Here is a 143,417-nt window from a genome sequence, read left to right on the forward strand (position 1 = left end):
GTTTTTTTATTTTACAAATAAGGATTTTTTTAGTTAACAATTTGAATTTATCTGAGTTTAATATTGTTTATTTAGTGTTTTTTATATTAATATCTCAAGTTTAATAAATATGATGTAAAAAAAAATAGGTTATAGTAAAGAAAAATGGTATAAATTAATATAATTAATTAGTTTTTTTTTTAAAGCTTTTTATGAAATTGTGGCGGTTTTGAACCGTCTCAATTTTTTTAAAAAAACACTCATAATTTTGTGGCGGTTTTGTAACCGCTGCAATTTTTTTTTTAAATCCAATCACTGAAATCGCGGCGGTTTTAAACCGCTGCTAAATCAAACGACGCTAATTCTTGGTTTTGCTGCGGTTGTGCCAGCGGTTTTGTGAAACCGCCGCGAAATCAAATCTCCACCCCCTAACAGACCACGCTTCTAGAGCCGCTGAAATTTTGTTTCGCGGCGGTTAAAAACCGCCGCAAATTCCCAAAAAAACCGCCGCAATTTCCCGTGCCTCTTGTAGTGATATAACCTAAATAATTATGGGATATAGCTATTAGCTAGTAATAAAACTCTTGATGCTTCGGATTATATTGGAAATTTAATTTTTACTTGTAAATTCCTTTCTTTAAAAACAAAAGTATTTATTTTCTTAATCAAGTCTCCGATTAATTCTCAAAACATTTATTATTTTATATATTTATTTAATTTTCAAATCTTATTCAATACAATACAATTATTTTAGAATTAAGACATAAATTTTGTAAAATAACACATAATTTTTTTAAAATAAATGAATTTTTTTAAAAATAATACAAAAATTATAACGAAATAAATAATGTAAAAATTTTCTATAAATAATACAAAATATGAATAAGAGAATAAGAAGGAAGAAGATTAAGAAGAAAAAGAAAGAAAAGGAAAACGAACAAGAGAAAAAATTATGTAAAATGAAAATTTAATTGAAAAAACTATTAAATACTAAAATGTACTTATTAATAAAAGACTCAGCAAAATGAATATATAGGGAAGTATTTAGTGATCTAAGTAAGCTACATTCATAAGACTACAATGTACGTGGAATACAGGCTTGATCAATTCTTGTGAAAAAGGATGATCCAAATTTCTAATAAATTTCCATTCAAAAGATTTTACAAATTAATTGTGACACTTTTTCTTAGAGCTTATTATTGTACTTCGATAGTTTATTTTCCCTCTTTCTTTTTTTTTTTCTTTTCCTTTTCCTTTTCCTTCTCTCAAAAAAGAATAATCATAGCATGCACACGTGTCTATTTTTAATTATTTTCCTTCAACCTTTATCGCCATCAGGTGGAAATCTAACGTGTTCCCCCTTCTAATTTGAGAAGTATTGTGCTCCTTTTTTCCCGGACAAAATGTTGATGACTCTACAAATGAGTCTAAAAATGACTAGGATCATACCCATTCAAATTAAAAATATGTATAAAATAAAACATTCAAAACGTAAAGTGTATTTTTCATTTTTAACGTTTACGATTATTTTCTAAAAATATTTTTAATATTTAATTTTATTTCTAATAGTTTACATAGAATTAACTTCAGAAGTAATTTTGATATAAATTAAAAACATTAAAAATAAAATTAAATAAAATTAAACGTTAAAATATTTTTTAAAAAAAATACAAACGTTAAATACAAAACAATACTTTATCAACATTAAAATTTTCTAAATTCAATGAATGCTGAATTTATTTTCTTCTATTTGTCACTTTCATTTAGTAAGCTGTGTCATTATTCTATCTGATTAAAGACATTTGTTAAAGATATTATAAATGAAAATATTTTTATAAAAAATATAAATTGATATTATTTTAAAAGTTTTGTATGCATTCAATAGCTGAATTATCGTATTATCTTGTCGCCGCTTCCGAGTTGTGACTGCTTCTGGATAATAAATCGACATGGAACGCATAGTGACTTGCAATGATTCGATGAATAAAGACTAATTCTTTGTATCAAATCAGGGAATGGAATCATTTGAAATGGTATCAGGATATAAGAGGAATATTCTCGGGTTAAATAGTTGAACAATAGCAGATAAATATGAACAAATAGTTATTAATTACCAAGGAAGAATTATACATTCGAAATGAAAGTAATAAACAAAAGATATTAAACTACTCTTCCACCTTAACTTATGATAATAATAAAGAAGTCTCGTGTCTACATATTTAACTAACAGAATACATAAATTCAATTACAATTTTAGTCTTTATTATCTTATCTTTAATTGTTTTTATCTTATCTTTATTTGTTTTTATCTTTTATAGAACAATGCTCTATATATATAATTTTACTCTCGTAGTTTACAATTCAATTCAATCAATCAACAATCAATAAAAGTTCGCATTCTTTTTTTTTCTTTATTCTTTCGCAATTTTATGAAAAGAGAATAATGAAATGAAGGTGACAAATAGCACATGAGCCTAGACCTAAAATTGAAATAAATTATAATAAAAAGAGAACAATTTCTCAAGTGATCATTTTTACTCTAAAGGGTGAATTTTTTTAAATAAATAAAATAAATATTTTATTTATTAAAATAGATTATTTATATATTTTTTACCGATTTTTATCTTTTTACTTATTGTATTTATTATGTAAACGATTTGGGTTTGAGTATATCTCGTGTATAAAAGGTATGCCACGTTACGCATTACACGTATTACGTTTGCGCACGTGATACGTGGGATAGAGTGAGATTCATGTATCTCATTTACAGTATAAATGATATATACTCAAACTCAAATCATTTATACTGTAAACGAGTTATATGCTCACTTAAAATGTTTTCAACATAGACGAGATATAGTACGACAAAAATCAATTAGCTACATATAAAAAGATCTACAAACCATTGGTATTCTCCACAAATATCTCAATCACTCTTCTCATCTGTTTCTTCGATAAGTTTAATACAAAAAATCTAGTGTTAGTGGTTATTGTGTTGTGACGGTGTATCCCAATTGTCACATGAGAAACAGTGACAATGGGGTTGTATTTGAGTGTGAAAATTCTATTCTGTTGCGTACTTGTAGAGCAAAATCTTTTTTCTGAGTTAAAAAGTCTAATATCAACGCACATCGGTGGTAAGTTGTCTAAGGCTCCTAGTTGTGATTGGTACAATATGAACTTCATTAAGAAGTGTTGGGGAGATATTGGGTCAGAATTTGCTATAACTGTCATAGATTTCTTTCAGTCTGCTGAACTACCAAGGAATTCTAATGTTGTTACATAGGTGGTTTTGACTCCAAAGTTTGTTGGAGCTAAGGAGATTAAGGATCTTCGGCCAATTAGCTTGGTAGAATGTGTGTATAAGGTCATATCGAAGGTGTTTGTTCGGAGAATGAAGAGGGTAATGACATGATTGGTTGGGGAGACTCAGAGTGCTTTTGTGAAGAGAAAGAAGATCCATGACAGGGCTCTGATTGCGTGTAAAATTGTGTAGTGGCTGAAGACAAAAAAGAAGATCTCGGCGATAACTAAGTTGGACTTCCAAAAAGGCTATGATAGAATAAAATGGAGGTTTGTGGATATTGTACTTCAAAAGATGGGATTTAGACAAAAAAAGGAGAAAGTGGATCAAAGAATGTGTGTGCATGGCATCTATGGTTCACCGTCTATATCTTTTAAGATGGAACAAGGTTGCTTACGACAGGGCAATCCTAGTTCGCCATTCTTATTTGTTCTTGTTGTTGATGTCCTCCATAGGATGGTAGGAGAGGTTGTTAAATATGGCAGGATTGCTCTTCTAATGATTGGGTGGGACAATGTTAAGTTGTCTTACTTGCAATTCGCAGACGATACCATACTCTTCTATGGTCACGAAGGATGTGTAGATTGTTGGGGTGTAAAGAAGTTTTGTTGCTAGTTAAATATCTTGGTATTTCTTTGGAAGCAAACCCGAGGTTAGTCAAAATATAAAAATCAATAATAGACAAAGTGAAAGAGAAGCTCAACTTGTGAAAAACAAAAACGCTTAGTAAAGCTGGTAAACTGGTCCTCATCAAATCTGTGCTTAATAGTCTGCTAGTTTATTACCTCAGCATATATAAGATGCCTAAAGCAATGACAGAAAAGTTAATTTTTTTTGCAGAGGAGGTTCCTATAGAATAAGGAGGATGACAAGCATGGGATACCATCGGTGAGGTGAAAAATTGTGCAAGCTCCAAAAAATTTAGGAGGTCTGAAAATTGGTGATGCAGTTATTCGGAATACAGCTCTCTTGTTCAAGTGGTGGTGATGATTTTTGAAGGAAGATTGTCCATTATAGAAGAAAATTATGTGTTCCTGTAATGATTTGGATTCAAATATAGTACTCTCTTGTTAGCCACCTAAGAGATGAGGTCCATAGAAGGATATATGGCAGTTACAGATAAAGAAGCAACAAGTGAGAGACAATATGATCAGAGGTCTATCTTTGGAGGTAGAGAATGGTAGAAGAATTCGATTCTAGGAGGATAATTGGCTACCAAGTAGTATGTTGAAGATCGTCTTTCGAAGATTTTTCTCGGTCTCAAACCAACATGGATCAGTGATAGAAAATTGTGGGTTATGGGATGAGTTAGAGTGGATATGGAATTTTCAATGGAAAAGACAATTATTCCAATGGGAGTTGGATTTAGTTAACCAACTCCATGGGGTCTTTCAGTCAGTCAAATTAACACATGAGAAAGAGGACCAACTAGTGTGAAAATTTGATAAATTCGGCATTTATTCTACTAACTCTTTTGTGCAGATTTTACAGGCTGAACTAATATCGAAGGATATTACAAGTTACTATTTTACTAGTTCTATTTATAGGGGCTTGGTACCACCACAAATTGAATTATTCACCTGATTTGTGTTAGTGGGCATGGTTAATAATAAGGAGAAATTAAGTAGATTTAGCGTTATTGATCAAAATGATAGTATTTGTGCTCTATGTAAACAAGATACTGAGAATGATTACCACTTGTTTATTGGTTATGAGTTTACTTGGCAGGTGTAGTATACTTGGTTGTCTGCCTATGATAAGTCATATTCTATTCCAAGAATAATTAAGCAACTTTTTGAGAATTGGACAGGTGCACTTGTAAGAAAAGAAGAATGTAACAGGCGGTTGATTGATTTTTTTGCTATTATTTGGAGTACTTGGTTGGAAAGAAATGACATAATCTTCAGGAATCAAACAACAGGTATTGCGGAAGTAATCAACTGGTCAATTAGGAGTTACAAAGAGTGGAGTGATATTTGATCCTTCTGGTTGTTGATGGCATTGATGGAGATGACTAGGGATTAGTTTTATTTTACCTGTCTAGTATTCTTTGTATTATTGCTCCATCTTATTGTGTTGAACTTTTTGTTTCAGAAAAAAAAGAGAAAATAGGTTTGAAGAGTTGGTTATCGGATGCTAACACCAATGGAAAATGAAGTATTTCAGTTTCGTTTGTTTTGACTCGATGGCAATGAGCATGTGCGCCTCATGTTTGATGTCCATGTGAAAATCATGGCAGAATAAGTGATGGAACTTTTTGCGGAGGTCAGTGATGTTGGCGGTGGTAGTTCTAGCAGCTTGAATTTTGTCCAGGATGACCCACTTTTTGCACCACTCCTTACACTGTGCTAATGTGGAGGTTCCCACGAACGTGGACGGTGAGGAGTCCGACAAAGAGTATGTTGCCGATAGCAACGAGGGTGATTCCTCTGATGATGATGAGGATGAGGACTTCGTACCAGAGACTCCGGTATGTAAATCAGTTTGGTGTCTTCTGCCTGTCCTGTAACAGATTCCAGAGTTATCAGTTATACCCAACCACTATCACACATTGGATCTGGATGCGATGAACAAGGTAACTCCAGTTTCCAATATGAGTGGGACGATTATAACACAGACGGTAAAGTAGAGTTTCGGGTTAGTCACAGATTCAGAAGCAGAGAGACAATCATGCAAGGTGTGAAAAATTACAACATTTAAAGAAGTGTTGAGTACCGAGTTGTGGAGTCAGATCAGTTAAAGTACAATGTGCATGGTAGGCAATTTACTGATGGATGTCCTTAGAGTCTCTGTGTCACCCTCTGACAGAATCTCAGATATTGATAAGCCTTGCTTTATATTGTAACTCATTATCTTATTTATCGTGTTTATTTTGGTTAGAATGTCAATCGATTATATTTTAATTCGTTAGGTAGGTGCGTAAATTCGGCAGATCGCACACCTATTTAGCTCTACCATGTTTCCGGATTATCTCCAACCTTTATTCTACGCATGCATAATAACACGAAATCTATAAAAGTAGCATAACTATAACATTATATGATTGTTTTTTTAAAACAGAAAAATGACAACACTAACTTCGAAGTCGATCGCTCTCGCGATGTCCCAGGTCGCATTCAGGCGATTGATGTCATCGTCTCGTGCATCTGCGTGTGCCATAATGTCCGAGTATCTCAAGAATATCATGAAAAACTGTCAAGAGAAGGAGAAATGAAGCGACACTTGAGGTACTATAAACAACATCCTTATATAGACGTCAGTCATACTTATCTCATTTAGAGTGTAAACGATTTGAGTTTGAGAACAAAATCAGCCAGGTACTACTTGATTATTGATTGGTACACTTTATATAAAATAAAATGATAAAATTTGTTTTTTCATAATATTTATAATAAGTTTAGATTTTATTTGTTTTTAAAACTACCATCAGCATAATACAATTAATTTTACCCCTTTCATCTTTTTTCTTTCCCTCTCACCATTACTATTATTATTACTGCTTTTACCACCACTATTACTATTACCACTACCAAACACCATCATTGTAAGAATGGAAAAGTTTATTAGTTAATTCTTTCAAATTAATTTGAATTTAAGAATTAAACCGCCCAATAAACAACTTTTTTTCTTTTTTATAATAGAGGGTAACAATAAAGTTAGATATGAAGGGTCCATAGAGTGAAATAGTGAATCTTTTATGTATTCCATGGAACTTCCCACGACAGCTCCAATGATAAAGCTGCCACAAATAATTAAGAATTTGCCCCAATCACAAGTTTTATTATTTCTATTTTTGCCACCATTTCAACTTAGATTTACAAATTTCCCACAAATTGATCTCCAAATTAATCATTAGATCCAGTTTAATTTTCCCCGTAATAATTTTTTTTGGTGCTATTCTTTGACAGTGATTATTCCAGGGGAGTAAAAGCTTATCAGCATTTTCAAATGTTTAGAGCAATATAAGTGAATGAAACAGATCAGAAACACCTGTATTGTTCCAAGTAGAGGAATTCATAGCTTTTGTAATTGAGTGTGCTTCCTCCAACACCCTTGCAGGATCTATTGAAACTTATATTGCATTTCTTCAGGTATTCAATCGAAAACAATAGAGCAGGTGGGTTTTTTCAGGAGATCTTGAACCATTTCGGTATACTCCACCTTCATGTAAAGAGGTACATTTGCTTAACCATTAAAAGGCGGCAGATCAACTTGGTCTGGTTGAGTAGTCAACTCATTCGTCCGCTTAACTAAGTATCGGAAGTTTGGATTTCGCGTTGTGCATATAGCAATCTATTGGTCAATAACAAACCCTTATATAGAGTTCAGATCTCTAACGGAACAATTCTTGGCATGTCCAGGTGGGGAATACCATGGAGAAAAAAAAGAAAAAACGAAAAGCTGTTAAAGGCTTTCAGATTAAACTATGCAACTTGCTGCTTCTTTTTGAAGTTCCTTGCCGATAACACCAGCTAGAAATTCGAAATACTTGGTTAATAATTAATAATTAAGATTATTGATTGCGATGAAATCCATACTTACTGACGTGCCAGACAAGCGATTTGTTTCATTGAACAGCCATTTAAAATTGAAATATCTTCATCCAGAATAATCATTTTCTAACAGTTTGGAATTATTATTTTGGGGGAAATTAAACTGGATCTTATGATTAATGTGTAAAAAAATTGTAAATCTTAGTAGTTAAAATGGTGGCAAAATCAGAAATAACAAAACTTGTGCTGTGCAGTTTTTTAATTATTTGTGACAGCTCCAACACTCCTTGGAATAGTTTGCCAACTCACAAACTCCACAAGAATTATAAATCCATGGGAGTAGAGAGGAGTGGGCAAAGACTATAAAGTATAAACACAACAATGAAATTTCTTTTACATTGTAATTTATATTAAATATTAATATAGTATGATTAGTATCCAATGAAGTGACATTGTACGTGTACCACAGAGTAACTATTCCCTGGTTATGCTACCTGCAACTTTCACGGCATTGTTCCGGACTCCATCTGGCGATCGTACGCTCTTCGACGGTGTAGTTAGCCAAGCATGATGGTGAGTCATCCCTGCTACCATTTTTACTGATGTATAGGACTAACAAGGTCTTTGCAACACTTCCAACTAATCGCGTTGCGCAATGAACATCAGACCATACTCTCAATCTTCCATTTACATCTTTCACGGTCTCCCCATCTGATAAAACAAGTACACCGTACTCTGAATGAACACGAGATGGATGATGACGATACACGACGAAGTCAACACCATACTGAAAGCCCGACCTCACAACCCAATTTTTCATTCTAAGATGAGAATAAGCCTTGAAGAAATTTGGGAATGTTTCTTTCTTGGACTTCATGTAATGCCATAGTTCATTGGTTCGGGGAATCGGATTGCCACCATTAATCTTCAAGCAATTCATAGAGTAACATAGGAAAAATGCTTCTTCCAAGCTTAATTGAAACCACACTTTGTCCTTTTCAACCGTTCCCACTGGTCTACCAAAGCATGCTTTATCAAGCAACACAATTTGTTCTGCTCCCGCTGCATAGTGAACACTTTTGTTGGACAATATTCCATATGCATCTGATTGAACTAGAGAGGACTGAAGTTCAGATATTATATTTGACATTGGTTCTTTAAGTGCTTCAGCTTCTGCATCCTTTTTAGCTTTTGCATCTTTTCCTTTCCATCTTGGCACCATTTGACCTTAAAAAACATTAAACACATTTTTCAATTGCCAATCCATGATCATTTAGCAATTAGCACAAGCTCAATTAAACAGTCGAACAGAACAAATATAAGTTTTTTGGAATAAAAGGCAATTTTCAACTTCCCACCAAAAGTAAAAAGGGAGATCACTATTCAATTATTCAACAATCATCATATGTTTACAACAGCTAAGGCAGTTATTTACAGACTAATCAAGTAACTAATGCCTAATTATTCAGTAATCATGTTAACGATTACTATAGTTAAGGCCCTTATTTATGGACTAATCAGGTAACAAACTTCTAATAATGCCTAAGAGTGTATCAAATATGAATGTTCTTCTGCATTCTTCTAATATCTTTTTTTTTTTTGTAAAATAAGTTCCTTCACAATTCAACTCTGAATTTTTAACGCAGAGAAGAAAAAAGAGGGAATGACGAAATGTTGGTGTTCAAAGCACACCTCAATATCTTAAGTTCAAGCAATCCTAGCCCTCCTCCAACACCTTCAATAATAAAAAGGTCCAATTATAGAGCTGCAGATTCACCTAATTCAAATCCCGAAGGAAACAAATACATGAGTCAGGATCATTATCAATCATTCAAAATTATTCAAAAAACACAAACAATAATTCAAGATTAAATACTGTATTTCATATTTGCTCTGCGTTTAGCTACACTGTTTTGTTAGTTAACCAGAACAACGATACCAAATTTAAATGAAAAAAAATCAGTTCACATTCAGATTCAAGTGACTCCAAAGGGTAAAAAGAATTAAAGAGGGAGAAGCAGACCCGAAGAGACGGAGAGGGCGACAAGAAGATGGCGAGGCTTATACGAATGGCGGAGTGGAGGCTGAGGGAGTCACCAGAGAGGAAGCAGGGAGTAACCACTAACCAGCGAGGAGTCAAGGGTTTAGGGGTTTTTTTTGTCATGGGCTTCCAGGCGCAAACGGATACCCGGACACACCCACCATACCCGAACCCGAAGCAAACAGAATTGTTCCCGTATCCAGTGAACCTTAAGCCCAGGTCGAGCCCACAGCCTTTTTTAAGCTTTGCTTTGCTTTTCTGACCAAAAAAAACACTTAGCTTTCCTTCCTATTTTAATCCGGTTTATTTTTTTTTTTTAAATGAACCCTACGTGTGATCATATATAAGCTAAGGTAACAATAAAATATATTTTTATAAATTTTTTAATAATGGCTAATTAGCCCTTATTTAATCTTAATTACAACTTAATCTTTTATATATTATTTAATTATTATATTTACTATCTATCTTATAAATTATTATTTTTTATTCATCTATTATATTTATTAACTATTAGAAATAAAAATAACAACGAAATAGATCTTTCATTAATTGTGAACTTTCATAAATATTTTGTTAATGGGAATCAACTATTTTTTTATCCTTGATTCCTTAATCGTTATATCTCGTGTTTCTTGGTAAAATACAATCGATTAAATATCGCACGACAATATGAGTTTTCTCAAAATTCAATCAATTGGAATTATTACACAATCGATTGAATTTCGCAAAGTAATAAGAGTATTTTCTTATTCAATTGATTGGTTGCATAATAAAATTAATTGAGTTTTGTACGTGATTATGAGTATTTTCGTATTCAATCGATTGGTATGATTAACGGTTTAACGGTTTAAAAAAATTCACATTTTTACAAATATTGTCTTGTAAATTATATTTTATTTTATATAATTAATTTGTTTATAAAAAAATAATTTTTTTATTTTTTTATTTGTTTGCATTCTATTTATATGTTTGCATATATTAAAGTTATTTCCATTCCTTAGATGTTTGTGACATAAATTAATATTTTTTAATCCTTATTATTAAACCACTCTTCCATCTTAACCCATGACATAGGAGATGGAGAGGTGATGGTAGAATACTGTCTAGTGCGGAAGGAGAGATGGGTGTGTGTTGAAAGTGATCCGGGTCATGGGTTCAACTTGATTAGAAAATAACAGTGAAAAAAAAAAAGGTTTTAGAGAAAATAAAAAACTAGATAGAATTTGGTCAATAGATATAGATGAGAGTTCAACTGAAAAATTAAACATATTATGTGATGGAAATTCATATATAAGAGTTCATATGTTTTTTTCTAATATGTTATCAGTTATGTTTTTAAGAGAGACATAATTTTTACACGTAGTTTAATCCAAACTGCACTTGAAATTGATGCATATAGTGAAGCCAGAGTTGGAAAAAAAATTTTCTCTCTCCCACTCTGCAAAATTTTCTCTTCCTCTCTCATTTTCTTCTCAAGAAAAGGAAATTCAACGCCATGGACTATAACGTCTTTAGCCTCGAGCTCCATAACCATTCCGCTGGAAAGTTCTCCTATACTGCAACGAAGATGTCCAACAACTAAGTCAGGTTAAAATTGGAAGTATATCAATCTTTGTAAAAAAGGACGAAAAAAAGTTACAACGGCTTAATATATATTGCAGTTCTCAATTCAATACAAAAATATCTTTAATCACGTACAAAATTCAATCGATTGTGTTTAAAATTCTGATAAGAAGTTAAAAACTCAATCGATTGTTTTCTTGGGTTTACAGATGTAACAAACCAAGGACAAAAAAAACTCGTCGCATTGCCAAAATATATACGAAGGTCACGATTAATGATAGATTTATTTCATTGTTATTTTTGTTTCTATTTATTAATAAACATAATAAATAAATAATAAAATAATAATTTATAAAATAAATTGTAAATTTAATAATTAAATAATATATAAAAGATTAAGTTTAATTAAAATTAAATAAAGACTATTTATTAATTATTAAAAAATTTAAAAAACATGTTTTGTTATTAAACCATTTAATGGTCCAAACGTGAGACCATCGAATTTTATGTCTGGTTAGTAAGTAATTATCGAGAATTTGAATCTTACATTGTGTAGGTAACAATCCATTAGCCCACAACAAATCCTTAATGGAGCTCAGATCCATAGTTCTTGGCCTATTGAATTAGAAGATACCAGAAAAAGAAAAAATTATAAGCTAAGGTGACCACATCCTTCTTGATTAGAATGGAAAAACAATCTCATTAATATAATAAGCAATATCGGATATCATATTCTGGTGCTCAAATTGATTTAATTAGTTAGTCATTACCTATGTATGTTAATCACAGGCAACATTTGCAATATTAGATCTATAATATACATGTGACTGAATACTAAAAAAGCTTTAGGACCAAAGGCCAATTAACACAACACATCTAAATGAACAGGCTCATCATATCTAAAGGATAGTAATAATAACACATTCATGTTTCAAATAGGCTACAACTCTACAAGTTGGCTAAAACTGGCCAGAAATGTAGCATTACCGGAGTCCATCCACATACTACGGAAATGGCACTTGTGCATTACAATTAAAACCAATAAACCCAACAAGTTCTGAAACTAACTAAATTAGTTCAACTAAACTAAGCTTTTACCAATTCAACTATACAAAAACGTTTAGTTCCATGATCAATTCAATAAAACATTCACGTGACCAATCCATACTATGTGATTTCTAACCATTAACTTTCTCTTGTCAGGATCCTAGATATGAAAAGAAAGTAAATTATAGTACAATGTCTCTTTTTCCAACACAGAAGAAATTGCAATCTGCTATTATTCATCTGTAAGTTCAACACCGTCAAAACCATTACTATTATCCTGATCAACCAAAGATTTGCCTCTAGGTTTAGAGGATTTGCTAGGTTTTGATGGTTTCTTTATTTTTTCTGCCTGTAACTCTAACACCTTCTCAGAAGGTTTCCGTTTTCTTTTAACACGTGCACCACCAGCATCATCTGCAAAAGAAAATTTAAGTGTCAAATTCCTAAAATGCAGAAGTCTATGTAGTTTACACGAGTGGGGTTCAAAATTTCAAAAGTTCAAGACGTATAGCTAAATGAAACGAGACGAAATAAATTTAACTGCAGGTGTCAAAATTTTTCTTGTCGAAATAGCAATTTTAAGCAATCTAAAATACACATCTACAAGCATAAGGGACGATTTTACCTTCAACTGGACTTGAGGCTTGATTCGGCATATGTCCATTTGGCCCAGCTTCTTCTGAAAGTGGGGATCCAGTGTTGGTACTGTCCACTAGCTTTGAAGAACTTTCTAGACACTTATCTTGTTCAGGAACATCACGACTGGGAGTTGCAGGCAAGAAACATAACTCTTCTTGAGACATATCAGAGTCGCTGAAAGCAGCATCTTCCTCCACAGTTACAATGTCAACTTCTTCATCTTCATTAACATCAGAACCTTTTACCTACGTGCATATGAACTAAGGACTAAACAAAAGGAGAAGAAAAACGAAAGAGAAGGACAGCATGACCAATAATCTAGCAACCTCTTACCTTCTCGGTTTCAGGAATCAAATCAAATTCATCTTCTCGCTCTACATACTCCTCATTTTCCTCAAGCTCTTTGAAATCGGGAGCAAATGCACTCCAATTCTCAGTGTAATCTTTAGCCCAAATGTAAACTATTCCATTCAAAGAAACAGATACAACAATAGGACGTACAGGATGCCATGCTAAATCAATAAGAGCTTCCTTAGGCCCTTCAAGGATTTTCACAAGATGCCCAGCCCTATCCCAAATGTAAATCTTGTGTTCTCCTTTGCTAGCAGAACCCCCGACAACCCACTCACCATCACCACTGAAACAGGGCGCTTTCCAGTGCACCTTTGTAATTGAATCTTGAAATTCCCGAAATAAAGTTAAGCATTTTGTTCCTACAGCCTTCAACTTCTCAACTCCATCAAGATCGTTGAAATTCTTATTAAGGTCATCAAGTGCCCTTACTTCCTCTTTCAAGGGAAGAAGATTTTCATAGATCCTGATTACTCGATCATTTGAGTTTGTAAGTAGATACTGTCCATTCCTGCTGAACACAATGTTCTTTACTACAGAACCACCAGAGATAGGAACCATGGCACGCACTTCACCATCTTGATGATCAATTACAAGAATTTCCCCTTTTGAGTTCCCCACATAAACCAGACTGCCATACTTACTAAAGCAAGCAGCAGTTGGTGTGAAGGAGGTAATTCCATCAGAACACTTGTTACGCGATGGAAGGTTTGGTCCATTGGATATCTCTGAGACAGAAACTTTAAGTGAAGTTGTGTTGCCTGTATTCAAATCAACAATCATTGGAGCACACGAGAGAGGGCATGCTAAGCATAGAGACGGCATAGAGGAACCTGGATGAAGACGGGCTTGTAGAGAGGTTTGTTGCAAGACTATTCTTGTCATTCTTTTACCGCTCAAAACATCCCATAATGATAACGACTTGTCGGCAGCAGATACAAGAATTCGATTACCACACTTTGACCAACAGACACTGGTTATGGGAGAGGAACATTCATTATCCCGAAGCTCTTTAGCAACTCCCCGGGTTTCAAAATCCCAGACAACACAACTTCCATCATTGCACCCAGCTGATTCAATTAAAAAAATAAATAATAAAGAGCACGTAAGTTGACTGCACATAGTATCTCCAACTAGTAATAATTGTGCCCCCACTTTCATGTATAAATTTGCACGTGAAACTCATTTTGGTAAAGTTTAACCCCAACCAAACATGCCATAAAAGTTCAGCAGTAGCGGTAATATTTACCAAAACCAAAATCACTAAATAGACACGCCATCAGTACACAATAATAGATTAAACCAGAACAAACATTACAGCCTGCAAATAATTATAGCCGATGCACCTCTGCCCTTACTGAATGGTATGAAAAATTAGGAACTGTAGAGTGTAAAATACAAAATCTAATCGTTATACAGCTTGCTTTTTATTTTAATAGTGGAGGTAGATCAAATAAATTTGATATTTTAATCACACTATTAATGGTATCCCAACAAGCAGTTAATATAACAAAATCCAATCATCAATAGTAGAAGTTTAAACTTTAAACAAGACATTACCATCAGAAAATCCTGAAGTCATGATAGTCTACAAGTGTTCAACACACCATAAGTTTACAGAAACTAACATTCTAAAAATTATATCAGGAAGGCTCTTAAGAAAAACACACTAATTGTGTTTGCATTTAGAATGGAGTAAAAAAAAGGGTTTCAATTTTATTAATACATTATGTTTGGTTAACCAGTGACAAGAAAGGTAACTTTGGTCAGGGAAAATTTTTCCTAATCTTGAGGGTATATCTAATACCATTGAAGAACCACACCCCCAAAAATTAGCTATCACAAATTCACAATTAGAGAACCCAATGCCTTATAAACCCTCCTGTAGAATCCCATACATGCATTTTTATACTAAAGTTCCATATATTTCAATTGGATCCTAATTCCTAACAACCCACCAGGATCCCTAGACATAGCACCCACGCTAATGGTACTGAACTACCTCCTTCAACTCCTGGATCCTAGCATCTCATCATGAGTTCTAGAGAGCAAAGAAACTGCTGAAATTGTAGCATATCAGGAAAAGTTGCTGCTTAGCAGTGGGCAAAGCACTTGAGCATATTAGGATTATCAGGTAGAAACCTAATCTATTTTTCTTTCTTTCTTTACTTTCTATGTGTAAATTAGACCACACAGGCATATCAAAGTTACCAGTTGCAAAGCAAAATGCACTCCTAAAGTCCTGCCAATTATTTCAAGCCAATAACTTGAATTACAAACAAGCCAAACTACTAAAATTAAGCATAGACTCTCCATCCTTAAATCCAATGACTACTATATCTCACCCCAACAAAAGTTGAAATACGTTATTCTATTCTTCTGAACAACTAGAGGAAAGTTACTTGATCACAAAAGTTCCATTCAAAAGTGACAAACAGTTCATTTGTGAAGGCAATTCAAGTATAAAATAAGAGTATTAGGCTTTTTTAAACAGTTCCTTAGTGTGTTTACCAGCAAGAAGGGTACCGCGGCGATTGAAGGCAATACATTTCATACAGCCATGCTCCAAATACTCCTCAATCACTTCGGGGAAGTCTCCCTGCAACGGATCTTCAATACATTCACACAATAATGGTTTCAGACAACTAAGAAAACAAAAACAAAAATTAAAATATAAAAAAAAAGCATAGACACAACAGAATCACCAATGTCTTTTTTAGCCGTACCAACACTTAATTTGTTAATTTCTAGTCATAGTTTACAAAGTTCAAACATCAACTTCGAAAATAGAAGAAAAATATGTTTATGACAAATCATCAAAGTAAGGTAGCCAGGGAAAAAAAGGGAAAATATAGCTGAAACAAATGAAAAAGTCCTCAGAACTCAATGAAGTGAAGGACGAGAGGAATAAAAGGAAGAAAGCTAACCAATAATGGGCGTGTTCATCGTTCCACAAAATTCAAAGGTACATTGAGGAGGCCGAGGAGCCAACAGCAACTTTGAGGAGTCTTGCTCCAACAACGGCACAAGCTCTTGTGCCGGCAACAACAAACAAAGGCAAAATGGGTTAAGGCTGCAACGATTCTCACGATGATCAGAAGGTGCTGCCTTATTATACTGACAAAGGAAGTGAAATAACATGAGAAATCAATCTTCCTAAAACAGTGGAATTGAAATCAGACCCAAATAGGTGTGTTTTAGGCTTTTGGCATTCGATAGTGTCCTCACCTAAAGTTGTAATACCCGTTGGATTAAAAGTAAAACACCTTGCGCATGCTATTTCAACAAACAACCAGTAATTAGAATAATCTACCATTTTTCAACCATGAACTATTTAAGTGCGGGTAAAGTGTGTATTTTCTCGTGACAAGTACCCTAATGCCATGGAATACTTTGCCCAACATCAAAGTTTATCATCAATAACAACACAGCAACAGTAACATCTAAACAGAAGCAACAGCAACAAAAACTCAACATCACAGCAACAACAGCAAAAAGAACACAGCAAATTACAAAAACAGATGAGGCAATAACAACTGAACAACACAGCAAGAAGACCAGAGCATGTGATCAAAGGACAGAGAACCTACCAGAACTGAGGCAGCGGTGGAAGAACAACACAGCCGAAGCAATGGACAACACGGCGCAACGCGAGGCCGCAACGGGAGGCGCCGGCTCAAAGAGAGAGAGGAGAAAGACGCTGATGCGAGAGAGGAGGGAGGAGAGGAGTGTGGAGAATGGGTTGGGTGGGGTTAGGGTTCGAGATCGGCTTTTTTTCGGGACTCGTTTTGGTCCGAGCCAATTTTTTTGAACCAGAACAACGGTTTTAGGACGGTTTTCCAATTCGAAACCGTTCTTGAAAGGAACCATTATATTCTAAGGACCGAATTATGAGAGCAGTAGAACATGAAAATAGATTCTCTCCATTTTTTTATTTGAGAGAATAAAAAATAATTTTTTATAATTAATTTTATAAATAAAATAAAAAATATAAAAAAAATTAAAAATTACATTAAAAAAATGTAAAAGGATTTATTTCCATAACACACTCCTTCCTAATTTCATTTGGCTTTTAGAACAATGATTTTGAACAAGATTCTAAAAACCGGACTGGTCATCAAACTGTTTTAGTTACTGGTTCATTGGTTTACTAATTCAATCGGTCTAACCGTAATTCAACCGGAAAAACCGCTCCATAATAAAACAATAAATAAATTATAAAAAAAAATCCAAAATACCTTTCAAATTTAAAACCCTACTTAAAATATCACCAACTAAATGTAATTAATCATCAAAATAAGCAATAACTTGCTACAAATTTGTTGACAATTAACATAATTATATTTCCATTAAAAATAGCTGGATTGAATTACAATGCACAAGTTAAAGATAGAAAATATTGTCTTAGTGTAGCTAAGTCAAAAAGTAAAACAAAAAATGATAGTGTTGCACAATAAACACACAACAGAGCCCGAAACAAACACACAACACAACAGAGGCTGAAACAAAAACACAAGAAAGCCTGAAACAAAAAGAATCCAACACAGAGGAGGGGTAGCAAGTCGGCAGAGATCAAGAACAGGGACAGTGCAACCAAACAATGAAAACAGAATTTTGTTTATATAACAAAACAATCAAAACATGAATCATACAATCACTAATTGCAAATTTTTTCTTCATAAGAACAGAACAATGAAAACATGAAGCATATAATAAATCAAAAGATCACCAATTGCAAATCTTTTAATAAGAACAGAAGTTAGAACAGTGAAAAATGAAGAAAGATTAGTAGTTTTCAACCCAATTTTAACAAAGCTCATCACAATGATTAACAACATAAAAAAGCAATGAAGGAACAGTGAATAAATAACATAGGCAGTGCAAATTCAAGAAACTTTAATAAAATTTAACTACAAAAACAGACAGTAAAGCAGTAATAGAGTTATCAATTTAAAATTTATCATCAAATACATTCAGTGAGCAAAACCAATCAACCAAGTACTAACTGGGCATTCGGAAAAAAAAAATCAAAAGAACATTTAAATCACAGCAAAAACACAACAACAATAGGAACATTTAAAACAAAGCAACCCAAAAAAAATATAAAAATTACCATTGCTGAAAACAATGATTTGATCCGTGTATGCTCAAAGAATTAAAAGCTAAGCTTACAGGAAAGTGAAGAATACCAAAACCAAAGAACCTTCTATCACAGCTTAAATCAAGAACAGAAAATCACAACAAAAACAAAAAAAATTAAAAGTAACAGAAGAACAACAGAACAACAACACAAGAAGAACACTAATGTAAGTGGAATCATCATGCTAATATGTTTTCTGCAAAGATGCTATTTGTGCAGCTAAAATTTCCTAATTACTAAGATCCAATTATTCTAATTTCACATGCAATCAACTTACTAAGTTTCTAAAAGCTAGAAATTATAAAACCAACCAGAAATATGGTTAAAGCATTTGATCAAACATGTTGAGTGCGGTAAAATTAAAACAAAATAAGAGAATTCAAAGCTTAATATCAATGTGATAGAGAAGAGAACATAATTATTGTAACTTCAATTCAGTCTATGAAATAATCCAAACCACTACCAAATCAAATAGTTACTTATTGTAATAGAAATCAGAAGCTGCAGAGTTTGAAGCAGAGTATGGTGTTGTGTGAGTGTATTGTCTGGTGGCGGGTTTAGGGAACTCACGGCGAAAGAGACCAGTTCGACGGCTAGGTGGAGCGCGCGGGTTGGTCGCAGTGTTTGAAGCAGAGCAACGTGGCTTCCAGACGAACACAAATGCGAACTCGAACGGTGAACGGCGAGTGAACGCGAACAGTGAACGCCGAGCGAACGTGAACGGCAAGCAAACGGCGACGGAAGCGCGGCTGAGCAGACAAAGACGACGGACGCCGAGCTCGAGGAAGCAGCCGCGATCGGTGACAGCGAACAGGGGTTGAAGACTTGGATCACGAGGGAAGCTAGATAGACGGACGGATGGCGAATTTTGAGTGCGACGGACGCGGCAGTATGCCACTCCTTGCGGCGGTGGTGTAGGCTTACAGTGCTAGGGTATTTTGGCTGGGGTTGTGGGATTTGATTTATTTCTGAATGAAAGAAAGAAAGAAAGGGGGAAAGGGAGAAAGAAACGAAGGAGCTTCCGTTTTAGTGTAAACCGGGCGGGTTCCGATTCGGTCCAATCGTCCGATTCTTGTCTGATTCACCGGTTTTTTAAACCACGGTTTTACATGTCCGATTGGACTGCTAATGTTGCCGATTTGCGGTTGAATCGGTCCGATCGACCGGTTCGGTTCGATTTTTAGAACATTGATTTTGACACGATCCCATCACCAACACCACCATTGGAAGGACAACCGTAAAAATCAATCAATGTGCATTATCTGTCTTATTGCTTACAATTACAAGTTACATCACAAAGATCAATTAATTTTGTGTAAAACCTAATAGGTTCATAACTCGGAGGGTGGCTCATATTGTAAATATATCTCAAATCTTGATTTATTATTTTTTCATGACTTTTTTTCAGTTTGTTTATGAGTTCAACAAACTCGCAGATTTATTTAAAAATTTGATTCATAAATTATAATTCAAAACAATAAATAAATTAAAAAATTTTAAATTAACATTAGATATATTCTAAAATTTATAAATCATAACTTATGTATATAAATCAATATTTAATTATTTATATATTATAATCATACTTACAACTAAATTACAATCCATATAAACACAAATTCTTTTTTCATAAACAAAAAAAAAATGAAACTAGAATCTTAACTTAAGTCTTGACTGCTCTTTTTTTTTTGTGTGTGTTTTGTATTGAGTTTATTAATTATGAATAAATAATTATAAACTTAACCTAAAAATAATTTATTTTTGTAAAAATAATATTTTAACAAATCAGTCTAACAAATTTTATAGGTTTTGTTTAAAGTATTTTCAATCTTATTCTAGCCGAAACAAATAAATAATATTCACCAGCGAAAACATCTGTGCATGACGAGGTTATTATTGGGGAATAAAATCTTTTAATTTGGATAGGTCGTATTATAAAACAACCACAAATGACCAATCAACTTTTCTACAGAATTATATATAAAAATAAATTACATTTATAATTAAAATTTATAAATAATATAATTAAAGATAATTCTAATTCATAATCAAACTTCAAAAAATAAACTAAACTTACATTTTTTTTAAAGATATGAATAAAAATATAAAAAAAACACAGTGATAACTGTAATAAGTAATGTTTTGTGTTCATAAAAAATTTAATATTGTTATGTAAATTAAAAGTTTGATATTTTATAATTAAATGTTTAATTATTTTAATAACTGATTCTTTTATAAAAATGTATATCAAATAATACATATAAATAATTAAATATACATAAATATATTAGTGATTAATTTTAATTATAATAGATGTTTTTGGTAACGATAGATTTGTACATACATACGTATATCTTAATATTTATCTTTCCTTCTTTCTACACTTTCTCTTTTTTGAGTATTTAATATAATTATCAGGAATTATTAGAATAGAGTGCTGCTCATCACAGCTAGAAATGAAACCTTTAGATTACGACGTTTCTTCCCTCTATTCAACTGAAGGTTGATATACTAACTTTTTTGTTAGCCAAAATATAATATAATATGAATGCGATTCAATTAGCTGGCAGAATATTTCTACTGCATTATGCAAACCAAATCCTTGCAAATAATGGACCTAATTAATTAAAGGCAAAAAAGTTTACATTAAAATTTAGGAGAATGTTGTTATGCACTTAATTAGTTTAACTTCATGATTAGTGTGCAAAGCAATTCAACATTTTGAAATTAATACTATAACTTACAAAATAAATTAATTATTCATAATATAACGTTCAACAGTATTAGAACATATAGATTTTTAAAGGATTTTGTGATAGATTTATAGGTCTTTAAGGAGCAAAAGTATTAAGTTTTGGAGAAAATTTTGTAATAAATATATAGATTTGAGAGGGAAAATAGATAAACACTCTAGATTCTCGTGTTATATAGGAGATAATTTACCTTTTTCTAATAGGATAATATGAGATTTGTTTATATTTAATTCCATAAATAACTATAATAATTTAACTTATATAAATTAGAGTTAAAATTTCTGAACTAAAATAAACGGTTTTTTTATTATCGTATTCTACGTAAAAATCTTAAATCCAACAAATTTTGTTTTTACGAAAAAAAATAAAAATAAAATAAGTTTAATAAAATCTAACCAATGTTGGGAAGTAAAAGAATTTTTTTAATAAATAAAATAAATGTAATTTTTATCAGAATAAATAATTTAAAAAAATTTACCGATTTAAATTTTTCTGTCTTATCTCGTTTACGGTATAAACGAGAATACGAGATAATATTTCATGTATCTCGTTTACACTGTAAACGAGATAAGACCCATTAGCATGACACATGTATATCTCGTTTACAATGTAAACGAGATAAGACATGTACGCGCCTATAAGTAGACTGATACGGTGATGGCGCGCCAAGCGAGAAACAACGGAGACATCAATAGGCTGAATGAGACGTCGCATTACGCCGAGGCGACCAACTTCGAGATTAGTTGCGTTCTGTTTGTTTAATCTAAGTATGTGGCCATTGTTAGGGTAGTACTTAAGTGACAAGAACGTAGTTAAATGGTTTAGGGATAGGTCTCTAGGAGGAATTTAGAACTGTATTTGCTTGTGCAAGGTTGTTATGACATAATTATTGGTTTGAAACTCTGTTTTTCTTGTGCTAGGTTGTTAGTATTTATAACGTTCTAATTAGGATTTTCTTAATATGGAATATGTAATTTAGGGACATGTGTAGGCTATAAACATGGAAGTAAGGACTTAAGTAGAAGTAGTTGTAAGTTAAATAGAAATATTTGCTTAACGTCTAATTTGCTGTGTATCATGTTAAGCTGGTCTAATTTGTAACACTCCCCCATACCTGCCATACAGATGTGTGACATCTACAGATACAAACGACTTGCAATGCTTGAAGGCCTCGACACATGACGGAAAAGCCCAAAAAACTTTGTCGAACATGCTGCAGTGCGTACCAGAAGGTGATCATCGTATAATAGTTTGACGCGTAGGTCACAAATGGTTCAAAGAAAACAGTTCTGCAGTGCCTGAAGCAGCTTGGGCACCTTAGTGTACGACTCTTTCAAATCCCCATATATTTGTGTAATTGCCTTCTGCTTTTCCATCCACACTTTTCTGTAGGATGGTTTGAAGTGATAGCTTGCTTGGACCGCACCTTGCAAAACCGGAATACTCACAGAGGAGTTGGACTGAATCAACGGCAATATGACCCTGTAGATCATACTGCTGTCTAAATGACGATGGTCTTGAGACATGATGGGTGCTACACAACTGTGCGCTCCACCAACCCTCAGAACCTCCCTGAACACGACAAAACAGTATTGTTTCAGTCATATCTCAAACTTACTTAATATATCATACAGAAATACCGAAAAGTACAATTAAAGTTGAACTTACCAGTATCTGAGATTCTGCCGAAACGCCACACGAAGGCTCCATTGACATCCATTGTCAGCTTGACAGCACTGCACATGGTACTTTAACTGGTCCGATTCGATCATCCGGTACTCCGCACTCCTGCAAATATTGTAGTTCTTCACACCCTGAAGCACTGCCTATCGGCTTCTGAACCTGTAGCCGACCCGAAACTCTACCCCGTCGTCTAGGTTATAATCCTCTTCTCCCGTGTCAGAAAACGGAGTCCTCTCATGCATGGCGTCCAGATCCAGACTATGATAGTGACTTGGCACTGCCGATAGCGACGGAATTGAGTGAGGTAGAGGCAAGACATGGCGCGTCACAGTCTGGACAGGTGTCTCCGGAACAAACTCATCCTCATCTCCACCATCAAACGAATCACTGTCCGCACTGTCCGCCACGTAATCATCGTCTGACTACTCCTCACCCTCCTATGCCTCATCCACTGGAATGGCGACATGAATGGGTAGTGGTGCGAGATGTCGGTCGTCCTGTACATAGGTCGAGTGTACGGAACCACCGCGACCTCTATGTCCCACCTCGGCGGAGAGCTCCATTACCTGCTCCACCATGATCCTCCCATGAATGTCAAACATCAGTTGTACATGCTCGTCCCCCTGAAATCGGAATAGTCGAAATCGGAAGACTCCGTTACCCATGGGTGCCAGCAACCTATACGTCACCCTTCCGATCTCCCTCACTTCTGTACCACCGAACTTGCTCAATATCAAACTCTTCAAATCCGACAACGTATTCACACGCTGAGTGCGAAACAATATCGAATCCCCACACTCAAATGTCACCCTGTTGTCTCAATTTCTCATACGACAATTGAGATAAACAAGCACAACTATGTGTGGACTGTTACTGGCCATTGATGCCTTATTTTTGTGAGAAAAACGAGACAGGAAAAGGATAGAAAATGTTTGTGGAAAATACCAAAGGTTACACATCATTTCGTAGCTGCTGCCAATTTGTCTTCTTCTATCTCGTTTACACTGTAAACGATATGATATTTCATATATCTCATTTACAGTAGTGTAAACGATATATATGTATCTCGTTTACACTATAAACGAGATATACACGTGTCATGCTGATGGGTCTTATAGTGTAAACAAGATAAGAAGTAAAAATTTAAATCGGTAAATATTTTTTAAATTATTTATTTTGGTAAAAATTATATTTATTTTATTTATTAAAAAAAATCCGAAGTAAAAAGCTAAGATAGTAGTATTATTTACTTGAGATGAAAATATTTCAATTATAGGAGAGGCAAGTGATGCAACATAACCTAGATCAATTTTGTCTTTTTTCACTCTCATCTAAGAGTCTGTGTTTTTCACTATGATACAGGAGAGATAAATGATACAACATGTTCTTCTTCATGTTTTCTATAGTTGTTCATTAAATTTAAGTGTGTCTTTCTCCTTTTATGTTTATACTTTAATTTTTGATCTTCTGCTCTCTTCTCTTCTGTTTCAGCCTTTCTTCTATTTGTGTCATTCTTCTCCTCATTCATTTCGTTTCTCTCTTTTTTTTTTAGTTTTAGTTGAATTAGAATTTTAAACTTAAGTTAGAAAATTGAGTTAAACTTATCATAAATTTTTAAAACAGACTTACAATATAAAATGTGATGATTGATAAAAGACCCTTATTTAATTTTAGTTAATATTTTAATTTAAATAAGTTAAACTATGATTATTTATTAGACTAAATATAAATCAATCACATATTGCCATGTCAAAAAAGATAAATTCTCCTTATAATAAAGGATTTCGGAGTGTTTGCCAGAAAAAAATTATCAAATCTCTAAAGAATTATAATGATGGACTTATTTATAGGTCCTTAAACGAGATGAAGATTGATGAGGATCGGATGTATTATATATGGCATTATAATTTTTGAGAAACTTAAAAGTCCTTTTTCCAAGTACTTGATTGCTGGATATCTTTTTTCTACTCGAAAAGTTTTAAAATTTTCAATGGAAACTATTATTACATTTTTTTCGTTGTTGAGAAGGTTATAAATATATTACAAAACTAGTATTTTTATCCGTGATAATATTATGAAAATATATTTTTTTAAATTATGTCTGTTTTGTTTTGATATTATAGATTATAGTATAAAAAATTTATAAAATTAAACTACTTTTACAAAAACGTCGTAAGAGATAAAAGTTTTATTGGCTAAGAAAACTAGGATTTTCGTAGATAAAAAAATCAAATAAAAAATTTTTAGTTATTATTTTTATGTGAAAAGGTTTAATTTTTTACTAATAATTAATTTTAGCATTCGTTATCCAAAATTTGAAAGAATTTAACGTATATACTTTTACATTTGATTAGGTGTTAAGTCTGTTGCACAAATAAAAATAATTAATTTTTATGCTTACTATTTAAAATAATATTTTTTCTCTATGTATATAAAAATATAATTAGATATTAGCATAAAAAAATATATTGATAGGTATAAAATGAACTCAAAATTATTGTTTTTTAAAAATAATTGAATCTTGATTCTAACTTTTAATCACAACATTAGTATTCTCTCTAAATTATACGTAATAAATATTTTAAGAAAGAAGAGAAGTGAAAATATAGATTATAAAGATAAGCAGTAAAATTAAAATTAAATAAAAAAATATACATATAATAATAATATCTTTTATTTGAATTATATTATGTTCTTAATTTTATTGTTTGTAAAATAAAAAGGTAAAAAAAATAAAAAATAAGAGAAAAGAGAGAGAAAGCTAAAGAAAAAGAATGAGAGCGGAGGTTTGTTAATTTTGGAAGAAATAATTTTATTTTAGTTGTTATAAAAAATATTTAGTGACACATTTTGATTTGTCAAATTACTAATATAATTATAAATTATATATAGAGTGAGAAGGATTGAGAGAAATAGAAAAAGAAGAGATATAGATAAAAGAATGTAGGAAGGGAGTTTATTAACTTTAGAAGAAAATATTTTTTCTTAATTTTAATAAAAAAGTGTCATGTGACACATTTTAGTTATTCAATTAGTTAATAATATATAATATATAATGTAGTTATATTTTAATTATTTGAAAATTGTAATTAGTTATTAATAATAATGATATATAAGAGCAATAAAATGGAAAAGGAATGAAAGAAATAGAAAAATAAAAAAGAAGGAGAAAGAAAAAACTCCTTAATTTTAAAAAAAATTAATTTCAATTATAATAAAGAGGTGACATGTGATATATTTTAATTATAAAATTAATAATATATAATAAAATTTTCAAAGACATACTTATTTTATTATTCAAATTTAATTTATGAAAGTAAATATTGCTATTTTCTAATTGATAATATCGTTTTTATTATATGTTATTTTACCTTTAACTTCTTATTAACCATCTTTCATCACTAAGAAAACAATAACAAGAACATAAGATAATAACTAAAAAAAAAGTCACATAAAAGAGTGAGTAATAGTAAATATCAAATTAGAGAATGACAATATATTACCTCCTTTTGTATACAAAGCACCGTTTAATACTTTTAAGTAATATTTTAAATTAATCTTCAAAAAACTTTTAGTTGATCAATTTAATATTCAACAAATAAACTTTAACCATTAACTAAGTCCATAACACTTATTTAATTAAACAAATTAATTATCACGTCAAATTTTGATAAAAGTTTACAAATTAATTCTTATCGTTATTTACTAAATCATTTCATATATATAAACGTGAGAATTAATTCGTCTAATAAAATAAACGTTTTGAGAATTCATTTATTTGATAAGTAAAACTTATTAGAGAGTAATAAATATTTAACTAAAAATTTTTAGAAATTGATTTAAAGTATTATTCAATTGTTTATAACTTTATATATATCCCTTTCAATTATTAGTACATTAAAATTAAATTTGGAAGAAGATAAAAAGTGCCAGTATTTTTTAAAAATTAAATTTATTATCAGAAATTATCATATAAATTGAGTTTAGTTATTATTATTATTTTGTTTGTCATGTCTGAACGAATAAATTGAAACTAATTAAAAAAAAAATTAGACCCTCATTCAATACGACTTAAAACAGAATGATTATTATACTAATAAAATGCTCAGCGGAATTTAATAAAACTTTTTTATTATTCTATTATTGTCGATTTGATATCTTTAAATTTTTTCATTGTTGGCTGACTGGCAACAAATTTAAAGCTTTTCAGATCCACCTCATTCTGTCTCTGCCATAGATAACCTCAGAAGCCCAAGAAATCGCCATCGAAAAGGGAGACTCAACTGTCCGTCGTGTTAGGATTTGGTTGAATTAGTCCCACATTGCTTAGGATAGCAAATGGAGTGGGTGGCCTAGGCTATAAATATGAGACTAAGTTCTCCATTTGTTTTTGCACCAGTCAGAAACACTTTAAGCTTGTACATGATTTTTTTCTTTTCCTCTGTACTCTTTGATTAGAGAGTGTTGTGAGGTGTAGTTAGATATTTGCTTTGAGAGAGTGTGGGTGTACTGGGGTGCCGGTGTTAGAGAGAAAGAAGTTTATGTGTTGTAACAATTATCACATAGTGATATTCTCTGGTTGTCATTTGACAACGGCCGTGGTTTTTTCTCCGGTAATTGGAGTTTTCACGTTAAATTCTTGTGTTGTAATTGTGTCTATTTTATTTCTCTGTCAAAGGTGATTTCCCAAGGGGAAATTGTGTATTATTCCCAACAAGTGGTATCAGAGTTTCGATTCAGTGGGATTTATTCTTAGTATGCTCTGTGGTTGCAGTCTAGTCTGACCTTCCACATCAGAAAAGAATTTTGTCCTGTAGCTTGAGGTTGATCTTTGGTTGCTGTTGTTGTTGCTGGAAGGCAGTGTGACACTATGAGAGTGCAGTTTGGAAAGGTTCTAGCTAAGGAAAGACTTGGTATTTAAGTGTGTCCATTGTGACCCACCTCTCTTTCCTAGGGACCCTTCCTAGTACACGGTCTACAGTTGAGTTATACTATTCCAGTATATGATTGCAACAATGTCAGGATATTCAAGTGCTGTGAAGCTTGAAATAGAGAAATTTGATAGAAGAATCAATTTTGGCTTGTGGCAAATACAAGTCAAGGATGTGTTGATACAATCAGGTTTGCACAAGGCGTTGAAGAAGAAGATCTCTGGTTGCTCTCTCTATGAGAGAAGATGATGTTCTCTAGAAGACAAGAAGTATCCTCATGGTATTACCGCACTGCTATGGATAAGGATAAGTTGTGGCAATCGGGTCCACAATTGCACACGGGTATTGGTTGGCGTTGAGATGCAAGGTGTGTGGCGGAATTAGGTCGATGGCTGAAGAACTTTCAGGAAAAGCTAATTTGGAAGTTGCACCATGAATTTTCAGCAAGGTTTCGATCTGTACCAAGGCGAAATGCTTGGAGTGGTCTAATTCCAAGTGAGTATACTTTCATGGTGGAGTATGATAGTTCTCTGAACTATGATTGTCGGTATAGACAATGGCAGCAAAGAATTGTCGGTGTTGACAATGGAAGCTGAAGATGTGTGACTATTTCAATCAAGGTGGAGATTGTTAGGATTTGGTTGAATTAGTCCCACATTGCTTAGGATAGCAAATGGAGTGGGTGGCCTAGGCTATAAATATGAGGCTAAGTTCTCCATTTGTTTTTGCACCAGTCAGAAACACTTTAAGCTTGTATCTGATTTTTTTATTTTCCTCTGTACTCTTTGATTAGAGTGTTGTGAGGTGTAGTTAGATATTTGCTTTGAGAGAGTGTGGGTGTACTGGGGTGCCGGTGTTAGAGAGAAAGAAGTCTATGTGTTGTAACAATTTTCAAATAGTGATATTCTCTGGTTGTCATTTGACAACGGCCGTGATTTTTTCTCCGGTAATTGGAGTTTCCACGTTAAATTCTTGTGTTATGATTGTATATATTTTATTTCTCTGTCAAAAATGTTTTCTCAAGGAAGAATTGTGTATTATTCCCAACACGTCGTCGCTGTTGACTAGCTAACTCTCCAAGCACAAAATCGATTCGAAGAAGAACCCTATCTCCTCGAAGCTATACTATAATCACATTGACTCTCAGATGATGACGTTAATATTAAATATTATATATATATATATTTTTAATATTTTTTAATTTTTTTTGTCATATGACCTGAACAAACAAATTGGCACAAACAAAAAAACTCTTCCATTACACTAGTGAAGTTTGATGAAACACTTTCATTACTCCATTGTTGTCAATTTGATGTCTTTAGATATTACCATCCTTCCCTAACTAGCAGCTCATCTTTAACGTGATGGTATTTTTTTATTGTTGTCAACCCAAAGTCTTCAACATTTTCCTTCATCAAGCCTTACGGTCATATCTTTTTTCTTCTTATTTGCGCTACTCCTTAACTTCTTCGGTTCATCTCTATTTTAGTCTCTTTCATCGAAGATGACATTCCATCTTCAAAATCGATCATAATGACAAAATTCTTTAAATAAATTTGATAAAACTTTTTAGTGAGATGAGATTTTAGCGACTGCATAACTGTGATTCTTTTAGATTTGGTACATAAATTTTTAACTCATTTTTTATCTATTATTTACTTTAATTTCAAAATCCAGTTATCTTATTTTTTTGGACGGACACTATATTTTTAATATTCATATATTTTTTGTTTTGAATTTCTAGTATAATATCTTCTAATACTTAACCAAAAAAAAAAAAACGTTTAAGGAAGTCTAATTTCATAAATTATCGATGATGATGGGACCAAGAGGCTCAACCTTTCGGTGACGACAATTGGAATCAAAGGAGTTACAGATCATGCACAATCAGGTGGATGGTGGTGATTGGTGAGGCAATCATTGTTTTGAAAGAGAAAGAGATAAAGTTTGATTGGTTTCTATTCTTTTTGTTTTATTTTTTTAATTTTTAATACCCATAACTTGATATAAATAGTACGTTTTAGGATCACACTTGGAGACTATAAATTTTTATTAATTAATTGTATGTGAATGGTATTGTTCTAGTATAATGAAATTGCAATTTACAAATTAAACCTCTCTTCTTTTTCGTTTTTTTTCTTGAAATTTGACTTAAAAGAACATGAATTTTATTCTTCAAAAAATAGTTTAATAATTAAAAATTAAAGGACATAGTAGTTAAAAAGCTAAGGTTGACATTTGATATAATATTTAATTCTCAATGATTCATAAATTTATTGACCATGATTTCAAAAATTGCAGTAAACTCTTAAAAAATTCTGTTGATCTGAATCAAAAAGAAGAAAGATAGAGTACTCAACTAAGGGCAGAGTTCACAGGGTAGAAGTTGGAGGATAATAAAAAAAATGTGATCCCAAACATTAATAGAAAAGGAAGAGGAGGAGATCAGTTAACCAAAAAGTCAACCCCTGTTAATCTAATCAAAAACTTTTTTGAAATTATCTTGTAATGACGTCAATAAAAAAACCATGATCCACATAAAGTCTAATACAGAAAATCAAAATTTTCCAACACTAGACCTGCACATTCATACCCCTAACTAAATAATACCTATTTCTCTATCTCAAAACAGTAGTAAGGAACATGTTCCTGCAGGAGCCGAGGAGGTAACGAGGGAGTCATGTTATATGGAGGAAGTAGGCACATTCCAGCGGGATAGTAAATCTGGTAAAGACTCTAGAAGCTTAAAGAGGCAGAAGATTAAGCATTTAGCACGACAAAGTAATGAAGCTGGAAACATCAACATGGTTACAGGGATGAAACGTAATGCAGAGATTAGGGAGGAGGTGGAGGAAGGTCAGATTGAGAAAGAAGGGTCAGTGGAGAGAAATATTGACTGGGGTGAGGGTGCCAACCCATCAAAGACACCCATGGGGCTATGAAGTTGATAATGTGAAACTGTCGGGGTTTGGGGAGACCCTTGACAGTTCACAATATCAAAGGGGATCAAAACTCCCATTTTCCCGAGGCGGTGTTCTTATGTGAGAAAAATCACATGGGAGATGTTAGGGGTTCACCTCCACAGTATTGACTAGGGCTGGCAATGGGTAGGGTAGGGTAGGGTTTGGATCCTACCCTAACCCTACCCGCGGGTTGAAAATTCTATTAATACTCTACCCTACCCTACCCGCGGGTTGAGAATCTCTCAACCCTAACCCTACCCGCACCCTAAAGTTCTAAACCCTACCCTACCCTACCCTACCCGCAGATATATAAAAATTTTTCAAAGTAAATATAAAATTCAATCATATCAAATTTTATACATATTAATGACATAAAAAATAACAAACTAGTACTTTAAATTACTAAATTAACTAACTAGTTTAGTGGTTGTTTACTTATTGTAAGTCATTACATAAGAAAGGTTGTAGGTTCAACTCTCACTTCTTTAACTATATACCTAATTTTTATAAAATATGTGTTATATATTTGAGGTGCGGGTAGGGTAGGGTAGGGTACACCCTAAACCCATACCCTACCCTACCCGCAGAGATACCCGGACCATACCCTACCCTACCCGCAGCGGGTAGGGTAGCCTACCCTACCCGAACGGGTTGGACCGGGTTGGGTACCCGCGGGTAGGGTATGAATTGCCAACCCTAGTATTGACCAACTGAGAGATACTCAATATGAGGCCTTGCTGAAGATTATTAGACAGCTCGGAGATAGATATGTTGTGATTGGTGATTTTAATGCCATATTATCATCAGATGAAAAGGAGGGAGGAAGGGAGAAATCATTTCAATCCATTCAGAAGTTTCAAAATTTTATGAATCATGGATACCTGGTGGATATAAGGTATCTGGAGGAGAAATTTACATGGTGGAATCAGAATTGTCAAGAGAGAGTAATTAGAGAGAGACTAGATAGAGCTTTTTTGTCTCTAAAACTAAGGGAGGAATATTCGTTGGCTACACTCACACACTTGGATGATATTGGTTCAGACCATCGTCCTCTGCTATTAAACTCAAATTTAGCAACCATCAAGAGTAAAAAGAGGTTCAAATTTCAAGAGAGATGGTGTGGAGAGGAGATGACAGATTCAATAGTTAAGGAGGTGTAGCAAACAAGCTTCTCTGGCTCACCAATGTTCCAATTGTTTCAAAAACTAAAGCGCTGCAGATCTGAAATAGTTAAATGGCAAGTTTCGGGGGTAGAAAATTCTAGAAAAGAAATGAAGAAGATTGCGACTAAACTATCGGCATTGAAGGAAGATCATAGCTCTGCTAATAAAATAGAGATCTTACAGCTAGAGGAAAAATTGAGTAATGCATGTATTATGGAGGAAAGGTTCTAGAGGGAGAAATCTATAATTGATTGGCTTAAATGGGGAGATCAAAACACAAAATTTTTTCACTCCAAGAGTCAAGTTAGAAACAGGAGAAATAAGATATGGAGGTTAGAGGATGAGAATGGAGAGTAGTATACTACTCCAGAAAAAATTGGGGCGAGAGTGCAAAGATGCTTTGAAGAGTTGTTTACAACAGAAAATCCTCAAAATCCTTCCCATGTGCTGGCTGGGTTCAGAAAGAAGGTATCCTCTGAGACTAATCGGCACCTTACTAAACCAATTAGTGAAGAGAAAATTAAGAGGGCAGTTTTTTCTAGTAACCCGGGGGCTGCCCCAAGAGATGATGGATTTACGGCAAAAATTTTTCAATTCTATTGGAGAGTCATTGGAGGGGATATATGCAGGGCAGTTAAGAGCTTCTTTGGTGGAGGAAAAATACTAAAGAGCTTCAACCATACTCAAATTTGTATAACTCCAAAGATTCCAAATACAGAAAATATGTCGCAGATTTGACCCATTAGCCTAAACACCGTATTCTATAAAATTATTTCCAAGGTACTTGTCCATCGCTTGCAGCCTCTTATGAATAGAATAATTAGTGACAATCAGAGTGTATTTTTTAGAGGGAGACTTATTAGTGATACTATTCTTGTGGCTCATGAATGCATGTATTTCTTAAAGAATAAATCATTTAGGGGCACTAATTTAGCACTAAAGGTGGATATGAGCAAAGCCTATGATCGAGTGGAATGGAGTTTTGTGTGGTTCGTAATGAAAAAACTTGGTTTTTGTCAGAGGTGGATAGAATGGGTAAAGAAATGTGTCACTACTATTTTTTATTCTGTTATTATGAAAAATTATCCTATTGGTTTCTTTAAACCAAGTAGAGGACTCCGGCAAGGAGATCCCCTCTCACCCTACCTTTTTCTATTATGTGCAGAAGGTCTATCATTTTTGCTCCACAAAAGAGAACAGGATAACCTATTTCAGGGGTTTCGATTGAACAGTAGATGTCCATCCATCAACCACCTTTTATTCGCTGATGACTCTTTACTATTCTGTAAAGTAACACCATATAATTGTGTTAATTTGATTAATGTTATTCAGCAGTATGGCTCCCTAAGCAGTCAGATTATCAATTTCAGTAAGTCTGCAGTATTTTTCAGTAAGAATACACCTCATGCTATTAAGGAAGAAATCGCTACTTTTCTTAGAGTCCCTAATATTGGTGCGCAAGACAAATATTTGGGTCTCCCATCTATTGTTAACAGATCTAAATGTCTGACATTTGCTTATGTAAAAGATAAGGTGTCGAAGAAGCTACAAGGTTGGAAGCGTCAGCTATTGTCAGCAAGCAGAAGAGAAATCTTAATCAAAACTGTGGGGTGTGCTATACCTATCTATACTCTAAGTTGTTTCAAACTGCCCGAATCACTATTAGATGATATTCACAAAATGATGATGCAATTCTAGTGGAGTCAAAAACAGAATGAAAAAAATTCCAATGGATCAGCTGGGATACAATGAGCAGAATTAAAGAGGAAGGCGGTATGGGGTGTAAAGATCTCAAAGCGTTTAATCCGGTGATGCTGGCAAAGCAGGGATGAAGACTAATGACTAAACCAATTCTCTATTTTACAAAGTCTTCAAAAGCAAATATTTTAGACTTACATCTTTTTTAGGAGCAAAACCAAGTCTGAGACCATCTTGGGCTTGGCAGAGCTTACTGGAAGGCAGAAAAGTACTATAATAGGGTACCAAATGGAAAGTCACGACACAGGGTATAGTAAAATTCAAAGAAGATCCATGGTTTGATAACTTACCTCCATTTCAAGTACAGGAAGAAGACTGCAGTGATGGAAATCTAATCTGACTGAGACAACTATTTAATGAGATACGGGGTTGGAATACACAGCTCATTCATAGTATGTTCAGTCCCAACATAGCACAACAAATATGCCAAATGGACATTGAAGAATATGAAAATTCAGTCAGGTGGATAAAGTATGATTCAAGTCAGTACAATGTTAGAACGGGATATAAAGTGACTTACAAGTTTTTTCATAAGCCTATCGAAGATTTTCATGTCAAATTTCAAAGTAGACAACTATGGAGGAGCATCTGGGAGATTCGATGCCAACCAAAAATCAAGGCATTTCTATGAAAATTTGCTCACGAAGGACTAGCAGTGAAGACAAATCTTTATAAGAGGATACCTCAGATCCCCAATTTATGTTCCATGCTTTGATTTTTTGTCCGGGAGTTGTGCATATATGGAATCAATCACCAGTAACAAGTGTGATTCTCAGAGACCCGACTATGAAACCATGGGAGTGGTGGTGTCAGTTGATGAAAGCGGTGAGAAGAAGAAGAGACTCAAAAGAAAAAATAAGTCAAGTAAGTTACCTTCTATGGCAGATCTGGTTGTCCAGGAACGCTCTCATTTTTTAAAATTGCAGAGTTGAGGTTGGAAAAATTTTGTCCCAAACTCTGACATTTGCAGAAGAATTTGGGCGACTTGGGAGGCATAGCAACTGAAATTGAAGAGGAGAGAATAGTTTGACCTTTTTGTTTTAAATCCCTAATACTTTAGCTTGGTATTGTTATTTCTAGGAGTACCCCAAATTTTTATTATTGTATATGCTTATCCCTAATTGTGTGGGTATTGTAATTGAACCATTTGATTACAATAAAAGTATTAACTTTGGAAAAAAAATTAAATAAGGATAAAACCATAGATATCCACGAGTAAGTGAATTTAAGTTTTTAAAAGATATTTTCTATCTGTGATTTTGGGTATTTTATAAATTAAGAGAAGAGCAACTAATAATTTTAACCCTTAAAAGAGACATAATTTTATACGAAAAACAAAAAATATGACTCCCGAAGATAAACTCTTGCTTATCAAGATAAACTAACTATCAAGTCCAAAAAAAATAAGAAAAAAAAACAACTATAAACACTTGTGACTGTGAAAAATAATGAAACTGCCTTTGTGGTACATTAGTTGTTAATGTAGTAATGTGCATTTAGTGAAATTATTAATTTAACCCTATCAAAAATAGCCGCAATCATGTTGCCACGACTATCATAATAATAGTAGTTAGAATCTCGATTTAAGTCTTAATTTTTATTTATATTACAATTCTAAATGAGTTAATCAATTTTATGAAATTTTTACTAAGTCTAGCGATTTTACAATTAAATCTTGTTAAAATTTTACTTTTTACGTACTTAATTTATTTTTTAATTTTATGTAAAATCTTAATTTTTTATGCCTTACATCATACAACATTACACCGTTCCGAATCAAAAAACAAAGACCATCATGCCTATGCTTACACAACCATAACAATATATTATTAGTAAACTGATCTGAAAATTTCCCTTCACTCCAACTATCTCACTGTTAACTTTCGTTTCAAGAAATTAACTTAGGTTAGTCTAATTAGTGGTTAACTTAGTTTATTAGTCCACTTAAATAAGTATTGATAATTTAAATTATAACTTGTGCATACAAAAATCCATTCATCAGTAATAAACCTTTAAATAAAATTCAAATTTACAATGAGTTACTAAAACAGAATGCAAAGAGAAAAATATTTGGGAACATCAAAGAATAGTATCACTTCAATCACAATATTCCTCAAAATTTTCTTTCATCACATAGGCACTACAGTGAATTTTGTATTTTATATGGTATAAAATTCTTAGGCCTAAAACTATAAAGTTCAAATTCTGTTGACACAAAAAGAAAAATTTTAACATAAAATAAATAAAAGACGAAAGAAGACATACATAAAAAATTTAAACAAACACAAAAGAGGTTTTTACATAGAAAATATATTAAAAATAATAATCCTTTATTTATTTTTTTATTATTTCAAACTTTTTGAAGATATGATTTTATTAGGATAATATAAAAAAAGGGTTAAGTACTTTTTTTCGTCCCTAAGGTCTGGGGTGAAAATCAAATTCGTTCCCAACCCTTTTTTTGTTATTAAAATCAACCTCAATGCTCACAAACACTTTAAAATCATCTTCCCTTCCATTAACGAATTTTTTTGGACACTTTTACCCCTAAAGTCTTGAACGCTTTGTTTTTATTCCCGCGAAAGGTATTCAGTGTCTCATTTACATTACACACTTGAAAATTGATATTTCACCTTCAATGATGCCCTAACAGAAATTCATCATCACTTGAAGAGTAGTGTTACTATATTTGGACTGCGTTGGAGAGATTATGGAAGCAGGTCATTCCACTATTGTCATCTCGAATTAGGTATGTATGCACCATTAGTTTCGGTTTTGTGGAGCTTGAAACGTAATAATGTGTAATGAATTCCGTTAGTTTTCAAAAAACTACTAAGGTTTGATTTAAAGTTTTTTGTTTTTCATTTTAGGGGATGGGAAGCTTTAATCTGAGTGTCTACCATGGGGTTGATTTAGATATGACAATGGGACATTGCAGTTTATAGGGGGACAAAAGACACTCATTGAAGATGTTGATATGAGAGTGATTGCTGGTCTATATTTAAGGCATATGCAGAGATAAGACAGTTTGGGTACACAAAGAAAAACATATCAGCTTTGTGGTATAAGGATCCAACAGCTGAATGGTTAGAGAAAGATCTAAAGTTATTTGCTGTTGATAGAGATGCACTTGAGATGTGTAGAATAGCATAACTGAGGAGTCATGTTGAGATGTTTATGGTGCATAAAGTTAAGGATGCTGACGAATTTCTTGAAGTTGGGTATATTGATGTTAGAGGAAAAATAGAGAAAAATCCTAGGAATCGGTTAGTGGTTTATGAAGGTGAACAAGGTCAACAGGTGGAAAATGATAATATGAAATAAGTTAGTGAAGGAGATAACTTGCATCCAGATGTGGCTGCTGAAAATGCACGAGATGAATCGAACAGTGATGATAACAGCAATAATAAGGAATTTTTTCGTCTGATCTTAAAATTGACAGTGCAGATGAAGTTCATTTTACAGATACTAAAGAGGAGTATGATGATGAGAGTGAGTTTGAGGATCTGACAAGTGCTAAGGATGGTGATCGGATTGATAAAGGCAAAGGCGTTTTGAATGGTGATTTTAGTGATGAGGAAGGCTTCAATAGTGATGAAATAGATTTGGATTATGAAGTTGGTGGTGGTTCAGATTAGAAGGACAGATGGGAGGAAGATAACTATAAAACTATGAGGTATCCAATTCATAAGGATGTTAAAGATATGACGAAGTATAAGTGGGAGGTGGGAACTATATATGCTTCAAGAGAGGAATTCAAAGACAATGTAACAGCATATGCAGTGCAACAAGAAGGGGGATCAGGTATGCCAAGCTTGACTTGGTTAGAGTGAGGGTTATTTGTCATCCGAGTTGTCTTTTTTGGTTATATGCTGCAAAAATGAGTGCGGAAGCAACTTGGCAGCTTAGGTCTATGAACCTTAAGCATACTTGTGGCTAGTCACATAAGGTTGGGATAATGCATACTTCGTAGTTGAGTAAAAGCCAGTCTCACTTATTTAAAAGGGACAGATTTAGAAGTGCTCAAATTATGGTGAATCAGGTCACAAGAGGGGACGATGCAAGAAGCCACCCCTCCCTGTAAGTGTATTTACAATATGTATGTTAGAGTTTTATTGAAATGGTTGATTAAAAGTAATTTTGCTGTATTTCAGGTCCAACTACCTAAACAACCTGCTGTCAAGAAAACCAATGGAGGGAGGAAGAGTTCATCTTCAATGCCCAGAACTAGGTCTAAGTCATCATCACAGCTTACTGTCCAATCAGCTACTAGAGGGAGGAAGAGGTCCAATTTGTAACAAAAATCATCAACACAGTCCCAACCAGACACCAGCATATCACCCACAACTAGGTCTAAGTCATCCCAACCCAAGTCCAAGTCCACACCACCATCATTTAAGCCCAACACACCAGCGGCAGCTACTCTCCACCGAAAGTCCAAGATGAAGCCCATCAGAAGCTTAACACAACCACCATCAGTACCCAAGAAGAAGGATATATCCTGCTCAAGCCAACCAGTCAAGATTATCTCCTTCAGTCACAATATTGTACTACATGTTTCCCTAAAAAAGTTGAGGCTGATGGCAAAACTTCTTCCAAAAGCTTGGAAAAAACTTTAAAAATTTGAGATGTTGTTATGTTACTAATGTAGTGTTGAGTTGAGTATACTCAATATTTGTAAGATTTTATTTTATCTGGAACTTATGTTATACTGTTTATGCTTATTGTTGTTTAGATAGCAACAGAATTGCTCTAGGTTTGTGGTGATTGAAGTTTTCATCTTTTGTTGTTGTTTTTCTTTAACTAGACAATATTTTATTCTAGGTCTAACTGTCAACTAATGAATTTGATGGTGACTGAAGTTTCCATCTTTTGTTGTTATTTAGATATGCTTATTAATGAATTTGACATAGTGGTATTTTAATAAATGTGCTTGTGGTGGTCTCTGATGTTAGTTCATATAACCAAGTGAAGTTTACACAATTCTTGAGTAACAATTCTAAGCTACCAGATCCAGTTTTATTGCCAATTTCTTGGCAAATTACAAATACAGAAATTCACTTACATAATTCTTGACCAACCTACAAAACCAAGCTCAGTAACAAAATTTCTTTTCAGTCACAGCAGTAGATTTTCATTAACACAATATATGTCAAGTTACAAAACTCAATTTCATTCAAATAAAAAAGCTCAGGTAAAAGTACAATTTCATCAAAGTCTAAACACATTCCAACTAAAAGAGCCCTATTTTCTCTCCTGATTTCATCAAGCCATTTTCAGAGACATCACACAAGGTAAGCCCCTGCTTCTAATTCAACCAAATCTGCAACCAGAAAAAAAATAACCAATCCAACCAACCATGCCCAACACTGCAGCAACCTTCAACTTCCAATCAAAGTCCCTCGCTTTTGCTTTTAGGGTTACAACTTACCTCTTCAACCTTGCAACCTGCGGATCTTCAGTTTCAGCTTTTGGGTCTGCCCAATGAAAAAACTGACACTCTTCTTTAATCTACAAGATTCTACTATAGTCAGTCCCCAGAAGCAAAACACTACCATCAATCAAGAACAAAAATAAAAAAATGTACCTCAGATTAGACGCAGCCCCAAAATCATCGACCAGAGTTGTTTTTCGTTTCCGAAATTCATAGCACAGGTTTCTCACCATGCCCACAGAGAAGCTCCCTCTTCTGTGCAGACGAGCGACTCGAGACGACCTTAAGCTCTCCAAAGCCATGGCTGCACTGCAACTTCTGAAACCCTAGCAGATGTTCGATTATTTTGATTGATGGTGAGATTTTGATTTAATCTCTCTCCAACCAGTTATAAAAAAAATTAATTTTCTTAATTATTAAAGGCATCAACTATTAGTAACAACTTAAAGAATAAAAGTGTCCAAAAAAAATTGTTAATTAAGAGGAGGATGATTTTAAAGTATTTGTGAGCATTGAGGATGATTTTAATAATATAAAAAAATCGAAAACAAATTTAATTTTCACCCAAAACCTTAGGAATAAAAGAAATACTTAACCCCATAAAAAATATTAACACAACAAAAACATCATTCCGTTAGAGGCATTAGTAATTTTATAGATAATTAACGATTGATTTGAGACAAATTAGCAATTGACTAAGGCAATGCAAGCAAGTTACTGGTTGGTGCATTTTGTTAGAAGGATTATTAGGGATTTATTTTGTAATTTCTATCTTTTCGGACACTATTCTATTAAAAATGGTTATGTTTTTGGACAAAAACTCTTAAGAAAATGATAAATTAAGATATGTTGCTATTGTATACTCAATAAGACTAGAGATTAGTGGTGAGTTATCGATTGTCAAGTAGGAGTGAGCATAGGTCGGGTTAGTTTGGATTTAAGGTGAAATTAGAATCGAATCAATTAAATTGTATGTAATTGATTTGGTTTAGTTTGTGTATACGTTTTTTTGTGTGTATTTGAACCAAACCAAATTGATTAAAAATGGATTAATTTAGTTAAAATAATTGGGTATTCAATGAAATAGAAATTCATAAAAAAAAACAAAATTTTTATCTAAAAGATTCTGTAAGTACAATAAACACGTAATATTAATAGAAATTATTCAAATATGTTAAATACTAAATATATTAAAAATTAAACACATTAAAATCCAAATATATAAAACACTAAAGACATTAAAATTCAAACATATTAATATATATATATATATTTATTTATTTAATTAATATATGATCGAGTCTATAGAATTTATTCGGATTCTGCATCTTTAAAATCGTTACCCAAACTAATTACTAAAAAAAATCATTAGTTTAGTTTGAGTTGAATCTAATTACCCGTTAATTCTAAAATCAATTTAATTGATTCGATTCAGATTTAAACGAATAATTAAATATCCGCCATCCATGCTCACTCTATTGTTGAACATTGAAGATTAACTTCAATTGAACCAAAAAATTAGTCATAATATACATTATTTTAGCAACATTCACACATTCCTCGTTATCTTATATTATTTTTAGTTTGGTCCCGATGCTCAGTGCTATAACCATTTGTCAGTCAAACCATTATTTATGGAACAATGAAGTTATTAATATAGAGCAATAATTGAAATTTATAAGGCCATATGATAAGAAGATGACTACCTAGAAGGCCACCCAACAAATTCAGTTTTCTCATTCCAATGATTTGATTATCGATTAAACGCATCTCATCCAACTATACAACTAAAAAAAATATAATATCAAAATAATATATATTTTAATCTCTTTCTTAAATTTGAGTTTAGAACAAATTTTCTATTATTAAGAGACGGTTACCCTTTTTATGAAATTTCCATTGAATCAGTAAAATTATTCAATTTTTTACTAATAAAATTCGAATAATAACGGTGGTTTGATGTTGAATAAAAAATGATCACACAACCCCCAATGAGCACATTAGGTTACCATTTCTGCTCATGATTGATCATAGAATTCTCTCAAACTGTGCAACCGAGTGCGGATCATGTTTGGAGAATCTCTATTTATATACTTTAATTATTATTATTATTATTGTGAAACAAAACTAATTAATTTAGTATTATGCCTAAAGTCAGATCAGTTATTTAATCTTATTTTATTTTATGTACGAACCTAATCTTTAATTATGTAGCTTCGTTTTCATAGTCCATGTATTCTTCTGCATTCGGACATGGATTAAGTTCTTTTTGATTCATGTTATCATCATCATCACTATCTATTTTAATCACAAACATATGGATGTAAGTCAAACTGCTTACTCAGTAAGGAAAGTTTATTATTTGCACCGTCACACATCAATAATAATATTTCTACCGTGAATAAATTATATATATCTTAAGGCTTAAATTACTCCTTCTCCCATACTTTAATTTAACATACAACTTTTTATTAATTATCATCATACTTTTAGGCTAGCTAGGAATAGTGATCAAATAAAATTTGAACTTCTTATGTTGCAATGATTGTTATTCGCTGCTCTATTAGGATATCATCAATCAGTTGTTGCTGTAGCCAACTACCTTTTTTGTGTGTGTGTCTAAATTAGATGTGTAGCCAACCACTGGTCTTAAAAAAGTTTGTTTCTTTTTTAATTTAACAAAAAAAAATCATTTTTTCTGACCAAATATCAGTCAATTTTTTAAATTATTCTTTTATTATAAATTTAAAAATCTAAATTTAAAATTTAATTTTTAAATTTTGAACTGCCAAAAAATGAGAATTAAATAAATAATTTATAATAAAAAATTAACTAATATTAATTAATTAAAATGAGTTTTCTATATTTATTTTTTTAGTGAAAGAAATAGAAAAAAAAAAGTTAGATTTAACTGTAATTTTCTTGTATGTATGAGTATGAATCTTTTGAACTTTAATTTTTTTTTCTATTGAATATTGATTTTGGTTTGTTTTTATACGATAAAAGATTTTTTTAGTCCTAAAAATTATAATATTAATTTAGTTTCGATACTAATTAGAAAATTACTACCGGGCAGTATTAATTTGTTCTAAAGTAATTATAATGGGATTTGATGTATGAGATAGATGGTAAGACGCTGAGACATAATTGAAGTTTTTGTCAATACTCTATTTTCCAAAACATCCTTCTAAAGAATAAAAATATGTTGGAAAATATCATTTTAGAATTATATTAACAAGATATTATGTACATAATCAGGGCGGTTTAGTGAGTCGTCCGCCATTGATTTTGTAATAGTTTTAAACTGCCGCTAATCATAAAAAAAAAACTGTCGATAAATAGCGTTTCTCTTGTAATATGTTTATAATATATTATTATATCTCTGAGAATTTTATTAAGAAATTTTAGAGACACGTTTTAAAAATATTATAACAAAAAATTCCAATATAAAATATACGTATATGTAATTCTTTTAAGTTTTTAATATATTAAATAAATTATATATACAAATAACGAATAATTTTTTATTTTAATTCTTTTAACAAATTAAATGTCGACAATTTTTAGTTAAACTCTTATTCTTCTTATAGCAACCACTAATTAAATTAAAACACAGAACTATTATATAAAAAGACTTATATTAAATAAGAAGTGGTTTTGTCTAACTTAAAGTATGGAATTATAATATTTTGGGTACTCGTTAATATTCTCTTCTTGGGAGAAAACAAAAATAGTAGTATAAATTTGCACTTTATTTCTTTTCTCTTCTGTTACCATGCACGCTTCCTTCTCCCATGGTGCCTTTTACTCCACATAAATAAATATATATAATGCAATTAACTTAGTATAAAATTATATTAAGCTTTTCTTATTTTGGTTATTAACGCTCACTCCTAAGGTCCAAGTTAAAACATTACCCTAAAAATACACATAATGCAAGGTCCAAGTTAACATGCATGGAATGGAACATCTCAAAGTGCTAAAGTGCAAAGTTATTAGGAGGAACAAAAATAGAAGAAGAAGAAATTTAATCATTGTTTGTTCTATTAATCTTAGAGTATATGCATTTTATGAAAAACAAATAGTTAGGGAATCAATCACTTTTTTTCGTTAATATTAGTTAATTTTTTAATTTTTTTTTAATTTTAAATATTAAATATTAAATTCTAAATTTTAAGTCTTAAATCCTCTTAAAAATAAGAGTTTCATATTTAAAAAAAATTAGCTAAAATATTGACTAATTAAAATTAGTTTTCTATTCTTATAAAAAAATATTTATAATTATATTCTATTTTTATTTATAATGTTTTAATTTAAATATTTATAAAAAATATAAAAATAATGCTACCACTACTATTATTATTATATGATAATAAATGCTAGATATGTTATGTCTTTTTGTCAATTTATTACGTAAAATTTAATAGTGATATATATATATATATATATATATATATATATTACTTATAAAAAATTGTCACCAAAATAACAATTTTTTAAAAAAAAATTCACCTATTTTATTAGAATTTATAGTTAAAAAAGTTGATAAATATTATATAAAAACTAAGAAGATAGTGAAGATTTCACTTTACTATCTAAATGATACCAATACTATCCCTAATGTCTATGTGACGACGATAACTATTACGTACTACATGCTTAAGCGTTAGATAACCATATACATAAATATTATTATTAGATCGTATATAATGAATTAATAGAAGAACATAATATATATTCACTATTTACCATCATAAAAAGTTTAATTGACAATGTTTTTTAAATTAATTAATCTAAAATCAATATACTCAAGGACTTGGTTTTTATTTTACTCTTATTATAATATTATACATAAAATTCCATTGATGCCCCATACCTTGTCACATGGCTCTCATAGAAGTTATAAATCAAGTCACCCAAAAAAGAAGTTCTAAATCTGACGTTTAATTATTAATTGAGATCATCAGGTAAGAGATAAATGCAATTAAAATAAACCAAGAGTTTTGCATGGTACGGTACAATTTGTATTGTACGAGGGTTCCTTGACTCTCAGTCTCAGGGCAGTTTGCATTCGAAAAATTAAACTAAGACTTTTTCAGAACCTATCGCTGCTTTAATCTAGCAAAATGTGTTTTAATTAATTAAAAAATTTTCATAATTTCACTTGTAAGATCTCAGTCCTAGTCACATGTGATTTAAATAAAACTAACCCCATATGGGTTTAACCTCCAAAGCAAGGAAAGGGTGCTTCAGAAATGCTTATGCTCAGAGTTAAACTGATCACTCACATGTGAATGCAAACTTGAAAATTTATAATAAACTCTATATCCTGGCAAATAATAAAAAATATATAGTTTTGTTATTTGGTTTAATTTTTCTATGCATGTGAAACAGAAAGTTCCAAATTCGTATTATATATGTGTGTGTGTGTGGCAGTGTCTTATTAGTCTCTTAGATGTACTTAATTTAACTTATGTCATGTACTAATGTACATTTGCTATATTATAAATTTAAATATGAACCAAGACATCCATCACAATTATTAGATTCCTAATGTATGTTAAACCAAATTTTTTTTATCAGTTCAACTGTTAAATTAAGGTGTTTTTTTTATAGGATAAATTTATATGTAATTGTTTTGATACGAATTTGATAATTAAAAATTATTAGATGATAATTTAATCAAATATATTAAATTATTTAATAATTTTTAAATATTAACTTTATATAAAGATAAATATACATAAATTTTTATTATTTTTTATATATAAATTATCAAAATAGTATCAAAAGTTTATATTGTTGATAGAAATAATTACAAAAGATATAATAATAAATAAGTTTTTAAAAAATTAAAAAATTTTGCAAAAATAACCAAATATTAATATACATTCTTAAAAAGATTTTAGAAATTAGATTTTGATGCGATTTTTTATAATTATTTTTTAAAAAATAAGATATTTTTATATTTAAAATTTGGTAATTTTATCTTCAATAATTTTTCATTTTTTGTGAAAAACTATATTTGTTTTAAAAAAATATTTACAGATCAAATGTTGTCTTCATTTTTTTATGCACATTTTAAATAGTTATCTAAATATTTTTATACAAATTCATATCAAATAGACAAAGTCAGTTGCCATTTATAAAAACAATATACTTTTTATTATGTTTGTTGTATTTTTAAATTATTCAAAAATTTATTTATCATTTATATTTTTTAAAATTATTTTTTAACGATATAAACTTTTAAGTATATTTTATTAATACTTAACCTTTTCTTACATACTCTGTTGCATAAAATTTTATAATGATATGGGTTTATTTTGTATAATATATAGTGTTAACTTAAAAAAACAATGAAGAATAATATTTGATTTAGTAATACTAGAAATCAGTATATTTTTTAATTTGTAATCATTAATTAATTATTATTAACATTTTTAATAATATAAAATTATATTTTTTAATATTAAATATTGGTTAAATTTTAAATGAAAACTTAGGTACAATCGACTTCACAAGCTATTAAATGAAAATTTAGTTAAATCAATCAAATCATCTAACAACAATCAAATATCAATTTGGAAATGGATCCTCTCCATTTTTTTTGTCACTAGAGAGAATAAAGTGTAATCTCACATCTTTAATTCTATAAGTGGGACAAAAAATAAATAAGAGAGAATGCAATAAAAAGTGAGATCTTTCACTGGATACCATCTATTTTTTTTTTTCACGGAAAAGAATCCACTCCCATATCAACTTTACGTGAAGTCAATTATACCTTAATTTCTACATAAATTTTAATAAAAGTAGCCGACTGTGACTTTCTGTATTTGATTATTGAGAAATGAGAGATACAAATACCAAGGTCTTAGTGGTCTTCTATAAATTGGAAGCAACAACCATCATCAACATCATGCAACCCCAAATCACTCTTCACTACTTTCAAAATCAAAAAGTAATTCACCAAAAACCAACCATGTCCATGGATCCAAGGAAATCAAACAAGATCAGAGAAATCGTTAGGCTTCAACAGATCCTCAAGAAATGGAGAAGGATAGCAAGCAATAACAACAACAACAACAACCACGACGACCACCGGAGCACCACCGCCAACACCGGCACTACTACGAGCAAAAGTATAAAGTTTCTAAAGAGAACGCTTTCGCTATCGGAACGTGACGTGGCGCAGACGGCCAATAACAACACGGTGGTTCCGAAAGGTTACTTAGCCATTTGTGTTGGTGAAGAGCTTAAACGGTTCGTAATTCCAACCGTTTATTTGGGGCACCAAGCCTTCCAGATTCTTCTGAGAGAAGCAGAGGAAGAATTCGGGTTCCAACAAACCGGTGTTCTTAGGATCCCTTGTGAAGTCTCGGTTTTTGAGACTATATTGAAAATGGTTGAAGGAAAGAATAATGGTAGAAATAATAATCAGAAGGAAAAGGTTTCAACTACTACTGCAAATCAAGAGTGCAGGCTTAATGCTGAAGAGATTATGAGCTGTTGTTCTTCTTCCTCTGATAATCAACTTGCTTATTCTCACCATCCTCAAAGTCCTTTGTGCAGATAGGAATAAGGGACAAAACAGGAATTTTGCATATTTCTTTTTTTTCTAATTTGATCCTTTATGGAGGCCATTAATCCTATGTATTATGAGAATGAGTTTCAATTAGATGTAAAAGAAATTACTAAAGTGATTGGAAATTATGAAAACAATGAAGTAAAAACTTATCATGGGCAATTAATCTATGTGAAGTTGGATAATTGAGAGTTATTAAATAACAATTTAATCAAACTTGTTAAATTACGGTTATTAACGCAGCTAATGCACCTGAGTTAGTTTCCACCAAACAATGAGAACGAATTAATTTTCCAAATGTTATATAATAATATAGGTTAATTATTGATCTTATTATTGTTAATATATATGAGGCTAAAAGTTGTTCAACTTTGCAGCAGGTTCATTATTTGTTCATCAATCCTGCAACAACCCAAAATTGAAGAACTCACACTACCAAACAGCTTTAAATCAAGTAGGAAACTAACCAACAATGATTATGCAGTAGCTAATTTTTAAATTGAACTTGTTATTATTATTTTGGTGAGGATGTTAGGAAGCCAATCAAATTTTTAAGAGGCCTATTAGGTCTTAGGTTTAGTTGGGTAAAACTTTGTTTATAAAAAATTAATCTTTAAAAGATAATTTTTTAAAAGTTATAAGATTTATGTTTGGTAAATTAAATTAAAAATAGTTTTTAATAAACACAAATAACAACAATTGTATTTAGTAGAATAACTTTTAAAATTTAAAATTACTATAATAGATATAAATGTAAGCATTAAATTTGAAATTAGTTAACATATAAAGTTATATTAGACTTTTAAATTTTTAAAAGCAAAAGCTAATTTTAAAAAATTATCTTTTATATATTTTCAAAAATACTCTAATATTTTAAAATTTGTAAATACAAGCATATGATCTTTTTAATTTACCAAATATAAAATGAATAGTTTGAATTTTTAAAAAATACAAATATCTTTTCAAAAAATTTTACCAAACCAAACCTAAATGTTTCAAAGTATTTTAAGAATATTATATTGATATTTCAATAATTTTAGTTATTAATTTCAATAACTTAAAAAGACTCTCAATTAATTGAAAGATCAATTATATATATGCGCATGGTAATATACTTCGCTTTTGACTATGTGGTAGCTAGTGATTATAGCTAGTGATTATGTCTCTTTTCTTTGACTTATTAAGCATTAACTGAAGCATGATGAGAGATGAAGGTCAAAGACCAATACCAGCAGAAACTCTTGAGCCATCACTTTTTTTGCCGTTTTGGTCATTTTGACCGCATCAAAAATATTAAATTTTATTCAACAAATAAATTTTATTAATTTATATATATAAATTTTAATAAATATATATTTAAATTATATATATATATATATATATATATATATATATATATTTTATATAATTTTTATAAATATGAATATAAATGATAACTAATGAAATATTAACCTAAAATAATACTATTTACTAGACATGAAACATTGTTTTAACAATAGAGTATAGTTTTTGATTATGCTACTTATATATTAAAATTAGTCATTAAAATCAGTTAATAGTATAAAATATATGTTAAAATATAAATATATTTTGAAAATAAATTAAAACATATAAGTATATTTATATAAAATATATTAATAATTAATTTTGATGTACGAATAAAATTTTTGAGAGTTTCCAAAATGGAAATAATTTAACTACCAGAGTATAAAAATATTGCTTGTTGGTAATGTTGGGAAAAAAAAAAAGAATTGCCACTTGTTATTAAATATGCGTTTAGGTGTAAAGCTCTTTAATTTAACTATGCTGGAGAGACTAACACGAGAGATAGACCAAGACAATGAGGATTTGATGATACAATGCAAGAACAAAGAATAATGAGTAGCAATTGAAAGCTTCTCTCTAGTTTCTTTCTAAGATTTTTAATCTATCCAAAAACCTCTCCTTCTTGAAATGTGTAGCATTATATGCATACATAACATAAGTCACATAAAAAGTATAATAATAATTAGTAAGTGCTAAATTATCAAAATCTATCCAAAAGGTTCATATTGCAGATAAAAAGATGTAAAAGATATGAATCATAAAATTTTTGTGAAAGATTTAAAAATATAACAAAAATAAAAAATAAATTTTTTATATAAGTGATAAATAATTTTTTAATATTTAGAAAATAACTTGTGTATTTAATCTAAATTTTTGTAAAAATATTTGAATAATTAACTATTTAAAAGATGCAGGTAAAAATAGAACAAAATTCAATTTTTAAACATTCTTTTTTTTATAAAAAAAATTTGTTATTCACAAGAGAAAACATTTGCAAAAAAATATTTATTTAACATAAAATCACTAAATTTTAAAAATAAAATGCATTATTTTTTTAATTATGTTATAAAAATGTATTAAAATTTAAAGTCAAATCTCTAAAATTATTTTGAAAATATATATCTAGTTAATTTTTAATTATTTTGTCACCTTTTAAATTTTCTGTAATTATTTATTGTTAGTATCTTTTAAAATTAATTATTTTTTTAGCGATATAAATTTTCGATGGATAATTCATCCAAAGGTAATTTAAACACACATGACAAAAGTCACCAAAAAAAAAAAAAAACACACATGACAAAAGAAAATTTTGAAATTGCATAAAAAGTTATACTAGATAATCAATATTTTTTTTAACAACATGAATAATCACTAATCAAATAAAAACACATTACACTTCCAAATTATTCACTTAAATTTTAATATTAGAATAACTATATGTACATTTAGTGAAATGAATATTCAATATATCTATTATTTATATTATTTAGTATTTTTATTTTTTACCTATATTTTTTTTTTTTTGCATAAAATTGACAGTTCTATATTGATTTAGGGTCGTAATAACCGTATTTAGCATCCTCCCCATCGAGGCTTCAGGGTTTGGAGATCTCCTTGTTTTACTACATTGACTTTAATTTTTTTTCCCGTATTTTTTACTCTAAAACAATGTGCAAACTCTGCCTATAATACATTCAATGTGCCCTAATGCAAATTGAAAAGTTTACTCAAAATCAAAAGTGCATATGACCTTAGGGTCATTTAGCTAGATGTATAACATATGATAAAAGATAAAAAAATCCTATTTATACATGTATTTTAGTATAAATATATGTAGTTTAATTTATTTTTAATGTATATTTTGTATTTAAATGTGTATTTTATATTAATAATTAATTTTTTTAGTGTATATTGTAAAAGACAATAATCAAATTAATAACTTATTAATATTATAATCAATGATTAATGAGTTAAATCTTTTTGAGATCTCAGAGCACTGAAACACACATGAGATCTAAAATATGACAACTAGGTAGTACCATACGGATAATCTATGGAATTGTCTTATAATAAAAGATCACAATGCCAGGTTTTGTGGATTATATTGAAGTGTCATAATAAGCCCTTTTATTTTGCTAGTAAAATCGCTGGGATTACAAGTTGCAATGCAAGTATTAATCATACACATGTTTCACTACTCACATAGCAATATAAAATTGCTGCCACTTGCCTTGAAATCATGTTCGTACAAAGTTTTCTGGTGGCATATTATCAGGCTTCTATTATGCACATCACATGCATGCCATGCATCCCTCATTTTTTATCAAATTGCTTGGTTATCCCATTTCATCGGTTTGGTCGTGTTTGGTAGTTAACACTGCACCTAAAGGTGAAAATTTTTTACTTCTTGTCATTGTTTTGCAGTCAATTTCACGTGAAATTGATAATTGAAAGTCGTTAGATGAAAATTTAATCAAATCAATCAAATCATATAATGGTTTTCAATTATCAATTTCATGTGAAGTTGATTCCACTTGAATTTCCATCTATTATTATTACTATTATTTTAGAAATAACAACTAAAATTAAAGATTAATTTTGATATATTGACAATGTAATACAGTTGTATAATTATATAAATAATCATTTATATTATTAATATAAAAAATAATTATTTTTATTAATATAGTATTATATAATTAATTAAAGACCAATTCTATAGTATCTATGAATTTTTCGTTTAAATTTTGTCTAACTTATTTTTTATAGTAAATTTTAATTTTTTAAAAATTATTTATTTTTATATCTTTTAAATTAAATAATAACTTTTAACTCTTTTTAATAAATAGACACCACTTTTTAGACAATATAACATTCACCTTAATTAAATACACATATAAACTAATCTATACTGAGAGCGCATTAAAATTAAAGCTTTAGAAATCAACCCCTCGTTATCCGTGGTTTGTCACGCATGCAAACTTAAACAGTAAGTTATTACTTCAAATATGGAATCTTCTAATTAGTTCCAAGAAAACTCCACCTGCAGGTACAGTAGACATAGTACTTTGCTTTTCATAAAATAAAATTGGATTCAAATTTTAAGAATAGTAATTTTTTTTTTAATTTTTTCTAAAAGTAGGTAATAGATGAAGCGGTTATTGACTATCAAGAATTCAAGATTCATATAGGGGTAGAATACGAGGGTAATTGACCCTTTTATTAAAACATTGCCGTTTTATTTTTTTTTCAGAAAAAAAGAAAAAGAAAAATTCGAGATACTGTACTGCTGGCAAATCAGGCATATATAATATGATTATGAGAAATATTAGATAAGTAAATTATTTTAAACTAAATTCAACTAACTTTTTTCTTTTATGTATCTTCTTATTTTCTTAAGTTAGTTTTTATTATATTAATAAATCATTAGACCGATTTAATTAAATTTAATTACTAAAATAATTTAATAATGTAACATCATCCTCTTATTATTTCCATTTAAAAAAGAAAGATTCCACTCAAATCTGGTAGAAAATTTAATAGTGAAGTCAAAGCGGTATGGCCTTGTACATTGAAAGTGATGAATCGCTTGGTATATGCTGGATGGATGTTACAGTAATCTATTAATATGAAAAAGGATTTACTTAATATATGCGTTTGGAATTTAAGTTTAGTTTATAATTAGCATAATCATTCCAACCAAATCAGCAATTAATCCAATCAAAGTACTGTATTAATAGGTTATTTGTTTAATGGTTGAATAATTAATTGAACCGTTAATTCGATTATAATTGAGTAAAGTATCGTTTTTGTTCTCAACATTTAGGATAAATCTTATTTATGTTTCTAAAGTTTAAATCGTCTTATCTGTATCCATGACGTTTGTAAAAATGATTCAATATTATCCTGCCGTCAATTACACATCATGAACGCTTTAGTTTCAGTTTTAAAAATTTCTTCTTGAGGTTAGAATACAAATATCTAGGATAGAATCGATGATCCACTCCAAAAAAGAGCTTATCAAAAATTGAAACTAATTCCTACAACATTTACATAATTCACTTTTTTAGGGGATATAATTGAATCTAAACACAAATAGTGGGTATAATATTAAAATCGAACACATCCAAGTAATACTTAATTGAGAATGAATACATCTAAATAGTGAGAATAATTGAAAAATATAATCTGATTTGTTAGTATAATTGATAGTAGGATAACATTGAATCACTTTTATAAACGTTAGGGATACAAATAGGACGATTTAAACGTCAGGAACACAAATAAGACTTACCCCAAACGTTGTGACAAAAACAATACTTTACTCATTATAATTTAATAATTATATGAATTTTTTATAATAAATAATTTTTTATTTTTAACCGTTAGTTGTTTTTAGACTTCAATAACTTTTTTTAATTATTTTTTTAATTGTTATTTTTAACCATTGTTAACTCGACTAAGCTGTTTGAAAATAAATTTGGGACATGTCTTTATATTTGTTAGTTGCCTACATAGCTAAACTAAAAAATTTGGGCATATACGATTAGAAGTCTGTCGCGTTTTCATAGTTATATTGATGTATGTGTTGTGTTGCTAATAAGAATATCTTTAAGTTGACTGATTCATTGTAGCTACTTTAGTCATAAATTTTTTGGTGTTTTTCGAGTTTTAAACTTAGTAAGTTTGATATATTTCATTAGTCGTGAATCTCGAGATATTTATGTTTCTTATGTTGATTAATGAGCGTTCAGTTATTTTGTTATTATTAAACTAATGTATTGAATGACAAGTGGTCAAAATATCAGCTAATATTAAGCGAGAAAATAATCTAAAATAACATATTGTAAGCTGAGAATAAACTTAATGCAGCGAAAAATATAAGTGTTAAAGTAGCTTTAAAGAGAGTTTTTGTCTGAGATTTTTATTGTTAAGTTATGACCTTTAACACTATTTTTTTTTTACAGTTCACATGAATGTCTTATAGTTCACCTGAAGTTATTCAGGTAGTACATTTCGAGATACTAGAGCCTCGACATACGATATTATGGAGAGCAGTGACTGCATTGATATACTATGCGGTTATAGAGTAGTATCAGGTGGATAGGGTGCTGCCACAACTGGGAGAATACTATATCGACCTCGTGTAGCTCTGGACATATATTTCTTAATGATAAGGGTGATCGTTGGTCTCCTAGGACCTTAAAATCTTAACACCTCCATTGGGATATTAGAGTCCATCATGTTCTCTGGTTTGATGTTGTCCCAAATCTAGATCCATCACAGTGATACTTGAAGTGGTAATATGAGCATGGCAGAGGTTCTTGTCGTTGGAGCTCTTCTTTAGTAACTCCAAAGCTATTTCGATTCTGACAGAGACTGCACAGAGATATCAAGGACAGACACCTCCCATGGATTAGGTACCTGATGTCTTAGACAGATGTCGTGTTAAACGGCAAAACTGCATTGGTACCCGAGCAAGTGATCGTAAATGGAAGTAGATCGAGGATAAAATTGCTGCAATGGAAAGAAGGGATCGACCCCCTTAGACAAGGTAGGGGTTGTGGTGGGTGTGGAAGTAAAGGTGGTCATGGAGGTAGAGGTGGTGGCCATAAAGAGAATGTGTATTTTATTGGAGGCTTGATTTACATGAAAAAACCTTAAATTGAACTTAATAGCTTCGATTTATAGAATAAAGTATAAATGAAACATGCATGTAAGCTGTTTGATTCTAAGACATTCATGTAATATTGCATTTTGGGTTAACCATTAAAATGTCCTCGAATTATTTAAATGCTGACAAAAATATACTCGAATTTTACTGTCAATAAAAATGCCTTCAAATAATTTTAAAATACAATAATAATATCCAACCGTAAATATATATTTTTAAAAAATACCTTAGATATTGAATTTTGATGCAATTTTTTACAAAAATGATTATAAAAATAAAATATTATAAATAAAAATTGGTAATTTTTCGTTAAGTATATATTTTTTTATAATTTTTTTGTTAAAAACCAATAATACTTTTAAAAAATCATAAAACAATATATACTTAACAAAAAATCACCAAATTTAAAGAATAATAATATCTCATTTTTCTAATCATGCTCGCAAAAAATTACATCAAAATTCAATCTCTAATGTATTTTTTGTGAAATACATATTTAATGTTAGTTTTTTTGCAAGATTATCTAACATTTAAATATGTATTTCTCAAAAAATATATTAGGGATTAAATTTTGATACAATTTTTTGCAAGCATGATTAAAAAATGATATATCATTATCCTTAAAATTTGGTGATTTTTCGTTGAGTATATATTTTTTTGTAATTTTTTTATTGACAACTAATAATACTTTTAAAAAATCACAAAAAAATATATACTTAAAAAGAATTACCAAATTTTAAGAATAATAATATCTCATTTTTTAATTATGCTTGTAAAAAATCACATCAAAATTCAATCTCTAAAATATTTTTTGAAAATATATATTTATTTTTGGGTATTGTTATTGTATTTTTGAATTATTTATAGGCATTTTTGTCGATAGTAGAATTTGGGTGTATTTTTGTCCGCGTTTGAATAATTTGGAGGAATTTTTTGTGGTTAATCCTAGGGGTGTGCATGGCTCGGCCCGACCCGAAGATTCGACTCGGCCATGAACACTTTAGAGGCTAATTTGGTGTGATTTCATCGGGTCTAATGTCGGGTAAGGGTCTCAAAAATAGACATGATCATTATTTTGGGTCGGGTCCGGGCCATGGCTCGGGTCGCCCGAACTCGGTCCGGTGGCCTGGTCATCATACACAATTAATATTTTGTGTTACTAGTGATAGATGATGGCTATTCTTATGTGGAATTTAAGTATTGTAAACCTTAATATTTTGTGTTATTAGTTATTATAAGACTATAAGTTAATGTTTTATGTTTAAAATGCATAAGATTTTAGACTAATGTATAATATTGTGTTATTGTATTAATTTAAATATTTGGTGTTATTATACAATATTAGTATTGATTATGGTTATGCTTTAATTTTAGAAAAGAGTTGGTTCTTGTTATATTTTTCTAATTGAATTTTACCATATCAAATAATAGTTGTAGTCTTGAAAATTTGGATATTTTCACATGCTAGCTCATAAAAAGATATCAAGGTAATGTAATGTTAATGGTCCGGTTTTCACCCGATTTTTATCCGGTATAATGGTGGCCCGAAAATATATAGGTTTCATCGGGTTTAGAGCCGGATTCGAGTCTAATAAATATGTCCGGTACGTATTTCGGACCGGATCTAAATTACATCGAACCTGGTTTCACCCGACCCATGCACACCCTTAATTAATTCTTGTATTTTATTCCATTTGTTTAGGTAAATTATCCACACACACGCACACACACATACACACAAATATATATATATATATATATATATATATATATATATATATATATATATATATATAAATCAGGTCCAATAAAGACAAAAGGTCCACCCAAAAGGATGGCCTTTACTAAATACCCAACTTCTTTAAGAGGTTGGGAAAGAATCGGTTTGTGTTTATCTAAAAAATAATTGTCTCTCCAAATCTCTTCTACTACTAGAAAGATAAATCCTAACGGTTATCTATTACGAAAGATGGAACTACTCCAACAAAGGTAGTTTATCAACCCTCTATTATAAACACACTTACACCTTTTAGGTACTAAAAAATTTTCTTAAAACTATTGTTAATTTAAGCACTCGAACAGGCAGTACTTCGATATCAACAAATTAAATATTGCTATACAAAATAATTTAAATTTCACGTTCAAACTCAAATTAACGTTTCAAATAACCCTCGAAATAATAGATACATATATATTTATTTGGGTTCTCCATTTTTTTATCAGTTTAATAATTGACGGATAAACAACTTGGTATAATGGTAATAAGTTATGGCAATCAAATTTGAATAGTGAATAAACTAAGTTTTATAATAATAATAAGGGCAATTTTTCTAAATAAAATTGTTGAGAGAAATCTTTACTCAAATGCAATAATTGTAATTCCTTTACTTGTGTGTCTTGATTCATTATTATATAAACCGTAATAACTTATCACGTTTTACTTTTTACACATAAATCGTGGCAGGTAACTACGGTTTATAAAGTGACCAAGATGAGCATAAATCGTGGTAATTAAGTACGGTTTATGAAGAGAGAACTTTGATCATAAAATCTTATTACTTTCCACGGTTTATGAAGGGATATGTATGCAAAAATCTTGGTTACTTGCCATGGTTTATGAAGAGAAAAAATTTATACATATAAGTGAGATTCAAGCTATTGAAGAGAAGTATTTTACAGTGGCAAGTGAGAAAGAGAATTTTCTAAATAATAAGGGCAAATCACACTATTAAACCAGAATAGAGAGGAGAAATTACATTATTCAACCAAAGTAAAAAATGTAACATGGATCAACTGTTTGTATGTAATTTGAATCAAACTAATTTGAATTACAAATCAACAGTAATTTGAAGTTGATAAGTTCGAAATATGCAGCCAAAATTCGTACGTAATTCGAACCTACCTGATTCGAATTATGCACGCAGGTTGACCCAGGGTAGTTCGAATTACACTCATTCGAATTATAAGGGATGCAATTCGAATTACACTAAAAAACAAAATTATCTAAAATATTAGACCAGCTCAATATTAATCAGATTTTTTATTTCTATTATAAAATATAAAAAAAATTAATTCTAAAAAAATCATGTTATTTTTTAGGATTTATTTATTTTTATTGTGTTTTCATAAAGTTTGCACAAAATTCACCTATCACATTAACTAAACTAATTTATTTACATAAAATTTGTTTATGGACTCAGCAAACTTATTTACGTTTTAATACGATTTAAATTGTATTAGTATATTTTTATTTTTAATCAATTTAATTTTATTTAAACAATTAGATTTTTAAATTATAAAATTTATATTAGTTTGTAATTAAAATTTAAATAGATATAATTTAAATTAATGATTTATAAAATTATATGTATTCGTATTATTGTATTCATATGATTAATTATATTTATTCGATTTTTAAAAAAAAAATAACGGTTATTAATTTTTAATTAACAAATAAATACACTTATATTATTTTTAAATTAAAATTTTTTAAATAAATATACTCTTATTATTTTAATTTTTTAATTTAAATAAATATATTTGTATTATTTTAAATAAAATTTAAAATTAATATAAGTAAGTTTATTTAAAATTTAAAATTTTAATATTTTAAATAAACATACTCTTATTATTTTAAATTTTTTTAAATTTAAATAAACATACTCATATTATTTTAAATAAGTATATTTTTTAATTTGAAAATAATATAAATGTATTTAAATAAAAAAATTAACCACTGTTATTTTTTAAAAATTGAATAAATATAATTAATCATATTTTTTTTGTGACTAAATAGAAAAGAAAGAAAAAAAGAGACAAAACCAAATTAACTGGCTAGGGTCATATCTAAATCTATTAGATGTTGAAGCTCACTCTATGGTTGGCTCCAATTCGAGTGAATGTCTGTGCCAAAAGTAGCTGCTTTAGCCATACAATTTGCAACACTATTTGCAGTCCTCTGATTAAAAGAATAGAGACTCTCCAATTCCAATTCATAACCTCCTGTATATGCTTTGCCAAATCCCATTCCGGAATATCCTTACGAAGCACTCTTTGGTTTACCAAGAAAAGAGCTTCTAAACAGTCTGTTTCACAAATAACCTCACGAAATCCACTCTCCCAAGCAAGAAGTAAACTTCTCCAAATTGCATACAATTCAGCAAAAAGAACACTGCACACTTCGACTTTTTCAGTGCAACCTTTCAACCAACATCCATCAGGATTGCAAATGATACAACCAAAACCAGCATAGCCAAAAGGAGCAAACCAACTAGCATCACAATTCAATTTAACAGAATGAACTGGAGGTGGAACCCAATGCAAACAAAGTGAAGGAGGAGACAAAGATTGATGCATAGAAAAAATAGTGTGAAACTCCCTTACTGAACTACGAATCAAACTCACCACTTTACTAGCACTCCATGAATCATCTATACTAAATAAGTCCTGATTCCTGCTTCTCCAAATCCTCCAGATGGTCGAAAAGAAAAGAAAAATATCTCGACTCTTTGCACATCTGTAGAGCCAATCAGGTAAATTCGAGTTATCTGAATACAGGCCTAAAAGGTTCCAGACCTCCTTGGCACTAGGGCACTCCCGAAGACAATGAAAAATCGATTCAGAATCATTCTGACATCGATGACATGTGCTAGATAAAGCTAAACCACGACCCAAATGAAACTCTGCCATAGGAATAGCATTATGAAGATTGAGCCAAATCAAGAACTTGTACTTCTCAGGAATATGCAGTCGCCATATCCACAACCAATTATCATGCTCATTCCAGTCAAACTTTCTTTTGGCTAGCCAACTGTACCCACTCCTAGCTGAGTAGTGTCTAGAAGATGCCACACCCCACGACCAACCCGAACTCTCTCCAGCATTCAAATCCGGATTATAATCATTCAAACGCTGTTTGACATCTTCTGGAATGATAGAGAAAATATCATGGAGATTCCATTGACCATCTTTCCAAACGTCTCTAATAGTTAAATCAGAGTCAGATATATGTACAAAAGGAACATCTTGAGCAATTGGGCCCTCAATACTCCAATTGTCAAACCAAAAGGATTGATCAAGTGACCCAACGCACCAAGAGAAGGCATCCTTAAGAGCACCAAAAGCCTTTGAGATACTCTTCCAAACATGAGAAGCATTGCGAGGGACATGGTCATCTAAAACTCCCTCATTCCTCAGATACTTCACCCTCAATAGAACAACCCAAGGCTTGTCCTGATAATGAAAAAGTTACCAAACCAATTTACCAAGTAAAGATATATTAACACATGCAGGATCTCTAACACCCAGGCCACCAAATTTCTTTGGAGTGATCATGGTTCTCCAATTAACAAGAGAAAGACCTCTACCATCAACTTGACCCTTCCAAAGGAACTGTCTCATCATAGAAGACAATTTATCGCAAACCCAATTTGGAAAAAAAGATACCTGCATATGATAGACAGGAATGGATGCTGCAACAGAATTGATCAGGCAAAGTCTCCCTGCTTTATTTAGAAGCCTTCCTTTCCAATTAGCTAATCTTCCCCTCACCTTTTCAATCACCGAATGAAAAGAAGCCCTACTGGTACGGGAATGATTAAGGTTAACTCCAAGATATCTTCCTAAGTCCAAAGCAAAATGTATTGAAGAAACACTATTAAAAATATCTCTTCTATGAGCAGTCACATTTTTAGAACAAAAAACTTTAGACTTTTCAAAATTCACTTTCATGCCAGATGCCTTGTAAAAAATGTTAAGAGAATGCATGACCATTTGAACCTGACTCTTTGTAGCCTGACAAAAGAGTAAGAGATCATCTGCAAACATCAAATGAGAAAATTTTGGGCCACCCCTAGTGACAGAAACTGGTTTCCACACACCCTCGACCACCTTTTGAGATATATAGCAAGCAAGTCTTTCCATACAAAGCACAAATAAGTAAGGAGACATTGGATCGCCCTGTCTAAGCCCCCTTCTAGGAGCAAAACTATCCAATCTATTCCCATTCCATATAATAGAAAGAGATGATGCACGGACACAATTCATAATCAAATTAACAATGATGATAGGAAAACCAAAAGCAATGAGAGTACTCTCCAAAAACCTCCAATCCACCTTATCATAAGCTTTTTTAAGATCAATTTTAAAAGCAAGAGTACCTTTCTTGGATTTTGTGTGCTTCATGAAATTCAGAATTTCTTGGGCCACAATAATATTATCAGGAGCACCACGACCCGGAATAAAACCTCCTTGTAAAGGACTAACAATATCTGGAAGAAAAGGCCGAAGTCGGTTAGTCAATACTTTGGTGATAATTTTATAAACAACATTACACAAGCTAATAGGCCTGAAATCCTTCATAAAGATAGGGTTATCAATTTTAGGAATAAGCACAATCAGAGTTTCCATGATGCTAGGATTTAAGAACTCTCCCAAAAAAGCACTCCGGACAATATTCCAAATCTCAGTGCCTACTATCTCCCAATATTCTTTAAAAAAATAAGCTTGAAAGCCATCTAGACCAGGACCCTTAAAAGGGCTCATACTGAATACTGCTGACTTGACTTCCGCAAAAGAGACATGGTCAATTAACTTAGCACAAGCCTCAGTGCTTAGAGTGGGCAACGGAACATCCCCTAAACAATCAACCTCAACCTCTTCCGTTGTACCAAAGAGATTCTTGTAAAAAGAGAGGGCTTCTTCCTGGAGAATATCTGGATCAGTAGACCAAGACCCATCTCTAACATATAATCCATGTACTCTATTATGGTTTCTACGCACCAAAGTCTGAAGATGAAAGAATTTAGTGTTTCTATCCCCAAACTTGACCCACTGCTCTCTAGATTTTTGGTACAAAAAAAGTTCATCTTGCAATAAAAGCCTATTGTAATTTTCCCTCGGTTCAGCTTATTTAATTCTCAGAGATAACACATCGGTAACCTCTAAACGCTGTTGAATCTGATCAATTTGATATTCCAGCTTATTTTTCGCACAAAAATATTTCCAAAAATTTTTGAGTTGAGGTCCAAAGAAGCCTGTTGAACCATCTTCAGCCTTTTAGTAACGCCTCCAAACTCTTGATTCCAAGCCTTACTAATAACATGTTTATAAGAAGGATATGTTGCCCACACAGCTTGGAACCTAAAAGAACGAGAACTTTTCACTCTGGGGCTATCATGACAACGAACTAAAATAGGACAATGATCAGAATGAAGCCTGCTAAGAATTTCAGAATAACCCTCAGGAAACATTGTCATCCACGCCTCATTAACTAGAGCTCTATCCAATCTTTTAGCCAAGTCCCTGCCAGCCTGAACTGCTCTATACCAAGTATATCTCCTACTAGTCACTTTAAGATCAAAGAGCTCACAATCATTTAGAGTAGTAGCTAATAGACTAGCTCTGTGAGAAGAAAAATAAGCACATGTACTCTCATCTGGTGCTACAATCTCATTAAAATCACCAACAGCTATCCATGGTCCATTATGGCCTGAATTAATAGAACGCAAATGATCCCAAAGCACACATCTTTTTTCGAATTGAGGACTCCCGTATACTGCACTACAAAGCCAAATTAAGTTACCCACACTCACTTTCACTGTGATACATTGGTCAATTTGATCAATAACCACACAAGAAGTATTAGCAATAGAAGATAGAAACCAAATGCCACCCCTGTGTCCTACTACTTCCTCAATACCAACACAATGAAAACCCAACTTATCCAAAAAATTCTTCAAATTATTAAACATAGTATGAGTCTCAAAGAGAAAGAAGAAAGATGGTTTATATATTCTCACCAAATTTTTGCAATGCACACGAGCCATCTTGTTAGACGCACCCCTCACAGTCCATGCTATGATATTGAAACTATCCATAAAAATAGCAAAAAGGGAGCTCCAATAACAAACCCGAGACTCAACATGATGTCCCTGTCTTCGACGATCCTGCCTTTAATGGACTCTCAAGTTATAACCCAATTTTCTCCGTTAAAACTTGCACCATACCTGCCGTCGATGCTCCATCCTTATCTACTGGTGAATTCTGCAAAGAGTTTGGGCGAGGACGCTTTCACACAGTGCCATTTGTTGTCTCACCTTGCTGCTGATGATGAACATTGTGCCGGGTCCCCGAAGAAGCCACACTAATCGGTTTTCCAATATTGATGCCCCTGCTTAATTTTACTTTGGATCCAGTAGCATGTGTTGTACGTTGGTGATTAGGCCTTGTCCAAGTATTGGTAGCCTTGTTAGGAGTCTTCTTTGCTTTTGGTTGGACCTTATGGGTGCTAGGAGAAGGATTTTGACCCATTTTATACTTTCCTTTCCTAATCACTTGAGTCCAGCCTTCCAAATCCTCATGTTGTGCATGCTCTACATGAACAGCATGCAAATCACTATCCACCAAATTCGGGACAGTAACATTTACAGTCTCATCTCCAAGATTCTTGCTAAAATAAAAACTTGCATTTTTCACATGCACTGGATTTTTTGAATTTTAGCTTTCTGGATGCTTTGCTACATCGCTGACCACCTTGGCATTAGTTCCTCCTCCCGCATTGCTGTCAGTCTTGCACACCTTCATATCATGACCAAACTTGAGACAGGAGCCACAAATAAGGTGAAGACTTTCATATTCAACCTCATATTCAACACCTTCAACAAGAATCTTCTTAGTCACTAGCAATCCTAAATCTATCTTAACACAGGCTCGAGCATATCGTCCTCTTTCAGCTAATTTTGTTGCCAAATCAATTGCCAAATCAACCTTAACAGGAATGCCAACTGCAGCCGCAACACGGAGCATTGCATCTTATTGGTAGCACCAAATTGGTAATCCGGAAATTCTAATCCACACTAAAGTTGCTCCAAAACAGTTTTCACTTGATCTAAACTCTTGATCCCAAGACTTCACAGCCACATAATTTCCCTCGATCAATTATGGACCTCCTAAGAGAATCTTTTCTCGCTCCAAAGTCTCTTCCCCGCTCACTCCACCGCTCATCTTTGATTTTCAAAATATAATTAATCATATGAGTACAATAATACGAATACATATAATTTTATAAATTATTAATTTAAATTATATCTATTTAAATTTTAAATTACATATTAATACAAATTTTATAATTTAAAAATCTAATTATTTAAATAAGATTAAATTGATTAAAATTTATAAAAATATACTAATACAATTCAAATTATATTAAAACAATAAAATGTAAACAAGTTTATTGAGTCCATAAACAAATTTTACGTAAATAAATAATACGTGAATTTTGTATTTATATTACTCCACATATAAACGGTAGTAGGGGATTTTATGGGATTTTATGATCACACTGACTACTCATGAACAGTGAAAACCTAGCACGGTTTCTTATTTCTCGCGGTTTATACTCACTTTGTCTCATTCGTAAACCGTACTTACCTGCCTTGCTTTATGTGTAAAAATAATCGGACCGGACCGGTCAACCTGCATACCGATGACGTCACGCTGACGTCAGCATGCGGGTTTGAAATTTGGAAAAATGCATTGCAAAGTTTGCAACCACTGCATTATCTCATTTCTTTAGTATTGCTAATGCTTTTTATAATATATATTTCAATTCTTTATAACTAATACGTATATATATATATATATATATATATATATATATATATGAAAATACTTAACTCAATATTTTTTAAATTAATTATTTTTTAATTGAAGTACAAATTAATTAATTTTAAAATAAAAAGTAATAATAAATATAAAAATAAAATAAAAATTATTTATTCTGAGAAAAAAAATTAATTTATATAATTATTTAATTATATAAAAATATTTAAACCTTGAAATTATTCTTTGAATATAATTCATAGATGGTTATTCTTATTGTGTCTAATTAAAATATTATATAGTAGTATGAACTAATTATATGTCTATTTTTGTATTAGTTATTTATAGAATTCGACCTAATTGTTCTTAAAATGTTAGTAAAAATATATATTTTTCAAAATTTAATTTTAGGTTTTTGACTATTTTTATTTTTTATTTGTATAGTATCGAGTCAACCGGTTCAACCAATGATCCACCGGTTGAACCAATGACTCAGTAACTCAGTGACTTAACCGATTCGATTACCAGTTCAGTTCTGACAACTATGGTTACATTTGAATAAAGATTTTTTCCAATCATTTTATTTAAGTAAATTATCCTAATAATAATAGCTACAACAATAAAAGTCGACATAACATCTACACGAAAGCCACTACACGAAAGCCACAAATAAACGGACGGATTAATCGATACAGTCTTAGGGCAGAAGCTATTTAGTATTTACTTAGTAAAAAACACACAATTTTTTCCCCTAATAATTAATGAACGCATTTTTTGACAATCTGGCTAACCCAATATTCCCAAAAACTTGCTAAACTCTTTTAAAAATTTAATAACATTGTTAATAACTTAATATCAAAGGGAGAAACAAGCCATCCTCTACATCTAAACGGAGAGAGTGTTAAACAACATGGAAAAAGAAGACAATTTCTTTCAGATTTAAGTTTTCAAATTCATTCCTTCTCTCTGCATCTCCTTCTAAATTTTCAACATCCATTATCTTATGACGTTTATGACGTTCACTTGTCAGCTTCACTCGAGTGGCTCAATTCTAATTTTTTATAAACTAATTCTTCTGAATTGAATTAACTCAAATTTTTCAATTCAGTTCTATCACACTTGTCGTTTCCAAAAACACTGTTGACCCTTCAAATTACCACTGATTCCATTTAGACTAAAATCCCTCCTCATTCTCTGGACCATTCTTTTAACGTATTATAATTTATCAAGAAATTTTAAAATACAAACCATTAACTGACATTATTAATTTAATTTTTCAAACCACACAAGTTAGCAGAGAAACCTAAGTTGCGTGAACAAAAAAAATTAATACAAAATCAATCAAAAAAAATAAGGAAAAACCACGGAAGCTTATTTAAAAAAATAATAAAAAAATTAACTAATAAATAATTAAATAATATACTTGAGCTTACTAGACCAGCTTCAGAGAAAATCTCAGCAAGTCTGAAGAGCAAAAGGATTTAATTTACGAGCAGTTTAACGCCCCTCTTGTCATTTAATCGTGTCAAGGAGGCTGCCTGAATTACTACTCGATAATTAAATATTTTCAATTATTTCTTAAAATTATCCAAATTAAAGCATGTATCAACCTTACACCAAAAGTGATACGCTAGATCGATTGAATAAACTTCGTAGGTATCGTGGGTGAAGAAGAGGCTGATTGGGATTTTTTATAGGGAGCTGCATTCATCTCTAAAGCACGAGATTATAGAAGCCAAAGAGCCAAACTCCAGCCCCATAAAAATCAGTAAAAGAAGAAACGAATAAATATCAAACATTGAACTAACAGAGAGAAACTCAACTGCGCCTGAGGAAAACCCTAACCTCTGTTGAAGAATTTAGGGATGCCATGGTATATATAGGAAGAGAAAGAAGATTCAAAAAGGTAGGGTTTGGGTGAATTTTTTTTGTCTTTGCTCTTAGGTAGGGTTTGGATGATGACTGAACTGATGCGGCACTTACTCTAAAATGGGCTCATTTTGGCCCATTGGAAAAGCTGTACAAGTGTATTCCAAAATTATAAAAGAAAGGGGCCGAAAAGGCCCAACCAACCACACGCACATGGTAGCTTAATTCATGGCTATAGACTATGGAGTCTATTCAAACTTCAAAGTAATGCCAAGACCAAAAAAAAAAAAAAAAACTTCAAAGTAATGGCGGCCAGGGATAACACATGAGTAGCGCTACATTCAATTTAGGGAGTGAGTCGGGTCTCGGGTGGTTCTTGGAGTCGGATTTGGGTTGTTGGGCATAGCCCAAGTCCAAAAAAAAAAAGAAAAAAAAAAAAGAAATAACGAAGTTAAGTAATCAATTCATTCGTCGGCTGCTCTTGTATATACAATAATCTATTCACTAGCAACAAACCCTTAAATAGAATTTAGATCCGTGATAGAATAATTTTTAGTCTGTCGGGTTAGAAAATACCATACACAACTAAAAAAAAAAAACTCGATTAAAAGCAATGCTATCTGGAAACATATCTCTTCTCCAAACAATTATGCAACATCTCAATTCTCAATAGACAAAGAGGTGAAACTCTCAATTTCCAAAATCAGCTCATTAATTATGAATATTAGTTTCTTAACATTCTTCTATATTATTTACTGCCTTTAATTATAACTACTCCTTAATTTAGGCTAAAATGAAATTATAATTTTAACATTTTCACTACTTAGACACTATCAAAGTCAGCATATAATATATAACCATATCTTTTATAGTTTGGTGTCTTTATTACTCGTTACTTGTCCCTTTCTCGAATTAACCTATGCACATGTGATTGCTGTATTTAGTAACGAACATGATGAGATTGATGACCGTGGCAGCGAAAGTAGTAGCCACCATAAAATGAAAGAGTCATTGTATGATTCTGAAAAAAAAAAAAATAACAATCTATTAATTATTGGATGGTAAAAGTTAGAACTATTTATTTCTATTTATAACATTAAAAGTAAAATTTTATGTACTAGAAAATAAAAAATGTGTACTAATTATTAATATTTTGACTTTTCAGCATATATGCTATCAAATATTCTCAACAAGACCAGAGAATTTCTTTCTCATTATTTTGATTATGGATGGATTTCAAACAAGTTTGGCACGCAACACAACTCATTTCACTCTCATTCTCACACACTTCTCAATCCAAATCCTCGTCACTCATCTCTATCCATTTTTTCTTTTTTAAATCAGCATCATCAAATCCATCAATGCCTCATTATTTTGTCCATATTCTCTTTATGATGACGAGTTCATGACAATGATGATAAGTTGATAACAACATAAGCCCACTCATACTTTAATATCTATATATTTATTTTTTATACTCAGTACTACTTATTGTTAATTATTAATTTTTATAGAAATTATTTTTCTCATTGCTAAAATGCTTTCAATCAATTAATTAAATCAAGTTTTCAATCTTGGTCCTATTTTTAAACTACAAGTGATTAATTATTAATTAATTAATCTACTGGTTTAAGAAATTAGTTTACTTATCTTGTCGTCTCATTCATCCACGTTTGATCCAGTTAAATTCATATATAAAAATAGCCAGTTAGAAAAGTGATAGTAATTTAAATTTTGGTAGAATTAAATTATTTTTAAAATTTTTAAATTAATTTTTTAGAATTAAAATATTTATTATATCCTTTGTATTTATCTTACCTCTTTTCTTTTAAATTAAAAAAAATTTAAAATTTGAATAGAAAATAATTTTTTTTAATTCAAATTATATTATATTAAAATAAGACAAATAATAAAGGAAAAACATAAATTTTATATTTCTTTTATTTATATAAAAAATTTATAATATTGTTTCATAAATATATGCTTACACAAAATTGGTTTTATTTAAAAAAGAATTTTTGTGTTTTTAAAATTAATTAAAAACTTGTCTTATTTTTTTTAATTAAATTAAATTTTTAATTCAAATTAAATAAATTTATTATTAGCCAATGAGTTATAACTCAAATGGCATAATCTTTCTATACTCATCTAAAAAGTCGTGAATTCGAGGCTCCCTATCTTTAGTAAAAAAAACATTGTTAAAAATATTTTAGTCTTTTAAATTTTTTTGGTGACTATTTAGTCTTTTAAATTAATCCTAAAAGAGTATTTTATCTTTTTAATTCATTTAACTTTTTATTTTTTGTTTTTATAATAATTTTATAATAATTTTTTGTGACTAATTTTATAATAATTTAATATTAATAAAAAATAAAATAAATTTAAATTAAAACAATCAAAGAAAAAAGTTTTAATCCAACCAAATTTTAATGCTCATCCTTCTCTCTTTAATAATGGAATGTTAAAATTTTATATACAAACTTCTTCTCTTTCTGTTAGTTAAGAGATATTAAAGGTCTATATGATTTTGGATTAACAAATCACGTGTCTTGAATCTTATTTATTACCTAGCTTTCCGAAATTCAAGGAAAACGGAACAACTTAAAAACAAAAAAAACACAATAAAAAAGAGAGAAAAGAAAAAATAAATCATTCCGAGTTTTGATCTGGAAAAAAAGATCAAAATGAGGATTGAGGAAGCAGTTTCAGCTTCGAGCAAGCACCTCGTCTTCGCTTACTATGTTACTGGCCATGGTTTTGGCCACGCCACCAGAGTTGCCGAGGTTTTTCTTCTTATTCATTCCCTCTTTTTTTTTTTTATAATTTATTTTATTTTTCTCAATTTTCTCCTTTGTACTCGTCCATCACTTTTTGGTTCAATGCGGCGATTGTTTGCTCTTTTTTGTATCCGAAAAAATCGAATTGATTTTTGTTTATGCGCTTTTCACTTTTTGCTTTGAAAAGAAATAAAGGTTTTCTCTTGGAAACGGATTAAATATTTTATCATTTGAGAATTGTGATGGATTAAAAGTGCAAAGTGAAATAGGAGAATTAACAAGCTGATGCATCACATATATTTTAAGATTAATTAGCTGAAAATTTGGCTAAAAAAATCTCCAACGATGATGATCTCAATTGAAAATATATTGTATCTTGTGATTATAATGTGAATTTTGGTTTGGAATGGATGAGTAGGTGGTTCGGCAGTTGATCCTAGCAGGACATGATGTGCATGTAGTGACGGGTGCACCTGCATTTGTTTTTACCTCTGCAGTTGATTCTCCTCGATTGTTCATTCGTAAGGTCAGTCTTTTATTGTTATCATCAATGCCTTCGGAAACCATAACTTCTCTTTTTTTTTTTTTCTCTTTTTCAACTTTTTTTTAGTTCAACTTTAAACTTTTTAAGTCTTTTTTTTATAAAGAAAAAAGAAAAGATGAAACAAGCTGATAATTAAAAAATAATTACTTTTTGGTTTGTATTTTATTTTCTATTTTTATTTTAATATTTTTTATTTTTTAAATTTTATAAAAAAATAAAAATAATAAAATTCAGAAAAAAAAGAGTACGCACTAGTTAGTGCTCAAACATTGGTGACTATGGAGTACATATGGATTTAGATTTTTCATTTATTATTATAGGATCAAATTTAAAAGTAAACTAATCAAATTTGAATTATATAAGCTGTTGTGATTTTGATTGGATAAGTTTATTAAATTTTGACAATTATAAATTTTAAATTTTGAATATTAAAAACTAAAAGTAAGTAAGTAAACAAGAGAGAAAAAGACAATATTTAGAAAATGTTATTTAAGTAAGAATAATACATTAGCTGAACATGTTAAAATTAAAAGGATAAATTTAATAATAAAAAAATTATATTTTATGCTATTATTTAATGTAGTTCAAATTGGATTAGTTTTGATTGGATTTTATTTGATTTGAATACTCCAATTTTTAAGGCTAAAACAATCCAATCAACCAAATGAATTATATTTACATGAAGTTATGAACTGAAAAACATATTTATTCCCTATTGTAAACCCAATGTAAACTCAAAATTTGTGTTATTATCTTTTTCAAGTTTTAAATGACCATATTTTTATTGTTTATCTCTTAATTGGAGTTTAGGGGAAAAAAAAAAGAAGGCAATTTTAAACTAAATATATAGACATGCACATCTTCAAATGGGTAATGCAAGATTTTTAGAAGGATAAAATGCTCAACTGAACTTTCAAGTGCTACCTGCAAGGGGGCATGTTTATAAATCCAATGAAAAAGTGCATGTTAGCTACAGCTAGAACAAATGTTGAAGCAGTTCTAGAGTATCAGGATTAGTTAGGCATCTAAAACGTTTACTTTTTATTGCTTTGAGAATTTGTATCCTAGTTTTGTCCAAGGGAAATCTCTTAAAAATCAAAGACTGGTTTCAAAGAGAATGCATGTTTATGTATTTATATAAAACAGGTGCTTTTGGACTGCGGAGCAGTTCAGGCAGATGCTTTGACGGTTGATCGTCTTGCCTCTTTGGAGAAGGTATAGAAACCACCAAATTATATTACTTATAGTTGTTATATTTTGGCAATACTTTCTGCTTCTGTTTATGTTGCTGATCGCTTGAGTTGTACTTGGATTAGTATTCTGAGACAGCAGTGAAGCCTCGTGCGCAAATCTTGGCACAAGAAACAGAATGGCTGAATTCAATCAAAGCTGACTTAGTGGTATGGGACATACTCTCTCCTTTTTTGATTGGAATCGACAAGAAAATCACAATGTTTTGATATTAAAATATAAGTCAAGGGGAGCTGTCTTACTCTAAACAAAACAGCATTACACAATAATGAATTATGTTTAACTAATCTGAGATATCAGGTATCTGATGTTGTCCCAGTAGCATGTCGTGCAGCAGCAGATGCTGGTATTCGGTCTGTCTGTGTAACCAATTTTAGGTAACTCAGTTGCATCATTTTTCCTTCATAATGTTATTCACTTTTGTTACCTAAAGTACTGTTTAAGGTGGAGGGACTATGGATTGCAAGAATATATGCTGTTTGCCAATGATGAATGAATATTTAAATCAATGCTGGGGATTGATTTTAGTTGCCAGTTCAATGCCTTGATTGTCTGCAGCTGGATAATCTCGTCATGTCTTGTGCTTGTCCTTACCCTCATTCCATATCTTATGATTTCAGTTGGGACTTCATCTATGCAGAATATGTCATGGCTGCTGGAATACATCATCGCTCAATAGTGTGGCAGGTTATAAAAATTTTCTTTAGGAAATTATCTGCTCCCTTTTGCACATTATTTGACAGAAGTATTAGAAGTTTCTGATTGTCTACCTTGTACCCAGTGTTATTTTGTATTTTTTTAAAATGCATTTGTGCTATTCTTATCCAGATTCTTTTGGGTGTTAGGGACATATTTTTGAAAGTAGAATTCTTTTGAACTGTAATTAGTCTACCTTTTCTTTTTCATGCTATATTTTGTACTTGAAACAAGATATATAACTATATCTGCACATCATTGATTCAGATCGCTGAGGACTATTCCCACTGCGAGTTCCTTATCCGACTCCCGGGATATTGCCCAAGTAAGCCAGTTCTTAGATAATTAAATTACAATAGCCTAACATTAAATGAAATCCTCCTAAATTTCGTCTTGAATATAGTTAATGATAAATGTGGCATCTATCTTTGTAGTGCCTGCTTTTCGTGATGTTATTGATGTTCCTCTTGTTGTGAGGAGGTTGCATAAATCTCCAAAAGAGGTACTGCCAAACAAAACTTTGTGGAGCTGTTTCATAGGATGATTTAACTCCTAATCCATGAACTTTTAATTTTCTTTGTTGAAGGTGAGGGAGGATCTTGGTGTAGCTGATGATGTGAAGTTAGTTATTCTCAACTTTGGTGGACAGGTTATTACTTAAATCTTTATTATTATTATTATTATTATTATTAGTAGTCTTTTCTCTTTCTTTCTTTTTTCTATTTTTTAAAAGAAAAACAGAACTTGAAGGCAATTGTTCTAGGCTTCTTTGTTTTTCTTTCTCCCACAAAAGTTTTTGCTTTCTTCCTTCTCCTGAATTCTATAAAGCCAGTTAACAAGACAAGTCTTTAGTACACACACAATCTTTGCCAAACATACTAAACAATGCATTCAATAAAGCCAGTTAACAAGAACTGTCATTTGGATATTGCATGTTTTCACTCTGTAATTTAGATTTTGATAAATAAAAAAATGGTAGTCCCTAAGAATTTGAATGTTATGCCTTTGTGTCTATGAGAGTATGTGAGTCAAAAATTCTAAATATTGAAATCTTGTGATATTTCTGGTTCTAAGACTCTAAACAGAATCATGCTCACCATCTGACTTCTGACTTCTGCCTATATGATTTTGTTTTTCTCCAGCCAGGAGGATGGCAGCTAAAGGAGGAATTCTTGCCATCTGGCTGGCTCGGCTTGGTACGTACTCCTTCTCCACCATTCTGTTTTGAGTTGTCACATTATTTTTTATTTTTACTTTTCACATACATGTTATTTGGTGATCCAGGTTTGTGGAGCTTCTGAGAGCACCGACCTTCCTCCAAACTTCAGAAAACTTGATAAAGAAGCATATACTCCTGATATTATTGCAGCATGTGATTGTATGCTTGGTCAGTTTGAGGCTTTCATTTTTTTAAATGTTAATTTCGTGAGTTGTTGTTGTTGTTGTTGTTATTATTATTATTATTATTTCAGGAAAAATTGGATATGGAACTGCAAGTGAAGCCTTGGCATATAAGTGTCCTTTTGTGTTTGTACGTAGAGATTATTTCAACGAAGAGCCTTTCTTGAGAAATATGCTTGAGGTACTACCTCTCTACTTTCTTTATATTAGTATAAAGTATTTTTCCACCTCTTGAGTGCCTAAGTAATTATCTATTTTTTCTTTGGTAGTTTTATCAATGTGGCGTTGAAATGATTAGGAGGGATTTACTCACTGGTCACTGGAGACCTTATCTTGAACGTGCAGTAAGTTTGAATCCCTGCTATGAAGGAGGCATTAATGGTGCTGAGGTATCATCTTATTCTTGAATTAATCGACTCTTTCGATGGTATCATTTTGCATAGGTGCTTTCATAATGCTTTATTTGTTAATTATCATGTAAACTTTAAGAATTTCCCTCCAGTATAGTTTCCGGAATAAACCAGAGTGGCTACTTAATGAAAAATGATGAAACTAAATGGATTGACTCATTGAAACAAATGGAATAAGAATGAAAGCATGTGTAAATAATTAACTCAGTATAGTTGCTCCTTGCTACAGCTTCTTTTGCATGTAGTAACTTGTCATGTTTCAATAAAATTTTCAAATGTAGATGGCTGCCCACATCCTACAGGAGACTGCATTTGGAAAAAATTATGCATCAGATAAGGTAAAGGACTATTGATACCTATTAGTTACGGTTTTAGTTCTCAAGCTTCTGGTTTCATGAAGATTTGGAGAAAAGACTGAACATGGACTTTCAATTCAATGTGCAGCTTAGTGGGGCAAGAAGATTACGTGATGCTATTGTTCTTGGGTATCAACTGCAAAGGGCCACTGGCCGAGACGTCGCAATCCCAGAATGGTATGTAAATGCTGAAAGCCAACTTGGCCGGCGACCATCAGATCGGCCAGCAGATTTTGAGAGTGCTTTGGTTGAATCGTAAGTTTCATTTTACTTCGAAGTGCTCGCAATCTTTTTTGTGACTATAAAAAGTCTGTTTGGTTTTATAAAAACGTTCTTGTTTTAAATGCCTCTTTATTTCCTTGTATTCTTTCTTCAGTGTAATAGATGACTTTGAGATTCTGCACGGAAATGTTCAAGGTTTTCCAGATACTGTGGCTTTCTTACATAGCTTAACTGAATTACATGCGAACCCCAAAAGGCGGGAGAGTAGGGCTGCAGCTTCTCTGTTCAACTGGGAGGTCTTGACCATTGCCATTTTTTTATTTGTTTTATTTTTTTGATATTACACTACAAATGTCCTTTTTTGTTATTGGTTCTTTCAATTATTGATGTTGAATCATTATGACAGGAAGAAATATATGTGACAAGAGCTCCTGGAAGGTTAGATGTCATGGGTGGTATTGCTGACTATTCTGGAAGCCTTGTTCTTCAGGTTATATCTCTATCTCTCCTGTACAAGCATAACATTAGTGATATGTAAAGTTAAGCATCAGCACAAAACATGTCCCGGAACTAAAAGGTCAATACTTTAATTGATAATTACTTGAAAGAATAAAAGTCTCATAGGTGCTTCTTGTTGAGATAGTAATGTTACCGTACAACATTTATTTTCATTATTTGTATATTCCAGTGCTACTGATAGAGTTTTGCTTAAAAAATCTTCCAAATAGTTGAGTATTCTTTCTATAATAATGTAAAAGAGTTCATTGTCCTAAAAGTTAAAGCTATTAATTAGGTAGAGCCTCATAAATAGTTACTTCAGAATGTTATTGACCGAACAGGTTATTCCAGAAAATATAGACAAATATTCACTCAAAGGAGCCTGCTGTGTTGCTGTGCAAATTCAATTTGAGATATCATATTGACATTGCTTCTTTTGTAACATTATCTTGTAGATGCCAATCAAAGAAGCCTGCCATGTTGCTCTACAAAGGCTCCATCCAAGTAAACATAAGCTGTGGAAACATGCTGCGGCGCGACAGAATGACAGAGGAGAGGCTACTGCTGTTTTACAAATTGTATGTTGAAAATGTGCAAAGCTTCTAAATAGTTTGTTCAATTAACAATGACTGTTGGTTTATAGATTTTAGAATTATATGATTGACAGTTCTGATCGCAAGAATCAAAAGATACAGCAAGCCAAGTTGAAGAATACAGATTTAACACCAATTGAGGCCTATCAATATAGGCTCTCTGGAGAAATAATGCACAAATCAATGTGAATCCATATTATTGATATGAAATATGCTATTTCTATGTAGTCTAACCGGAGAAATTGAAAACATGTGAAGCTTAAATTGTAAAATAAGATGGAATATGAGGAGTGTTTCTGAACTCACTCTATTTGGATGTTCTTTTGAACTATTATGAAGATGTGTTTCTGAATTATACAAGATTTGACATTATAGGTTGGAAGGAAAATATAAAAATTTGACAAATATGTCTCTTTTGAAGCATGATGAGAAAATAACATTGATTTGATTAAAAAAGAGAAGGGAAAAAAAGATGTATATCTATTTTAATATAGATAGCTTTATCAGTTTTAGTAAATGATTACTTCATGTGCAGGTGTCATATGGCTCAGAGCTTGGCTATCGTAGTCCAACATTTGACATGGATTTGTCTGATTTCATGGAAGATGGCAAGCTAATGTCTTATGAGAGAGCAAGGAAATATTTTGCTCAAGATCCATCCCAAAAGTGGGTAGTAGATATGCATCATTTTATATGCATCTTAGGCATTTAGAACATTCTATTATTATACTAATTGAATGATTAACTTCACAGGTGGGCAGCATATGTTGCTGGGGCAATTTTGGTCTTGATGACTGAGATGGGTGTGCGTTTTAACGACAGTATCACCATGCTGGTAACTCCTCTTTCTCTATTAAGTTATTGAATACTTGGTTTAAACAAAACAAATATGGGATAAGTTATAATTGTTAAGGTTTATCTGCTTCTCTAACTAATCAAGGAAATAAAGTATATTGAGAAACAAAGTACTTAGAGATGTAATTCAGTATATACTGTAAAGGTTTGAAAACTTTCGTTTTCTTGTTATGCATAGATTTCATCAGCAGTTCCTGAAGGGAAAGGTGTGTCATCTTCTGCATCTGTGGAGGTTGCCAGTATGTCTGCGATTGCAGCTGCTCATGGTAATAAGCTCTTTTCTGATGTTCAGTTTACAGGGATTAAACTTCAAGCTCTCCTTTTTTATCACACAAGATTCATTGTTTCTTCTCATGAAAGAAAGCTACACCAAGTTTTTCTGCAAACAAGATCATTTGAGTTCTTTTTCTTATATATTTTGTTGGGAAAGAGTTAACTTTTCTGTGATCTTTAATAGCCATGTTTAGTGAAAGCTAAACGGGTCCTTATTTTGTGCAAGAAAAATACTGATTCCATTATTTTCTATATTTGCAAATCAGGATTAAATATCGACCCAAGAGACCTCGCTATACTTTGCCAAAAGGTTGAACTTCATCCTATATTCCAACCAAAATTCTCTATGATATTTATTTATCTCTTGCATGCATTTTTAATCAAACTTCATTCTCTTACAATATTCGTTAGGTGGAAAATCACATTGTAGGAGCACCATGTGGTGTCATGGATCAGATGACTTCGGCATGTGGTGAAGCCAACAAACTTCTAGCTATGATTTGCCAGGTATGCATCAGTACAAGCTACAGGGAACAGTGTTTCTTATTCTTTAGACTTGATATCATTGGTGCTGCTTGTTATTGATGCAGCCTGCAGAGATTGTTGGCCTTGTAGAGATTCCCAACCATATCCGTGTCTGGGGAATTGATTCTGGAATAAGACACAGGTATATGGACTAACAATATTTGGGTTTTTCCATTTATGTTTGACCCTTTCTATAATCTTTCACATATACTGTCTTTGAAATGCTGATCTTTTACCACCCTTGGAAAATATCAACCTATTCCATATCTTCATGGTGTTTGAAATATCCTAATTCCTAATTGTCATCTATTTCAGTATTGGAGGTGCAGACTATGGTTCTGTCAGAATTGGCACCTTTATGGGTCTGAAGATGATTAAGTCTAAAGCTTCAGATGAATTGTCTGATATGCAAACTAATGGGGTGAACAATGATGAAGTGGAACAAGATGATTTAGAACTACTTAAACAAGAAGCTTCCTTAGACTACTTATGTAATTTGCCTCCTCACAGGTAAATTCCATGTTTATTTGAAAGGAAATCATGAGTAGTAATGGCTTTGAAGGAGTAAGAAAATAATTAGATCATAATCTATCAAATGGATTATGTTGTTCTGCATTTTTTATTGAGCAATGCTAGGGGGCCAGCAATATTTGTGATTGGTAGCCATCAACTAGCCATCAATGATGATTTGATGGTATAAGATTGGTGTGAGATTTCATCCAATGGCTCACATTTATCTGCTGGTTACATGCTGGCCAAAATGCAATAAAATTACTGGCCCCCTAGACTTTTCCTTTTTTATTTATGTTGGCATGCTCAATTCACTTCCTGTATTGCTGGTGTAAGTAATAGTACCACATTATACATTCGGGCAAATATAGAATTCCTTCTTTATACAGATTTCATTTACAGATTTGAGGCTCTTTATGCTAAGCAAATTCCAAACTCCATTATCGGTCAATCATTTTTGGACACCTACAAAAATCACAATGATCCTGTCACTACTATTGATGACAAGCGAACTTATGGAGTGAGATTTCCCACAATGCATCCCATCTATGAAAACTTCAGAGTTAAGGTAAGTCTTACAGAGAAATCTCTATTTTTCTATATGATTGAAAAGATTTAAAGCTAACCACCTCCTTGCCCATTTTTATTTTTCACTTCAAATTGCTAAATGCATCAGTCATTTGTTCCCTATCTTGCATAATAGTTTCTTAATCAATTCCTTGGTGTGATATGGTGTGCAGACCTTCAAATCACTTCTAACATCAACAGCTTCAACTGATCAACTTACTGCCTTAGGAGAACTGCTATATCAGGTACAAGCATGATTTCGGTTGGCCAACTTAGTTCCTTAATATTTTCTGCATGTGTTATTTGAATTGAAGAAAACTAAAACATAAAGAAGGAAAATAGTTTGGGTTCTAACTAATTATGATTTGCAGTGTCACTATAGCTACAGTGCTTGTGGACTTGGCTCGGACGCAACAGATAGGCTTGTACACTTGGTGCAGGAGGTGCAGCATAGTGCAGCCTCTAAAGCAGAAGACACAACATTATGTGGAGCAAAGATCACTGGTGGAGGTTCTGGTGGAACGGTTTGTGTAATTGGTAGAAACTGCCTCAAGAGCGGTGAACAAATTATTGAGGTATCTTAGTTTTCAGTTCCACTTTTCAGAATTTTCCAACATGGGATACATTTTTTTCTTAAACCTTCAACAAATTTTGATTTCAGATCCAGCAGAGGTACAAGAAGCAAACTGGTTATTTGCCTTTTATTTTCGAGGGTTCGTCACCTGGTTCAGGAAAGTTCGGGTACCTGAAGATACGCCACCGAACTGGTTCCAGATCCGATGTCAGAATGGGTTACACCAGTGACGAAGGGAGTCCGATATGATGGTTCAAGTACCTTGGAAATCATTGCCTTTAAGATGATGTACACTTTGACCAATTATTAACATTCTCATTAGTAATTTTATATTTATGGTCAGAAACAAAGTTCCTGGCCGGTTTATAATATTAAAGTGGTGAAGTTGGATTATGTAATTACAGCATTACACCATTGGTGTAATATTATGAAACTCACTTGGATCAAATTTACTCCCACTTATACCATTTGCGCACCTTTGATAAAGTTTCTTATCCTACTAGACAGTTACTATTAGCTCTTGTCAAATTAATTTTCTCCTAGAGTGGCAACTGGCAAAAAATGTGCCAAGGATGTTGTAGCAGTTACATGAATTCTTATTCTTATTACTAAATCTATTGCTAGGTACACGTCTGCATAACTGTTAACGCCCAATTTGTGAGAACTTTTGTTTTCTTGTTGTTCCAAACACTCTATACTGAACAATAGCTTAGTCCATCCAAAGGAGGTGTAGCTGATAATGGTCTAGCTCGTTGGAAAAAGATCATAGAATAGATTGGTAAAATGAAAAAATAAATTTGATACAACTAGAAGGAAATACTCCAAATTTTCCGACCAATCCGAAGTGAGTTCCACTAGTTTCGACTAAGATACCTTAAATCCTTGAATTTGTTATATCTCTTTGAACTAATATAGTTTTGTGATCAATTCACAGTTGAACAGAAGGCAACGTATAGCGAATAGCTTACTTAAGTTAATAATAGGAGAGTTTGGTTTTGAAATGTGTTTAGTTTGTCCAGTTCATATGAGAATGAGTTTTTTTCGTTATAACACAATAAGCCATTGGAATCCTTAATTCGGGTTAAATTATGAGCAGTAAAAAAGAATTATTGATGGCATTATTTCTGTAGTGACTAAACAGAAAAGAAAAAGAAAAATAGAGATAAAACCAAATTGATTGGCTAGATTTATATCTAAATTTATTAGACGTTGAAATTCACTTAATGGTTGACTCCAATTCGATTAAATGTCCACGTCAGAAGCAGCTGTTTTAGCTATACAATTTACAACACTTTGCATTTCTATGAATTAAAAGAATAGAGACTCTCCAATTTCAATTTCTAACCTCCTGTATATGTTTTGTCAAATTCTATTATGGAATATCATTACTAAGCATTTTTTGGTTTACCAAAAAAAAAATTTTTAAATAGTCTGTTTCACAAATAACCTCACAAAATCCATTATCCCAAACTAAAAGTAAATCTCTCCATATCACATATAATTCAGCAAAAAGAACATTGCATATTTCGATTTTTCCAGTGCAACCTTTCAACTAACATCTATCAGAATTGCGAATGATACAATGAAAACCAGCATAGCTAAAAGGAGCAAAACAACTAGCATCACAATCTATTTTTAATATATAAAAGTAGATGTATGAGTTTACCCACATTATTTTGAAGACATTTTTCTCTTCTTACTAATGACATGTCAGCAACATTATATACTTGACAAAATTTTAGAATCAACCACTTAATTTTTGCCAAATCATCTATTATTTCGAAATCAACAAAAAAATTATATATAAAAATTTGTAACCTATAGAGATATTGAATTCATATTCCTATATTTATTATATTTCACCGTTATAAATAATACAATAAATTTATAACCCCAATAACTCATTAGTAATAAACATCTATATTACAAATATCATAATAATATTATTAATCATAATAAATTTTATGTTACAAATATTTAAATTCCATACTATTTGAACTACTTATATAAATCTCTTATCACTATTCCTTCAAATAACATCAAATTTAGCAAAAAAATTTATTTTCGAATAACATCAAATAAGGTAACTCTATATATTTTTCATAATCCCATCTATCAAATTATTAGTTACTAATCCAATACTTATTTTAGGTTCAGAAATCAATTAAAGGTTTCAGATCAAAGTGCTACAACAACTTTTGTACTATTTGATGGCAAAAAAAAATTGTTAGACACAACTGTTTTAATTCTAATGACACTCCAGAAAAGTAATAACATTGAAGTACCACTCCAATTAAAAAATTTGTGTAACCTTACACTTATATTTGAAGTCAAAGTAAATTATTTTAATCTCAAAGAAGGTTCTCAACAATACACTGATATCAAGATATTTGTTCCAACAAAAAACACTAAACTTTAACACCCATTATAACAAATAAAACAGGTAATACTCCAAAAAAAATTTACTTATTTAAGACATCATTCTTATTTTTAATTTAAATTATTCATTGATTATAAGAACCAACTTTGTCAACACTAATATCATCAGACGAAGATCACATACCCATCAAGAGATTAAGGAGAAAGAAAACTATACAAATTCAAGACACATTTTCGAAAGAAGAATATACATGCAATGATGGAATAAACAACACAATAGAAAGTGCATACAACTCAACAATTCATAAACAACATGTCATCACAAGAACCTACGACAGAAAGAAAAAAACAATAACTCTAACAACAACTAATAAAGAAAAAGGAGGATGAACACCACATAAGAAGACTAAGACCATCAATTAAAACAAATACAAAAATCAAACCACCAAATAAAAATATCATTTTATAACTCCAACATCCAAATCTTTTGTATTACAAATTATTTTAAATAAAACACTTTTTAAATTTAGTTTTAGTTTACACATATTTAATTTAATTTTACAAAACATAGCAATTTTTAATATTTATTATATTATCATTCATTTATCGTTCCGCACATCGCGCGGGTCTCATTCTAGTTTAATTTAACAGAATGAATGGGAGGTAGAATCCAATATAAACAAAGTGAAGGAGGAGACAAAGATTGATGCATAGCAAAAATGGTGTGGAACTTCCTTCCTGAACTATGAATCAAACTCACCACTTTACTAGCACTCCAATAGTCATTTGTATTAAATAAGTTATAATTTCTGCTTCTCCAAATTTACCAGATGATTGAGAAGAAAAGAAAAACATTTCTACTCCTTGCACTTCTATAGAGCCAATCATGTAAATTCGAGTTTCAAATCTGTTTGGCACTGAAATAAAATTTTACTATAGGAATAATGTTATGAAAACTGAGTCAAATAAAAAATTTATATTTCTTAAAAATATACAATAGTCATATCCACAATTAATTATCACGCTTATTTTAGTCAAACTTTCTTTTGATTAACAAATTGTATCTACTTCTAGTTGAGTAGAATTTAAAAAATGGCACACCCGAAGTCCAATCCAAATTCTCTCAACATTCAAATTTAAATTATAAACATTCAAATGTTATTTGACATTTTATAAAATGTTAAAAAAATATCATAAAAATTTTATTGGCCATTATTAATGGCATTATGAGCAACGATATTTTATTTTATTTAAAAACTTCCCTTAGTTATCTTCTTCTCTTGGCAGAGTTAAATAGCAAAATTTATTTTTAATTAATTATATATTATTAAATATTTATTTAAAAGATTAGTAAAAATTTAAATACGTCAACTTTACATAAAATTAATATATAAAATTATTAAATAATTTGATTGACTAAATTTTTATTTAACCGTTTTTACTTTCACTTGAATTTTCACCTTTTCAGATGGTGAAATTTTGTAAAATGTAGAAACAAAACTAAAAGATAAATTATTATTATTATTATTATTATTATTATTATTATTATATGAAATGGGATAATAATACTACGATGGCGTTTGAGCAATAAGCCGAAAAGGGAAACCACTGCCTCTACGCTTCCACTCTTCCTTCGCACCATGACCGACACCAACAACGCCAAAAACGACGACGTTGATGACGACGCCGTCATTCGCCGCACGCGTTCCCAAGCCGCACCAGATTGGACGGTTACCGAATCTCTAATCCTCGTCAATGAAATCGCCGCCGTCGAAGCTGACTGCTCCACCGCGCTATCGTCCTACCAGCAGTGGAACATCATCGCAGGGAACTGCGCCGCTCTCGACGTTGGCCGGAACATGGGCCAGTGCCGCCGGAAGTGGGACTCTTTGCTCTCCGATTACCAGAGAATTAGGGCGTGGGAGGAGGAGGAATCCAAGAAGAAGAGGAAGAAGAACAATGCGCGCGGTGCGTGTTCTTATTGGGCGTTGAAAGGGGAAAGGGTTAGGACGCTTCGGTTGCCGGAGGATTTTGACAGAGAGTTGTATAGGGCGGTTGATGGAGTCGTCAGGGCTAGAGAGGAACGAGGGGAGGTTCTGGTTGAAAGTGATAACGAAGAAGCTCGAAATGAAGTTCTCGACGTTACTGTGGAAATCGGTACGGTACGCTTTGTTAATTTTTTTTTCTTCTTCTATGATTATTTTTATTTTTTGCTTTGACGAAGTTTGTTTATTTTCTGGAAACCATAATTATGCTGAAAACCAAGAGTTATCACTCAGTTCATCGTCTAAAGATCAATAAATATAGGTCACATTTAATCAACTGGGTTGCTCGAGTGGTTAACTCACTAGTTCATTTAAATGTAGGGGTTTGAATACTACTTCTACGGGTCCACGACAAACTTTTAAATGGAATTGATTAGTCTTTGCCTGCCTAGCCGGGAGATACGTGAGAAATCAAAAAATAAATATAGGTCACATCTAATAACTATTGCAAAATGGTTATGTTAGATAACTAATAACTTTTTTAAACAATATAAACAACCACAAATCAAATAAAAATACATTACATCTCTAAATTATCTACCTAAATTTTAATATTAGAATAACCATCTGTACACCTAATTAAATGAACATTCGATATATCTATTATTCACATTGTTTAGTATTTTCATTGTCTACCTTTATTTTCATTCGATATTTATATAAGTCACATCTAATATCTATTGCAAAAATCCTCGTTACCTAGGAGTTTTTAGGTATAGAAAACTAGAAATAGCATTACTCTTCAAAATTGGTGAACCTATATATATATTTATAGGTGTCACTGCTATGTGGAATATGTTTGAACTGAGAAGGAAGGAGATAGCAATTTGCTACTATTTTGTAGAACAACAGATCCTGTCCCCTTCTATAACATGTTTGTCTCCATATTTTCTTAAAGAAAACCAATTTCTATTAGAACATTGTGGAGCATTTTATAGGTGCTTGTCTCTGTAGTTCTTAGAAGTTTTCTGGTGATTTGAACTTTTATTAATGAATTTGACAATTAGGGTCCAAAAGGAAACGGCAAAGAAGTAAATCTGAGAGACAACCGGAAGATAAACATAAGAAATGCATCCCAGTTGAGTCTTCAGGAGACCAATCTAGAGAACATGATCAAAGAGGTTGCCATGTACAAATGTCCAACGAAAACCATGAAGAAGAGCTAGAGAAACATGATTCAGATGATGAATATTTGAAAGATTTCCTAGAAGATAAGTCCAAGTCGAAATCTAAAGCAGAAAGGACTCCAAAGGATAAATTAGAAATCTCAGTGAAGACCCCTGCCGAAGTAGAGCTTCAAGAAAATGATGATACAGAGACGCCGAAGCCAACCTGTTTAGAAAAGGTAGCTAGTAGCAGCAGAGAAGAGAATGAGGAAACAATGGCCCTGAAATTGGTAACAAGTAGTAGCAGAGAAGAAAATGAGGAAACAGTGGCCCTGAAATTGCAGGAATTGGCAGTGAAGATTCAAGCAATTTGTAATGAATCGGCAGACTGTCAGGCAGCTGGCTCACAGAATGTTGAGGACTACCTTACCGAATTTACAAGATGCCAAGGGGACAAGCTCGTAGAAAATCTGGCAACTTTTGCAGATATCCTTAAAAAACTATGTGGTCTTCTCCAGGAGTGTAAATAAGCAGTTCAATTCAGTTTATGTAATTGCTTTTGTTTTATCCTTCTTGGTTAATGTTATCATTTATCAAGAGTAGAATTGTCATTTCATGCCAAAGATTTATTTGCTTTGCTATATTCTGTAGCCCCTAATATTCGTGTTAGTGAGATGCCGAGCACCGAGGTATCCCATCTTTAGGATTAGGGTATATTTTTGGAAGATGGATAAAAATGAGAAATTTTTGTTGATGAAAAATCCTTCCTTTTTATCCCTCTATGAAATAGACGGGCAGATTAATTTTTGTTTTTAAATGTAAACTACTTAAATGAAATAATAATTAATAATAGTTAAATAATGGTCAAGTACTCGAGTTAGATAAAATGTAAATGGGGTATATGCCGACTCTACTGGGGATCGAACCCAGAATCTCTGGTTCCGTAGACCAGCGCCTTATCCATTGGGCCATAGAGTCTTGAATACTAGTATTTATTGTTTAAATAACTAAGCCACAACAACTTTTCCACTAACATTTAAACGGTGAAATTGATAGTTAAGAGACAATTTAGTCAAATTTATTAATTATTTAATAATTTTTAATTATATCAGCTTTAGTTCGAGACTCCTGTTGCTGTCAATAACACCAGCAAAATGGGAAAATGAAATTAGTTGAATTTGGTCCAAATAAAAAACATATGAGGTAAACTCAGGTTATAAAATTGCCTATTCTTTCTACTATTCACCACTTTTTCAATGCCTTCAATCTCTTGAAAATAAAAAAATTTGAAAAAGTCTATGAAAAATAAAGTTGCTTCACAAAAAAAATTTTCTGTGGAAATACTTACATAAAAACCTTTCGGTGATAATTTTATTGCACAACAGATTCTCAGACACTCCTAGCACTTGTCCTTAGTGCCTAATCCAAGAAAAAACCATCTGCCACGGTCTCTTAGCGTTGATTAATGAAAGTGTGTGGAGCAATCGCCAGAATCCTTCTCCCATTGGTGGCAGAAAGCTTGCATGCGCGAAGCTGAAAATCCTGATGGACGCCGAGTAAACACACTTCTAGTAGTGCTCTGGTAGCAAGTCTTGCTTGAATTTTTGGTTTACCGTGTTTGAGTGATTCGCATTACTCTTTATTTTCTTTTGTTTTGGCACCTGTGTTAGCATCATTTGGGAGGTCTACGCTTCTTTTATTGTTTCTAATTTTGGATCTTCTGTTCTTTTTTTAGCTCTAATAAATAACATATATCTTTGGAGAACGAAAATATATAGATAATTTATATTTATAAGAACACAATTTTATTCTAATTTATATTTGATTTAGCATATAAATACAATAATAATAACAAAACAAAATCAGGGCACACATATATATATTTATAGACATTCCTTGCTGGGTACACATGATAAACTTTCTCTCTGGACTTGACTAAGTTAATAATGTTAAGACAACACAACCACCTTACTCAGAATCCAAAGTACCAGAGACAACTCAAAGGCAAAAAGAGTATGGAGCAATCCTCTGTCAAGTGTAAACCCATACAGCGTTATTCCCCCTTTGTTGTGCTGCAAGTATGTCACTGCAAAGAAAAATAATGGGACTAACATAAGCATCATATACCAAGAGGTTTCAATCTCTTTCTGAATGACATTAATATTTTTTGGACCAAACATGACTTTTGTCTTTATCGTGTTCAGCTTCAGCATGTATTGCCAGCTAAACATTATTTCTTATGTAGGATTTTCAAACTTGCATATCTAAACAAATTATTTTCATAGAGATGGATTTATTGTATAAATTGCATGCCTGTAATGTGCACATTATAAAAACATGCACAAATAATCCAGCATAATCACTCAGTTAAAATTAGCTAAACAACAAAGTACTGTCATGTTAACTAAATTAAAGATCATAAAATATCTCACCTAAGGCTTCCCTGATTTGGAATGTAGAAAGTTGTTGTGGGATTACTGATATGCGTATGTCTGAGGAATCAGAATCACTATTATCACTGGCTAGTCCATCAGGTATTTGGGCCTTGCAGTGTTGGGATTCAGCAGAGGCAATGGTTACTAACAAGTGCCATCTTGTGGCTATTGCCACTATCCCTTGAGCTCTGTGTGTGATTCTTGCAGCACCCACCAGGCACAGCATGAACCCACTCAACTGCACTCCTGAACATATCTACATATATAAAAAGTTAGAAATTGAAATTCAGCTCCATCTTTGATGAATAGATAAATAATAGAATGGTTATTACCAGAAGATCTCCAGAATTGAAGAAGGTCTTGTCAGATTTAGAAGCAAGAACGAGCAAGAGAGCACCCAACTGGCTAACAGTGATGGTGACCAAGCAGCCAATGATGAAGAACCTGTATCTATGGCTTGTGAGCCACAACTGCTTCCTGATCCTCACATGTTCCCCGAATATGAGACTTGCATCGGAGCCGCATCCTTCAAAGAGCTTGTGAACCCCTTCAAACCTCAGCCTCTGGAGCTCGCAGGTGAGTCTAAAGAGCACACACAGCACCAAGAACACCAGTGTTCTGTAAAGCCATGACACCAGAACCAACACAAAGGCGATGGAGTTGAGGGGGAACGTTGGATTGAGGTGTGGAGCAGAGATCTTAACGGCGGAGAAGAAGATGATCTTGTGAGCCAACTCAAGGAAGAAGGACGGAAGCATTATGTACGCCAAGTATCTGAAGGACTTGTCCAGTTCTACTTTGTATCCTCTTCGTACGTAGCTGCTGTCGTCTCTCAACATGTCCAGGAACAGAAGCTGTCTTAGCCCATACCTATTTCCATGCATCCACAAATTTTAATAATAATGTTTAAAAGTATGGATAAAGTATATTGTTAGATTACTAGACTAAAAAAATTGAGTTGATGGCTAAGTAAAGAACGAAGGATGAATAATTTGTTTAGATTTACATACCTTCGGAAGAAACAAGAGAGGGTGAAGAAGGCAATGATGGCGAGTGTGGATTCTGGCACCTGAACAAGCTTGTTGAATGAGATTGGATCATCTTCAGGGGAAGACGCAGGGACTCCCACAAAAATGGACGTTAGAAGAGGCACAACCACGGCGAGGAAGATGAACACCACGTAAGAGATGAGTTTTCCAAAGCATGAAGAGTGGTCAAGTGCACACCACTTTAGGCTAATCCGAAAATTTCGAAGCTCGTCATGCATCATGGATTTTGATCTTTCATATGATGGCTGCAGCAGCAGGGGAATGTTATTGTTATTGTTCGGCTCTTCTTCGGCATCGTCGGCGAAGGACACACGCCTTCGGGAGGAATTAATGTCAATGGTGGGTTCTTCATTGGTAGGATTCATAGTTGAGGTGTTGATGTTTCAAGGAGAGTGTTGTTAGAAGCAAGAAAAGTGAAAATCTTGTGTTAATGATGAGTTGTAAGTAGTGGAGAGAAAATCTACAGAAACAAAGTTAGGAACCTTGCTTTGTCTCGTGAGTCTTCTCCTTGCCCTGTACTAGAGGTTTCTATGTGCAGCCAAGAAATAATCCATCAACTGCTTTTTCAAATAACTAAGATCCTTATGCATTGTGTTCCCCCTCTCTTATGCTGTTGAAACTTTTCGCACTTATTTATTTGAATCCCATTAGGGAGACAACCTAGAATCTTAACAATGTGTGCAATAGACTATTTATTTAGCCCAATATAAATAAATAATGAAAACTATTATCAGTTATTTCACATCAAAAATTTCAAAAAATTTAGTTAATTATTCTAAAAAAATAACCATCTTAAATCCTAATTTACCAAAACATTTCACTCCAATATTCTCTTCTTTCTCAACCAGTTGTCACTCCACCTTTATCAATAATCATCTCACTTCACTCCTAATAAAAATAACCATCCACTTAATGATAAAAATAATCATTCCCATACCTAATGAATTGAGCATCCAACATATTTTAATTATATATAACTAAACTCAATCCAATCAAAATAATCATCCACATAAGAATTAAAATAATCATCCGCATACCTACTAAAATGACCATCTAAAACTGGCCATTGAAATAGAAGAAGAAGGAAATGAATGAACAGAAGAAACAACCATGATCAAACTGGTTGGGCAGCGCGAAAGAGGCTGTCCAGAGTTGGTGCGGCGCGATCGGACGTTCACAAAGAGACTGGCGGCGGAGGCTGGACGTATGAAAATGTCACACTAGTATGTCCCCCTATGTGAGACGAATGAAGATGTCGGAGGGTTAAACGTCGCCGGTTGGAGGAGGGGCTTTTCTGACTGGCACGTTCAAGGCTGCGTGAACGACGCAACCTTCACGACGGTGCTGCTCGGTCGTCCGCTGTGCACACGGCGGCGTCTCCCAAAACTATGCACAACGGCGACTGTTGTGGGTGGCGGCGTGACACCGTTGAAAGAAGATGAGACTGGGCGAGAAGCAATTTTCAGTTCAAATGGGGAAAGGGATGCAGTTTTGCGCTGTTCACTGTTTTGAATCCTTATTTGGGTTATATTTTAAATTGAAAATAATTAATTAATTAATTAAATTGTCATTTGATTTTAATTATAAAAATATTCTCATTGTACACATTGTACACTAATTAGATTAGCTCCCCATACTTTTTGAGTCCCGCTAGGGAGATAATAAGATATCTATATAATATGTACAATAGACTGTTTATTTGGCCTAATATGTATAAATAATGTAAATTAAACATCATTATCCCTAATTTCTAGTTGCCTATTTAGTTTTGTGATATCTACCTCTAATTTATCCCAAATTCTTTCACATTAACCCTTCATCACTCACCGTTACCCTATCCCCAAAAAACCCCATTGTTTGTTCTGCAGAAAATCCCCTTTCTCTGCCGCCTATCGTGTGCACAACAACCTGCATCCCACCGCTCTGTTTCTGCGCGATATGTAGCCTCCGTTCCTACCGACCGAAACTGTTGCGCTCCACCTCCTAGCGCCAACGTCCTTGTCGGAAGAACCTCCGTCACTCCTCACACGGCCGAACATCCGTGACCTGCAACTGTCAACGTCGCCAACGTGAGTTGCAGCCTCGAACCCCTGCGCTCGCATCATCCCAGCGCCAGCCTGCTGCCTGGGTCTTGTTGAATTACTTGAAGAATAAATATCTACGAATTCCAAAATTATACAAAAACAAACATCCAATGTGAACATGTATAAATAACAACGTAATTACTTTATAAAACGATTAGCTACCAACCAAATGACCGTGTAAAAAAACATTTTGAAACCGTGAAAGTCAGATAAATCATAACCAGCAATTATCGTTTACAACTAAGCACGCAAGAATAACCATCCACGTTCACATAGAAAGTAAACATCCGGCGACGGAAAGAAGGCACAAACCGGCTGCGATGGAGGCGCTGGACGTCTGGGTTGCTGCGGTACCGCGAGCTCGACTCACACAATATACATGTCCTCCATACGTATGGTGGCCTGTGCGGACGACGGCGCCAGTCGGAAGAGTATCGGCGCAATGTCCGACGGTAACTGGTAACTGTGGCGGCACTATGCTGGCTTTTCCTTCGAGGAGAGAGCGAGAGAAGAAGTTCACACCATATTGAGAGAGGGAGGTAATCTTAATTTGATTCCATAATTGACGAGAATCATGATTTGATTCAAATTTTAAATTGAAAACTACTCAAAATTAATTAATTGTCTCTAATTTAATTCTAATTTTAATTTAACCCCGTTATATATATTGTATAAAATATACATTCGCGTACTTTTCCCTCACAAAATAGTTATCTTCGCCACCAAGTCTAGCTATTTTAATTTCTTCCACCATAGACCATAGTTATTAACTTTACGCGCATCTTATTTTTTACTTTTACCGTTATATATCTTTTCTACTTTAACTACTATTGATGAACTATTTTTTGTTACTATTGTTAAGCTTTTTTTTTTTGTTTTTTTGGTAAAAACTCATCAGGTGCAGGTGCCGGTAGAGTTAACTTCACGTGAATTTGATAGTTGAGAGCCGTTAAATGATTTGATTAATTTGACTAAATTTTTATCTAACAGTTCTCAATCATTAACTTCACGTGAAGTTGACTGTATCTAAGTTTTATTTATTTTATTTTTTACTTGGATTGTTGAAATCTTTTTCATTAGGATGAAATATTTTCTGACTTCAACTAATTGTATCATATTGTTGGCACAACGGCATGGTTTTCTACTTTGACAAGATTTTACTGTTTTTGTAAGATTTTCTATTTTAGTATAATTTACTATTTTCGGAAGATTTATCGTTGTTCTAAGATTTTCGCATTATTATATATTTTCACGAGATTGATCTTTCCATCAATCTTAAAAAGACAAGGACACTGAACATATTGTCTCCGGGACAATTTTTTATACTTTTGTGTCCACTCTTTTACGAAGGACAATGATGGACACGGGATTTGGAAGAGGGACACGGACTATTTTTATGAATTTTTTTTTCTTTTTTGTTCATGATGCTATTTTTTATTATTCCACTGTTACCCCTTCTTATTTTTCCTATTTTGCGTTGTTTTCAAAAAGTACTTTTTTTACTCCATGCTCTTTTTCTATCTCTACGTTCTTTTTCTTTCTCTTTTTTTCTCAGGTACTCTCTCTTTTTATAAAAATTTTTCTTGGACTGGGATAATTTCTTTTTTCTTATCATTCTTACTTCAACATCATTTTAACCTTATATTATATTGTTTGATTTGTAATAAAAATAATAACAAAAATAATTAGTCGGGAGACTTTTAAAAGATAAATATTATAAAAGTAAAATTGATATTTTAAAATGCTAAAAAATAATTTATAAATTGTAATTGATTTTATATAATTTAAAGAAAAATTAATTTTTTGAAAAGAAAAATAAAATTTTAGATAAAAAAATTAATTTTCTAAATAAAAATAGATTTTTATGTGCAAAAATTAATTTTTTTCCATTTAAAAATGGATTCTTTTTTTAAAACTGATTTTGTATTTAAAATTAATTTGGCTTATTAATCTAAATGAAATTTTTTATTAATCAAACTCAGATTTTTTTGTTAATATTAACCATATGTATTCCTACATATTAATAATAAATTTTATAAAAAATAATTATATTTATAAATTTTATTTTAATATAAATATTATTATATAATTTTTTATTAAAATTTTTTACTGCTTCAAATATTTTTTTCAAGTTCCCACTGTCTGTACTCGTACGTACTCTCATTATTTATTAAATTAGTTATACTAAAAAATTTGGAATTACATGGCTATTTTAGTCATTTTATATAATATTTTAGTCTTGTCCATGTGTATCCAAACATAATACTGGATATTACATTAGTGTCCTATCCATCGTATCCAAACACGATACACAAAACATAATTTTTAATGTCTCTGTCCTATTGTCTTTGTCTCAGTGTCCTATTCTGTCGTGTCTTTACAAACAAACGCTACCTATAAGCTGTGAATCTTGGGACTTTGTTGATACCTTTAGAGATGAAAATGGTGGTAAAAATATAACAAGAGTAGAGAAGAAACTAAGGCAATTCTTTGTGTTTTGTACAAACGTTCTTCTAATATTAATTTGTCTCCACGAACATGAATTCAAGCGTAAAAGAGTTACTAATGAATTTTTGCATCATACATACAATAAAGATTGCCTAATTATTTTACATTCACTTGATAAGTATTACAATAATAATATTTTACACACTGATATTCTCGATCATTCATTCTATGCAAAAAGTAAGGTGTTTATTATTTTGAATTTTGATGAATAAAAAAATGGTTATGAATTTATGATGACGAGGTGCTACTTTGCAAAGAGCAGGTATCTTCACTAGAAAATAATATTAAAAATGGTCAGATAATTTAATAAATTTAACTAAATTATCACCTAACAATTCTTAACTATTAATTAGTGAGTCTTCACCTTGTCTTAGCTGCACCTAGAAACCTTTAGTACAGGGCAAAGAGAATACTCACGATCACGAGACAAAGCATGGTTTCCAACTTTTTTTGTGTAGATTTTCCCTCCACTGGTTACAATTCGCTTTTTTTTTTTCACCCCAAAGAAACCAACACCAAGAAAATACACAACACAATATTTTCCCTTTAATTTTCTTGCTTCTAACAACACACTCGTTGAAACAACACTGAAGGAACATGAATCCTACCAATGAAGAACCCACCATTGACATTAATTACTCCGGAAGGCATGTGTCCTTTGCCGACGACGAATGCCGTCCGGCCGAAGAAGAGCGAATAACACAACACCATCCAAGCAATAACAATAACATTCCCCTGCTGCTGCAGCAATCATATGAAAGATCAAAATCCATGATGCATGACGAGCTTCAAAATTTTCGAATTAGCCTAAAGTGGTGTGCACTTGACCACTCTTCATGCGTTGGGAAACTCATCTCTTATGTGGTGTTCGTCTTCCTCGCCGTGGTTGTGCCTCTTCTAACCTCCGTTTTTGTCAGAGTCCCTGCGTCTTCCCCTGAAGATGATCCAATCTCATTCAACAAGCTTGTTCAGGTGCCGGAATCCACACTCGCCATCATTGCTTTCTTCACTCTCTCTTCTTTCTTCCGAAGGTATGTATGTAAATCTAAACAAATTATTCATTCTTCCTTCTTTACATGCATATGCAAATGGAGTTAGGGTAGTATGTATATACATTAGATTCAAACATTATTTTGCATATCAAATTATTTCACCCATGAAAATTTCATGTTCACTTTTATCCTATATAACAAACAAACCCTCTAAAAGTTGAAATTAGACTTTTTTTTTTATCTTTCAATAATTTAATAATCTTTTGCAATGCAGTGACTAATCTAGAAATATTATTATAGGGTTAATAATATATATAATATTAAAAAATTATGTAAAAATTATATAATGTAAGATGTATTATAAAAATATACCGATAGAAACTATATTTTGAAGTGTAAAAAATATGTGTGTACTTTTTACTAACGAAGTGGTCAATTTTTTGTATTATAAAATTTATCGATAATAGAATTTGTCAAATTTTTCAGTAATTTTTTTAATATAATTAAAAGACAATTTGTAAAAAATTTATCTTTTATTTTATTTCTAAGTCATTCTTCACAATATTTATAGCTAAAAAAGATCTTTTAATTATAACGATTGAAACAGAGATAATCTTAAAAAAAATTAAAACAAAAATAATTAATACTAAATGAGTAAAAAAAGGCGATCACAAGAAAAAAAAATCCACCAATTTGAAAGCACTTAATAAAAAACAACTCTTTTATACCGCAACCAACTAATATCAATATGTAACCAAGTTAAACTTATATAAAATATAAAATTTACATTAAAAATATATAAATTAATATATATGTTTGATATATCATTTTTAAGATATATACAACATTTTTAAAAATTATTAACCACTCTAATAATATTAGAGAGACAAAAAATAACTAAAATTTGTCTTGTTTAACATTTATTAATTGTCGCAACAATTAATAAATGCTAAATAATACAAATTATGCCTATTTTTGGCTAATTTTTTTTGTTACCAAATATTTCCTAACCATCCAAACTTTCTTTTAGATAGGGTTGTACATTGGTTAGTCCAAAAATCAAACCTATTTTTGGATTAACCGGTTAGAAAATTTAAAAACCAATTTTTAATCGATTATAAAAATAAAAACCAATTTTAAAAAATAATCAATTTTTTTAAAAAAATCGGTTTTTACATTGAAAAGATAGATTTTTCAAAAAAAGAAACATTAACAACCGGTTTTTAACCGGTTAAAAACCAATTTTTATAAAAAAATCAATTAACTAATTTAAATACAAGAGTGCATAAAATTTAGTTTTAGTTTTGGTTACTAGTTAAAAATCGATTTTTAAAATTTGGTTTTCGTTAACTACTTTTTAATAATATGAATATAATTTTTAAAATTATTTTATTAAATTTTTTTTGGTGACTAATTATTTTATTAAATTAGTTAACTAAAATGTGGTTTTAATTTTTTAACCAATTAACAATAATTTAATTATTTTATGTACACCATTAGAAACTATAACTATTAACTATTAACATAGGTACAAGTATTTTATATAAAAGAAATAATATTTGCACTATTTTTTTAGGACGGTTCTAGCATTGTAAAAGTATTTTCTGGTCTTTTAATTAAAAGACTAAAGTAGTTTTTAAAAATTTTATTAATTGTGAGACTGTTTTTTATTATATCTTTTAAAAAAGCCTCCAATTTAAGTCCATACTTTTATAAATATTTATATATTAATTGGATATAGAGAGAGAGAGAGTGAAAGAGAGAAAAACAACGATGGAAGCAATTTCATCATGATTAGGGGTGATAAGGGGTAGGGTAGGGTAGGGTTCGAAGTTAACTCTAATCTTACTCGCGGGTTGAGATTTTTATATAAATTTAACCCTATCCTACCCACAAGTTGAGAATATTCCAACCCTAACTCTACCGTTCTCAACTTGCGGGTATCCGATCCTATTCGCGGGTTACAAAAAAGATGCAAAATTATTATATAACTTTATGATAATTTAAAATAGAACTGTCTTTTATGTAAAAAAAAGTACTAAATTATCAATTAATAATCCTTTTTAGTGGCTAAAGATCTTTTATATTTAGTGAGAGATTTTTGGTTCAATGACTACTTAAAACATATTTTTATATAAATATATAGAGTACGGGTTGATCGAGTAGGGTTGAGACCCAACCCGCACCCTATTCTACCCACTGTAAATCAGGTTGACAACCCTACCTGATCAGATAGAATCGAATTGGATACTCGTAGGTAAGATACATATTGCCACCCCTAATCATGATCAACATCATCAGTGATATCCATACATCATCCCTTTCTCCTCAAGTTCTTTTCTCATTAGAAGGTTCAAAAATTTTTCTTACTCTACTTGCCCTACAAAACCAAACATAAGTTTTGACAACGACAAACAACAATTGAAATGAAGAATTGAGTTCAGTTTTAGAACATAGTTTAATAAAATTTTATGTCTATGTCCATCATTATTTTATCCTATTCTATCATATTCTTAATGTTTTATCCTATTTTATTTTCAGAAATAAATGTAGTCTAAACGATTAAGTTTAACTTTTTTTTCATCATTTACAATTTTTTTATACTTCTTTTTTACATACACTAGTGTTAAACCCGTGCGATGCACGAACTTATATTTTAATTTAACATGATAAATTAAAAATAATATTGAATATGTGTATTAGATATGTTATTTTATATTTATTTAAAATAAAATGCAAATAGAACAATTTGAAATCTATAATATTTTTGAACCATAGAAAAAGAAACCTGAAAAGATAAGAATATATATAACTGTATTAGTAGCATATCAATTGTGCACTAAACTTTATATAAAAAAACTAACAAAAGTTTATCGACAATATAATATTTTACTAATATCATTAGATAAAAAATTGCCATATGATGTTGTGCTCTATGTTACACATTTCATTTCAAGTATAAAAGTATAGTTATAGATAAATTAGTTAAATTTACGACAAATATTCGTACAAAAGTGTAAATCATAACATGTTATTAAAATGAAAATACTATTTTTCTTACCTAAATATTATTAAAAACTTTTTTGAACATGATATTTATTGTTGATGACTTTGGATTGCTATCTTAGCCTAGAATTAGAATGTTCAAGCAATTGCGACTCTTAACTCTTGGCAAAACAACCTAAAAAGTTGTCCATAGGTGAATACTAATTTTGGCAAGTAAATCCTACATGTGATAATAATTTACCACATAATAAAATACTTTGGTTTTTCAATATTTTTATCCTCTTATATAGTCCCGTCAGCTAATAATGCCCAAGTTGCATTGTAAATAGAATTTGGTTTGCTAATACTATTAGATATTAATAATATCACAAATAGTTTTCTCAATTGATGACCAAATAGCTGTAATGAATTTTCTATCGTCGTACAGTAGTTCCAAAGAATAAAAGCATCTTGAAAGTTAGGATATGTAATCCTATTAACTGTCCTAATAAACTCATATGTTGTGCAATCTTTCTGAACAGTTAACAAAATTCTTATATATTAGATATCACCTATACTCGGTGGAACATAGTTTAACCTCACAATAAAATACTCTCTCTTGCCATTTCCAAACTATATACATATATATTTTATATTTTAAAATTTAAAAATTAACAAATTCATAAAATTTCAAACACACTTTATAAATTATTTTTTATTAAAAAATAGTTACAATTTAAAAAATAATAATTAATTAATTATTTTATTTTATAAAGATAAAACGACGTAAAGTATTTTTTTTAAAGTATAACAATTTAAATACAAAATACTAAAATAAATAAATTTGAATAAATAAAATAAAATCTTGAAACAAATCCAAATAAATAAACTTACAATGAAGTTAATATTAAAATTCATAAATTTCGTTTTATTCATTTATTATGTGTAAGAGTTTATATTTAAAAAATAATAATTGATTATCCATTATCGACTTCTCTAACAAATTTATGAATAGAGACACAAGAGCCCTCTTTAGTGTTAAAATTTAAAAAATAATTGCCTAAGTAAAACAATTTAAAATTTAAAAAATAACAACCTAAATACACTCAAACTAAGATTTAAAAAGTAAGAACCTAAACAAATAATTTAAATTTTGAAAATAACAATCTAAGTAAATAATAATTTATAATTTATAACTATAAATCTAAAAATTTCTAGTAACGACACTTAAGTAAATAAACTTCCAAACTCAACGTATGAGTGTCACGCCAACAGATGAGCTCCCCATTTGTATTATTATAAAGATAAAGCCTTTTACATTCTCTTATTATCGAATGTTTTTAATACCAAAAGTAGATGGTATTGAAGGGAGATGTAGAAAAGAATGTTGTATATATCATTCCTCTCTATATAACGTTAGTGATGGTTATAATATCTAAAATTTAGTGCTTAATTTATTAAAAATACAAAATTAATATTTAATTTAAAATGATAAAAAAATTTAAATATTAGATATTTAGTTTAAAAAATAATTTTTATAAATTAGACACCAAAATTAGAGAAATAGGTCTTATAAAGTACCTCAAGTGTTACGATATATAAAAAATGGTAAGCTAACCACATCGAATTTGAATAAGAAAAATGTTAAAGAGCATTAAAATTTATTATTTTTAGCTATTATTTAATCATCAATTTAATTTTTTTAATATATTAATCCAACAACATATTTTATCTTTTTTTTAAGCATTACTAATGAAATTTGTGGATGCATGGAAACAGGAATGGGCTAAGGCAGCTTCTGTTCCTGGACATGTTAAGAGACGACAGCAGCTACGTACGAAGAGGTTACAGAGTGGAGCTGGACAAGTCCTTCAGATACTTGGCTTACATCATTCTTCCATCCTTCTTCCTTGAGTTGGCCCACAAGATCATCTTCTTCTCCGCCGTTAAGATCTCTGCTCCACACCTCAATCCAACGTTCCCCCTCAACTCCATCGCCTTTGTCTTGGTTCTGGTGTCATGGTTTTACAGAACACTGGTGTTCTTGGTGCTGTGTGTGCTCTTTAGACTCACCTGCGAGCTCCAGAGGCTGAGGTTTGAAGGGGTTCACAAGCTCTTTGAAGGATGCGGCTCCGATGCAAGTCTCATATTCGGGGAACATGTGAGGATCAGGAAGCAGTTGTGGCTCACAAGCCATAGATACAGGTTCTTCATCATTGGCTGCTTGGTCACCATCACTGTTAGCCAGTTGGGTGCTCTCTTGCTCGTTCTTGCTTCTAAATCTGACAAGACCTTCTTCAATTCTGGAGATCTTCTGGTAATAACCATTCTATTATTTATCTATTCATCAAAGATGGAGCTGAATTTCAATTTCTAACTTTTTATATATGTAGATATGTTCAGCAGTGCAGTTGAGTGGGTTCATGCTGTGCCTGGTGGGTGCTGCAAGAATCACACACAGAGCTCAAGGGATAGTGGCAATAGCCACGAGATGGCACTTGTTAGTAACCAATGCCTCTTGTGATTCCCAACACTGCAAACCCCAAATTCCTGATGGACTAGCCAGTGACAACAGTGATTCTGATTCCTCCGACATAAAGATATCAGTAATCCCACAACAACTCTCTATGTTCCAAACCAGACAATCTTTAGGTCAGCTTTTCTAATATTTTCATAAGATACATGATTTCATCTATAAATCTATACTTTCTCTACCTAACTTCATATAAAGATGTCTTCGTGAAAGTATTAGTTATAGTTTATAAAAGTTATCAGGTGTACCTAGGAACATCGGTGTTCCAGTTATTTTAACCGTTGATTTTAATTAATATATATTATATATATTTTTTATAATTTAGATCGACGGTTAAAACAACTGGAACACCGATGTTCCCGGTACACCTGATAACCTTCCTATATTATAAGAGAAACAATATTTAACTAAAATTATTATTTTTAGGATAAAATATTATTTTAATGTTCAATAATTAAAATAAATTCTAAGTTGGTATTTAACTTTTAAATATTTTATTTTAATCACAAAAAAAATTTATTTTTTTTTTAGTCTCAATAAATTTTAAACGTATTTAATATTATCCTTAATTAAATTTAACGCAAACAATTAGCATAATTTAATAGTGTTATACGGTCATCTAACGAAAGAATTATCTTGATTCACTGTTCAAATTGATTAATTTAAAATCCAGGATCAATTTTATAATAAAGTAAAACTGGAACACTAATTGATTGCTATTTCGCTCTATAATCTATGATGCTTATGTTAGTCCCATTATTTTTCTTTGCAGTGACATACTTGCAGCATAACAAAGGGGGAATAACGCTGTATGGGTTTACACTTGACAGAGGATTGCTCCATACTCTCTTTGCATTTGAGTTGTCTCTGGTGCTTTGGATTCTGAGTAGGGTGGTTGTGTTATCTTAAATAACCTCTTCATTTCTAGTTTAAAAGTAGTGATTTTTAGTTGGTTCTCTTGTAAATAAGAGATTAGTTACTCTTTATGACATAAAATGATTATTAAAAAAATTTAATTGTACTGTGTCATCATGATTAATATTAATTAAATTTTCAAAGTCATCATTTAAATTTATAATTTTTATCATTTTAGTTCTTCAAATACAAAATTTACTATACTAGTCTTCGAGATCTAGCGATAGACATCATATTAGTGTCTGAACTCTTTTTAACACTAAGTCAGCAAATAAAATACTGAGTTAAATCTAATTACCATATTATTAGACACAAAGTTAAATGATGTCGTTTTATTTTAACATTTAAACAAAAATAAAATAAAAAAGCAAAAAAAAGTTTATATGAAAAAGTTTTAAAGTATACAATACATACATACTCCCAATTTGAACGGTTTCAAAAATGATTTATCAAAATATATACACTATTTAAACTAAACAAATAAAAAGAGATATAGTTAAAAAGATATACAAAAAGTGTATCTCTAAGCATTTTGTGATAAACTTACCTCTTCTAACTGATGATTTTCAGTGGCTAAGAGAAGTGGGGTTGAATTTTAGCCATCTTTTTGCTTGATTACACTTGCTGGTCTTTGAGGAGACTTTTTTATTTTTGTCTCGTCTTTAGCCACGATACTTTTTTTTTTGTCTCGTCACTTGACACGAGATATTTTTAGTTTTCTCTCCTGTGCAATAGAAACAAAAATGGAGTAGAAGAGAGAGAAAATTACACCCAGATATATCCTGGTTTAGCTGCTAAATTCAGTGCAGCCTACATCCAGTCTCCATCACAATAATGATGGAATTTCACTATAATCTTCTTGATTACAGACTGTAAAGTGCTAACCCAACTTATAAGGGGATTCCCACAGAATCATGAAACACAACAAAGATGTACAAAGGAACTCTAAGGACATCTATGGCTTTTTCTTTTAATTTTGCACTATTTGCCTTTTTCCGCTCTATGGCCTTTTCTTACAAACCTCACTGTTTATCTTTTTCCAAGAGACTCAAGACATGACAAATTAAATAGAAAAATACAAAACAGAATACATTGAAGAAGAAGAAAATCTGTAAGCTTAGGTAGTTATGAGAATTTTGTGCCTTGCACTCTCACTACTTACTTCTAACTCCTTGAATCAAACCGTGACTGTTCACCATTTTTATAGAAGGGAGAAGCCTCCACAGTTGAAACAAAACCAAGCTTAACTTCTTTTCCTTCACACATAACCGGTTCGGCCAAAGAGAGAGAAGAGGTAACTCATGCAAAACCCAACATGCAAATACCTCTAGTTCTTCCTTGGTCATCACTCTTTATCAATCCGAGCGCTCCATCCTTGGCTTGTTCTCCAAGATAAAATTTTGTCCCTTGATGCTTCATGATGATGATGATGATGGCTTCATCTGCTCCAATCTCTGCCTCTTCCATCACGTAGCCACCTTAGCTACCTTCTGTGGTGGTTGAGCAGAATCAAAGACAAGCCAACTCTCTAAAGATCTTCTCCTTGCTGGCCAAAATCTTTTCTTCTATTTTTTGTATGGAGGAGCCAAGATCTCATCACAAAATCTTTCTACAAGTGATAAGAATTTCAGCCACAGCATACTTTATGTTTTCTTTTTCTTGCCATCATTGAGATGGTCTTGTAGCTTGCCTTCCCTTCTTTTTGATAGCTCAAAGTCTCCATAATTTGCTGTGTAAGGACCGAAGAAGAGAAGAAAAGAGATGAGAGAGAAGAAAGTATGAAAAGAAAAGCAATCAAGTACATTTGAATAAATTAATTAAAGTAAGTTGCTTTTACTTCCCTTAGGTGGAGTAGCGTGTAGCATTGATAATCACCATCAAATCAGTTTGACAATTTCTCTCTCATAGTTCTCATGCAATAAATGATAATTGAATGAATTTTGAAATCCATCTCATGGTAAGAGTTGAGATCCGTTGGAAGGCATAGGCAAATATCAGCATTTGCTTTCCTGATGAATTATTTCGGATCATGCATAGGAGTGTATGGCAAAATATGTTTAACTTGGGCTTGTAACAAATAATGGATCAATTTGGCCAAAAAACAAGAATAATAATTCAGCCACAAAAAAAAACTTTTTGCATCAATGCTGAATGAATTCACACTTTGGGCTTGCATCATATCATTTAATTTTCGACCCAATAGTAAACCTGTATAGAGTTGAAAAGGTATGAAATGCATCATTTTTATGAGCAAGAAAAAGTACCCAACCAAATCTAGAGTAATCATCTACCACTATCAAACCATAGTATTTATCTCCTAGACTTTGAGTTCTTGTTGGACCAAAAAGATCAATGTGTAACATCTCTAATGTCCTTTTGGTTGAAATTCCATCTTTTGGTTTAAAAGAAGATTTAACTTGTTTGCCTAGTTGACAAGCATCACAAGTAAGATCCTTATCAAATTTGATTTTAGGAATTCCTCTAACCAGATTTTTCTTTACTAGCTTAGAAATTTGGTACATACTAGCATGACCCAGCTTTCTATGCCATAGCCATTTTTCAGATTCAAGAGAAGTAAAATATGTTACATTTTGTTCTTTCAAGTCCTCAAGAGTTAATCCATACACATTGTTGCATCTTTTAGCTTCAAAAAGAATATCCCCAATTTTTTCACAAACGACCAAACACACAAACTTTCTAAAAATAATTTCAAATCCTAAATCACACAATTGGCTTACACTAAGTAAATTATGTTTCAAATCATTTACAAGAAGAACATCATTTATACAAGATGAAAAGCTTTTACCAACTTTTCCAACGGCCACTATCTTTCCTTTACCATCATCACCGAAGGTGACAAGTCCTCCATCATATTCATCAAACTTTATGAAGAAGGTTGTCTTTCTGGTCATGTGCCTAGAGCATCCGCTATCCATGTACCACATATTTTCCTTCCGTTTGGATGCTAGGCATACCTACAAAATAAGCTCAAGTGACCTTAGGTATCCAAATTTTCTTGGATCCTTTCACGTTAAACCATCTCCTATGACCCAAACCGTTGTAATAAAAAACAACTTTGTAAACTTTATCACCAATCATTCTTTCACCAAAAAAACATTGAATGGGAAAGTGTCCATTTCGGTTGCATAGTCTACAAAACCTTGGAGTTGCTGTTTTGTTAAAGTAGGGGGATCTTGAAACCTTGTGTCATTAGAAGAAGAGGCTCTATTTTTAAAGGAAGGTTTCTCATCAGATTTATAAAACCCCAAACCAGCTTTATCAAAGAGTGGTTTTTGACTAGCCAATATTTGATTTAAGTTTTCAGAACTTTGAGTGAACTTGGCTAAGTCATTTTCAAGGCTTCTAATCCTTTTTAGCAACTCTTCATTTTCCTTGAAACAGTTTACATATGCAACTATCGAATGATCACTTTCACAACTTCTAAGTTGAGCTTTCAACTACTTATTTTCTTCCACAAGATCACAAGCAGTTTTGGCCTCCCTTAGCTTTTCTTTGAGAAAACTATATTCTGCTTTAAGAATGATAATTTGTTGTTCAAGATCTTGATTATCAAGCAGAAAATATCTTATTTTTTCAAAAATGTGATCTATCATAAGATAAAGGTCTTCAGTGTCAGGGTTATGAAAGACTACCTGATCTATATGATCTGCCATGAGAAAGGGCTGTGACTTGGTTTCGGATTCTTTATCACTTTCTGAGTCATTTTCCAAGTCTTCCCATGATGCCATCAGACCCTTCTTCTTTCCCCTTTTTTGCTTTTCCTCCTTCTTTAACTTGGGACAATTATATTTGAAATGCCTAATTTCCTTGCAGTTGTAACAAGTTACTTTACTAAGGTCTTTCTTTATTTTCCTTAAGCTGCTGCCTTTGCCTTTGAACTTCACCATTTTCCTGAATTTTTTGGCAAATAACACAAATTTATTTTCAGAGGAATTATCACTGGATTCACCATCCAGGGGGTTAGTTACAGAAGAAAAAGCAATTCCTTTCTTTTTTGACTCTTTTTTCAAATAGGTGTTTTCAAAAGCAAGAAGATTTTCTCTCAAATCATCAAATGTCATGGAATCAAGACTACTACTCTCAGAAATAATTAAAGCTTTTGTCTCCCACTCTTTAGTGAGACATCTTAACACTCTTCTCACAAGCACAGAATCAGAATGTGTTATTCCCATAGCATCCAAGACAACAATGATGGTGTTGAACCGTTTGAACAGTTCATCAAAAAATTCTCCTTCCTTCATTGCAAACATTTCGTACTCTCTGTTTAACATGTCTATCCGAGTCTTCTTCACAATGGTGGTTCCTTCATGAGTGATTTGCAATTTGTCCCAGATTTCCTTTGCTGTTGTGCATCGTGATACCCGTCGGTATTCCTCGAAGCTGATAGCACAGTTGAGTAGATTTACAGCCTTAGCGTTTAGCTCAACCTTCTTTCTATCTTCCTTGGTCCAGCTAGCTTCTGGTTTAAGTGTGACTACTCCTTCAACACTTGTGTTGGTTGGAAATTGAGGACCTTCTAGAATGATCTTCCAAAGCATGTAGTCTACTGCTTGCACAAAGATTTTCATTCTCTCCTTTCAATAGGTATAGTTTTTTCCATTGAAAAGAGGTGGTCTATTACTTGACTGTCCTTCTGTAAGGTTGTAGGACACCAGATTTGAGCCACTACTTTCTGCCATGTCGATCTTTTCTCCAAGCTGCGAAGCTTGATCCCTTTGAGACCAAACTCTAATACCAATTGATGGTTTTCAGTGGCTAAGAGAAGTGATAGTTGAATCTTAGCCACCTTTTTGCTTGATTACACTTGCTGGTCTTTGAGGAGATTTTTTTATTTTTGTCTCGTCCCTAGCCACGAGACTTTTCTTTTTGTCTCGTCACTTGACACGAGATATTTTTAGTTTTATCTCCTGTGCAGTAGAAATAGAAATGGAGTAGAAGAGAGAGAAAATTACACCCAGATATATCCTGGTTCAGCTGCTAAGTGCAGTGCAGCCTACATCCAGTCTCCATCACAACAATGATGGAATTTCACTATAATCTTCTTGATTACAGACTGTAAAGTGCTAACCCAACTTACAAGGGGATTCCCACAGAATCATGAAACACAACAAAGATGTACAAAAGAATTCTAAGGACATCTATGACTTTTTCTTTTAATTTTGCACTCTCTGCCTTTTTCCGCTCTATGGCTTTTTCTTACAAACCTCGCTGTTTGTCTTTTTTCAAGAGACTTAAGACATGACAAAATTAAACAGAAAAATACAAAACAAAATATATTGAAAGAGAATAAAATCTATAAGCTTAGGTAGCTATGAGAATTCTATGCCTTGCACTCTCACTGCTTACTTCTAACTCCTTGAATCAAACAGTGACTGTTCACCCTTTTTATAGAAGGGGGAAGCCTCCACAGTTGAAACAAAACCAAGCTTAACTTCTTTTCCTTCACACATAACCGGTTCGGCCAAAGAGAGAGAAGAGGTAACTCATGCAAAATCTAACATGCAAATACCTCTAGTTCTTCCTTGGTCATCACTCTTCATCAATCCGAGTGCTCCATCCTTGGCTTGTTCTTCAAGATGAAATTCTGTCCCTTGATGCTTCATGATGATGATGATGATGGCTTCATCTGCTCCAATCTCTGCCTCTTCCATCACGTAGCCACCCTAGCTACCTTCTGTGGTGGTTGAGTAGAATTAGAGATAAGTCAACTCTCCAAAGATCTTCTCTTTGCTGGCCGAAATCTTTTCTTCCATTTTTGGTATGGATGAGCCAAGATCTCATCACAAAATCTTTCCACAAGTGATAAGAATCTCAGCCACAACATACTTTATGTTTTTTTTTTCTTGCCATCATTGAGATGGTCTTGTAGCTTGCCTTCCCTTCTTTTTGATAGCTCAAAGTCTCCATGGTTAAGGACCAAAGAAGAGAAGGAAAGAGATGAGAGAAAAGAAAGTATGAAGAAAAGCAATCAAGTGTGTTTGAATAAATTAATTAAAGTGAGTTGCTTTTACTTCCCTTAGGTGGAGTAGCGTGTAGCATTGATAATTACCATCAAATCAGTTTGACAATTTCTCTCTCATAGTTCCCATGCAATAAATGATAATTGAATGAATTTAAAATCCATCTCATGGTAAGAGTTGAGATCCGTTGGAAGGCATAGGAAAATATCAACACTTACTTTCCTGATGAATTATTTTTGGATCATGCATAGGAGTGTATGACAAAATATGTTTAACTTGGGCTTGTAACAAATAATGGATCAATTTGGCCCAAAAACAAGAATAATAATTCAGCCACAAAAAAAACTTTTTGCATCAATGCTGAATGAATTCACACTTTGGGCTTGCATCATATCATTTAATTTTTGGCCCAATAGTAAACATGCATCACAAATTATTAATTAACACATGCACTACAAGAAAATGAAATATTTGTAACAAAAAATTTGTATCAAATTTAAAATTGTTACAAATTATAGTTTTTTGTAACAATAATTAGTTATTGTTACAAAATAAGAATATTTTGTAATAATAAAAAAATTTGTTACAAAATATTTCAATATTTTCTAACAACTTGATTTCTTTTGTTACAAATTATGTTGGCTTTCGTATCGAATTGTTGTTTTGTTACAAAATGTTATAATGTTTTGTAACAAAAGAATATATTATTGCAAAAATTCAAAATATTTTGTAACAAAATATCTATTTGTTTCAAAAGTTCTAAATATTTTGTAACAAAAAATTAATTTGTCACAAAATACAATATTTTTGTAACAAGTTATTTATTTGTCACAAAATTCAAAGATTTTTTGTAACTAATAATAAATTTTATTTCAACATACTAAATGTAAGACTTTGAATTTTTAATAATTAACATAATAAGTTATTTATGATTTATTATATTTATTTAATATTTTATATCCAAAAATTTATTTTACTAAAAATATTTAAGACAAATTAATGATAGTTTGAGTTTAAAATTATTTTAAAAATTAAATAATAAATTATTTATTATTTATTATATTTATTCAAAATAAATTTTTAGAAATTTATATATTAAATGGAATATTTTTTTATTTATAATTTAAAACAATAATAAAATAATATTTTAAGAATTACTCTAATTCTTAAAATTAAAATATTTATTTAAAAATAATTTAAAAATTTATAATTAAATAATATCTTTATATAACTATTATTAAATTAAAATTAATTTTCAGTTATTATACTATTTTTATTTTTATTAAAAATATTTAAGTTACTCAATCCTCTAATCTTATCTTTTTTTTAAGACTCAGAATTTTTGGAAAATATTATTATAAGTTAATTTCAATTTATTAATTTATTAAAGATTTTATTTTTAAAAATTATTGTATTAAAAATAATTAAATTAAATTTTGATAATTAAATTAAAAATTTTACTTAATCTTATAATATTGAATAATTTTCTATATTTAAACGATAAAACTTAATAGTTGTAAGAGAATAAGAATTTTATATGATTCGAGTTAAATAATTAATATTTTATAATTTAATACTCATATTTTGGAAAACAAAGAGAATTAATCATATTATGTCTATTTTTTTTTGAATTAGAATATTTATTAAAAAATAATTTATATATTAATGAACAAATAATACTTTTTTTAAAGATAATTTTATTAGATTAAACTTAATTTTTGATACCATTTTATATTCTAATTATATTGTCAATTGTCCTCAAAATAAAATCTAATTTGCTAAATACTTCCTAAGACTCTAACCCTAATTTTCCTCTTCCCTTCAGCCGCCCCACCCCTTCCAACTTTTTCTTCCTTCCAAAATCACACAAACACAGCACATAGCAGCAGAAAAAAGATAAAAAAGAAAGAAATCAATAGAAAGAAAGAAAGAAAGAAAGAAAACGTTGAGGGAGAGAGGGAGAAACGGAGTTAGAGAAGAGAAGAGAGGAGAGGGGGACGGCCAGCTGGTGGGTCGAGCTGCTCGTCGCCATCGTTGCTAGCACCGACGCGGATGAGGGAGCCAGAGGAGAAGAAGCACAACGCCGTAGATGAAGCTCGCCGCCGCTGCACCACGCCTCCCGAACCACTGCTGCGTTGCCTCTGTCGTTATCTTCGCGGGTTCCGGTCGCCATCGTCGTCTCTTCCGTGAAGTCCATCGCCGCCGTCCTTCTCGCTATGAAGCCAGCACCGCCATCGTCATCATCACGGGCTGCTGCTGCGCGTGACGCCGCCGCCGCCTCTGAGTCCGTCGCCGTCAAGCAGAGCCACGAGCAGAGACAGGATCCCCAAGTGAGAGATAGAGAACCTGGGAGGGCCGCGACAAGTCCAGCCGCTGCGACCAGTCACCGGTGTCGTCTTTGTCTGAACCACCGCCAGATCCGCTACTGCCGAAGCTTCTGGCTGCGCCTTTGCCGTCGGTGGAGCTTGCCGTTACTGAGATCATTGTTGCTGTTGCTCCAAGAGTATAGTTGTTTCTACTAGGAATTAAAAACAAACAAATAGTTTGTTGCGATTAATTACCGACTTTCGGCTGATTGAGGTAGGGGATTTTATTTTGAAATTAACTGTTTTAATTTATGAATGCCATGGAAGTCTAGGGTTTAATTTTTTAGAACTTCTGATTAGGGATATTGTTTTTGATTATCAGAACTTGAATATTAGGGCTGTTGATTATTGTTTTGTGTTGTTCTTTGTTGCCGGCATGAGACTTTATGCAGAGTCTAAAAAAGTATGTAATTTCCGTCATCTAACTTGCTTCATGATCGTTGCGTTTGTTTTTGGAATTCACTTTAAGAGGTTTATGAATTATAAAATTGTTTGAAACTCATGAATGTATATTAACATGAACTTTCATATTCATTCAAATAAAGTGAATACTAATCTGATGGATGGAATGATATATTGATTTATTATATATATGGAATTAAAATTGATGAGATGCTGTTAAATACTAATCTTTAAAGCCATCTGCATCCAAGTGATGTAGCTGAAGTGATAGCAAGAAGAAGATACATGTAAAACAAAATGTGAATATTCCTGTAAAGAGATTTTCAAAGAAAAAATACTATGAAGTGATAGTTTCTCTTATTATAAGGTAAATGTGCATCACTAATTCATCAGACTTAGTACTTATTAGTAATGGAGGATTAGTTCATAATCTGAGTCATTCAAAAATCTTTTTACTAATGCAGTAGACAATAATTCATTCAATCTTATTGTTGTTTGTGATTATTTATGGTAAATGTGCTGTTGTCCTGTTATTCTTTGTGTTTTTGTGGCTTAATTGTGATTAGATTGTGACTGTCTTGATCAAATTATTGAGGATTGTTGCCTCTAGATTTGATTGCTCTAATTGAATATCTATAGTTTTTGTTTTCATGATTTGTTGGTTTGTTTGTGAGATTATTTAAAATTTGGAATGCTTTGGCTGGGTTGATATTGTTGCTGATTTTGAACTTGGACTTTGGCTTTGTTGTTGCATTTTCATTTGAATTTTTGGATATTGTTGCTCTACGACTTCAATTTTCATTTCACACGGCCTTCCACTAAACCAAGTTTTTAACATAGATTTTGGATCTTTACCGAAAACCTCCCTAGAAATATGAGATTTCACACTTAGTTGCTTCCTTCTCTTGAATTTACTGCTAAGAGATTAACTTGCTATCATTTCAGAATATTGTCAAGCATGGGTTTAGAAGGTGAGCTTTTATTCATGAGATTTTATCACAAAGGGAAAGTTATCATATTGTTAAGAGCTATTATTCAACTGATGTACACTTTTATTAGATGGTTCTTATTCATGAGCTTTTATTTAATTCTCTAATTATCTATGACATAGGATCTATTAATTATTCAATAATTAGTTTCCTAGTTTGAGTATTTAAGTATTAGATTTTGATATCATTATGAATAAAATTATATGTTTTGTTTTTGAATATCACTTGTGGCAATGGCTTTTCAGCTTTTCGAGGCAAAAGAAAATGTTACATGATCATCACTCATTTGAACATCATTCAGTGTTGTGTAAATATCAGATTAACAACAATTTTATACTAACTATCTTTTTATTATCACATTCAATTATCTTATAATAGAAGGTATTTCACTGTTACCCTCTTTAATTTGTATATGGATCTATTTATCATATTTTACTTGTGTCATGGTTGAAAAATGACAAATGTCCTATTATTTGGTTTGATAAATTTGGTTGGGTATGGCTGAGACATAAGTTGTGAATTGGTTGTGTTTGTTGGAACCGTGGACGGTAGAAATATCCAAGTTTTAAGGAAGGTTCTGCCGAAATTTTTCTAAATATTTTGGATAAAACTTAGTAAAAAAATTATAATTAGTGTTATATCTTGTTTTTAACTTTTTTGTTTCGATATTTCTTATTTACAGGAGTGCTGAAATGGTGACCATATGCTACCTTAAGGGCTCAAGAATGTTTTGATGCATAGAGACACTAATCTATGTTAGAACTTTTATGTTAGAACTTTTATGTTTTGGTTGAACTAATCAATGTACTCACTAGGTAATGTTATTTTGTTTCAAGACAATTTTAGCTAAAAGGATCTTGTTTGACTTATGTATGTTTTTGCATATTATATACATATAAACTTGCTTATTAAAATCGTTAATATACTAGTTAATTTAAAAAATAATTTAGTAAATTATGCATGTAATTTGTAATTAAAAAAAAGTTGTTACAAGAAAAAAATGTTACAAAATCATGTTACATTTTGTAACAAAATTTTTTGATAGGAAAAAAATTGACTGTCACGAAAAATACCTTCAAGATCAAAATTTGTTACCACTTTTGTAACGGCTTTTGGTTTTTTGTATCAGAAAAAATTGTTACAAAATATGGTATTGAATTGTAACAGTTCTATTTTTCGTTACAAAAACTTTTTGTAACGGGACTTACTGTAATAGACCTTTTTTGTTACAAAAAACTTTTGTTTCAAAATTTCGACGTTTTGTAACAATATTTTTTGTTACAAATATGCCTTTTTTCTTGTAGTGATGTTACATGAAAATCATAATTAATAATTTTGTAATCAATTATTTCAATAATGTTTGTTTATTATCAAAATAAATGTGAGTTTTCCAAACTCATCACTAACAATTTAAATTGAAATTTTGTACAAATTTTTTTTATTTATCTTATATTAAATTTTATATTGAGATCTAACAAAAATCGAATTTTAAATTTTGTGATCAAATAAATTTTTATATCATATTATGAAGCTATTTTTTTTATAAGTTTAATAAATTAAAAGAGACACATAAATAATTATATTTTTAATACGTTTAAAATATTAAAAATATATCATGAACTTAATAAAATGACGGATACTAAAATTATTTTCTTCTATATATTCATATAAATTTTAACCAGACAAACATCTAATATAATTACTATATGCTATGTGTATTAAACAAAATAATTGGAAATGAGGTCCAAAATATTGAAGATAATATTCATCAGAAAAAGCCGGCCTAGCTAACTCATATTTTCCATGTAGGACTTTGTCAATGTCACCCTTTAAACCATTAAACCTTAATTCACTATGCATGCTTCTTTTGAATATCATTCTCTTTTTCGTCCTCATCATTACAAAGAATGGAATGAATATTTAAGTAATAAAAAAATAAATATTAAAATATATAATTATTTTTAATTTATATGTATAATAAATAACAATGTAATAATAATAATTTTAGAAATACCATATTAAAAATCATTTTGTAGAGGAACATATATATCAAATTATATATAGACAAAAAATGACAATATAAATAGAGTCAAAAAATTATAACACTGACATCAACATTAACTTTAATTTTAATATTGGAAGGGACCTACAACTATAAGGTCTTATACGCTAAAAGTTTGTCATCATAATTGTAACTTTATTTTGTCTACAGTTATTTTTTATTTAATTATTATATTATAATATATTTAAGGGACTATTCAGTTAGCACAATTTTTAGTTCAAAAATCCACACGAATACACAAATTTAACAATTTGTAGAGTTTATTACTTGTAAATATTTCATAATCAATAAGTCTTTCAAATATTAACCTATTTATTTTATTATTCAGTTTGATAAATAGAAATAATTTCTTAAAAACAATTAACCAAGATGTACTATAAAAATAATTATTTTTAGTGGTCATCTATTTTGTTTTTAGCGACAATACAAATAGCTGCTAATACATTTACTGACAATTAGACATTAGTCGTTTTATACTTTATCATTAAAAGATTTTAGCGGCAATTATAATATTTACCAGTAAAAACCTTTCAAATATTAACCTATTTATTTTATTATTCAATTTAATAAATATAAATAATCTCTTAAAAAGAATTAACCAAAATGCATGAAGAAGCAAATAATAGAGATACCAAATCAAGATTATGTCAATACAAATCTTTAAAATAGAATAATAAAAAATCGAACAACCAAGATCTAATGATCTGGTGGTATGACCGAAAAAACTCACGACATACATCATATAACTCATTAAGATTTAACGATAATATGTTATGAAAATAATTTTCTAAGCATAAAATAGAAGTATTACAAATCTCATATTTATTAAAAATAAAATCTCTATATAATAATATTATCATAAGATAATTTTCATATTTTAAACTAATTTTTTGAGTCACTAATACAAGAAAAAACGTATTTTTTATGTAAAAAATTGACGGTTATATTTTCTGTTGATATTTCTCGACAACTTGTTGTCAATATTTAAAAAAAAATAATTAAAAATAAAATAATAAAATCGACAGTTTGATCATCGATTTTTTTTTTATGATGCATTAATCATTTTTTTGTTATTGTCACATTGTCGATGAACTAGAGGGAAAAAACATTTTTATTTTAAAATCGACGTCGCATATATTTTAATGAATCAAACAGGGACGGATCCACTTTTTAGGGTGTGTCTACAATTTGAAATTTTATTGAGTGGTATATATAATAATAATAATAATACTATTTATTTACCCCCACTAAATTATTAAATTTGACCCCAGAATAATTTTTTATTCAACTTTCGATACTTGATAGCCAATTTAAGAACTTCATATTAGATGTCCATTATAATGATCAAGTTTCAAATTTAAATAAGATTGATGTTCTTTCTTAGAAATCGACTCAAAAGAATATTATCTATATCCATTTGTATTTCTTTTTTTAAAATTAGCTTTAGTTTTTTTCATAATAACTACACTAATTAAATGAACTTTTTTAACTATGAATAATATCATCAAGAGCTAATTGTATGAAAGTTGAGTTTTAAATGATTGTTTAACTATATATACAAAAAAAAGACATTTTAATTATATGGTCAAGATTTCAAAATATGAAATATAAAAAATTAAATTTTAAATTATATGTTATTATTTAAATTACTATTTTAGTATTTTAATTTGTAATTAGATATTTTGAAACTTAATCATATTTTATAATAATAAAAAATAATTATAACAACAATTATGCTACGTATACAAAAAATAATCACTTGTATAGAATAAATCTTAAAATATAAATTTTGAAATATAAAATACACATTAAAAATAAGTTAAATAATATATATATTTATACACAAATTTATAATAGATAATTTAATAGCTAATTTTTTATATAAACGTAATATTTTTATTATAAAAATTATCATGTTATATATATTTTGCTCTCACTATGAAAATTTTCTGAATCCGTCACCGAAATCAAATATTTAGTTTTGTTCTATTTTAATAGAGATACCCTAAAGATTCGATGCTATTCTCTAACAAATTAAATTATAATATAATTATTAAATAGTTATATCACATGTAAGTTCTCTTTTATTAATTAATTAATTGGATGGTACTAGCAGTGTTCCATATATTTAGAATTAAGTTCTTACTTCTTAGGTTGTATCAATGTTGTTAACCAAGGCATATGCCCCTAAACAAATAAGGCACTTGTCAAGTTACTTAATTATGACAATCTTCCTGTCGTCTTTGCATAGTAATTAAACTTGAGATAGAACAAAACAATCACACACGACAAACACAACTCACATACAGAAGATTATTACTAGATAGTGTTGACGGCCAATGCAATATATATAACACACCTTAGCTTGCTTTCCTTCATCAACGTTAACATTAATTATAATAATCAACAGCTTTAACTAAACTACTAAAATTAATTAACACAATTGATGTAGAACAAACTCGAATTCTAATGGTGATTTATAAATAATTTATAAGTATTTTGTGATAAAGTTACTTCTTTTAAAAATTTAATAAGTTGAACTTTTGTACAAGTTTTTTTTTTAATTTATCTTATATTAAATTTTATTTTGAGATCTAACAAGAATCATCGTGATCAAATAATATTATAGAATTAATTTTCTCATAAGTTTAATAAACCGATAAAAAGAGATATATAAATAGTTATATTTTTAATACATTTAAAATAGTAAAAATATATCATGAACTTAATAAAATGACGGATACCAAAATTGTTTTCTATATATTTACATAAATTTTAACCAAACAAACATCTAACATAAGTAGTATATGCTATGTGTATTGAACAAAAACATCGGAAATGAGGTCCAAAATTTTGAAGAGAATAAAAGCCGGCCTAGCCAATTATTCTCTATGTGGGACTTCGTCAATGTCACCCTTTAAACCATTAAACCTTAATTCACTATGCATGCTTCTTTTGAATATCAAATTGTCAATTCTCTTCTTCGTCCTCATCAATACCTTTTCTTTTCCTTGCTTCTTCCTACCCCATTAGCCAAAAATCATTTCTGGCTTCAAGCTCCGATGATCAATTAATTATGGGTCATAAAAGAAAACACTATTGCTTTCTCGTGATCTTCACCATGTTGGCCTTTAATTTTGTGGCAACATTGGGTGACACATATGAACAAATTTTGATCACGTTCAAAAACTCCTTGTCCAATTCGGACATTGCTTTGAGTAATTGGGGCACGGAGCCAAATCTTTGTAAATGGAATGGTTTATTGTGTGACAAGAAAACACAATCATTTCATGGCTTGAGACTAGAGAATATGGGACTAAGTGGGAGAATTGATGTTGACACATTATTTGAGTTATCAAATTTGACAAGCTTCAGTGTCATAGGAAATAACTTTGAGGGTCCAATGCCTGAATTCAAGAAGATTGTGTGGTTAAGAGCTTTGTTTCTTTCTAATAACAAATTCTCTGGTGACATTGCTAATGATGCTTTTGAGGGTATGAAAAGATTGAAGAAGGTGTACTTGGAAGAGAATGAGTTGAGTGGTTATATTCCAAAGTCCATTGCTGAATTGCCTAAGCTTTTGGAATTGAACTTAAGTGGTAACAGTTTTGAAGGACAAATACCAGAGTTTCATCAAAAGAATCTCAGCTTTAATGTGTTTGATTTATCAAACAACCTTTTGGAGGGTATCATACCCCAAAGCTTAAGCAACCAAGATCCAATCCGATTTGCTGGTAACTATAGCCTTCTTTTTTTCTTTAAGCAACCAAGATCTTACAATACTTGATTATAAATTTTTAAACTATAAAAAATTAATTTTTTTCTTTTTTTTTTTCTTTTCCTTGCAACACAGGCAACATAAATCTATGTGGAAAGCCTATGAACAAGAGCTGCAACGCCGATCCTAACGTGACCTTTGACTCCCCTTCTCCTTCTCCAAATGCAAAGAACCGCCGCAATCTTATAATTGCTATCACGGTGGTGGCCGCGGTTGTGGTTGCTTCAATACTAGTACTTCTTTTCATCTCCAGCCGCCGCGGACGGCCTACAAAATCAAGCAAGAGGCTAAAATCAACACCCCATAAGAATCACTCAGCTTACTATAGTGCACAATCATCAGTTGATGTTAATGATAAGAAGGAAGAGAAGGGAGAGTTGAATTTTGTTAGGGAAGATAGAGAGAAAGCATTTGATTTGCAAGGGTTGCTTAGGGCTTCAGCTGAGGTACTTGGTAGTGGAAGTTTTGGTTGTACCTACAAAGCTATGGTTGTGAATAATAATAATGGTAATGAAGAAGCAGTGGTTGTGAAAAGGTTTAGGCACATGAACAATGTTGGGAAACATGAGTTCTATGATCATATGAGAAGGCTTGGGAGTTTGTCACACCCTAATTTGCTCCCTCTTGTTGCATTCCACTATACAAGACAAGACAAGTTTTTGGTTTATGATTTTGGTCATAATCATAGCTTGGCTACTCATCTCCACGGTATATGTCTACTACTATTCTCTACTTTTTAATTTCTATAAAATAAAATTCAATTTATCTCTCTCAACTTTGATATCGGAAATGTATAAACACTTGAGAAAATAAAGTGTGATTTTTATCTTTAATTCTGTAAGTGGAACCAAAACTAAATAAAAAAGAGAAAGCAATGAAGGGTTAGATTAAACACTGTATAGCATCCAGTTTTTTTTCATCAAAAAAGATCCACTCCCCTTTAATCTCTTATGTTTTGGAATTTTAAAGTATTTAATTTTTCTTTAGGAAATTGTTAAATGGTTCAAAAGATTAAATTTTTCTTTTAATATTTAGGAGTAACTATGTGAATAAAACACAAAAAGGATAATTTTAAATTAAAAGAAAAGCTAAAAAGAAAAATTTTTTCATAACATCACCAGTTGATAACATTAGAATGTCAAAGCACATATTTTAGAAAATTAAATATTAAATTACATATAAATTTAGAATTTAATGATAATGTATTCATAGCATAAAATATTTTATTATTATTTAATCATATCTATTTGTTTAAATAATCATTCACCTAATAAATATAAAAATTAGTTATTTTTTTAATATAATAATATATAATTAGATGTTTATATAAAATTATTTTATATTAATAATACATTAAAATTAAATTCATAAACTTATAAAAAATAATTTCAGGCGAAATAGTTACATTATTGGTGGCCCTGAAGTCACAATCACATGTAATTATGTAACCAGGTAACCATAATTAGTTCCAACAATTTTGAAGAACTAAATTTATTTGACTAATAATTAAAGTTCAATTTAGACACATAGACCTAATTCGTTGAAAATGATGGATGGAAAATCAGGTAGGAAAAATGGATGCATGCTAACTTGGCCAAGTCGTTTAAAGATCATAAAAGGAGTGGCAAGGGGACTTGCATATCTCTACACACAATTTCCAAACCAAAAAGTCCCCCATGGCCATCTCAAATCCTCCAATGTCATCTTGGACGCGGCGTTCCAGCCGCGTCTAACGGAGTACGGCCTTGTCCCGGTGATGAACAAGAGCCATGCTCAGAAATTCATGGCAGCTTATAAGTCTCCTGAGTCATCCGAGCGGACAACCGAGAAGACGGACGTGTGGTGTCTTGGCATCTTGATTCTAGAAGTGCTGACGGGGAAGTTCCCGGCGAACTATTTAAGGCATGGAGGGAAGGGTGAGAATAATGCTGACCTGGCAACTTGGGTGAACACGGTGGTGAGGGAAGAGTGGAGTGGGGAAGTGTTTGATGAGGGCATAATGGGAATTAAAAATGGTGAGGGTGAGATGTTGAAGCTTTTGAGAATTGGGATGTGTTGTTGTGAGTGGGATTTGGAGAGTAGGTGGGATTTGAAGGAGGCTTTGGCAAAGATTGAAGAGGTCAAGGAGATTGGGGATAATAATAATAATAATATTAATAATTCAAATTCTTATTCTTATGTTAGTGAAGGAGATTTGCATTCTAGGGCTACTACTTTCACTCAAGACGATTTCTCTTTCTCAATTATTGCTGCTACTTGATGTTCATGCTCAATAATTCTTGCATACCACTACAATATCAATTGTCATCTATTATTAAAGGGTGAATTACTGCAATTTATTCTTTCTACTTTGTAATTCCTCTTTTTGTTTTATATTTTTTCTCCAGAAGAATTAAGAAAAAATTCAACAAAAAATGTTGAAAATGATTTGATGTCAAATTTGAGTATGAAATATCCACTAATTTTGTTATTAATTACCGAGATGATTTTAAATTTATTGATCCGTTAGTACTCAAAATAAAGGGTATCAGAGACATATACTATGGCAAATATGACGATGAGCTTACAACTTTATTAAGTAGAATTTCCTTCTCTTTAAAAGAAGTTTAAGAATAGTTTTAGATGAGACTGTCCTTTATTTAAACCATTTTTTTATTTTTTTAATTTATTTAAGCCACCGAAAAACATCTATTAATTTTTTTTTTCAAACAAACCTCCCCCAAACAATAATCTAATAATTTTAAGTTATACATATATAATTTTATAAATATAACATCTATAATTATATATTTATTCCATTTAATATTATTTATTTATTTTAATGATAATTAAAAAAAATACAAAATAAGATAATTTGAGCTGTTTTGAATTAATTTCTATTATCTTTCAATTTTTTTTAACCAAAAACTGAAATCAAAATTCTTAAAACGAAAGAATTTCGCATATAATTAGTTATTTTTTTTATATTTTCACTCTAACCAAATTTGAAATGTTTGTTATTCTTAGGATCTTATTTTATTTTATTTATTTATTGGTGCTTTTTCACTTGTTGTTAAAAAATTAAAAACTACCATTCTATTACAACAAGGGAGAAAGTCAAAGCCAACCCGTGAAGTTTGGTTATTCTCATATAAAGAGATAAACATAGAGCAAAATGTTTGTGGTTATTAAGTTCGTAAAGAGCTCAAATTCTTAAGCAAGCTAAAATCAACACAAAAATGGTTGTTATTATTGTTAATTCAACAAAAAGTAAGATTGGTTATTTTCTATCATGTTTGTCATTCAAACACCAAAAGTCAAGAGAACAAAAAGAAAAATTTACAACTCAAACAAATACTTCAAAGTCATATAGAAAATTCAAAAGAAAAAGCATGCTACCTCATCTTGCATTGTTCTTTAACAAGAATAGTTTCCATTGTCACAGAGAGTCATGGGCTTTAAATTCGTTAGAATTTAAAGTGAATTTGATAAAGCAATACTTGAGAGTTAGAAGGATAGGGTAGTCTCCTTTGATTGCATTGTTTCGTTATTTTTCCTTCAAAGAAGACACGATCAAAAAGAAAGAAATCTTGTAAGGTTTTGAAAAGTGAACGTTTTTTGGAGGAAAGAAATTAAGGTACGTTTGAATTAATTTTTCTTATTTTAAAAGTATTTTCTTTATATAAAAATATATTATTATTTTAAAAGTAACTTTTAAAATCTTTTTGAATAAACAAATAATTAAAGAGTAATTTTAGAGAACAATATTATAATAGTTAATTTTAGCTAACATCAGAAACCGTAAAATTTTAGATATAAGAATAATACTTTTAGGACTATGCTATTTATACATGTTAGAATATAAATACACATTAAAAATAAATTAAATTATACATATATTTATATATAAATATATTGGTGGCTGATTTTAGTAGTTAATTTTGGTGTACCAATAGCATTTTTGATACTGTTAATGTGAAAACAGGAATCTAAAGAGAGGAATGTGGTTGCAAAAGAATCATTGTGATAAGAAGGAGGGGGTGCATGGAGTAGTGGCAGTAGCAATAGATAATAGTAAGGGTAGCAGACATGCACTTCAATGGGCCACCGAACATCTCCTCACAAAATCTCAAACCGTTGTTCTTATTCATGTTAAGCTTAGGCCAACTTCTCTTTCTACATCACATTCTCTCTTGTCTCCAAGTGAGTATTCTCCTTTTAAAACATACACATGATGCCCCTCCTCATACTTTAATCACTTTACTTTGTTCATCACAAAAATAGGGATATTTGGCATTGGTGATGGCAAATTACCTTCTAAGGGCCTTGATGACCCGGGCAAAGAGATTTTTCATTCATATCATCTCTTCTGTGCGCGCAAAGATGTAAGTAAACAGACAGAACTTGTCTTATTTAACATTTATTAATTATTATCGAACATTTCATATATGTTTGCAGTTTTGGTTATTGATTTATAGATACGTTGCAAGGACATACTCCTAGAAGATGTAGATGTAGCGAAAGCATTAACAGAATATGCTTCCCAAACAATAATAGAGCATTTGGTGTTAGGGTGTTCAAGCAAATCTACTTTCCTTAGGTAATGTTAAATTAATGTCCCTCCATGTAGGAGTTGTAAGAATGATTTACTGAGGAAAGGTTTTAATTTGACAAGATTCAAGGTAGCAGATATTCCGGGATTAGTATCAAAAGGGGCACCAGATTTCTGTACAGTGTATGTGGTTTCAAAAGGAAAGATTTATTCAACACGATCAGCTTCTCGTCCTGCTCCTTCCCCTTCTCCTTTGCTTCCACACCTTACCCAATCCAATTCTAATTTAACCTCTGCTTCTGACCCACGTTTGCCTGCTAAACCCCATGAAAGACGATCCTTTGATGCACCTCGTAGCTCACAAGAAGTAATGGATACAATCAGGTTAGTGGCCTTCATTGGATAAAAAATGTTTTAGTATTGATGTATGATACAGTAATAAGTCGTACTAGAAGTCAGCACATTTTGTAATTTGTAGTTATCAATTAGTCATCATTAGTATTTTTAATGATGTGAAATTACATATCTTTTCTTAATGGTTAAATACTGGCTAGATTTTAATAAAAGTGCTGGCTCCTGAGACTTTTTCATTATGAAATTGAAAGCAGGTCGCCATTAACTCGGAAAGGTGTGAATGACAAGTCATATGCAGAAATGTCATGGTCAGATACTGACATAACATTTGTGAGCTCAGAAAGGTCGAGTATAGACCGCATGATTCCTTCGTTATACCTCGGCTCCGATGCAGGAATGTCGAATCCTCGATTATCATATGGCTCTGATATCAACATTGATGGAAACTACAGCTTTGAATCTGTTCATCATCCTAGGATGTCTATGGATAGTCTTGCCGACTCTCCTGAATTCTCATATGTTTCACATGATATTGATGGGGTCTTATCTTCCTCACATGCCACGGTAAGCTAACAATTCATCAAATATTTCTACTATCTTTCATTTCCTTACGTGGACTACAATTTTATAGGATGATGTAGAGAATGAAATGAGGAGATTGAAGTTGGAGTTGAAGCAAACCATGGAAATGTACAGCACAGCATGTAAAGAAGCTCTCACAGCAAAACAGAAGGTATAGATTCACAAATTTTATGATAGAGTTGGTTCTGATAATAAATTATCAGAAAAAATATTTTTTACCTTGAATGTTTCACAGTTTATTCAAACTTTCACTTAATCATTTTATTATAAAAAGTAAAATGCTTAAAATTGAAACATTGAGAAATAAAGTACTTTTGTTTTTTTCTTATATATATGACAGGCTGTAGAACTTCAACGTTGGAAATTAGAAGAAGAGAGGAAATTAGAGGAGGCAAAGCTGGGAGAAGAAACTGCATTAGCAATTGTAGAAATGGAGAAAGCTAAAGCAAAAGCAGCCATTGAAGCAGCTGAAGCACAAAAGAGGATTGCAGAACTAGAAGCACAAAAGAGACTTAATGCAGAAATGAAAGCAATCAAAGAAGCAGAAGCTAAGAAAAGAGCACTTGATGCTTTGGCACAAAATGACATCAGGTGTAGAAAGTACTCAATTGAGGAAATCGAAGCAGCAACAAATTTTTTTGCAACTTCCATGAAGATTGGAGAAGGTGGTTATGGTCCGGTCTTTAAATGCCTTCTTGATCATACACCTGTAGCAGTCAAGGTTCTGCGTCCTGATGCAGCACAAGGAAGGTCCCAGTTTCAAAGAGAGGTAAGGACAAACAACATAAATAAACAAAGTTGTTAGACATTGAATATTGTTACGGTTTCTCGTAGTATCCTTACTGTTAGAGCAAAATTGAGTGTAGAAGATAAGGGTAGAAGGAAAGAACAGAATAACTGAACAGAGGAAGGAATTATTGATGTGATAATTACCTCACTGACAGAATAATATTATAGATTTAAATGACAGAAAAAACAAGAATAATTGACTTTCGAGAGGTCAATTCTCTCCCTCTAGATTTTCACTCCACTTATTTCCTGCCTACTAGCTTTTCCAGCCTACCTATTTATAATATCTAATCCTATAACTACTGCCTAAAGATGTGGAGTTTCAGAATTTAAAATTCAGTTTACTACTTTTTCTCCTCTCCTTTTATAAGTATATTTAAAAGGAGTTAAATCCCTATTATCTCTCTGGTTTGTTGCAATACCACCCCTCCCCCATGAAGAGCCACCTTGTCCTCAAGGTGGAAAGAGGGAAATGTTGTCTGTAATGTTGCTGCTGACTCCCAAGTATTCTCGAAATCTGGCAGTTCTTTCCATTTGATAAGGACCTCAAGATCTCCCTGATTGTTGTAGCGGCTGTCAACGGCTTGTTCAGGTTCTACCAGCAATTCCCCTTCTTCAGTGAGTGCTTCGGGTAATGGTTGAGGATGTAAGGAAGGTCCAACACTTTTCTTTAACTGGGAAATATGAAAAACAGGGTGTATTCTTGCGGTGTCAGGTAATTTCAACCTGTAGGCCACTGCTCCAATCCTTTCTAGCACCTCAAAAGGACCATAAAACCTTGCACCTAACTTCTGATTTGATCTGGCTGCCAAAGATTTCATCCTATATGGCTGAAGTTTGAGATACACAAAGTCTCCTACTTCAAAAGACACATCACGTCTCTTCTTGTCTGCACTTTGTCTCATTCTGTTCTGAGCCCTATTAAGCTGAAATTGGATTTCATCTAGCATCTGATTTCGTTTCTTCAATAAGACCCTTACTTCTTCTACTGAAGATTCTATCCCTCCTCGTAATAAAGCTGGAGGTTCCCTGCCATATAAAGCTCGAAAAGGTGTCATCCGAATAGAGCCATGGTATGAGGTATTATACCAAAACTCTGCCCAAGAAAGCCAAGCTGGCCATTGTTTAGGTTTAGCACCAGTTAAGCATCGCAGGTAGGTTTCCAAGCATTTATTCACCGCTTCAGTTTGGCCGTCGGTCTGTGGGTGATAGGCCGAGGACATTTTCAAGGTAGTACCGGCCTGTTTAAAAACTTCAGTCCATAAAGCACTCATGAATATTTTGTCTCGATCGGAGACAATTGATGATGGAAAACCATGGAGGCGTACCACTTCCTTAATGAACAAAACAGCAACATTCTTTGCCGTAAAGGGATGTGAAAGTGGGAAGAAATGAGCATACTTAGTCATGCGATCCACCACCACAAATATCGTATCCATCCCATTGGCTTTGGGTAATCCCCCTATGAAATCCATTGAGATGCCAGCCCATACATTGGAAGGAATTGGCAGCGGTTGTAGGAGACCAGCAGGTTGCAAGGTAGAATGCTTGTTCTGCTGACAAATTTCACAGCCTTTAATAAAGTTCATCACTGCTGCCTTCATACCCTCCCAATAAAGGATAGCAGAAATCCTCTTGTAGGTTCTAAAGAAGCCCGAATGGCCTCCCAGCTTGGAGCTATGAAATTCCATCAGAATTTTTGGAATCCATTTAGAGGTTTTTGCAAGCACTAACCTCCCTTTATATTTGAGTTTGCCATTCATTAATGCAAAACCGGGTGTAGTTTCTTCCCCCACCAACAACTTCTGCATAATCCCATTTAATTTCTCATCAGCCAATACTTCAGCCTCCATATCATCCCATTCTGCTGCCATGGAAAAAGACAGGGAGGAGAAATGAAATTTCCTAGAAAGGGCATCAGCCACCCTGTTTTCTGTCCCTGCCTTATATTTAATGTCAAAATTGTATCTCAGTAACTTGGATAACCATTTCTGCTGGCCTTCTTCTGCTACACGCTGATCTAATAAAAACTTCAAGGACTGTTGATCAGTAAAAACTGTGAACTGCTGTCCCATGAGATAGTGTTTCCACTTTTGAACAGCTAGAACAATTGCCATCAACTCTCTTTCGTAGACAGATTTCTGCTGGGCTGTTTCCGAGAGTTTTTGGCTCATAAAAGCAATTGCCCGACCCTCCGGCATCAAGACAGCACCCACTCCCTTTCCGGATGCATCGGTTTCCAGCTGGAAAGGTTTTGAAAAGCATGGAACGGCTAAAACCGGAACTGAAACCATAGCTGTTTTGAGCTTTTGAAAAGCAGATTCAGCATCCTTACCCCAATTAAAAGAGTCCTTTTTGAGAAGTTGGGTGAGAGGAGCAGCAATAGTACCATACCCCTTTACAAAGCGTCGATAATATCCGGTTAAGCCCAAGAAACCCCTCAAGCTGCGAATATCTTTTGGTGGAGGCCAGTCAAGCATATCTCTGAGTTTCTTAGGATCAGCCGCCACCCCTTCGGTAGAAATAACGTGGCCAAGGTACTCAATACTCGTTGCTTCAAAACAGCACTTCTTTTTATTTACTAATAAACTGTGCTGCTTCAGTACCTCAAAAATATTCTGCAAATGACCTCTGTGGCTAATGAGATCCTTGCTATAAATAAGGATGTCATCGAAGAAAACTAGAGCAAATTTTCTGAGGAACGGACGAAGTACAGTGTTCATGAGAGCTTGAAAAGTGGATGGAGCGTTTGTGAGGCCAAAAGGCATTACAAGGAATTCGTAATGGCCGTCGTGGGTGCGAAAAGCTGTCTTATGAATATCCTCCTCCTTCATTCGAATTTGATGATATCCAGATTTGAGATCCAATTTGGAGAACACTGTTGCACCATCGAGCTCATCCAATAGCTCCTCTATAATAGGAATAGGAAATTTGTCCGGCACCGTGATCTTATTGAGGGCCCTATAGTCGACGCAAAACCTCCACCCACCATCCTTTTTCTTTACCAGAATTACCGGGCTCGAGAAGGGACTTGTGCTGGGCCGAATAATCCCAATCTGCAGCATTTCATCAATTATTTTTTCTATTTCTGCCTTCTGATAATGTGGATATCTGTAAGGTCTAATGTTTGGAATCTCTGCACTGTCTTTTAGTACTATAGCATGATCGTGAGTTCTTTGTGGAGGAAGACCATATGACCCTGCACCCAAAAACGACTTCAGACGTCCCAATTCCATCACCAAGAAGTCCTCCACAATAGAAATTCCTTGTACCAATAATTACTTTTCACAGCCACCTAACCCATGCTCTATGCTCCATTTCCAACCTCAATTCGGAAAGGAGGCAGGTGTACCAATGGCAAACCCAGTATGGAGACAAGAGAAGATGAAATAAAATTCGCCTCAGCCCCTGGGTCAACCAACACGACCACCTCAACACCGTTTATAGTAGCTCGTACCTTCAAAGTTTGGTGTGATGTAACTCCCCAATAACTTAGAGAAGAGAGACGAAGAGAAAGACTGTTAATGGTTACTACAGGTTCATCCGAGGCCAAATCTTCGCAACAATCCTCGGGTTGTTCATCCTCCTCCCCCAGGAGAATGAGTTGTTGATGTCTGAACTTGCATGCGTGGCCAGGATTCCACTTGTCCCCGCATCGGAAACAGAGACCTTTGCGCTGTCTCTCACTCCATTCCTCATTGAAAATCCATCGTGATGAAGGCTTTGTGATATTAGTGGTGGAAGGGGCCGAGGAAGTATTGGATTCTGTTTTACTATGAGGGATGGATGTGGGCTGTTTAGTTATTGAAGGAGATTTGAAGTGTGCGGAGTCCAATTATTGGATCTGGCACCGCAGCCCAAACGGTTAGTATTTTCATTTCGTCTTCTCCTGGGTGCATTCCTTCAGTACGCACGCTTCATTCCTAGACTCTAAATCATGGCCCTATCCATCAGCGCCTGGAGGTTTTCAAACTCGGCAACTCTCATCTCCGCTTTGATCGACGGTTTTGAGTCCTTCATGGAACATGCACACAACAAGGTACTCCCCCCAAATGTCTATGTGCCCTAGCCGCTATCTCAAAGTCTCCGATACTCCATAACGACCCATGTGTCTCACCTGCAAAATGGTGCAAGAGGATTCGCATTTTACCAGGCTCAAATCGTTTGAGCAAATTGTTTAAAACGAATCCATGAAGGGAAGGTAGATGAGACCCACATTCAAACCATGTTAAAGCTTCCCAATGAGTGCAAGCACCGCGTACTCAAGTTTCTCTTCCACCTGAATCCTTGATATGCGAAAATAACGATCCATTCGAACCAACCATCCGCTCGCGTCCGAGCCATCAAACGAAGGAATGTCCACTCTGCGATTGAGATCACCCCTGTTTGGAGGTGGATCTTGCTGACGCCCGCCACCCGGATCGTTGATGCGCGAGTTCCCATGCTCGAATCCTGTGGGATTCGATTACTAATTCATCCATCCTTTGCGTCATCGTTTCCATTATTGTTTTGTTCAGATCGAAACTCATAACTGTTCTCCAGACTCTCAAACCCGATCCATGCACTCTGCTGCGTGTGGAAACCATTCACAGGAAGAAGCCCGAATCGAAGCTTGATACAATGTTACGGTTTTCTAGTATCCTTACTGTTAGGGCAGAATTGAGTGTAGAAGATAAGGCTTTGCGTCATCGTTTCCATTATTCTGTTTTGTTCAGATCGAAACTCATTCAACTGTTTCTCCAGACTCTCAACCCGATCCTCCATCGCACCTCTGCTGCGTGTGGAAACCATTCACAGGAAGGAAGGAATTATCGATGTGATAATTACCTCACTGACAGAATAATATTATAGATTTAAATGACAGAAAAAACAAGAATAATTGACTTTCGAGAGGTCAATTCTCTCCCTCTAGATTTTCACTCCACTTATTTCCTGCCTACTAGCTTTTCCAGCCTACCTATTTATAATATCTAATCCTATAACTACTGACTAAAGATGTGGAGTTTCAGAATTTAAAATTAAGTTTGCTACTTTTTCTCCTCTCCTTTTATAAGTATATTTAAAAGGAGTTAAATTCCTATTATCTCTCTGGTTTGTTGCAAATATCTACTAGAAAAATGTTAGAGGATCATCAGAATTTATTGTTTTTGGATTAATAGAGTAAAGAAATTGAGTTGATGGTTAAGTGATAACCAAAGATAATAAATTCTGATGGCCACATATCATTTCTCTGTCTAATATACTTTTCTTACTTTACATGTTTGAATGTACATAATAGGTTGAGGTACTGAGTTGCATCCGGCATCCTAACATGGTACTCCTCCTAGGAGCCTGTCCGGAATACGGATGCCTTGTTTACGAGTACATGGCGAATGGAAGCTTAGAAGATAGACTCTTTTGTAGAGGAGACACTCCTCCACTCCCTTGGCAAATCAGGTTTAAAATAGCAGCTGAAATCAGCACCGGCCTGTTATTCCTCCATCAAACAAAACCAGAGCCTCTTGTCCACAGAGATTTGAAGCCGGCTAATATCCTGCTTGACCGAAACTGTGTTGCCAAGATCAGCGATGTAGGTCTTGCAAGGCTAGTCCCGCCGGCGGTCGCTGACTCGGTCACACAATACCATATGACATCTGCTGCTGGAACCTTTTGCTACATAGACCCTGAGTACCAACAAACAGGAATGTTAGGTGTAAAATCTGACATATACTCCCTTGGGATCATTTTTTTGCAAATTTTGACGGGGAAACCACCAATGGGATTGGCTCATCAAGTTGAGAAAGCCATTGAGAAGGGAACACTTGCCAATGTGCTTGATCCTAAGGTGCCTGATTGGCCAATGGATGAGGCTTTGAGCCTGGCAAAAATTTCGATCAAATGCGCAGAGTTAAGGCGAAAAGACAGACCGGATCTCGGCAAGGAAGTCCTACCAATACTAAATAGTCTAAGGTCATTGGCTGAAAATGGTGTTCTACATTTCAATGGCTATGTCAGCCCATCCAACCAGAGCCAAGTTTCTGTTCAGTTGGTATGTTCCTTTGCTGTTCTTTCAATTATACATACAGTTTTGGTCATGTTCTAATTCAAAGATTATCTTCCATAACATACATATGTTAATTCAATACTTGCATAGCATAATAAGTTCACACTAATTAACATAAATGTGGCATGAAAATGTTTCAGGATGAAGCTTCTTCTCCTTCACTTGCTTATTCTGAGGAGAGCCCAACGAAGCCATCCATTTCAAACCCTTAGTCATAAGTCAAAAATAAGTAATCCTTGAGCAAGATAGAAAATTTTGTTAAACACAACTGTGTTTTGGAGTATAGTGTAAATACTTAAATGATTAGAATTCTTCATTCCTTGATCCCAGCATGTAATTTTTTGTTAAATACTTATAACTTTTGTTTTCTTATTTCATTTTAGATTTGTAAAAAAAATAAAAAAAAAAAAAATTGAAGAGTCATAGGCAAAGGACATCCTACATAAAATAAGTCTCTCTACAAACTACTCTATACAATTAAAACCTACAATAATCTTATTTTTCCTTCATTATATATTTTTTGTAAAAATGGTTACTTTCCACTAAAGAGGGTTATCATCAATGTAATTAGTAATTACTAAATTCACATAATTAATTCTAGAGTGATCAATTCTAAAATAAATGCTGAATGCATAAGGATTGCCCTGAGATTAACCATCTAGCTTTATGATTCTTAATCGTGCCGTTGAAAACTTTGGACTATGTTATTTTAGAAATTAGCTTTAAAATCTGTGTAAAGACTAAAGAAAATAAAGTTGTTTATCGAAAAAAAAAAACAGAAAATAAAGTAACTTAAAATTTGGTGCATCTACAATACATTCAGCTTTAAATTATTAGAGTCCGTTAATAATCTCTTCTTAAATTTATTTTATCCCTCTGGGAAATATATTTTTTGAATTGGCGAAAAGAAAAGCTATTTTTTATTATGATAAATAATAATAATGGATTATCGTTTTCTTTCTCAAAAATTTGAAAAATGAATAAACTAGTTTAACTTGTTTCAGATGGGATATTGTAGTTAGAAACAAATTCATCTTTATATATGATATCACAAAAACATGGCATTTCCGGAACAGGTGAGAATTTTGTATGGTTCATCTTGCATGGACTGAAATTTCTGTCCCTTTTAATCCAGATACAGGTGTTCTTTTAAGCCTGTTCAATTGTTCTAATGTAAAAACTCCAAGAGCCCTCGTGCTGTATGAAGTGGCAAACGAGCTTGTGTAATTTACAATGATAACCATTGGGTACCGTTTCTCTAAAATTAAATCAACTACATAACCAATAGATGTCAAATTTGTTACACATGGTGGAGGGCTTCTCATCATTGTTGATAAGGAAGCATCCAACTGCACAATGAATAAATTCATATAATCAAATAGTAAGAGTCCCAAATAATCCAGTGAGAGGAATGCATATGATTATTAATGATAAATATGTGTTAATTGCAGGCAGTTTTTCTCCTTTTTTTTTTTCACTTACTAATGATATATAGATCTAGTGGCTAATTAGGTAGCTGATTTTTCGTAAGTACATAACATTATTGTTATTCATATTATAATCACTATAACCAAACCCAAAGGCAAGGACCAACCAAAAACAACGATGTTCAACCATATACATGGCTTAAGTACCCTATTATGCATTACAACTTAGTAAATTTAAGCCGTGATGAGACAGGGAGTGGAACAGATTAAAAAGAAGCATATTAGGTTTTCTGCAAGTCATTGACGGAAGCAAAATTTAGGGTAAAGTATTTTTTTCCCCCTAAGGTTTGTGATTTTATTCAAATATACGACTAACATTTAATTTTATTCAATTTTTGTCCCTAACGTTTTCAATTCACGTCAAAACTACCCTGAAATGTTTTCAATTTTGTCCCTATTGTTTAGATGTAGTAAATATCTAGTAGTAATTTTGATAAAAATCGAAAACGTTAAGGACAAAATTAAATGAAATGGGTATTTTTGAAGAAGATCACAAACACTAAAGACAAAAAGCATACTTTATTCAAAAATTTATTAAAAACTGTAGGGTTTCCTATGCAAATCCAGAAGATAACAGAGTTTAATGAAACGGTAATTTCACAACGTTCCGAGCTAACAAAAACAATACCTGATTGCAATCTTCACGGTGCAACAGCCCTATACAGCTCCCCCACTCGTCTATAATAGGAACAACTTTATCCTTAAAGAAACGCATGGCCACTTTCTCTAGCTTTATGGTACCATGTAGTGGCTGCGCCGCTTCAAATGGTACCATAAAATTCTCAACTGGTTCATCGGGTGAAACCTGAACCAAGATAATGTAATTAGACAACATGCAAGTTCTCCAAGTAGAACCTATCTTAACATACTACCAATTCAAATCAAACAGTCATAAATGTCAACAAAACTTTAACCACACACAGCTTCAGAAGCATGTTGAAAAAACTCGAGCATTTTAGTTCTTTAACATTACAGCACGGGGCCTTGTGCAGGAATGTTAATGGTACAGATGATAAGTACCTCAGGAAGTAAGTAAGGACTAAATATAGATTTGGAAAATCCCAAGATAGCCTCAATGCGCGAAGCAACCTGAAGCATAAAAACACGGGCAGCTGTTAACATTAACTATTTGAGAGAAAATAATGGATGTCAATGAGAGTCAGCTTCTTCAGAAAAGGTTGCATTGTGATGACATTTGGGAACTGCAATACATGTGATCCACAGATCCAGGGCAATATTATATTTATGAAGGAGACATTTAAAAAACAATAAATTAAAATTAAAAATGAAGATATTCAAATCAAGCTAAGCATTTAAAAAATTTAATACTGCCATAAATTCAGGAAAATACTATTTACATACCATGCCTCCACGACTGGTCCATGATATGCCTTTCCATCTTGAAACAATATCAGAAAGAATTTTAGCAGCAGTATCAACCTGACCAAAATAATGCAGAATCCATTACAAAGTTGCGGTTTATTAACTTCAAATGCCAGGTTCGCACCCCCTTTCTCTCGTTTTTTGAAACAGAAAAGGGTATACGTTAAGGTCCAAGTTAATAACCAGGTTCTTCTCTACATCATATGTAGCAACAACCAATTTCACAAAAATGAAGAAAATCAACAATCTGGAATAACATAATGTAAAATCATGTGGAATACCAACTTTAATTACTATCCAAATACTCTTGCATTATACAGTACCACTATACGCATTCGTGCTGCATGTCGATAGAATTGATTGGATATTATGGCAGAGTATCTGCCAGTATATTAGTAGAATAGTAGCATGTATTACAGCGGAATATTTGCTCATCCAAATCTGCAAGTTCTGTGGGATTGTGCATCTGTGATTATGTATTCAAATTCTGTAGGTTAGCTCAGGATAGCATCTGAAATTAGTGTATATTTACTCTATATATATCAGAATTCTCCAGCAGGAGGAGAACACGCAGTTTTACCTACATTGAAGTTCTAAAACTGTAGACAGCGGCTTCTTTACAAGTTTTACCCACAAAGATGTTGAGTGCTAGGTATACATATTCAAAGAACAAAGGTTCTCTACCAAGTTCTTTCTCTTTATATGACAACAAAGCACCTAATAATAAAAGACTTTTCCACCACAATGGCAATAATACTAGTAAAAGACATCGTAGTACCTGGCCAGCATTCAGTGCTGCTTCCATGAGAAGGTGATCAGCTTCTTCCTGTGCAACTGGCAAGATGATCCCTGCAGAATCTGGCCAAATCCGCTTATGCAAATTCTTAACTAGATCATAATCTCCTTGTAAAGCAAAAACCCGCATCATGGAGAGGTATAGATGAGGTTTTGGCCTTAACTTGGCATTCCTACCAGCTTTCTTCAATATTTCTCCAAAAATACACAAAGCACCTAAATGCACAATAGAAATACATTGGTATCACAAGTTGAGATTAGTTTTACCCCTTAATTTGAGAGACAAGGATAACTCATTAATTTTAGAAACATGAATTTGATTACTATTTATCATTACTCCTCACAAATTCAAAATAACATCAATTTATGTTTTTAAGTCTTCCTGAAATTATCCTAGTTCTCTAACAAGAAAAGTAAGAAACTTGTAGTAAAATAACAACATACCCTTAACCGAGCCACATTTTAGTAAAGCATCAATTATTGCAGTGTAAGCAGTTCTGTCAATGTTTAATTCATGGCATGATTTCATTTCCAGCACTATTCTCAGAACTGAAGCAAGATCTTTTGCCTCTCCAAAACCCTGTATTTTATTTACATAAAGAAACTGAGAAAGTTGCCGCTGGAGAACCATCCCAAACCAATAGAAAAATTTAAGATTGTGTTGTAACTATTTTTGTTCAAAATACATATTGGGAGTATGAGCAAAGAGACAATGTAAACTATGTGTGGAGCATAAATATCCATTGAATTAATATAATGGGCAGATAATGACATTCGTTAAAATAAATCTAGACAGTACAAACCAACTAAGCCTTTTCTAACTAGCTTAGAGAACAATATTAAATGGATCAAGCAATGTCATATTGTTCTAATAGTAAACCATGTCTATAGATAAACCATTTACCTTTAAAACTTTTTAATGATTTCCCCATAGTTTTCCGTCATCTCCTAACTGTAACTAACTAATTATTAGGCAACTCCATCTTATCTATCTCCTAACAAGTCTTTCCCTGCACATGACCAAACTACTGTAGATGAAATCCTAAAATATTTTTCACAACAAGAGCCAAAGGAATACAGGCCTGTCTAGCTGTCTCAATAATGGGGCCTTGGAGCTACCCCTTAGTTCACTACTGGTGAGTTAAGAATCCTCTAATCGGGAGTTACACACGTTATAAAGTGAATATCACTTTTGAAGGGACGAATTTATGGTTCTATACTACAGCAAAGTAATCAAACAAATAAATAAATGAGAAATCTAACCTTGAGCAATGTTGAATATGTAATGATGTCTGGAAACAGATCTTCATGAATGAATTTTTCTGAATTGCCCTAAAAATATAAAAAGGAGAAACTTCAAGAGGTTTCATATTTATCTACCATAGAAATACTGGACCTGAATTTCAAGTGCTTACCTTCATTTCCTCCAAAAACCGCATTGCAGTATCCATCTTTTCACTCTTGACACATGCTAAAATTAGTGTATTATATGTGAGCTTGTCAGGCCTTAATCCTTGATGTACTATTTCATTGAGCATATTTAGTGCAGTGTGAGGACAGCCAGAGTTTATATACCCCTAAATTTGGAAAATAAGAAGCAATCAAGATTAAAATTCTGTTATAACTAACATTTGCAATCCCTATAACTGCTAAACAATTATCACAATGAAACTTTCGCTCTTACAAGATCATGGTTCAGAGCAAAACCTTCATTAGTAAGTTATATACTGAGACTGGAAAACTGCCACCTTCACGGAACAAAAACCCATATCGTGCAAGGAGGCCATTGGCACGACGCAAGTCTCCTGCACTATAGCATCACAAGTAAAACATCACAATTCAACATGAAGTTTTAGTACAGCTAGACAAATGTATATATCCTAAAGATAGAAATTTCCCCAAACTAAATAAAACATAAAAAGCAATGGCAAACTGCAGAAACTGATAATGTAGATACTTAATAAACAATTCCAGCAGGTACTAAACCCAAATAGAATTGAATTAATACCACTGACAAGCTGTCCTGACCTAATGCTAAACTTATCATAACTCATAAGTTGTGAAAATCAGTTTAACTATGTTAAATATAAGATCAAACAGTCTGACTCACCTGCTTGAATTAAGGCATTTAGCAAACCCAAAATCAATGGAGCTGACAACTCGGGACTTCCCAAGGCAGTACCATTTTCCACTGATTCAAGCAGCTGAAATGCTTCATCAATTTTTCGCGCCTCACCTAAACCCTAAGCCATAACATTTAACAGAAAGTTAAAGAAACGAAAATAACATAAAATTTTGGCCAATATCAGAGAAAATAGCAATAATCTCATGCTGGGCTCATTCTTAAAACAGTTTTTCTTTTACAAGTGAATATTAATTTCTGTAAGCTTGCAATGCGGTATTTAAAATTCTTTTGGCACTATATTTTCATTTAAAAAATATATATCTTATATAGTAAACAGAATTCTGCATGATAAAAATTAGAAAACAAGTACCACTTTTTGTTTGGTAGTATTTCATTTTATTAAAACAACAATCAACAATCATGTATCTCCTTTAACCTCATCCTAATCATCCTCTTAATTTCCAAACAAGAAAATTATTTAATGGTTTTTCTTTTTAAATGCTCTCAAGATATTAATGTCTTTAAATATTTATCTTGCTTTGAAATTAGGATAAATTTAGGAGAATGTTGAAGAATGTGCTCAATGATTCTCTTCCCTGAATGCACAAGATTAAAGTGGTACAGTAGATCCTCATTATATAGGGAGCTCTAATATCATGAAAGAGAAGAGCATCTAAGAAATGAAGATGCAGGTGCGAAGAATGCATTCAGAAAAGATGGTGTTACTGAACATGAGTGTGGATTATCAGAACTTAAATAATTAGATAATGGTTAGTTCCTAACTGCTAACAGACTAATTACCAAAGTGCTGGTCTAATCTAATCTAACTAACTGTATATGAGGCTAACAAATACTAACTCTATTCCATAATGTTAAACTTAAGATATTCTGAATTGACTATCACTCTAGAACTTCAATACAAAATATCATTTTTATACCATTTTTAGTTACTTAAATCAATTTTTGAAGAAAGTCTGGAATACTTGATCATTTTCTTATCCTTTTACATAACCTTGAAAGACTAGCATTCTGGAATGGAGGAAGTACATGATTATATATCATTACTCTAATTAAACTAGCTTGTACTTTAGCACCTTCAAGCATATCATATAAATAAATTTGCTCATCATCATAGCAGAACGAAAGAAAGAAATTTTGGAGCAAAGAATAATTTAAAAGTTTGAACACCTTCAAAAGTGTGGCATAGGTGACATTGTCCACACCACAACCCTTTGGCTTCTTCATCTCATCGAATATCCTAAGCGCAGAATCTATGTCGCCACAATGAACACAAGCTTCAATCACAGCATTCATCACTATCGTGTTCAGCTTCCCTAAATCCCTCTTTGCAACTTCAATCTCATCCAGAATCTAAAACCAAAGTAAATAACAACAATAGACTTCAACGCCAAATGCGTAAAACAATTTTACACTATCAACCAATAAAAAATTTCAACAAAAAGTGTTAAATCATGCTAAGTAACTACCAATATAACAATTACCTACCGCGATTCTTCATCTTCCTAAATTTTTCTTGACACATTGCTTTAGAAATATTATAATTAAATTATCCTCATAAGAATGCTTACCTGGCGAAGCTGTCTTCGGCGAGTGAGTTCAACTACGCGAGAAGTGAGGCGCTTGAGAGTCGTTTTAGAAGGAGTGGAGGTCGTGGTTGCCGAACGACGTCGTGTTGGAGCAGAGGAAGAAGAAGAAGAAGAAGAAAAGGAGAGAGGGATATAAGAGGATGATTGAGTTGGTGGGTTTGAGTGGAATAGTGGAGTAGTAAACGACGAAAGAGGCTGCGTCGTAAGCATTTTCGAGGGTAAATTGCGTCTTAAACGACAACACGCTATCCATTCGCCATGGAAATCTAAAACCACTGCTCTTCTTAGCTGCAATTTTTAATTTGGATTGTGCAAAATGTTCCAAACAGATAGATAGGGGTCGGCACTTCGTTACGGTCGTGTAAAAATATACTTGCTCTAAAGTTTGTATTAAGTTTTCGTTTTATTTTCCTATCAAAAAAAAAAAAGTTTTCGTTTTATTTTTAAATTCAAACATTTTAAAATATTTACAGAAAAATCCAAACGAAATGAAATTTAAGACTAACATTGAAACATTTCAAAGTATTAGATCTAAAATTTAAATGAAATAAAATTAAAGTTAAAATTAAAAATATTGGAAATATAAAATATACTTTTCCTTTTTTAAAAGAAAATAAAAAAAAATAATGTAATAATCAAATATTTGAGTATATTTATACTCGAACCTATGATTTTTAGGTGAGTATAGAAAGACAGCGTCATTTAAGATATAGTTCGTTGACAAGATAATTTAATTTAAATTTTATTTTTTTTAAATAAAATATAAGAAATTTTAATATTTTATCATTTACAACTCTAGATTAGGAGTCCTATATGAATTATCGTAAAAAGATTAAAAATTATATTTTTGAAAATAAAAATTGAGTTAATAGTCAAAATCGTTCTTAAAAAATACTTCGATCTCTATATTCGTCCCCAAAAAAATAAATTAATCAAATTCATCCCTAAAAGATAATGAATCTAATCGCGTTAGTCCTTCCGTCATCTCCTTCTATGGTAAAATTCCTTATGAGGCATTCTATTAAACATCTTATATGCATCATACTTAACCAAATAGACCTTATCCTATAGAATCTTGAGTGCTACAGTGATGATTGATGAAGATCAGCAACACGGTGCTACGGTGGTTATGGAGTTTCAAGGAAGAACAACATCCATGGCTATTCAGGCAAGAGTTAGTGACTATGCAGTTTCAATGCTGAGGAAGAAAATCAACAAGGAAGAAAATGGCTAATGGGTGAAGTTTTTGGGGCTGGTAGGTCAGGTTTAGGCCTTTGTTAGGCTAGCCCACGAAAAGATGAGGTCGTTTTATATGTTAAAATGTAACTTAACATGTCACGTCAGTTTTTGTTAATACCGTTAGTAAGGAAGATGATGGAAAGACAAACGCAATCAGATCCGTTATCTTTTGGGGACAAATTTGATTAATTTATTATTTCGAGAACGAACATAGAAATTAAGGTATCTTTCAAAAACAATTTTGACTATTAACTCAATAAAAATTGGCTTAAACACTCCAAATCTACCTTATTTTTTAGCGTTTCATTTTCTTCTGACCAACCAATAATTAAAGCTTATTAGTTATTACATAATGATTACCTACTTTAGTTGGTTGGTTAACTTGTAAACCCCGTAAAATTAGTAAATAATTAGTCAATAAAATAAATTTTAACTAGGAAAATTAAAAATGTAAATCTAATATCAAAATAAGATAGAGCTCTTCAAAACAAGAATTTTAACACCCATTTCAAAAATTTGGCCCAAAATTAAGTCGAACGGGCCAAACCGATCGAACCGAACCTGAACCGAGCCCGTAAATCTAACCGAACCAATCATTAAAATGAGCTGAAACTCATTCTTCCCAGTTCTGCATGCAAGAACACGCTGGAGCCAGGCAAAAAGGGGGAGAACAAGTAATAAATCCTAACCCTCATTCAAATTTCATTTTTCAATAACTTTTGATCTGGAGCTCCGATTGACGAACTGTTTGCGACTATGCGTTCACCGCGACGAGCTCTACGAAACCCATGGAACAATTTGGTAGGTAACTCACTATTTTCTTCTCAGCCAGCTTCCCCCAATTTCGAAAAATCTATGAGCAAATATATTGAAAATTGTTCAATTTGGTGTTCTAAGTTTGATTTAGCTTGCGAAGCTTATCGGGTTGAGTTGCTGTGAGTGTGGGTGCGGTAAGGATCACCTAAACCTTAGTCAACTCTTGATTTTATTATGTGAAATCTGAATTTGAGATATACATGTGTATTAGGTGTGAATTAAGTATATATATGCATTGGAACTGAATTGTGGGCGTTTGGAAGCTTGGTGGTGATTAGTGCTAAGATTGTGGTTGATTTCTCAAGCTTGTGGGGGATGTATGTATAGCTAGTGTGGCTGCCTTGGACCAAACGCGGTGATCGGTCAATGTATAGTTTAGGTTTCGCGCGTTTAATATATAAGGTTTTGTGAAAACTTAGACTAGTACATTATAGGATAAGTTGAAATGGTTAAATGTATTAAATGATTAGTTTTGTGATGTTGATGGATAAGGGGATGTTGAGTTTGTGTTGAGGAATATGGTTAGTTATAATGTTTCTTGAGATTTGGTTATTATTGAATGGGTACATATACATATACTAGTATAATAATGATGGATGAAGGGTTTGTAAATATGGCAATGTAAAGATATGGTTGTGATTGAGTGGTGTTTATTTGGACTTGTTGGTATTGACATGATGAATAATGTTGTAATGATGGTTGAAGAATTTCATGATGATGATAATATGTGTATGTATAGTAATATATTGGTTTGTGGCTAAAACTTGTAAAATTGGGTGAAATATGATGCAATTAAGCTAAGGTTGCAAGAATTGTTGTGTTATGGTTAAGGGCTAGTTATATTGATGGTTATGGTATGTTAAGTTGAGTGGAAATGAGTTTTGAAGGAAAAATGTGGTTTTGGTAAAAATGAGGTTTGGGTGTAATTTGGTAAAAAGTGGTTTTTGATGAACTTTGGTAGTCCATAACTTCCTCCTCAAATTTTGGATGCAAATGAGGTTTGTTTTAAATTAAAGAATGTTTGATAAGCTTGACATTGATATAAGGTTTGCGAAAAACCGAATTCTGTAGAGGAAGTTATGGATGCCGAAAATCCGGTGCAAAAAACTGAATTTTTCAAAGTTGCAGCAGAATCAGGTTTACTGGTGTGTGCCCACGCACACTGTTGTGCGCCCGCACGCAACAGAAGCAGAAATTTTACCTGTGCGTACGCACACCTGGTGTTTTTCAGAAAGTGTGCGTACGCACGCCTTGGTGCGCACACACACACCAGGATAGGCTTTCTGTTGGCGGCGCTTGCAGGAAGGAGGCGCACGCACACTAAGTAATCCATGGCTGGTGTGCGCACACACACGTTCTGCTTTCTTTTTGAGTTGTGCGTACGCACACACCCTGTTTTTCAGCACCTGTATTTTTATGTTCTAAACATGATTTCGAACTTCTAAACCTCCATTTTTATCCTGTTAACCCTAGATTTTACTATTGAGCTTAGTAATTAGTGGAAGGTAGGAATTTGGGGTAACTTGAGAATGAAAAAAGAGGTAAAATATGAAGAGTTATAAGAAAGAGATGTGAATGTAAGTGAAAATATGATGCCATGACTTTGATGAATGATTAAATAATGATTATGAATATGAAATGGCTTATGAATGATGATATCTGAGATATGAGTTTTTCTGGGTAATAGAACCGTGGCTTGCCACCACGTGTTCCAGGTTGAAACTCGATACTCTGTTGACCTTACGTCGTAAGGGTGACCAGGCACGTATAAATTCTCGGGTATGGATATCCCCCATTGAGTGATATATGAATGAATGATTAAATGATGAATTTATGTGAAATATATGCATGACTCATGGGGATGCGCGACAGGGGACGGTCTAAGATTTTCGGACTTTTTAGGTTGGCTAGATAACCGACAGATGAGCCTCATCAGCCATAGGACAGGCATACATCATGTGCATTTGTTTGTTTTGTTTGCTATGTATTACCTGGGATTGCCTAACTAAATATATATCATGCTACCTGTTATATTTGCTATTTGCACTATCTGTTTCCTACTTGTGCATGAATTTGTTTGGTTGCTTGTCTCTGCTGAATCATGGATGATGGAGGAGCGGAGGAAGGGCGGATTGATTAAGGTGTTAATGTTAGGTTTAAAGTAAGTAAGTTTTAGATTCTTAGGTCACCTACCCCTTTTATGGCTTCTGCTTAGAGTTTAAGTTTTATAATTGTATGTTGGAGTTCTAGGATTGCCTCTGGCATTCCCAGGATCTTATATATTATATGCGTGGCACCTTTACCATGCTAAGAACCTCCGGTTCTCACCCCCATACCGTGTTGTTGTTTTCAGATGCAGGTCAAGCGGCTCCTCGCTAGGCGTTTGGATCCCTGAAGTGGAGCGGTTCCTGGGTTCTTTTGGACTATCAGTTTATGTATATATGTATTTAGCTACTTAGCTTTCTCTCCAAGAAAGTTGACTATTTTGCTCCTCATAGAGGTTACGGGAGAGTTAGGGAACTTATTTCTGCATTTTGGGTTTTTAGGATACTTATGTATATACGTAAATATTCTCCAGCCAGCATTGGCTTCGCAGGCTGAGTCAGGAGCTAATTATGTTATATTCTTGGCTCTCTTTTCACTCTTTCGCTTATTGATATATTTAACCTTTAGGCTTCTTAGCACGTAAGTAATTTCATTTTCTGTGTGTTGCGCTTTTTATTTTGCGTTTTTGCTTTACCCATTTTTCAAGGCACCTAGTATACTATAACCTTTGTTATACATTATTATATATATTTTATTTTAGAGGTCGTAATACCACACCACCTCTGTTTTACATCCTAGGTGTAAAGCTCTGTATGGTAGGGTGTTACATTATGGTATCAGAGCAGTTCGTTCCTATAGAGTCTGAGGATGGACTGAATATGCTTCTGTGCATTCTCTCTGTATGTGTCTATGTGCTATTAGGATATTTAACCGATATGTGTAGCATACATGTTCGTGAGCATGCATTTGGGACTCTTAAGCACTAAACGTGAGATATTGAGACCGATCACCTTAATATCAATTGTTTGGTGTGAACAGGGACCAAATGTCGTCTCGCGGATCCGAGCGAGGTACCGGGAGGAAAAATCTTAGGACCGAACCGATGTAAGGACCTCGAGATGGAAGTTTGGGTGCCAGTACAAGCAACATAGGTCAATACTATAGGTCTATGACCTTTACTGATTTCCTCAACAGTGGTCCCCTTAGTTTAATGGAAATGCCAATGCGTTGGAGGCTGATCGGTGGTTTCAAGACGTGGAGAGGTTTTTGTACACCCAACACGTTCCTGAAGTACAGTTAGTGGAAATAATAACCTACATGTTGAAGGGAGATGCTTAGAATTGGTGGCAGGAGTTATGTCATACCTTGCAAGTGGAGTTAACAGATGTCCCTTGGAGTAGATTTAAGACAAAATTTTATAGAAAATATTTCTTGCATGCACTTCGAACTGCAAAGGAGTTGGAGTTAACACAGTTGAAGCAAAAGAATATATCCGTTGCTGACTATACCCGTGAATTCAACAAACTGTGTCGTTTCTCAAAAGTTTGTCAAGGAAATCCAGCCGACTATGAGGAGTAGATGTGTGCTTAGTATACTATAACCTTTGTTATACATTATTATATATATTTTATTTTAGAGGTCGTAATACCACACCACCTCTGTTTTACATCCTAGGTGTAAAGCTCTGTATGGTAGGGTGTTACATTATGGTATCAGAGCAGTTCGTTCCTATAGAGTCTAAGGATGGACTGAATATGCTTCTGTGCATTCTCTCTGTATGTGTCTATGTGCTATTAGGATATTTAACCGATATGTGTAGCATACATGTTCGTGAGCATGCATTTGGGACTCTTAAGCACTAAACGTGAGATATTGAGACCGATCACCTTAATATCAATTGTTTGGTGTGAACAGGGACCAAATGTCGTCTCGCGGATCCGAGCGAGGTACCGGGAGGAAAAATCTTAGGACCGAACCGATGTAAGGACCTCGAGATGGAAGTTTGGGTGCCAGTACAAGCAACATAGGTCAATACTATAGGTCTATGACCTTTACTGATTTCCTCAACAGTGGTCCCCTTAGTTTAATGGAAATGCCAATGCGTTGGAGGCTGATCGGTGGTTTCAAGACGTGGAGAGGTTTTTGTACACCCAACACGTTCCTGAAGTACAGTTAGTGGAAATAATAACCTACATGTTGAAGGGAGATGCTTAGAATTGGTGGCAGGAGTTATGTCATACCTTGCAAGTGGAGTTAACAGATGTCCCTTGGAGTAGATTTAAGACAAAATTTTATAGAAAATATTTCTTGCATGCACTTCGAACTGCAAAGGAGTTGGAGTTAACACAGTTGAAGCAAAAGAATATATCCGTTGCTGACTATACCCGTGAATTCAACAAACTGTGTCGTTTCTAAAAGTTTGTCAAGGAAATCCAGCTGACTATGAGGAGTAGATGTGTGCTTAGTATACTATAACCTTTGTTATACATTATTATATATATTTTATTTTAGAGGTCGTAATACCACACCACCTCTGTTTTACATCCTAGGTGTAAAGCTCTGTATGGTAGGGTGTTACATTATGGTATCAGGGCAGTTCGTTCCTATAGAGTCTGAGGATGGACTGAATATGCTTCTGTGCATTCTCTCTGTATGTGTTTATGTGCTATTAGGATATTTAACCGATATGTGTAGCATACATGTTCGTGAGCATGCATTTGGGACTCTTAAGCACTAAACTTGAGATATTGAGACCGATCACCTTAATATCAATTGTTTGGTGTGAACAGGGACCAAATGTCGTCTCGCGGATCCGAGCGAGGTACCGGGAGGAAAAATCTTAGGACCGAACCGATGTAAGGACCTCGAGATGGAAGTTTGGGTGCCAGTACAAGCAACATAGGTCAATACTATAGGTCTATGACCTTTACTGATTTCCTCAACAGTGGTCCCCTTAGTTTAATGGAAATGCCAATGCGTTGGAGGCTGATCGGTGGTTTCAAGACGTGGAGAGGTTTTTGTACACCCAACACGTTCCTGAAGTACAGTTAGTGGAAATAATAACCTACATGTTGAAGGGAGATGCTTAGAATTGGTGGCAGGAGTTATGTCATACCTTGCAAGTGGAGTTAACAGATGTCCCTTGGAGTAGATTTAAGACAAAATTTTATAGAAAATATTTATTGCATGCACTTCGAACTGCAAAGGAGTTGGAGTTAACACAGTTGAAGCAAAAGAATATGTCCGTTGCTGACTATACCCGTGAATTCAACAAACTGTGTCGTTTCTCAAAAGTTTGTCAAGGAAATCCAGCCGACTATGAGGAGTAGATGTGTGCTTAGTATGAAAAAGGACTCAGGAGAGATATCTTTAACTACGTATATTCGCAAAAGCTAACGAATTTCACTGAATTGGTTAAAAAGAGGCAATTCACACAAGATTACTCCATGAAGTGGGCAATGCTACAGGAAAGCTATGGAGAGATAGCTCCAGACGAGCCGCTAGGTGTATGTTACAAGTGTATGGTTGATCATTAATTAAAAGAAGTCCTGTTTTGCTTTTTTGTTGTTTATCATTAATCAGTGATCTTTTATCCTTCTCTGGTTTTTGCCATTTTTGTTGATTTGTTATGTATTCTTTTGTATCTAATTTAGTCTTTTTTTTTGTTTTTTGAATTTTTTTTTGTATCTGAAGTTGAGCTAGAATCTAATTTAGTGTTTCTGTATTGAATCTTAATTTATTGTTTCTGTATTAAATCTTGCTGTTTATGTACAGGATGGATAATTTTACCTCAACTCCTATTGAAAATAATAATGAGACAGAATCAATACAAAGTGATGATGGTCAAGCAATTGAAGCAAATCTTCAAGAAACACAAGAGGAGGAACAAGAAGAAACACAAGAGGGAGGACAAGAAGTTAGCCAAAGCCTGCAAAGTAGTCCTAACAAAAAAGGATTAACTTCCCAAGCTTGGAAGCATTTTAGGATGGAGCAAATAGATGGAAAGTGAAAGGCAATATGTAGATATTGCGAAAGAAATATCGGAGGTGACACGAAGCAAGGAACTAAGCACTTGCATGATCACATTAGAATTTGCCTGATTGGTACTATTAGGGGACCAAAGCAATCAATATTCAAAACAGTACAATAATTATCAGGTTCGACAGGAACGGGAAGGCCAAATAATGCCATGATTCATCTTGTGCTTGATAAGATTTCACCATCTAACTTTATTAAGAAAGGAGAATTTTTTTCACATATGTTGTTGTGCTCACATTGTTAATTTAATTGTGAAACATGGCATGAATGCAATATATGATTCTATTAAAAAATCAAAGATAATTTTTTTGGGTTGCAACACAAAAGAGGAAAGAAAAATTTGAAGATATTTGTAGGCAATTGAATATTAGTTATAGGAGAAAGCTTGCACTTGATAGTAGAACTAGATGGAATTCATCTTATCTAATGCTTGCTTCTGCATTTCCATATAGAGAAGTTTTTGAATGTTTAAGACATTGTGAATTTTTATATAAAGTTGTACTATCTGATGATGAGTGAAAAATAGCAAATGAACTTGTTGATAAATTAAAAGTCTTTTATAGTGTGACTGAATTGTTCTCTAGCATTTTATATCCAACCACAAATTTGTAGTTTTTCAAGGTGTGTAAAATGAGATTGATATTGAATGAGTGGATGCTTAGTCCCAATTACATGATTCATATAATGGCTACAAATATAATTAGTAAGTTTAAAAGGTATTGAGATCAAATTAATGAAGTCGTGGCTGTGTGAGCTATCTTAGATCCTAGATATAAGATGAAGTTGTTGAAATTTTTTTCCTAAAATATATGGATCCCAAAGCGAGAATTATGCTTTAGCAAGGTCAAGAAAATGATGGAAGAATTAGTATGTAAATATCAACTTAAAGCTAGAGTTAAAAGAAGAGTTCCAAATAATGATAGTTCAGCTTCTACTTTAATGTTGGACATGATGAAGGATTTTCAAAGAAAAAATTTAACTCTATTTATTTGCAATCTGTAGAAGATACATTTGAAGACTGTGCTGCAAAAACTGAATTGGATTTCTATTTAGAAGAGAGTGTTATGGTAGATCAAACAAATTTAGAAAAAATTGATATTTTGGGCTATTGAAAAAATATTGGAGTAAAATATCCAACCTTACAAAAGATTGCAAGAGATTTTTTAGCCATTTTCATTTCTACTATTGTCTCAGAGTCCGATAGGGCTGAAAATTCATACCCTACCCGCGGGTACCCAACCCAGTCCAACCCGTTCGGGTAGGGTAGGGTACGGTCCGGGTATGCCTGCGGGTAGGGTAGGGTACGGGTTTAGGGTGTACCCTACCCTACCCTACTCGCACCTCATATATAACACATATTTTATAAAAATCTCTCTATATAGTGAAGGAAGTGAGAGTTGAACCCACAACTTTTCTTATGTAATGACTTATAATAAGTGAACAACCACTAAACTAGTTAGTTAATTTAGTAATTTAGAGCATTAGTTTTTTATTTTTTATGTTATTAATACGTATAAAATTCGAAATAATTGAATTTTATATTTACTTTGAAAAAATTTGATATTTCTGCGGGTAGAGTAGGGTAGGGTAGGGTTTAGAATTTTAGGGTGCGGATAGGGTTA

At 32.2% G+C, this 143,417-nt stretch overlaps 12 protein-coding genes and 2 non-coding genes across 18 annotated transcripts; 6 read left to right on the forward strand and 8 right to left on the reverse strand.

Moving 5' to 3' along the window:
• Positions 1-7,933: 7,933 nt before the first annotated feature.
• On the reverse strand, positions 7,934-9,902 carry LOC130935954 (tRNA-splicing endonuclease subunit Sen2-1-like). 2 transcript variants are annotated; one of them, XM_057865897.1, is made up of 3 exons: positions 9,800-9,902; positions 9,469-9,553; positions 7,934-9,003 (listed from the first exon to the last, which is right to left on the reverse strand). In XM_057865897.1, exon 3 carries the CDS (start codon positions 8,996-8,998, stop codon positions 8,267-8,269), a length of 732 nt encoding a protein of 243 aa, XP_057721880.1. In that variant the 5' UTR covers positions 8,999-9,003; positions 9,469-9,553; positions 9,800-9,902; the 3' UTR covers positions 7,934-8,266. The 2 variants fall into 2 exon arrangements, with proteins under 2 accessions (XP_057721880.1, XP_057721881.1); XM_057865898.1 differs by lacking the exon at positions 9,469-9,553 and having other exon boundaries at positions 9,800-9,898.
• Positions 9,903-12,260: 2,358 nt separating this feature from the next.
• Positions 12,261-19,537, reverse strand: LOC130935308 (protein RBL). Of its 4 annotated transcripts, none has more exons than XM_057865002.1 (7): positions 19,131-19,537; positions 16,348-16,537; positions 15,932-16,030; positions 14,254-14,490; positions 13,403-14,181; positions 13,056-13,314; positions 12,261-12,844 (listed from the first exon to the last, which is right to left on the reverse strand). In XM_057865002.1, the coding sequence occupies exons 2-7, from the start codon at positions 16,364-16,366 to the stop codon at positions 12,663-12,665; spliced, it is 1,575 nt and encodes a 524-aa protein (XP_057720985.1). In that variant the 5' UTR covers positions 16,367-16,537; positions 19,131-19,537; the 3' UTR covers positions 12,261-12,662. The 4 variants fall into 4 exon arrangements, with proteins under 4 accessions (XP_057720985.1, XP_057720984.1, XP_057720982.1 ...); XM_057865001.1 differs by adding an exon at positions 16,649-16,696 and having other exon boundaries at positions 13,403-14,490; XM_057864999.1 differs by having other exon boundaries at positions 13,403-14,490.
• A 3,050-nt stretch (positions 19,538-22,587) lies between these two features.
• Positions 22,588-24,524, reverse strand: LOC130934756 (uncharacterized). Its single transcript, XM_057864294.1, has 5 exons — positions 24,448-24,524; positions 23,515-23,806; positions 23,156-23,418; positions 22,982-23,101; positions 22,588-22,885 (listed from the first exon to the last, which is right to left on the reverse strand). Exons 1-5 carry the CDS (start codon positions 24,522-24,524, stop codon positions 22,588-22,590), a joined length of 1,050 nt encoding a protein of 349 aa, XP_057720277.1.
• Positions 24,525-46,227: 21,703 nt separating this feature from the next.
• LOC130936810 (auxin-responsive protein SAUR72-like) lies at positions 46,228-46,980 on the forward strand. Its single transcript, XM_057866966.1, has one exon. It carries the CDS (start codon positions 46,228-46,230, stop codon positions 46,819-46,821), a length of 594 nt encoding a protein of 197 aa, XP_057722949.1. The 3' UTR covers positions 46,822-46,980.
• A 10,705-nt stretch (positions 46,981-57,685) lies between these two features.
• LOC130934758 (uncharacterized) lies at positions 57,686-62,140 on the reverse strand. Its single transcript, XM_057864295.1, has 7 exons — positions 61,927-62,140; positions 61,630-61,685; positions 61,413-61,548; positions 60,971-61,319; positions 59,276-60,668; positions 59,114-59,221; positions 57,686-59,062 (listed from the first exon to the last, which is right to left on the reverse strand). The coding sequence occupies exons 1-7, from the start codon at positions 62,138-62,140 to the stop codon at positions 57,686-57,688; spliced, it is 3,633 nt and encodes a 1,210-aa protein (XP_057720278.1).
• A 2,706-nt stretch (positions 62,141-64,846) lies between these two features.
• LOC130938689 (small nucleolar RNA snoR77) lies at positions 64,847-64,970 on the reverse strand. The gene has a single exon (XR_009069845.1). It is a non-coding gene; the product is annotated as a small nucleolar RNA snoR77 (small nucleolar RNA).
• A 2,912-nt stretch (positions 64,971-67,882) lies between these two features.
• LOC130936679 (L-arabinokinase-like) lies at positions 67,883-77,960 on the forward strand. Its single transcript, XM_057866804.1, has 29 exons — positions 67,883-68,082; positions 68,495-68,602; positions 69,767-69,835; positions 69,937-70,020; positions 70,172-70,248; positions 70,492-70,558; positions 70,835-70,892; positions 71,002-71,069; positions 71,154-71,216; positions 71,710-71,763; positions 71,852-71,954; positions 72,040-72,149; positions 72,238-72,357; positions 72,660-72,716; positions 72,823-72,989; positions 73,111-73,252; positions 73,363-73,446; positions 73,910-74,032; positions 74,583-74,713; positions 74,801-74,882; positions 75,081-75,168; positions 75,442-75,485; positions 75,587-75,682; positions 75,766-75,842; positions 76,016-76,210; positions 76,613-76,778; positions 76,951-77,022; positions 77,149-77,352; positions 77,439-77,960. The coding sequence occupies exons 1-29, from the start codon at positions 67,984-67,986 to the stop codon at positions 77,598-77,600; spliced, it is 2,970 nt and encodes a 989-aa protein (XP_057722787.1). The 5' UTR covers positions 67,883-67,983; the 3' UTR covers positions 77,601-77,960.
• Positions 77,961-81,320: 3,360 nt separating this feature from the next.
• On the forward strand, positions 81,321-83,659 carry LOC130935856 (trihelix transcription factor ASR3). Its single transcript, XM_057865762.1, has 2 exons — positions 81,321-81,887; positions 82,783-83,659. The coding sequence occupies exons 1-2, from the start codon at positions 81,371-81,373 to the stop codon at positions 83,409-83,411; spliced, it is 1,146 nt and encodes a 381-aa protein (XP_057721745.1). The 5' UTR covers positions 81,321-81,370; the 3' UTR covers positions 83,412-83,659.
• Positions 83,660-83,786: 127 nt separating this feature from the next.
• TRNAR-ACG (transfer RNA arginine (anticodon ACG)) lies at positions 83,787-83,859 on the reverse strand. Its single transcript has one exon. It is a non-coding gene; the product is annotated as a tRNA-Arg (tRNA).
• Positions 83,860-84,746: 887 nt separating this feature from the next.
• On the reverse strand, positions 84,747-86,873 carry LOC130932406 (uncharacterized). Its single transcript, XM_057861730.1, has 4 exons — positions 86,327-86,873; positions 85,649-86,186; positions 85,314-85,572; positions 84,747-84,967 (listed from the first exon to the last, which is right to left on the reverse strand). The coding sequence occupies exons 1-4, from the start codon at positions 86,728-86,730 to the stop codon at positions 84,831-84,833; spliced, it is 1,338 nt and encodes a 445-aa protein (XP_057717713.1). The 5' UTR covers positions 86,731-86,873; the 3' UTR covers positions 84,747-84,830.
• Positions 86,874-91,484: 4,611 nt separating this feature from the next.
• On the forward strand, positions 91,485-98,459 carry LOC130932716 (uncharacterized). Its single transcript, XM_057862124.1, has 4 exons — positions 91,485-91,988; positions 96,714-97,251; positions 97,328-97,586; positions 98,240-98,459. The coding sequence occupies exons 1-4, from the start codon at positions 91,555-91,557 to the stop codon at positions 98,374-98,376; spliced, it is 1,368 nt and encodes a 455-aa protein (XP_057718107.1). The 5' UTR covers positions 91,485-91,554; the 3' UTR covers positions 98,377-98,459.
• Positions 98,460-113,227: 14,768 nt separating this feature from the next.
• Positions 113,228-116,220, forward strand: LOC130934759 (pollen receptor-like kinase 2). Its single transcript, XM_057864296.1, has 3 exons — positions 113,228-113,916; positions 114,036-114,668; positions 115,526-116,220. The coding sequence occupies exons 1-3, from the start codon at positions 113,259-113,261 to the stop codon at positions 116,218-116,220; spliced, it is 1,986 nt and encodes a 661-aa protein (XP_057720279.1). The 5' UTR covers positions 113,228-113,258.
• Positions 116,221-117,940: 1,720 nt separating this feature from the next.
• On the forward strand, positions 117,941-126,471 carry LOC130934760 (U-box domain-containing protein 52-like). Its single transcript, XM_057864297.1, has 9 exons — positions 117,941-118,142; positions 118,224-118,324; positions 118,418-118,539; positions 118,615-118,875; positions 119,100-119,409; positions 119,477-119,578; positions 119,768-120,196; positions 125,495-126,244; positions 126,400-126,471. The coding sequence occupies exons 1-9, from the start codon at positions 117,941-117,943 to the stop codon at positions 126,469-126,471; spliced, it is 2,349 nt and encodes a 782-aa protein (XP_057720280.1).
• A 791-nt stretch (positions 126,472-127,262) lies between these two features.
• On the reverse strand, positions 127,263-133,983 carry LOC130933118 (pentatricopeptide repeat-containing protein At5g10690). Its single transcript, XM_057862633.1, has 12 exons — positions 133,639-133,983; positions 133,238-133,420; positions 132,035-132,167; positions 131,632-131,729; positions 131,340-131,501; positions 131,188-131,256; positions 130,369-130,504; positions 129,908-130,140; positions 129,109-129,186; positions 128,767-128,835; positions 128,375-128,551; positions 127,263-127,608 (listed from the first exon to the last, which is right to left on the reverse strand). The coding sequence occupies exons 1-12, from the start codon at positions 133,864-133,866 to the stop codon at positions 127,354-127,356; spliced, it is 1,821 nt and encodes a 606-aa protein (XP_057718616.1). The 5' UTR covers positions 133,867-133,983; the 3' UTR covers positions 127,263-127,353.
• Positions 133,984-143,417: the final 9,434 nt, after the last annotated feature.

Source organism: Arachis stenosperma, chromosome 6 (assembly GCF_014773155.1).
Source record: "Arachis stenosperma cultivar V10309 chromosome 6, arast.V10309.gnm1.PFL2, whole genome shotgun sequence".
Classification (NCBI taxonomy): Eukaryota; Viridiplantae; Streptophyta; class Magnoliopsida; order Fabales; family Fabaceae; genus Arachis; species Arachis stenosperma.

What these genes read in the sequence shown, in the direction of transcription:
- LOC130935954 (XM_057865897.1), bottom strand. Translation starts at nt 8,998, where the DNA reads ATGGTGCCAAGATGGAAAGGAAAAGATGCAAAAGCTAAAAAGGATGCA.
- LOC130935308 (XM_057864999.1), bottom strand. An exon ending in TGATTCCTGAAACCGAGAAG is followed by an intron (nt 13,315 to 13,402) that starts GTAAGAGGTTGC and finishes ATATGCACGTAG; the next exon opens with GTAAAAGGTTCTGATGTTAA. An exon ending in AGCCTCAAGTCCAGTTGAAG is followed by an intron (nt 12,845 to 13,055) that starts GTAAAATCGTCC and finishes TTTCTTTTGCAG; the next exon opens with ATGATGCTGGTGGTGCACGT.
- LOC130934756 (XM_057864294.1), bottom strand. Translation starts at nt 24,524, where the DNA reads ATGAATGAGGAGAAGAATGACACAAATAGAAGAAAGGCTGAAACAGAA. An exon ending in ATAGAGGTCGCGGTGGTTCC is followed by an intron (nt 23,419 to 23,514) that starts GTACACTCGACC and finishes GGTGAGGAGTAG; the next exon opens with TCAGACGATGATTACGTGGC. An exon ending in GAGTTTCGGGTCGGCTACAG is followed by an intron (nt 23,102 to 23,155) that starts GTTCAGAAGCCG and finishes CAATATTTGCAG; the next exon opens with GAGTGCGGAGTACCGGATGA.
- LOC130936810 (XM_057866966.1), top strand. Translation starts at nt 46,228, where the DNA reads ATGTCCATGGATCCAAGGAAATCAAACAAGATCAGAGAAATCGTTAGG.
- LOC130934758 (XM_057864295.1), bottom strand. Translation starts at nt 62,140, where the DNA reads ATGGGTCAAAATCCTTCTCCTAGCACCCATAAGGTCCAACCAAAAGCA. An exon ending in CACAGTGAAAGTGAGTGTGG is followed by an intron (nt 61,320 to 61,412) that starts GTAACTTAATTT and finishes CTATTAATTCAG; the next exon opens with GCCATAATGGACCATGGATA. An exon ending in AAAAGTTCTCGTTCTTTTAG is followed by an intron (nt 60,669 to 60,970) that starts GTTCCAAGCTGT and finishes CCAAAAATCTAG; the next exon opens with AGAGCAGTGGGTCAAGTTTG.
- LOC130936679 (XM_057866804.1), top strand. Translation starts at nt 67,984, where the DNA reads ATGAGGATTGAGGAAGCAGTTTCAGCTTCGAGCAAGCACCTCGTCTTC. An exon ending in AGCATGTGATTGTATGCTTG is followed by an intron (nt 71,955 to 72,039) that starts GTCAGTTTGAGG and finishes TTATTATTTCAG; the next exon opens with GAAAAATTGGATATGGAACT. An exon ending in TCTTGAGAAATATGCTTGAG is followed by an intron (nt 72,150 to 72,237) that starts GTACTACCTCTC and finishes TTTCTTTGGTAG; the next exon opens with TTTTATCAATGTGGCGTTGA.
- LOC130935856 (XM_057865762.1), top strand. Translation starts at nt 81,371, where the DNA reads ATGACCGACACCAACAACGCCAAAAACGACGACGTTGATGACGACGCC. An exon ending in CGACGTTACTGTGGAAATCG is followed by an intron (nt 81,888 to 82,782) that starts GTACGGTACGCT and finishes TTTGACAATTAG; the next exon opens with GGTCCAAAAGGAAACGGCAA.
- LOC130932406 (XM_057861730.1), bottom strand. Translation starts at nt 86,730, where the DNA reads ATGAATCCTACCAATGAAGAACCCACCATTGACATTAATTCCTCCCGA. An exon ending in CTCTCTTGTTTCTTCCGAAG is followed by an intron (nt 86,187 to 86,326) that starts GTATGTAAATCT and finishes GCATGGAAATAG; the next exon opens with GTATGGGCTAAGACAGCTTC. An exon ending in TCAATTCTGGAGATCTTCTG is followed by an intron (nt 85,573 to 85,648) that starts GTAATAACCATT and finishes TTATATATGTAG; the next exon opens with ATATGTTCAGGAGTGCAGTT.
- LOC130932716 (XM_057862124.1), top strand. Translation starts at nt 91,555, where the DNA reads ATGAATCCTACCAATGAAGAACCCACCATTGACATTAATTACTCCGGA. An exon ending in CTCTCTTCTTTCTTCCGAAG is followed by an intron (nt 91,989 to 96,713) that starts GTATGTATGTAA and finishes GCATGGAAACAG; the next exon opens with GAATGGGCTAAGGCAGCTTC. An exon ending in CCAAACCAGACAATCTTTAG is followed by an intron (nt 97,587 to 98,239) that starts GTCAGCTTTTCT and finishes TTTTCTTTGCAG; the next exon opens with TGACATACTTGCAGCATAAC.
- LOC130934759 (XM_057864296.1), top strand. Translation starts at nt 113,259, where the DNA reads ATGGGTCATAAAAGAAAACACTATTGCTTTCTCGTGATCTTCACCATG. An exon ending in AGATCCAATCCGATTTGCTG is followed by an intron (nt 113,917 to 114,035) that starts GTAACTATAGCC and finishes CTTGCAACACAG; the next exon opens with GCAACATAAATCTATGTGGA. An exon ending in CTTGGCTACTCATCTCCACG is followed by an intron (nt 114,669 to 115,525) that starts GTATATGTCTAC and finishes ATGGAAAATCAG; the next exon opens with GTAGGAAAAATGGATGCATG.
- LOC130934760 (XM_057864297.1), top strand. Translation starts at nt 117,941, where the DNA reads ATGTGGTTGCAAAAGAATCATTGTGATAAGAAGGAGGGGGTGCATGGA. An exon ending in ACATTCTCTCTTGTCTCCAA is followed by an intron (nt 118,143 to 118,223) that starts GTGAGTATTCTC and finishes TCACAAAAATAG; the next exon opens with GGATATTTGGCATTGGTGAT. An exon ending in GCCAAGTTTCTGTTCAGTTG is followed by an intron (nt 126,245 to 126,399) that starts GTATGTTCCTTT and finishes AAAATGTTTCAG; the next exon opens with GATGAAGCTTCTTCTCCTTC.
- LOC130933118 (XM_057862633.1), bottom strand. Translation starts at nt 133,866, where the DNA reads ATGCTTACGACGCAGCCTCTTTCGTCGTTTACTACTCCACTATTCCAC. An exon ending in TATATAACTTACTAATGAAG is followed by an intron (nt 131,502 to 131,631) that starts GTTTTGCTCTGA and finishes TTCCAAATTTAG; the next exon opens with GGGTATATAAACTCTGGCTG. An exon ending in AAAATGTGGCTCGGTTAAGG is followed by an intron (nt 130,141 to 130,368) that starts GTATGTTGTTAT and finishes TTGTGCATTTAG; the next exon opens with GTGCTTTGTGTATTTTTGGA.